Genomic DNA, 144,179 nt, shown 5'->3' on the forward strand with positions numbered 1-144,179 from the left:
TCAACCCCAAGCCACCCCAACGAGGCTGTTAAAGTGATGTCCCGGTGTTTGGAAGCCGTCGGGGTCTGGATGGGGGACAACAGACTCAAACTCAACCCCTCCAAGACTGAGTGGCTGTGGCTACCGGCGCCTCGGTTCAGCCAGCTGATCCCATCGCTGGCCATAGGGGGCGAGCAATTGCCCCCTGTGGAACGGGCGCGCAATTTGGGTGTCCTCCTAGATGCCCGGCTGTCAATGGATGACCATGTGGCAGCCGTGGCAAGGGGGGCGTTCCACCAGGTTCGCCTGGTGCGCCAATTGCGCCCCCTTCTGGATCGGGATGCTCTACGCACGGTTACTCATGCGCTGGTGACGTGTCGCCTAGACTACTGTAACGCTCTCTACATGGGGCTTCCCTTGGGACGCGCCCGGAGACTGCAGCTAGTCCAGAACGCGGCCGCGCGGGTTGTCATGGGGAGCTCCAGATACTCCCATGTAACACCACTCCTGCGTAAGCTGCTCTGGCTACCTGTGGTTTTTCGGGTGCGTTTCAAGGTCCTGATTACCATCTTTAAAGCGCTCCATGGCACAGGACCTAGTTACTTGCGGGATCGCATCCTCCCACATACATCCCTGCGGCCAATCCGCTCTCACAGGGAGGGGCTTCTCCAGGTGCCGTCCACTAGGCAATGCCAGCGGGCGGCGCCAAGGAGTAGGGCCTTCTCTGTGATGGGCCCAACCCTCTGGAATGACCTCCCCCCCGATATCAGAACCACCACAGACTTCCGCTCCTTCCGACAAAAATTGAAGACTCACCTGTTTCGATTAGCTGGCCTGGCATAATTATAATTGTTACAACTGTCACCTCCTGGAAACATATTCTTACCTGGTTATTTTAAGGGTATGGTTTTAAATTTAACTGATTTTAGGGTTTTTAGAACCATATTTATATTCTTCTGTACAGTTCTTTTAAATTTTTAACCTCCTCCTTATGTATATTTATATCTCTATTTATATTTGTATTTAGTACTTGTTATTTGTTGTGTGGACTGTACACCGCCCCGAGTCCTTTTTGGGAGAGGGGGTGGTCTAGAAATGCGAAGAATAAATAAATAAATAAAATAAATCTGGGAGGGAAAAAAATAACAAAAATCTTCAAAGTCAACAAACAAATGAAATATATATATATATATATATATATATATATATATATATATATATATATATATATATATATATATATATATATATATATATATATATATATATATATATATATATATATGTGTGTGTGTATTGTCTTCGATAAAATTTTTGCAGTGGCCCATCTGAGGTCAACTCTTGCACGTGAAGTGGAAAAAGTCTCCTTTTTCGTTCAGCCCTTGTGTTTTCCAACTTAAATTGCCCATTTAAGATATGAAAAGAGAATAGCAATATAAATCTTCCCACATACTGCATCATTTTTGAGGACTACTTTGCCTTAAGCTAATTAGTAATCCAGGTTTGAACACCAGACAATAGTTACATTAAACTAATCTATTTTAGCTTCTAGTTAAGCTTTGTGCAGAATAGCAATCTGATCATGGTCTGGTTTCACATAATTTAATTTAAGAGACTGTCTCCTCTTGTTATACCTGTCCTATCTGCTCCAGCAGGAAAGTCAGGCTCTGGGTCCTGTTGGCTGAGGAATGTTGACTGACAGGGCTCAGTGGATAAATATTTTTTGCTGTAGCACCTGCCCTATGAAACATTCTCCATCCAGAGATTAGGCTGGACCTGATCCTGCTGGCTTTTAAAGGTAAAGGTAAAGGTTTCACATGCACATATGTGCAAGTCATTCCCGACTCTAGGGGGCAGTGCTCATCTGCCTGGTGTGTTTCAGTGTTCCAAGAAACTATTTAATACAGTGGTTCTCAACCTTTCCAATGCAGCGACCCTTTAATACAGTTCCTCATATTGTGGTGATCCCCAACCATAAAATTGGTGTCTTGGTTCCGAAGACCATTGAAAATATGTGTTTGCCAATGGTCTTAGGCGACCCCTGTGAAAGGGTCGTTCGACCCCCAAAGGGGTCCCGACCCACAGGTTGAGAACCACTGATTTAATATATAGTTCAGATTATTGAGACTATATTACATGTTAAATTGATAACTTTGGGAACCTGTTCCAGCATGCACTCATTTAGAATTAATCTAAATTCATGCACTATACATTTATCTATAAAGCAAAGAAGCAATTATTCTTCTGATTTTATTTTAGAGAAAATACGATCTGATTTTCTTTAAAAATCAGATGATTTTATTTTTAAAGAAAAAATAAATAAATGGGAAGGTGTGTGTAAAATACTGACCCAACACTATTTTCAATAATGCTTCTGTTCCTAACTATACCCCAGGAGCATTGTTAGAAAAGAAAAAAAATAGGGGATTGCACCCCAGTGTGTACTTACTCTGATAAACAAACTTACAAGCTATAAAACATCTTGGAATGCTAATGTTGATAGTGGAGAACTATCTCACTGATTTCCCCAGTGAGAAATTGTTATTTTAGACAAGCACATTTTCAATCATCCTGCAGAAGCACTTTGTAACACTTCCACAATGAGCTCATTGGCTGAAAAAGTTGGAAGCCCCTTACGATTTATATGAAAACATTAACTGGAAGCTTTCTTCTGATATGAATTGGATAATCTATTTTCTTTTCATAATGATAACAACAGCTACATCACATACTATATATTTGTATCAGGGGAGAGTTGCTGCCGGTTTTTCTACTGGTTTGCAACCCGCGCATGTACACTGTTCAATGTAAATTGTTCTGTGCACATGCACAGAACAATTTACAGTGAACTGCGCATGCACAGCCACTAAAATCCAGAATGGCGGCAGCCCAGCGGCAGCGAGGGAACCAGTTTGGGGTCATGGCAGGCCTGGATTGCTGCAGGTTCTGTGACCCAGGCCGAACCGGGCCAAACTGGCAGCAACCCACCTCTGATTTGTATGTAATTATATATATCTAACCTAAATTAAGCTCATTATTGCCTTTAGAGAAGTATAATTTCTTAGTCTACTTGCAATGTATGTTACTGCACCATCCTATTCTTATTAAACATTCCCAGCTTTTAGTAAATAGTATTGGTCCTTGCAGGAAACACTTAATGTATTTTTCTTATGTATGTCTGCCATCTGCTGGACAGTTCAGTTTTACACACTGGTGTAAATTGATTGGAAAGATAGGCATTATAAATACTTTACAATACTACAAGCATCTTAGTTGGCAACAACCATTTGCTAACCCAGATTCTGTGTGTTTTGAATATTGACTTCAAATGCCATAATTTTGGTTTTGACCCCAAGACCAGCTGATTAAGCTTCTTTTGGTTGGACTTCATTGGCTACTCTTGCACAACTAGTTCAGCGGTGGGATTCAAAGTTTTTTACTACCGGTTCTGTAGGCGTGGCTTGGTGGGCGTGGTGTGGCTTGATGGGCATGACTTGGTGGCTGTGGCAGGGGAAGGATATTGTAAAATATCCATTCCCCCCACCACTTCAGGGGAAGGTTACTACAAAATCCCCATTCCCTCTGGATCAGCTGGGTCTCGGGAGGTAGAGAATAGATGGGGCGGGGCAAGTCAGAGGTGGCATTTACCGGTTCTCCAGAACTGGTCAGAACCTGCTGAATACCACCTCTGAACTAGTTGCTTTGGAATTCTTTGATTTTGGGACTTATTTCCTATTTGTGTGTGCATTATTGTCATGCCTTCCCTGTTATACTCTGTTGCTGAAATATTGCTCAGGGAAGAAATTGTCATGGCAACAAGATTGATGTTCACCTTAATGACATAAAGATAATAATATCTGGAACCTTTAAACTGACGTAAGACTCAACGAGGGCTCCGTGTTTTTTCTAACATTGTTCCTCCTGATTTCAGGAGATAACAACAGACAGTGGAATAAGATAAACATGCCATTGACTCCTAGAGATCTTCCAATACATAACATATTAGACTCCATCTCTCACTAGGCTTAAATCTAGGAAACTAATTTGGAATAACATATCACAGTTTTATGATTTACATGAAGAATGGCAATTAAGATTATTAATCACAACCAAACAGTTCATACAGATCCAACAAAACCTTTTCAAGGAATGCAGTTCTCCTAAAAAATATGGGGCCACCTGAGTAGAATTAGGACAGGCCGTTCCAGAACTAAGGCAAAGCTTTTTAAGTGGGGAATGGTCAAGAGCCCTCAATATAACTGTGGTGCACAGGAACAAAATATAGCATGTATATTTCAAGAATGTCTCCTCAGAAAGGCACCTGGGATGATTTCACTGCAACCACACCAGAAGCAGTTAGATGGTTACAGTGGTGGGTTTCAAATTTTTTTAGAACCTCTTCTGTAGATGTGGCCTTCTTTGTGGGAGTGGCTTACAGGCCATGTGACTGGGTGGGAATGGCTTGCCGGCCATGTGACTGGGTGGGTGTGACCAACTTGTAAAATGTGGTAAAACTCACTTAACAACGCTCTTGCTTAGCAACCAAAATGTTGGCTCAGAAACTCTGGCATTTGCAGCACGCAAGTCTTAAAGCTCTCAAGTTACAAGACCCTTGCACCCCTAACCTTTTAGGGAAAAAACCCCCAGGGGTGTTCAAACTTGACAGCTTTAAGACTTGTGGACTTCAACTCCCAGAATTCCTTCTCTCGCTCTTCATCTTGATGATGGGCGGACGGGCGGGGCGAGGGAGCTGGAACCAGTGGCGTAGCGTGGGTTGTCAGCACCCGGGGCAAGGCAAGTAATTTGCGCCCCCTAACCCGTGGATTTTAGCACTCGAGTCTCTTCCACTAGATTAGTTAAAAAACCCTTACCCCCTAAGCACATGTATTGTTTGTTATGAAAATACTGATGTAATTAAAGTAAAATGCATCTAAATACAAGTTTATTTTCAAACACTTTATTGAGTGCGAACATGCATTACACATTCTCCACATTTTCAGCAGGTCTATGAATACAAATCTACAAATGTAGTAACCTAGCATGGGCCATGCTATTATATGTTGCCTCACAACCATCGTAAACGACAAAAAATATCAAGAACAAAAACTAAACATCAAAATGGAACCATACCCTGGAGATGATCCAAGACTGGGCTAGTGGAGCCAACTTCCTCAATCCTGTACTTCTAATTGTAATTCTTTAATAGAAGTGCAAGATATCAATCTGTATATACAGATTAATTTAAATTCGCCTGCTTTTAATTAGCGCAAATTTTTCAACAACGGAATTGAAATCTACATTAAAGTCTCTCTCAATGGACAGTATTGCTAGATTACTCAGTCTTTCTTGGCTCATTGTAGATCTCTGATATGTTTTGATTAGTTTAAGTTTTGAGAAACTTCTTTCACAACTCGCTGTAGAAACAGTGATAGTAAGAAAGATTCTTAATGTGACAACAAAGTTAGTTAAACTTTCTTGCAGCTTCCACTTATACACCCAGCGAAGCAAATCTAAAGCTGACCGCTGCTAGAAGGATAACTGGCTTCTAAAAGCCAACATTGTGGAATGAACTAACATGTCTCTGTCCATATCTAAACTGTGGCATATTTAAATATAATCCTATATTTTAAATATAGTTATGAGTGAACAGGATTTTTAAGTGTTTAATTGGTAGCCAATATGTAAATTAGAATTTACTTTCAAATAATAATCAAAGAATATATAATACTGAGAAGGTGACATAGACAAAGAAAATTGCATGACCATAACAGGATGAAAAAAAAGGAATAGAATGGCCATCTTTGCATATTGAGACTAATCTTGGGGCCCAACGTAACTTTTTATCAAGCAGACATCTTTCTTAAATTGGTTTTTAATGCCTTGGGACCTATAGATGGATATAGGTTATGCACATCTGACAAATTATGCTTTATTTATTTTTATGTACCATTGTGGGATTCACTTTTTCAAGCATGGGTAATAAAATGCTTCAAATAAGTACAAAACCTGATATATTTATTACCATTGTATGTAGAAAGCAAGGAACTAACTAGATACCAAAGTGAAAATGCATATAAACAATCTGAAATGTAGTAATTGTTCTTTATAATCATCAATTGAAAATGCTGGTATTTTGGTGTGCAGGGAAGATCAAAAGAAGCAATTCCTATTCCACTGCCCTTTATTCCTCTCAGAATGGAATACCAAAGGAGGAGCAGCCTTCAGTCATATGGGCATGTGCAAATTTTCTACCTGTTGACACACCTCTCTTTGTAAGATGCTTGCTGGAAAGTCAGGCTCCAGAGGAAGTGTGTAGGAAATAAGAGGAAACAGCTTTGAAGAATAACTCTATTCTTCTGTTTGTTTCCCTGCTTTCTACACAATACTGAGGAAAGGACAAGGCTCATCTAGCCTAGCTCCTATTCATATGGAGAAAAGGAAATGGAACAACATTGAAAATCTGGTGCCTCCTTCCTACCATGCTACTCCATCACAGAAAGTACATGATCAACTATTTTGGCCCAACACATTTCTGCCGTCTTCTGTTCCTTAAGGTGGGGCAGTCAGAAGTGGAGAATGGTTCGAAATCGGCTGTTTTTATTTATTCCTGGCTGGTCCCATCTTAGCACAACCAGGGGCGGGATTCAATTGTACCCGTCAGGCACCCTTTCGCTGTCTTTTTTGGCTTAACCTTCCAACCTGCGCCTCAAGTTCTTCGCCTCGATTGGTTCAGCTCTCCGGTTCTCTGGAAGGCCTGCACACGTATATTGTACACACTCTCTCTCTCTCTCTCTCTCTCACACACACACACACACACACACACACGTTAAATACATACCTCACTGCCCTCCCTTCCCCGCTGGAGTGTTTGGGCACGGAAAGTGTGTCCGCAAGAGAAAGCTAGGGCGAGCCCCCTTCGTTTACAACCCGAGTCGCGGGAGCCCGAGTTTTTTTGCGCGTAAGTGTGTGCTGGAAGGAGAGATAGACAGAAAGAGAAGGAAAGAAAAAGGGAGAGCGCGGCCGGGAAAACCGGGGGGGGGGGGAGAGAGAGAGAGAGAGAGAGAGAGAGAGAGAGAGAGAGAGAGAGAGACTCTCAGCGAGCAACTCCTGACAGAGTCTAGCCCGACAGCGCGCCTGAGACTCTTCAACTGGGAGAGCGTGAAAATGCGAAAGCAGTAACAGCCCTTCTCGGCTGCACCAGCTGCTTCTCTTCGCCAGCTGCAAGTACCCGACTATCGCCGGGAGAGAAAAGGCGGGGAGGGGATTCTGGAGGGGCCACATTCCCTGAATCCAGTTTCACTCTTTCTCTCTCCCTTCCCCAACCCCAACCTCCTCTCTCTCCCCCTCCTCCCCTCCCCGCCTCGCTCTCCCCTCCTTTCTTTCTTCCTCTCGCTTCCCCTCTCTCCTTTCCTCCGCGCCCCCCCAGATGTTGCGCCCGGTGCGGCCGGCCCCCCCTGCACCCCCCACGCTACGCCACTGGCTGGAACCGGTTCTAAATGCCACTGTAGATTTGTGGAACCTCTTCTATAGAAGAGGTTAGAACTGGCAGGAACCCACCCCATGATGGCTAGCTTCAGTGGTGGATTGCGGATCCCGTTCCAACTGGTATTGTTAGAACGGGCCTGGCGTCACCCAGACGTGCATGCTTTGTAGCTGCAAACAACGCTTCCGCAAGCCTTGGCGACGCACCAGGTGCTCGGCAGAGCATTGCACAGGCGCTGTACACACCATGCACATGCATGGAAGCACCAAAAGCTTTAAAACACGGTAAGGAACTCGTGGGGTCGGTGGCCTCTCCGGAGCACTCTCCAGAACGGTACCCAGTGCTCCGGGCAGGCTCCGGTATGCCCATACCGGGGCATACCACTTGCAACCCACCACTGGTTAGCTTCCTTAGATATTGAATTATAACATCTAACCATTGTAATTCTATGGTTCCATATAATGGCAATTTTACTATGATTTTTACTTTAATTTAATATATTATGTCATTTATTCTCTCTCTCTCTCTCTCTCTCTCTCTCTCTCTCTCTCACACACACACACACATTGATGCTTTATTTGAACTAAATTTGTATATAAATGATTGCATAACCTCTGCAAATGGCTTACACTAAATAAAAATAAACAAAATGCCCTCCCTAAGGGAATGTGGGGCTCACGAGGTTAGAATGCTGGACTGACAATTGACAGGCTTGCATTTGAGACCTGTTGCTGCCATGGGGCGGGATCAGATCCCATCACATGCTCTAGCTCCCACCAATCTAGCAGTTGGATAACAGCTAACTGCGATTAATTAGATTAATGGATACCACTTTGGTGGGAAACTTCACAGGGACACGAAAGGCGTCCCCAACTGGGCATCTCCTGGCAATGGTTATGTCACTGGCAAATCCTTTCACCAAAAAAAATGCCCTCCTTACTACTTGGGCACTTGTATCACAATACCAACAGTAAAACGTGCAACTACCTCTTGCGCGTGTTTGTGAGTGTTGGGCAGTTTGCTTTCTGTTTTTCTGTTTCTTGGTATTTGTCAGTCTGTTTTTACATTTATCTTAAGAACTTACTGGATTCCATTCTGAATTTCTCAATTTTTTTTTTAATCAATGAGATTTCAAGGCAATTCCTTATATTCTCTTGAAAATGTGGGTGTATACTCAAGATCATATGGCGATTGGACAGGAAATAAAATGTATCAATCTCTTGTTCTTTTGCATCGCTAGTTGGGGTCATAAATCTGGATAATTATCATATTATAGAATTGTCCACAAAATGAGAGAAGGTAGCCCGAGTTCTGTAGAAATCATTTTAAAATGGAAAGAACCAGGTTATACAATTTTTATGTTCTATCACCCTTGGATGCATTATAGGTTTTCCACTGCCTCTTGTCAACATAGTGTTTCATATCGCTTTAATTTCTTGCAGATTTTATTAATTTGGTGGCTGGGAGTGTCGTTGTGCTTGCTCCATTTTAACTCTTCAGCTCTCCATGGAACACTGCTAGGTGTTACCGGTCACAGTGATGAAAATGGGTTTGATTGTCAGCATTTTGCTATACAACTAGTTAGGGATGCAGTTTGTTCCTTTTCAACCACTTCCTTCTCCTTCACCCCTCATGACTGCACTAATTTTGGATGTAGGCTTAATGCTTTTTTCGAAACCTCTCTTCAGAAATTCAAAAATCACGGATGCACGCTTCTCCCTGCAGTGCAACAGTTGTTTAAACAAGCCCTTCCCAAGCACCTTATCTAAGAATAGTAAGAAGAGACGGTAAGAAAAGAAACTAAACTACAGCTCCCAGAATCCTTTAAAGGAACCCTATCCATTTGTGGGAAACCGCCCGGCCTGCATTCTGGGAAACACAGTTTTTGGTCCGTTTATTTCGGCAACTCCCGCGCGATTTCATTCGAAGCATCTCGGCCAACCAGAAACGGGATACTGCAGCTCGGAAGGGGGCAGGGTATTAGTGATCCGATCACGTGACGCAGGATCAGCGGGCTGAAGAGAAGCTGGGACGCACTGCGCGGAAGATCATCATCGTTTCCCGGGAACACGTTACTAAGTAACGGTGTGTATCCGTCCGCCGACTTTCTTTTATCTAAAAGGGCCAAGATGGCGTCCGGGACAGCCGTTGGTGGTGGGGTGTGAGAGGATTCCTCAAGCGGGTCTCTCGGTAGATCACGGTACGAAGAAGCGCGAGCTTACTCACTTGGACTCAATGAGTGGGAGGGGCAAAAGGGGGACACGCGCTATATCGCCCAAGAAATATATGTGTGTGCGTGTTTGTGTGTTATATTCCCAAGGAATCCGGCGTAGGTGAACCTTGGAGTGGGGAGCAGTTGCGCGAGAGCGGGGTGTGTGTGATAAATCTCTGTGGCCTCGGGGTGCTCGCGCTCTTCGACTCCTTCCGTGGAAGGACGGGGAGGGGGCGTGCCCTTCCCCCCGCCTCCTCCCTTGCCTAGCGCGCGCTCTAGTCAGGCTCCTCCCCTCTACCTTGAGTGGGTGGAAGAAAGGTAGTGGTTCCTTGTTGCTAGGGAGACGGCGCGCTCGCTTCCCTAGTCAGCAATCTGGCGCCGAGCCATCTGCCCCGGTCCCTCTTCCTTCCCCTCGCGACTTCGACATTGCCGCCTATTTGAGAGAAAAAGCGGGCCCTGGGACTCCGCCCCGTAACCGTCTTTTTACCCTCTGCTCCTCTTCGTTCCCTTCAGCGGGAGTAGCGTAGCACCTTGGCTGCCAGGAAAGAGGAAGTCGCGGCTGGGGAGCTTTTAAAAGATACGTTGAAGCGCTTCGGGTACGGCTGGTTTCCAGGATCGGGACAGCTGCGTCCCAAATAGGTAGGCAAGATTACCTGCCTCCATCCCGTCCTGAGAATGGTTTGCCTTCGTAGGAAACGACTAGTAGTATAAGGATGGGTTAAATCCTGTCGGATTCATTACTATTTGTATTTGTAATGGATCTGGAAAGTTTGATTTTCTGATCTTTCTGTAATAAATTTGTCGTGGTCACCTGATTCCCCCCCCCCTTTCACTCGATAGCAATAAGACTGGTATACTGGTATATACACAAAATATGTTTTATGCAACAAGGCAGCCGTCTTAGCAGGAGATGAGTGCCAGCAATGTCTGGAAGGCTGTTGGGCTGTTGAAAGGTAGCTCATAAAATTCAGTCTCCCGGTACTAGATAGCTCTCTTAAAATGTAATTGAAGTTCAGAAGAATAACAGAAGGGCATATAGGCAAAATCAACTTTAACTTGATCACAAACCCAACGTGGGGGAGAAGGGGGGGATAATGATTAATTTGGCAGGCATTAAACGGGGCCATTGTGAAAGCCTATTTTTTATAATTCCTACAAAAGCAATATAAGAACTAGGTTTCTATCTCTTTGGATGCTTTGTGTCTTAAATTTACTGCTTTTTAACATTTGGGCATTTCCGTATCCACTAAAACTATGAATTCATGTGCAAAATCTGTTTGAGTTTTCACGGCCAGCTGACTTCTTATCCATCAAATTTTTGTTGTTGATCATATATAAAAAGGCAGAGTTATTCTTTTCATTTTTAGTTTACATAGTTTCCTAGTCCCTGGTAATTGAACCATGATTCGCTGAATTAATCCAATTTTCTGCGTATGCAGAAAACAGTGAACCATGAACCACATTGCAGGGGTTTATAGAAACTCTGGTTACGTATTTTGTGCCTTAGTATATTTTGCAAATTCAGCCTGAAATGTTATGTTGGGCCATACAATATAATATAATTGCATATATATAAGGGTTTCTTTTATTCTAACAGAGAACGCTAATACAGTGGCTATAGTTACCAGAAACTGGCAACTCAATCTCAGAAATTCCCAATTGTAGTGACCATTTGATTCCTAAAAATAAGAAATGGAATCATGGCATAGTATCTTGTGTGTGCAAGAGTTTTATGTATTTTTAATCAAGCACAGACCAAGTGCTTCTGAGTCAAATCTGAGGCTGTTTATATTTGCTATTGTCTTTTGTACTGAGCTATTTTCAGTATACATTTGGCAGCTCTTTGTATTAGTAACTCCATGTTGATCTTGTTGCTTGGATCTATAGAAACACTAAATACAGTAGAAATTTTCAAAAGGTTAATGAACACTAAGGTGTTCTGATTGAACAATAAAATTTTAAAAAACCATAAAATTAAAAAAAGGCTCTTGTTTTCGGGGCAAGAACTATAAATTGGATTGATAGGTAGTTATGTATAAAACATCTGAGCATGTCAAATTATCCCTGACAATTGAACATGTTTTTCTTTTCTCAGATTATATAGTTGGTGATGGGATCAGAGCCTAGTATTTGTTTCCATTATTATTATAGGATATAAATACATGGAAAATGATTTCTTATGTGAGGGGCATTTTGCGGTCTTAAATTTGCTTCCCAAATCTGAGTGAATATTGTTCTACCAAAGATGAACATACGCACATTGAGCATAGTACAGGCACTATTAAATATTCCAGCAACAACATTCAATGCAAAGCTCTTACTTTACTTACTTTACTTTACTTTATTTCAGGAAGAAGATCAATACCCAAAACATAATCATTTAAAAAAAAACCAAAATTGAACACTAAGTTACTTAGGACTTATGAATAAATCGCATTGTACATACTGTTTCAAAATCATGGTGCTGTCATGTAGCAAAGAAACAAACAGAAATTTGGAAGCTATTTGTTATATTATCTTTAAATTTGTAACAGTTGAATATTCTCTATGCATTCCAGTGGGAACAGGAGGTTTCTTGTTCTGTTTAATAAAAATGATGGGTCTCTGCACACATTAGTAGAGGTAGTCCTTGACTTACAACAGTTCATTTAGTGACCGTTCAAAGTTACAATGGCACTGAAAAAAGTGACATGACTATTATTGATGTTTGTGACCTTTGTAACATTCCTATGAACATGTGATCAAAATTAGGATGATTGGCAACTGACTCGTATTTATGACCATTGCTGTGTCCCAAGGTCATGTGATCACCTTTTGACAAGCAAAATCAATGGGGAAGCCAGATTCACTTAACAATTGTGTTACTAACTTATCTTAGCAATGATTCTTCTTAACTGTGACAAGAAATGTCGTAAAATGGGGCAAAACTCACTTAACAAATGTCTCAATTGTATTTGTAAGTTCAGGACTACCTATATTAACTTTGTTCCACCTTTTACTAGTTATGGTACTAGTATTGAAGAGAAGCAAATCTTTCATGACGAGTTGTTTGAAAATTGCAGTTAGAAAAATGAGTGAAAAGGGATTAGCTCTAAAACTAAATAAAGCTCATGTGGATAAATGCACGTATGGAATCTTGTTAGCAAGTCATAGAATGTATACAGCAACATTTAGTAAAATTGATTGTATACATTTTTACAGTATCATTGGTACAAGGAATGCTTTTGTTATTCCGGAATAAACCATAAACCATATTTATAATCAGTGTAGATTGCAATCCTACATAATTTACTTAGAATAAATGCATTTTAACTCAGTAGACTTTACTGCATTTACATGATTTAGTACTGTAGATATCTCTTAAGTGATTAAGCTTCGTCTTAAACATATTATCTTTGAATAAAATTTAAAATATTGGAAGGGTAGTGCTGTATAGGTATGTTTTACTGTATAATCTCATCTAAGTAAATTGAGCTTAGTCCTGGAAATTTCTTTGAGTTAAAATGTTATAGAAGAATTGTGTCAAAGATTTGATTTAGAAACAATATATGCTTTAAAAATAATTAAAATAAAAACTATAAGGGGCTTTTAAATATACTATTGTTAAATAAATTCATTAATTGATGCAGATCTTCAATGTTATAAGAACCTACCAATTCAAATATGATAGAAATCATTTCCCATTATAATTGTGACTGATCTTGTTCATTATATTCTCATTACATTTGAATTGATGCAATATCTTAATTATGTATAAATTAAAAGATGGCATGCTAAAATGTATTTCTATCTTGCAGCTATTTATTTTTTCAATAGCTGATCATCACAACAATGGCTACAGGAGGAAGTCCTTTTGAAGAAGGAATAGATGACCATGACTTACCAAGCTGGAGCCATGAAAGCCTTGATGATCGATTGAACAATACGGTATTGCTACAGTTTCTTATGAAACTGTTCATATGAAATGGGGGCTATGCATTAAGGTTCTTCTAAACTTCTTGAAATGAATTATGTAAACTTACAAAATTTAATAATTGAAGACATAAAGTACTGTTAGAAAAAAAGGAACAATATAAAAATGTTGAAAGTGTAAGCTTGAAATCAGTTTTACAGAATTGAGAAAACATGTAGATTGTAACATACCTTCAACAGGAAGTAAATTTTAATTTAAATGCTTCTGGTAAAAAAAAATTCTCTTTCCCATTTTAAACTTCAGTATATTTAATTTTAAACCTTTCCATTGTGATTTTGTGCTCTGTGTATTTTATTTTAGAGTTGGGGAAGTCAGCCAAAGAGGCCAAATAGATCTTCAGAAAAAAACCAAAAAAAAGTTTCTGCTGAAAGTGAAACAAGATTTACGAATGATATTTCTCCAGAATCTACCCCAGAAGTTGGACGAAGGAAATCAAAGACTCCGCATACTTTCCCTCGTACTAGATATATAACCCAAATGTCTGTTCCAGAACAGACGGAACTGGAAAAGCTTAAACAGAGAATAAATTTCAGTGATTTAGACCAGGTTTGTGTTCTATCTTTACTAAACAAAACTACATATACATAGTTGAATATTAAAGGAAAAAATGGAGTTAAATAATCTTATTCATTACACAGTATAGTTTAATGTTGAGGTGAGTTGAGAAAAATTGTAAATAGAATTCTGTACTGAGGGAAATATAATATACACAAGCAATATACATGAGATGATTCACTTCAAGACAAATGTATGCCACCTATTTTTATATTGCAAGTTTTGTTGATTAGGCATAATTGGAGTTGTGCTATTTGTAAGAAAGGACAAATTGACTGGATTTCTCTGTGATATCACATCACTATTTCAATGTGGAAATGTAAGAGAAGGAATTTTGTCAGGAGTCACATTAAATATTTTTCCTGATGTTGCTGGCTTTAATACAGCTGCTCATATTGTGGTAAAGAAAATATGAATTGCCTTCAAGTGATTTAATATATTCATCATTCTACTTGTTACAATGCAGAGTATCCCAATTATTTTTCTTGTTTTAAAGAATTTTATTGGTTTTTAAAATTCATGGGAAAAGGCTAGGTAGATATACCAAAAAATTTTTTGGCAGCTCCAACGTGCTAGAGGTAGGAATCTCTCCAATTCTCACAACTTTTACAGAAAGAAAAAAAAAGATAAAAGATAAGCAGAAACAGCATCTTATTATACATTGTATCAATTGTGTTCAATCATCTCTTTTGCTTTCTAATATATCAACAATTACAATGATATTCCAGATATATTTATTTTTGTGACCTGAGTCTTTCCATTATTGTTCCCTCCCCCCTGTCCCCAGGCGGAGCCGCAGCCTCTCCCTCCTTCATGTCTTGTGTATTGTCGCCTTTTTCACTACTTCTTATATTCCCGTCCTCTAGGAGGGCACTATGTTTTTTAATGAAGGCCTCTGCCTCCACAACTGTGTTAATTCTAATTCTGTTTCCTTCCCAGAAGATGAACATTCCTTCTGGCAATAACCATCTAAACCAAATTTCTTTATTATATAATTTCTTTGATAAGGAGGAATACTTCCTCCTCTTATCTCTTATTTTTTTTCAGAATTTGCTTAAGAATGGCAATTTCTTTATCTTTATATTTTAGTTGTCCCCCCCTTTGAGCCCCTAGAATCTCATCCCTCGTGGTCTTCCTAAAAAATTTAACATGTACTTCCCTTGGAACATTATGTGTTCTGGCATATGCTGAATTAATCCTATAAACCAGATCCATATCCCACCACAACTGTTCTTTATCTCTTTTAATATATTCTGCTAAAATTGTACTCATAATAGCCTTAAGATCTTTATCTTCTGTCTCCGGTAGGTTCTGGAATCTGAGAAAGAAGGACATTTTTTCAAGTTCTATCTTTGCCATAAAATTTTCCAATTCTATATTCCCCTTCTGGACTGCCTTAACCTCCTCCCCCAGCCCAACCATGCCCTCTTCCAGCACACCAATTCTCTGTTTATTTTCTGTTATTTGTTGCTGCACACTTTTAAGCTCTTCTCTAAAATCTGCTACCTCCTTTTTCAACTCACTTTGTCCCTGCATAAGAGCCTGGAACATTTGAGTAACAGATAAATCTTTTGAACTTTCTCCAGTCCTTTCTTGTGAAAATGATGAAATTTTTATCTGTTGAATTGTTGGACTGGATGTAGAAGAAGTCGGTGCCAAGGCTGCTTTGCCTGTAGGTGGTTTTCTGGGCCCCATTGTCTAAGTTCAGAAAGAGTACAAATCTTTTGCAAAAGAAATGGTGTCTGTGAAGCGCGCAGCTGAGCGAGTCCAAGAAGACAGGCAAATCCAAAAGTGAAAATTAACCCTCTGTCACAGTTCCAAGCCAAGAAGTCATTCAAAAAAAAAAAGAAAAGAAAAGAAAGAAATCAAATAATCCAAATCCAGAAAGACCACGTAACAGGAGAGGCTCCAAGAGTCCTTCAGGGGGGATAATATAAAGCCAGACTTTCTTCAAAGGTAGTTTCAAAAGGCAGACTTCATTTATAAGTGCGAAGAAGAAGATGGAAGTAGGCTATCTTAGCTCCCCCTTGAAATCAGGAGCAAAACATCAAAAACTTCCATAAAGCTTTCAAAACAACTCAGCAATCAGCTCTTGCAGTTATGATATAAATCTTTTCACATAGTTAGTTCAAGTGGCTAATTCAACTTTTTGCTCTCTCTCTCCATTTCGAGATTGAGAGATAGTCCAAATGCCGCTTTGCCTAAGAGGGGTAAAAGAAAAAAGCAACCCCTCTCCAATCTTTCAACTTCAAACAGATTGAATCCACAATTTACAAAAAAGCCGCTGCTCATCAATTAAAAGCAGTTAAGGAGATGGGGCGAACTTCTCACCTCCAGCACTTCAGCTGTTGCATGTAGTTAACTCTTTCCTTCCGGAATCCATTCAGCGAAGGTGCTGCTATGCACCCCCTACGCTCCCCGGCTCCTGAGGCGAAACTGGAAACCCCCCCCATGGCTGCCGCCATCTGGGGGGTTCCAGCAAGCTGCCCTACGGCAGGTGGTCCCTCCAAGACCGCCTGTGCTCCTAAAAGGAGCCCACCAGAGAAGCGAACAACGGACCAATGTCCGTCGCCTTCGGAAACCGGAAGCGATCTCCCCAATTATTTTTCTTATGAGAAGAATTTTTGTTGTTTCAAAATGTAAGGCTGTTAAATAAAATTGAAACTAAGTTAAAAATATGTCAGTAAACATGTCCATGAAGTTTTTTTTAGAACAATGTGGAAATGGCTTGACAGTTTTTGAGGGTTGTTGGGGTTTTTTGAATTGTCAGTTAAGTCTACAGATCTAGGACTTCCTGGTGGCGTCCCATTCAAATATTAAACAGATACAGTCCTGTTTGTTTGGGATCCAAAATCATGTGGATGATATCTAGCTGATATTGTTATAGTTATCCTTGAATCATACCACCTTTAACTTTTGAAGGTTTAATCTTGGGCATAATTATTATGTTTCATTAAGGTTTTTTGATGTCGAAGGATCAAAGAAAGAAATGTAAAAGTTAGCAACTGCCAGAATGTGCTTTGCTTTTTGGTGCTTTGTTTTCATCTGAGAATGCTAGCGTCTGTCCAAATACTTGCTGTGAATTCTTTTTGGGAAGAATAGTTAAAGAATCGGTTACCTAGTTTTGGTAGCTCTGAGTAACAATAATATACATTTTTCAGATTAAACTTATTGTCACTATAATCATAACTTTTTTACTTCTACAAATAAAAAATACTGTTAATGTTTCTGCTTGATACTTAACTATTTAAGTACTGTGTAATATCAATGTATTCTAAACTGACTTTTGTTTTGTATTCCTTCACAGACTAAATTCTTGTTAGGAGTTTTGTTTTCACAGTGCTTCATTACAAAACCAACAGTTAATGAACCTCTCAGTGTTGCCTTCTGTCACCCTTTCTTTTGATAGTTAAGTTAGTGAGAGAGAAATAAAAATTAGAGTGATGATAGAAACAAAGATGATGGGGAAAAAGGATGGATGGTTGCACACTACATTTTAAAGTGAATTTCTGTAATATATAGTATTAGTGTTACAGACTGTGTTGATTCCGAACACATGATATATAAAATAATACTTTCTTATTCAGAGCATGGGTAACATGATTATTGGAAATATGAATAATTTGTTTATGTTTCACTCTCACATAGAGAAGTATTGGAAGTGATTCTCAGGGCAGAGCAACAGCTGCTAACAACAAACGCCAACTTAATGAAAACAGAAAACCATTCAACTTCCTATCACTACAGATTAATACTAACAAGGGCAAAGATGCTGCAATGAGTTCTCAAGTACAAGAAACTGGTGCATCTTCAAAATATAAAGACTTATTTACTGCTGCTTTGAATACAGATTTGTTGCAGAATTGTCCAGTCTCAATTGAAGAAGATGGTAGAGGTGAACCTGCATTGGACAGTAGCCAGGTGCAGTTTGAACTTCATAGCAGAGTTAGCCTGTAATACTGCAATCTAATCCTTGTGACACTTGTCTTCCCCACCTGGGAGCTGGGACCAGCTTCATCTTAAAGAGTAATGCTTTTGTGCATTTTTGCTAGTGTTTTCTACACAATTTTAATTTTGAAAATGATTCAATTTTAAAGTGATAGTAAGAGCCACATGTGATTTTCTAACTGCTTTAAAAATGCATTAAAAAACCTTATATAACCTCATTTTGTAATAAGCCCTGATGGATAGTTCATTCGTTATTCCTGGAGTTCTCAAACTTTATCACTGCCCCCTAAAATGATAAAATGATTTGTGTAATTCTCCCCCCTCACACAGACAATAAAATTACTGGATTGTGGTTTTTTGTTTGTTTTGTTTTTTGAGATTAGGGTTTGGCAAGAAATAAACATTACTTAATGTTAATTTTTGGATCAAAACAAAGAGAACTTTTGACATGACTTGCTTCTAGGTATCGTTATAGTTTTCTTGACTTATGCTCTCAGTGGGTAGTAGTTTTGCACAAATAACATACCAAGACTTTTATTGGAATAACAAAAACTTGTGAAATTAAAATATTTTTATATTTTATTGCGCTTTCATAATTTAGTCTTAGTTTTATTATAATTACCGGTACTAGCAGATTGGTAGACTTTTTCTTACATCAAATCTTTCTAATTTTGAATGCTCAGAGGTTTAAACTAACAAAAGTTCTGGGGTTCACCATTGTAGTAACTTCAGCAGATATTCCAGAAATGAAACTTTTGCCCACTATAATGCCTAAAAGCTCAATCCATAAAATAGCTTACATTTTAAAGCAAATTAGAAAACTTTATAGACATTTTGGATGTAGTGATTAATTTTAAAAGATTTTGTAAAACTAGATACATGAAGAAAAACCTTAAATTCAAAATATTTTATAAGAACATAGAACAGACCTAAGAGGATGGTATAGATTTGAATTGTAAATAGTATTGCGCAGAAATCTAATCTAAACATCCATTCCTGCAAAAAATGTAAAACGAGATCCTCTTGTAAGTGGTTCATAATTCCTTTGAGGGTTTTAAACTCCTGTTTAAGAACTTCTGTAAATAGTTACATGTGCAGTCCATATGTGTAATTTATAAGTAATCATAAATCCATGCAAATAATTCCATGGCCTTGCTAATTAGCTTTGTATATTGTTATGATAGTTTGTCCCATATTAAGAGATGACAGATCTTGAAATGAATTTGTTTTATGATAGTGCTTTGGATCCAATACATCAAGTCAACCCAATTGATTATTACTTTTGTGACTTTTTCAGATTGTGAGCAGATTAGTTCAAATTCGTGACTTCATTGCAAAAGCTTGTTCCATGAAAGAAGACCTTGTTGAGAAAAATGAGAGATCTGCTAATATTGAACGCTTATCAGAGCTCATAGATCATCTTAAAGAACAAGAGAAATCTTACCTGAAATTTTTGCAGAAAATGCTAGTAAGTTTGAAAGACAATTGAAATTCACTGAGAAAATACATAAAATCAAATGGGGATGAGTTTGCTATATAGCACTATCTCCATAACATTCATTTTATTATTTCATTTATTAGTTTTTTATTTATACCACAAAAATATTTCAGGCTAGAGAAAATGAGGAGGATGGTCGGACTATAGATTCAGCTGTGGGATCTGGTTCTGTAGCTGAGAGCACATCACTAAACTTAGATGTGCAGTCTGAAGTTTCAGATACAACGGTAAGCTACTTTTTAGTAATTAAGGTGCTACAAGTGAAGACAATTTTTGAGATAATTAGAATTTATTTAAAATACCTATTTTTCATTATTTATAATGCTAAATATTATAAAACCTGTAATAAAACACATTATTACTGAATTTTATTACATTAGGAGGAACTGTCCTACCTCACTTTTTCAAAAAATAATACACTGGTAGGTTTATAATCAGCTTTGTGGGATCCTGAGAAATTACTTTCTATTTGATAGTTGATTGCAGCCAGCCCTCTATCAGAAAAATTCTGAGTTGAGCTAGGCTAACTAAAATATTCATTTAGGACATGCCTTTTTACTCAGAAGCAACAGTTCTTCCTTATAAATGATGAGAAAGATACTGGCTCATGTTAGCTTTGAAAAACTTGTCAAAAGGTTTGTTAAAAAAAATGGGAGTAGTACTGTAGGAACAAAGCTAAGTGTGTAATAATATTGAAAGTTTAAAAAGTGATCAGTATTAATGTTTTTAAAAAGGTAGACATTTGAGCTTGATGAATTTAACAAAGCACTAATGTATTATTCTGTTCCATAAAGGATAATCCTCTGCAGCACATATGAGAATTTTACTTATGCATGTGAGATTATAATGGTGTGTAACACATTTTAAACTCAAAGCAAAACAAAGCCTCACTGGAAATATTTTGGGGCCATTCTGAACTTACCAAAATGTTTGAAATGTTTTTCAACCTCAAAATACCTTTTGGTAATATCAAAAGATGTCTGATGAATTTGGAGCGACTCCTTTTAATGCATAATAGCTGCTGTGTGCTTGATATGGGTTGTCTCAAATTGAATTCTGAATTTGAGAACCTTTGACCATTAATAATGTATGTTATAGGCTTAATATTATATTGTGGATATCAAGGCTTGACCTATGTCCTGTTGAAATAATTACTGAATTTATACTGGTCATAATCCATAGAAATGTATGTATGACATCCATGAGGCAACAATGTTTTTCTGATTAGAATAATTGCCTCCATACTTCTGAACTGTTTTCTTTCTTACTTTTTGAAATTTAAATGGTAAATATTTAATGGAAAAACTACCTAAAGGAGAGTGAAATTCCTGTATGTCCTCTGGATCATAGTGATTGATGTGTTGAAACAAATAAAATTGCAATGAATTAAGTACAGACATATTGTATTGACAAATCAATAGGCCATAACTTGAAAAATTATGCTTCACCTAAATATATGCTCACAGTCTTACTTACTAAATTATTTGATAAAGGAGGTATCTTTTAGTCTGAAAACTCGGCCCTGCATTGAGGACAAACTAGGGAATTCAGCTACTCAAGGACAGGTTTCAGACATGGATGTTACAGCAGCTCCAAAAGGGAAAAGAGACACAACTGCCCTGAATGGCAGGAAAATCTGGTCTAGTAGGATAAATAGCCAAGAAGCTGGATTGCTCTCAAAGGTACTACTAAATATTGCCTTGGGAATCTTTTAGTAAAAGGTCTTAATCTGTTAAGCCTTCCCTTTTTCTTTAAAATCCAATCAGTATTTATTTTGTTTCAATGATTTCTTAATTCTTTTGAGTAATGTCTGTTAGAATTAATATTTGAATTATAAATTTTATATTGTTTCCTAATTATTATTTATTCCAGGAAAATACTATTTATTTATAGAAGGTATTATTCTTTAAAAGTCAAAAAAGTTGAGGGCTCCCATATGGAATCTTCTCTATAATGTAACTAATCTTCAAGTTCATTGATTTGCATTGGCATAATTAACTACAGTATCTCTTGGACTTTTCTTTCAAAATTCTAAGTTATTTAACAGATAATTACTTTAAAAGTTACCTACTGTTTCCTAAAATGGCATTTTTTTCATGGGATTTGGATTCTGACCAGTTTTTTCAAAAATGAATAAATTCTAGCAGAGATTTCCACTTTGTGAATTGGGTCCTTCTTTAGGCAGAAATGGGGAAACTTTTTATCAATATGGTGTCTTTGTCTTCTATATGTCTACATGGGTAGTCCTTGACTTATTATCACAATTGAGAGCAAAATTTCTCTTCCTAAGTAAGATAGTTTTAAGTGAGTTTTGCCCCATTTTACTACCTTGCCAATGAATCACTGCAGTTGTTAAGTTAGTAACACGTTAAGTAAATTGACTTACATTGTCAAAAGGTCACAAAAGGTGATGTACATGACCTCAAGACACTGCAACCATTACAAATAGCAATCAGTTGCTAAGTACCTAAATTTTGGTCAGATGATCAAAATTCTGATAGTATTTTGCTTGTAAGTGTTAAAAATGGTCATAAGTTGCTTTTTTCAATGCCATTGTAACTTCAAATGGTCTCTAAATGAACTGTTTGTAAATCGAGAACTACCTGTACAGCTATTAAAAGTTTGAAAAGTTATTTGCTGCATGAATTGGATCTGTTTCTATTTTGGTCAGATTAATCCCATACTTTTCTCTTTAAAAAAAAATTCTCTTTCCCTCTTCCATCTTAAAAACTTCCATCAAGCTTCAAGATTAGACATTAGATATTAAAACATAGAGTTGTACTTTGTTTTTGGCTTGGATAATTTCAAGAAGGTATTTGAACGGAGTAGAAATTGTGTTTTGTTCTTTATTTCTGTTAGGGTTTTTTCCCAGCCTTTACCATAGTATTACATCACAGTTTTGAAAGTTTATTCTGAATAGCTTTATTTTAGTGGAAGATGTAGATTTCATTCCCTTCCTTGAAATAATAAGGTTACAGATGTTCTGTTGATTTTCTGTTATTGACTGGCTCTTAAATATCGTCCCTTAAATTATTTTCAACCCAAACCTTTAGGAAAAAAATGATCAGTGTGATAGTTATACACATGTAATGGAGAGTTACTCAGCTAAGCATAATTTTTTGCTATTTATTTGAAATAAGTGCCAACATTCTTCATTGTTATTAAAAAAAACTGACTCGTCCTTTTAGTACAATATTATGCTTAATGTAACATACAAAATTTAAAATATTTTTTAGATTTAAGATTTAATTCCTTTCTCACAGAAGTATTTTGCAAATTGTAATTGCAAAATGTAATGTAATTATTTCTGGCCCAAATAAATGATTATTATTTTTCCAGGCTAGAGATCCTCAGCAAGAAGCTACAGAAGAACTTGCAAACTTAAAGAAGCAACATGACTTACTGAAAAGGATGCTACAACAGCAGGAACAATTAAAGGCTCTGAAGGGGAGGCAAGCTGCCTTGCTTGCTCTTCATCATAAAGCAGAACAAGCTATTGCTGTCATGGATGATTCTGGTATGTTAAACTTTTATATATATATATATATATATATATATATATATATATATATATATATATATATATATATATATATATATATATATATATACACACACACATACATACATACATACATACATACATACATACATATATATATATATATATATATATATATATATATATATATATATATATTTAAAAATCTTTCTAAACAGACAGAAATGTTATGGGCCACATTACTCAGGTATTTGAAAAATATGTTCATTGAGAATTGAAATTAGAATTTAGATGAATTTTTAGCAGCATTGATAAAAAATATACCTCCATTTTTTTAAAAAAATGAAAGATGCTGATACTGCATTCAGCTTGGCTTTCAGTTCAATGCTAGAAGTATATGCATATTAAAATAACACGTCTAGTTGGGTATGCATTATATGAAAAGTAAGAAATATATAGAAAGTAAAAGATAATGAATATATTATACTATATTATGTATTATAATTTAAGCTACTAATTATATCAGAAATATGTGTGTAATTAACAACTCAATATTTCCAATCAAAAATAATATAAATATTCTTGATAATGTGATTGAATTTCTGTTTCTTAATTTTTAATTAGCTTCTACTTTGATATCTAAGTAGGACTGTTCTCTTTTTCCTCCTCCTTTTAGTTGTAACAGAAACAACAGGTAGCGTTTCTGGACTGAGTCTGACATCTGAGCTGAATGAAGAATTAAATGATTTAATTCAGCGTTTTCATAACCAGCTTCATGATTCTCAGGTAAACTTTTGTGTGAGTGTACAAATGATCTTAAGACTAGTTCGCTGATGAAAATTGGCAGTATATAACTTTACATGTTTAGCATCACAATAAAATGTATTGTGAAAACTTTTGTTAAAGGTTTCATATGTCTTTTAATTTTCCTCCCTCATTCAGTTAGCATTCTGTGTCCATTGATAATGTTCAGGTTTCATTCTTGCATTTTTTCCCCTTCCTTGTAGGAGAGACATGCTATGTCTCAGTTCAGTTAAATACTTGTTTCCTCCATTGTTTTTATAGGCAGCTTTCATTTCCATCACTCTCCATATACAATACAAACAATGGCAGAAGGATATTTTCAAATTTTTCTGACAAAGGAAGTGTCAGCGTTCCAAATATCATCCAAAATTAAATCAGAGTCCAAGGCAAAGCATTTGCTCTAAGTTCCAATTTATTAAGAGAGACATGTTGGCACATCTGTGGAAAACCTGAATCTGAAAGCTTCATGGGTTTTCCACCCAGTTGAAAGTTCATGATCTTGCCCCCACACCCACAACTCCATCACATGGTCCAATCTTCCATTGCCACACTGGCATCTCCACCCATCCACTTCAGGTCAGGTGCATAAGTGCAGAGACAAAGGATGACCTTTGGCTTCTAGAAAGGAATGTTTTATTTTGACAACAATACATTCTGCTCCTTACTATTCCCCCTCCCAATTACCCCTCTAATGAAACAGCATAGTAAAATAATAGAGAGTGTGGCAGGCCAAAGATCCTAAAAGGAATATGACTGCAGGCCTGACAGGAAGACATAGCTGTATTTTTCATAACATTGAAACTCTAAATTTGGGAGCAAAATAAAAAGTTGGAGGATAGAAATATATAAAAGTTGAAAGATAAATATATATTTCAGTTTTACAAAACGAGATATACTTTTTCCTAGTTGTACCCCAACATGGAAGGGGATTTTTGCCTGATTTTAGCTGGAATTTTAAAAATCTAGCTGACTGCAATTGATAAAAAAAGAAGTATTTGCAGTGAGAGGGAAATAATTGCAATTGTGATGGAAACAGATAGTACCCAGCCTTTGCTTCTATCTTATAAACATGATTTGTCAATATATTTCAGGTTTTTTGGAACTCCTGACAATCCACACTTAAAGAGAACTATTTGTTCAAAAGTAAATTGCATCAAATTGAGGCTTATTCTCAGGGAAGTGTGAATATTAAGTGTACTTTAACATATTTCACTGCTAAACATTCCAGTGCTTAAAATAAAATATATGTGCTTGATTTTAGATTCAATCTGTGCCTGATAACAGAAGGCAAGCAGAGAGTCTCTCTCTTGCCAGAGAAGTTTCCCAGAGCAGGAATTCTTGTATGTCTGAGCAACCTTCTGATAAAAAACCACAACTATTTAGCAAGATGGTAACATTACAGGATAAAAAGCAAAAGATGGATAAAATGCTAGGAGCACTGCATACACTTCGTGACCAGAATCTTAACAACTCATCATCATGTAAGTAGATGGCACCCTGAAGTATACATTAGAGTTTTAGAGATTAACTTTTTGGGATACCGTGATTTAATTATTGAAAATGGGAATCATGTAAATTCTGTTGCATTTTGAGATAAGATTGCTAATATTTTAGGTACCATTCTCTAAATACTGCTTTCTCAGAAATTCTTAGTTATTTTTCCTCTCATTATAAGCAAGTTGTGAAGGGACACAGTACAATAGAAATGTTGGATGCGATTCCTATCCTCAAGCATTATGAAAATAAGTATGTGGGCTTATTTATTTTACATATTTCCAAGTTCCAGCCTCTCCACAATAAAGAGAATAAATCTTTAAAGAAAGCTATGAGAATATTTGCGAGAAATAGATAAGTAAATGCTGATTTTAAGATAAGTGATTTGTGATGCAGTGTAGTCCAGATTTCCAGGAGTAAGGGAGTGCTTTCCACTAATGATTGCAATGATTTATTGTTTTAGAAGACTATATATTTAACAGGAGTTAAAACACCTTTGTTAAATAATCTTTAGCACATGCCTTAATCTTTGATCAGAAATTCATTGCTTCAAATACTCAACAGATGCATTTTTTTAACGTAAAACAGGATTAAACTGAATTCTCTTTAACATTACAGTTCTGCCAATTGCAGCATCTCCTCAAAGGAGTATTGATCAAAGGAGCACAGCTTCAATTGCTTCTGCACCTGCAGTCCCTACAATAGCTGTCAATGAAGAACCAAACAGCTTAGCATCCTCAGCTGCATATCATCTGGATTCTGTGACCTCACAGAATGACAGTGAAGAAGACAACTTAAATCCAACAGAAAAGCTTCAGTAATCCATTATTACATTATGTTGACTTATTAAGTACTGTAGTTTATTGGTTTTAAAAAAGCAGTTGGTAATGAGACTTGCGTCATAAAAATCACTAGTCATAGCTACTCTTTGTAACATATAGCTTGATTATGAACATTAAATATGCATAAACTTCTGTTTGGGTATTTGAAGCAGGTATATACGTATTTTTATTGGAAGTAATTAACAGCATACATAAATAAAATTCATGATGTTATTTAGTAATTCAATATTATACCCATTTCAGAATCTTAATTCTACCATATGACTTGGACTCTTAATGAAATCAATAAAACCAATAGAATACAAATTTATAAAAATGTTATTACAGGTATGATGAAAAGGTTGAGTTATGACAATTAGTTCTTAGTTCCAAGATAATCTTTATAGATCAGGGGTGTCACACTCTATTTCATTGAGGACCGCATCAGGGTTGTGTTTGACTTTGGGGGTGGCCAGCTTGCCATCACTCATGTGAGAGGCATCTATAGTTGTCCGACCGCTCTGCCAGCGAAAACTGTCTCCCAAGCTCTCTTTCCAGCTGCGACGGCTTCCTGCAACCCTCTGCCACTGCACCGCTGGTTCTTTGCTGTTCCCAGGGTGGCCAGATCTAAGCGCCCCATGGATCTAGCCCATGGTCCTTGAATTTGACACCCCTGTTAATAGATGATCCTAGGAACATGAAGAATGAGAAAGAATAATATACTTATTAATTTAATTACATTTATTATATTTTTTATGTCTACCCACTCCAGAAGACTGGACAGTTTACAAATCCAGGAAACTAGAAAAAATAATTAAAGCAGTTTAAATCTACATAAACAATCTAGCTAAAACAACTAGAATAGAAAACAAATAGAAAGAAGCGAATAGAATAGAAACAATAAAAAAGCACAGCAGGGACCCCACAATACAAAACAACTGCATTAATCCCATACTCAGGTTCTAAAAGGTTTCTGGAACCCCAGGAGAGTGGACACAGTCTGTATCTCTGAGAGAGATGATATTCCAAAAGCGCTGCATTACAACAGAAATCACGTTTTCTAAGTTGCATGCTATGGCAACATTTAATTGAAGGGACATGGACCCACTCTGCCTGCATTTACAGGGCACACAACAAGAGAAATAAAGAAGTCTGTTGGATAACACGACCTAATTCCATTGTGAATACAGAAATAACTTAACTTTTCGGTTATTCACAATGCAGCATGAAATAGATTGGACACTAATTGAATCTTAAGTATTAAAGAATTGAAAGGAATTACACAAATGTTTGGCACAAAGGCTTTTCTAGTACTTTATCATAAAATTGATTAACAGAGAACAAGATATCATGAAGTTGTGGTCTTTGTCTAATAATCTGCTTTCTAAAATAATTTACAAAATTATTCACATAATATGCATACATTAGCCAAAATCATTTATATAAAGAAAGCAAAGTTATTAAAGAGTTCACCCCCACTGTTTCATATCTACAAGTAAACTGATTTTTTTCATTCTAGGAAGCTGAATGAAGTTCGCAAGAGATTAAATGAATTGCGTGAACTAGTCCACTATTATGAGCAAACTTCTGATATGATGACAGATGCTGTAAATGAAAATACTAAGGAGGAAGAAGAGACTGGAGAGTCAGACTGTGAATCTGAACATGAGAATCCACAACCTGTTACAAATATTAGGTTGGTTATTTGCATATAAGTCAATAAATAAGTAATGTGTAATCAAAATATAGTTGTGTTAACAGCATTTGTTCTTGTCCAGTCTTGAATGTGTAATATGCTTATAATAGTGAAATTAAAGTGAATATCTATTTTACCCTTTTTGTGTGTGCAATAATGCACAGACAGTGTGATGATCTGCTCCATTGGGGCAATTGTAAACTTTCCTGATTGTCTTGTCATTTTTTTTCAGGGTTTGAGAAAAACTATTGCCCACAATATTTTTTATTTTACTTGTTATGCTAATAGTGTACGTAGATACTAATTGTAATTTAGCATCATAATCTACTGCTTGACTAACTAAAACTGATTCACACCTTTCATTTGTATGTTTGTACACATTTCATGAATTTTGTTTACTTTTACTACCCTACTTGTAGATGGCTTTTTAGAATTTAGGACCTTCCTTAGATGTGCTAAGTTTTACTTTCATGTCCTTGGGCATTTATGAATCAAGATGCATCTGTTCCTTTTATAATTGTATCTCTTGCGTTATTATTTGATGTTATCATAAGGATTCCCTTCAAGGATTTATGTGAATTTTTTATTGAAGGGAAATATGTATTGGCCATATGGGCAGCTAACAAACAAAAAACAAGACAAAACTGGGTTACATTTAGATATTTGAATAAATATTTCCGTTTGAGATTTCAAGATTAGAATATTTATTTTCTTGTATTTTCTGGTTTAATCATTGAGGCTAGATCTTCAGGATTAAGCATAGTTAAAGCTGATCAAGTTAAATCCTATTTAAATTATTTACTAAATTTTAAATCTTTTGATTTGAACCTAAAGTCACCTCTGTCTGAATTCAAACTAATTTCTCTCCTAAGGGAACAATTATATGGTTGTATTTCAAGACTTATTTACTTAAGTTAAAAGCATGAAACAAACATGACAATTTGAAGGTTATTTTGTATAACATGTCAATATGAAAATAATATTCTTTAAACTTGACATTGGCCCACAACATAGAGTGCTTTGTATAAGATTGGTTGTTGTTCTGATAAGGTCCATTAAGGTAGTTTATAGGGGGGAAGGGATTTTTTTTGAGTAAGTAAATATTTTAGTATATATTTATATGAAATTGTTATTTTGTGGTAGTGTATAATTTGAAAAATTAAGGATACCGATCTACTTGTTTTTTTTTCCAAAGCAGGAATCCCCAAGGAATCAGTAACTGGGGTGAAATTAACTATAATAGCAATTTGCAGTGTGGAACTAATAACCGAAATGGAAGATATCTTAATACATCCCGTGAAATAAATAATCAATCTGCTAATGTAAGGATACCAAATATGCCTTCAACTTTAGGTATGCTTCCATATCTAATTGTGTGTGTGTATGTATGTATGTATATATATATATATATATATATATATATATATATATATATATATATATATATATATATATATATATATATATATATATATATATATATATATATATATATATATATATATATATATATATATATATTCTGTAATATATTGGCATGAACTTTTACTGCAACATAAATATCTGTAACATTTTAGTTTTTTAGCAGTCATTCAAGTGTTATATGGTAAGATTGTATACAATAGCGTTAAAAGTTGTAACTACTTGTTGAAACAAATGAGACCAGTGCTAGCAGTGAATGGTCTTGGACTAAAGGTGGGCAGCTCAATGCAGGTGTTGATGTAGTATGCATCTGCTGTAAAGGCCAATTTCTTATTAGTAATAATAAATGTTATGGAACATAGAGATGCTAATATAATAATGCCCTTATAAAAAAAATCAATGGTTGGACCGTATCTTGAATATTGTGTATAGTTATGGCTGCTGTACTTTGCAGAAGATATTACAAAGCTAGGGAAATTTCAGAGGACAGGATCTAAAATGATCAAGGGACTACAACAGCTTCCCTAGGATTATATACCTGCTCTAAGATGGCACTTATTATCTGTCATTTTGTAAACATTTGTATTATAACTGAATGTTAAAAATGCACTAGTTTTGGATTTAGCTAATTACTTTTAAATAGCTTATTAAATGCTGTAAGTCTTCATTCCTTTATTTAGTTTATTGTCCCTTTCAGATTGTCACTATAATAGGAAAGAAGATGATGTGATTGTCCCACATGATGATGATGAGGATATTGATGCTGAAGCTGATAGAGTCAGCAAAACGTCATTATCTAGTCGAAGAAGTAGCATAGCTGATGAGGGTGCTATAGATGCTGAGTTTGAGCAAAAGATTAACAGACTTATAGCAGCAAAGCAAAAACTGAAACAGCTCCAAAATCTTGTGGCTATGGTCCAGGTACATTTTCCTAATTTAATTTTTTTTTTTATGGTAGCATAATAAAATAGGATAATTTTTAAGAGTGCTTTGTGGTCTGGTTTTTTCAGTAATCACTTCAGTTTTAGAAGTTTTTAAGTGGTGAAATACTGGAAAGGAATGATGTTAAAGGTTTGTTAAAAATTAAATTAAATTATAGTTATATTTTCACTTTCATATAGCATTCTAATATAATATACTACTCATTAGTGACAGAAATACATGACATTTAAATGATAGTTTTACCAAATTGAAGAATTCAATTTGTTTGTATTTGTTGTATTTTCATTGAGTCTATTGGCATTTAAATTGACAACTCAATATCCAAATGTATTATTGAATATATGGAACAGCTTGCCTCCAGAAGTTGTGAATGCCCTAGCACTGGAAGTCTTTAAGAAGATGTTGGATAGCCATTTGTCTGAAATGGTATAGGGTTTCCTGCCTAGGCAGGGGTTGGACTAGAAGACCTCCAAGGTCCCTTCCAACTCTGCTATTGTATATGCAGATGTATAGGAGGTACGCATATTATCATTATATGCCTGGAATTCTTGCCCTCTGTTCATTATGGTTGTTTGTAATTTGGATATTTATTTACAACTACCTTCAATACTTTTTCCTAAATTCCTCATCCTTTTTAAAATAAATTTAATATGACACTAATTATGACTGGCATCATCAAAACTAAACTCAGTCGCTCTGAATTGCTAGAAATATGTATATCTATTTTCCTCCATGAAAGTGAAACACTTTATTATGTACTAAATTCCACATATGTTGGTAATTGGTGTGTTAAGAATTTTGTTTTCTGTTTGTACATTGGAAGAAGTATATTGCTAGAAGAGTTGCATTGTGTGATAGTTCTGCACATCTTAGCCAAGTCAAAAAGTCATCGTTTATTCTGTTATTGGAGGTAAAAGTTTTAACGGTCCTGAATTATAAGCATTCTTTTATGTAGTGGTTAATAAATTTCATTTCTAATTTTGTTGATGGTTATCATTTATATTCAGCATAACTTATTCAAGTATTTTTTTTATTCTAAAAGTCATTTTCCCTCTTTTCTTCAAACAATAGCTTCCCACCCACCCTCAGAATGTTACATAACCTTAGTGTGCGATATGATTCTAGAAAATAGTAATAGTTCACAATCAAAATTAACACTGGATTACATTAGGGGGTTGGGCTGTAATTAATCATTTTCTATGGATCTTAAGTAATTGAAATTCATGGTTTCCATTAAATAATTTTAGACTTTCTTCCATAAATATTTCTTACATATCCTTCCTGTGTTGGCATATTGTACACTAGTCAACAAAGGAAGACAAGACATACCATTTGAATTCAAATATTGCTGAAGACTGAGAACTCATTCAAATGACATAAAATATTGAAAATGGAAATAGTGGAACTTTAAGGAAACCAGTGCTGAAGATATTGCTATTGCTTTTAGGATGACGAAATGGAGCCAGAGGCAGCAGGACAGAGTAATGTGGAACAATTTTTTCTGGCTGAGGAAGAAAAAGGACAGCAACAACCAAACAACATTCGAAACAGTGCAAACAAATCACAGAAAAGTGTTGGACTGAATGAAAAAGCGAGGTATGGTCTTTTTCATTAAGGAATGTTATAAAATTAAGCTGCAGATTCATTAGTGCATTTGAGGAAGACGTACATTTGAAGAGCCAGAATTGAAACTCACATAAAGTATGAGTCTTTGATTTCATGCTGGAAACTATAAAGATCTTCATCTTTATCTTCATAATGGAAAGTGTACAAAGTTTAGGACGACTTGGCCAATCTCTTCATGATTTTCTAGGAAGGTACAGTCCAACATAGAGGTTCACTAATTCTCAATGTTAAAATGAATATATCAGGCTCACATTGGACATCCAATTATGTAGATGTGTTCCTATGAATTAATTTGAAATAAGAGAAAGATGAGAAATCGCTTATTAAGTTACTAGGATACTATTTTATTATTAATTTTTTCAGCCAGAAAATAATAACACAAAAATTATTATTTTTAGAGAGAAATTTTATGAAGCTAAACTTCAGCAACAAAAGAGAGAACTTAAACATCTTCAAGAAGAAAGAAAGAAACTTATAAATATTCAAGAAAAAATTCAGGTCCTACAGAAGGCTTGCCCAGATCTTCAAGTATGTACAATTCCTTTGGATTTCTAACATAAGGGGCGGAAGGACAGAGTCTCACAGTCAATATTATTTATGACTCACTAGCAAGTAGTTTGTTTTTAAAAAAAGGGGAGGAAGGTATTTTGGTCCTGATTGCAAAAAACTGTTTAGAAATGTTTGAATAAATTGAAGAAAGATATATTAGATGCTTAAAAGAGATATCCCTAAAGAGTTAGGTGCAATAGCCAGAAACTAGTCAAGTATTCTTCAGTCTACTAAAATCAATTGAGTTAATTAAAAAAAATCTTTTTTTTAAAAAAGGTATATCATTCTCTCTGTTTTAAGTTTTTTTAGAGTATTCAGATTGTAATTTTAATATTTATTTCTTTTTTAGCTGACATCTAGCCTGGATAATTGTGCAGGGAATACTTCCACAGCAGCTGCTAATGAAATCTGCACAGTGAGCAAGTCTCCGATTCAACCAGAAGAATTGGCGGTAGATAGTGAGGTACTGTATGTACTTCTTTAATAATGCTATTATACTTTTCTCTTGGAGAAACTGATATAGCAGCATTGTAACTGAAAAGGGAACTTGTTTTCTTTGTCTCCTCTTAGTGGACTTTCAAAAAACAAAACAGCAAAATGAAATACACAGACTGTCCTAAAGATTGATGTTTGATAATAAACATTATGAAAGCAAGTAACTAAAGGAGAAATGACAAACAACGTTTTGTATTTTCTAACTTGTTTCCACTTTGATTATATCATTGAGTGACTGAATATTTATTCCTATTTTCTGTCAATTCAGGCATACATTAGGGCTTGAAAAAAGAACGTTTCCCCCCCTTTCTTGTGTTCTTTTTTTTAATTGCTTAAAAAAAGATTTCTTTCTTTTTTGTGTTCTTTTTTTCCCTTAATGTCATTACTGTTAGAGTTGCCTGATTTTCTCTATACTACTTTAACTCAAGGCAATCTAACAACACTGCCCCAACACTGGAAGTCTTTAAGAAGATGTTGGATAGCCATCTGTCTGAAACAGTATAGGGTTTCCTGCCTAGGCAGGGGATTGGACTAGAAGACCTCCAAGGTCCCTTCCAACTCTACTATTGTATTGTATTGTAACATGCATAATTTTAGTGTGTCTAACAAAAATAATTATCCTTGTCTATAATTTTGTATTAAGATACTTTGACTTAAACCTCATGAGTGTTCTGTAAATATTAATTTTTAAACAGACCTGGTCTCAAGTGCATAAACATGAGATTTTAAGAGAAGAATTGCGACAAAGAAGAAAACAACTAGAAGCCTTAATGGCTGAGCATCAGAGAAGACAAAATTTAGCAGATGCTTCACCTGCTGAACCTGGATCTGTTAAAAGTAATGGATCAGAAACTCAGTGTACTCCCCAGCAAAGCAGAACAGAAAAGTAAGATTAAATTCTATTCATCTAGTGTAAAAATTTACTGTAAAGAGTATTTTCCTCCATAAGGGTTATGATCTGTTTAAATAGCTATAATTAGAGCATTAACTGAGAAGGAGATCCTTTCCTATACAATTTATCCTAATTGCTGACAAGCGTGGGATATTGTTGCTTTCTCTTTGTGCTCTGTTTCATGAGCCCTGTAGTTAAAATGGTTGCCTAGTAGGTAGTTACAATAGCAATTATATAAAAATGTTTATTTGTATTTACTTATTTTTATGCTGCCCATATTCCCTACAAGGTGACTCTGTCTTTGTCTTTTCGTGAAAGTTTCTAGGATTCAAATGTCTCCAAACTTTCATCTTCTCAATCATGTTTTAATTATTATTATGATTGGCCAGAATGCTGTTTAGGTAGTCAGGTTTACAGCTCAGTATAAACATATGAGCTGCAACAGTTATGTTATAATTCACTTTTTTAATGAAAAAAACCTTGTTCTTTTATAGGTACTATTTAGCCCTTTAAAGTAAGCCAGGTCATGAAACACATGCCACAAGAATATATAACAGAATTTTGAAAGTCAAAGAGCATTTTCCATCCCTTCATACTCTGCACAGTTAAGGCAGAGCTTAACTGAGTTTTGTACATTTCAACCCCAAACCACCCCAACGAGGCTGTCGAAGTGATGTCCCGGTGTTTGGAAGCCGTCGGGGTCTGGATGGGGGACAACAGACTCAAACTCAACCCCTCCAAGACTGAGTGGCTATGGTTACCGGCACCTCGGTTCAGCCAGTTGATTCCATCACTGGCCATAGGGGCGAACAATTGCCTCCTGTGGACCGGGCGCGCAATTTGGGCGTCCTCCTAGATGCCCGGCTGTCAATGGATGACCATGTGGCAGCCATGGCAAGGGGAGCGTTCCACCAGGTTCACCTGGTGTGCCAATTGCGCCCCCTACTGGACCGGGATGCCCTACGCACTGTCACTCACGCGCTGGTGACGTCTCGCCTGGACTACTGCAACGCTCTCTACATGGGGCTTCCCTTGGGACGCGCCCGAAGACTACAGCTAGTCCAGAACGCAGCCGCGCGGGCTGTCGGGAGTACTAGGTACTCCCACGTAACACCTCTCCTGTGCGAGCTGCACTGGCTGCCTGTGGTTTTTCGGGTGCGTTTCAAGGTTTTGATTACCATCTTCAAAGCGCTCCATGGCACAGGACCTAGCTACCTGCGGGATCGCATCCTGCCATACACATCCCTGCGACCAATCCGCTCTCACAGGGAGGGGCTTCTCCTGGTGCCGTCCACCAGGCAATGCCAACGGGCGACGCCTAGGAGTAGGGCCTTCTCTGTGATGGGCCCAACCCTCTGGAATGACCTCCCCCCCGACATTAGAACCACCACCGACTTCCGCTCCTTCCGACAAAAACTGAAGACTCACCTGTTCCGATTAGCTGGCCTGGCACATTCATAACTTTTACCTCCTGGCACTGGTATTTTAGGGGAACCATTTTTTAAATTTAACTTATGGGGTATTTTTTAGGGGTTTTTAATAATTATATTTTAGATACTTTACTTAGATGTACAGTCTTTCTTTTAACCTCCTCCATAACTATTTAATTATTTAATTATTTATGTTCTGTATTTCCTATGTATTGACTGTACACCGCCCCGAGTCCCTTCTGGGAGAGGGGGCGGTATATAAGTGCAAATAAAGTAAAGTAATTTTGTAGTTCTCTGTATTAACAGAAGATAAATCCACCAAAAGGACTATATCAATAAAAAGCATATTTATCCTTTAGATATCATTTGGGATTCGCAGAATACTTAAAAAATGAAGTTAAAACAGTGTACTCTGAATATGGGAAATATTATATATTGATTTTGATATGATGTCATGTTTTAGCTCTGTATGGCTTATTTTCACTTTTATTATACTTAGCCTAACTTTAAAATTCCTAATGCTAGGACAATGGCAACATGGGGAGGATCTACACAATGTGCACTTGATGAAGATGAAGGTGATGAAGAAGTATACCTTTCTGATGGGCTGGCTCAAGCAGAAGAGGAAGAGGAAGAACAAGACTGTAGTTCCAATGAAATTCCCATGTGTCCCAATAATGTAGATCAGATCTCATATTGTGCAAAAGAACATAAGGAGAGGTTAGTTGAATGTCTGTTCCTCAGTACAATCCACTTCACAGGTTGTTGTGCCCTGGGGGTCTACAACAACTTGCGGGGGTCAATTCACCATGGGACAACTTGCCATGGCCAATTTGATGTGGGACAATTCGCTGTGCGACAAGAGCTACACTAATACCGAAGAAATAATGGGATAGAATCATTAAACAAAGGATGCCAAAGGAGGGACAAAATGAAATGCGAATGAAAACAATTAAAATATTTTAAAAATCATTTTAAATAACTAAATTGAATTGATGAAATGTCCTGAAATGAGTTTTCCCTTGGTGAGTTGTACTGTAGCAAGTTGGCTATGGAGAGTTGGCTGTGGCAAGTTGTCCCATTCCAGCTGCCTGGAATTGACTAAAAATAAAGGTAAGATGTAGTAATAATAAAACTTGCATGTATTATTCAAGATCAGAGTTATGCCAGAGTTCAATCATGCTTAATGGGTCTCATCAAAGGAACCAGATGAAGAGTGTCTCTCCCATAAATAATATGATGACAGATAATTTACAAAAACCTATACCAGATTAATGTAATGTAATAGGAATATTCTTTATTGGCCAAATGTGATTGGACACAAGGAATAATGTAATGTACAGTGTATACTATGCGGTGTAGAGTAGAGTACAGTAAAGTATAGATAATAGTAACAAAGATTTTGGATGTATAATCAACAAAATCAAGAAAAAAACTTAGTTCATCAAAATGATCAGGTTGAAAAATAAGATTAGCATTCTATGGTTGGATACAATCAAGCTAGAACAGTTGAAAGAAAAGCAGAAGAACTAGAAGACCAAATTAAACCTTTTTCAATAAATATCACTACAGACAAGGAAGATCAGAAAAGCATTGGAAATAACCAAGCGGCAAATAACATATCCAAGAAAATCAGCAGATATGAACCTTGAATTACACACTATTGGTAGCATCTCCAATTTCAATAGAATCCTAGTAATCCATCAACAGAGTTCGCAATGAAATAGGCAATCCTTGAGAAAGAAGAAATCAACTTCTAGATGGCCAGAGATTGCCACCAAGATTAACATTAGACCGATAATCAAGAAGCAAACAATATCCCAATCAAGGACCTGCTAGCAGTAAATAGTTCAATCAGAGACCCACCAAAGTCACTTCCATGAACATTGACAGGACCAGCTACTAGAACAGGGTTGTCAAACTCAAGGCCCAGGGGCCGGATGCGACCAGCAGGTTGCATAGTTCTGGCCCATTGGCCTGCCCTGGAAATAGCAAAGGATGGGCCCGCAGTGCCTCTATCAGCAAAAATTGAGCTTGCAGGTGCAGTCGGCTGCCTCCTGAGCTCTGTTTTCACTGGCAGAGGGTTGCAGGAAGCTGTCTCAGCCGAAAATGGAGCTTTGGAGCCTGTTTTTCTTGGCAGTGCGCTCAGGCTACCATAGGTGCCCTGACATGAATGACATTGAACTGGCCATACCCACCCCGGCCCCCCAGGTCAAATACAACCATGATGCAACCCTCAGTGAAATCGAATTTGAAACCCCTGTCCTAGAATATAAACTGAAAGCAAACATCGCTTCCTACTAGCACTGGTGATGTTACCTAGTTTGGTAATGAAACATCTGCAGGAAAACAACCAAACTCAATGCACCAAGGACCTCTCAGTATTTCCTTTATCAGTTTATCATTCAGCAATTCAATTTTTCAGCTAATTAAAACTCAGTAACTTCTAAGAATAAATTAAATGTACTTTTGGATGTTTCAGTTCAGTTTGCACGGAAAATAAGATATTTACCAACATATATCGAGAGATAAGCAATTCCTTCCTTAGGAAAGAAAGGGAGGATTGGTTATACACATGTGATGAAGATTCCGTATTTCTAAAATGGTATGAAAGAGGAAATATGTTTTTCTCCAAATGGATTTTTAAATCTCTTGCATTTTTATTTGATGAAGTGATTGTATCAGGAGATGATTTTCTAGAATAATAATGCCTTTTTGTAACATTGCTCTTAGCTGGAAGAATCCTCGTCCTCTTTCAGCAGATGGAAACTACCGACCTCTAGATAAAGCAAGGCAGCAACAGAACATCAGCATGCGAAGGCAAGAAAATCATCGCTGGATGTCTGAACTTTCTTATGTGGAGGAGAAAGAACAATGGCAAGAGCAAATTAACCAATTAAAGAAGCATCTTGAATTCAGTGTCAGTGTTTGTCAGACTTTAATGCAGGACCAACAGGTATATTATTTTAAAAAAAATACTTTTAAGAGAGCTTTCTTCAGTATGGGTGATTTCTTTTTTTCAGATTGTGAATTTGGCTTATTTTATCCATTTAAAAAACTTTCTGAAAATTATGCAGAAAGATTTTTGAGATGGTTAGAGTTTTAATGTTTTATGAACTGTTTGGATTTTTTTAGCTCAGTTTTAACTAGAAGCTAATATCTATTAAGTTCTCCTGTGTGCTGCTTGGGGAATCCAAGCATGGGTTAACTTTGTCCATTAGCCTAGAGACTGAGTTATGTAATTGTTGACCACGCTTCCTCTGAATGGGGTAATTCAGTTTTTTAACTCAGTCCAGCCTAAAGAGACGGAAAAAAATTCTCTTCTAGGGCATTAGACAAATTACACCTTTCCTTACTTATTTCCTTATTATTCTTCATTTGATTAGTTGTTCTTTCTGGATTTATTTCATCTGGATTTATTTCATGCATTTGGACTGAATTGTGGTTCAAGCAAGCGTGAGCCGTGTTGTTTGCTCGTTTCGACGAGCAGTAATTACGCTGGGCTAGATTTGTTCCCATTGGTGTTTCGGCGATTCCCCTTAAGGCTCTTCCGGCCCGGGGGGACCAGCGCATTGGAAGAATTGCAGCAGCTAGCTGCTGCAGATGTGAGTCGGTTCACCGTTCTCTGCCCCACGAGTGCCGTGCTGAGAGTACGTTCGCCTCTCTCGCGTCGGTTTGAGTGGCCACGATCCGCTTAGAGGTCGCGATCGGCCCAACGTGACTCGTCGCCTCATGATTGTGGTGCTGCTGTTCCCTTCGTATTGACTTCGGTCGTGCTGGATGCGGTTCGTACAGCGCTTAGCAAGCGGTCGCCATTTTGTCAACATTTGAATTGCGTGCCATTTCTGCTGCGGTGGCCATTTTTGATGCCGCCTCTCTGAGCGCTGAGGGACAGCCGGAAAGGGCACGCTAACCGTTTCGCGCCCAAATGGCACCTACGTCACTAACGGCAGGTTCTGGGAGCTGAGGAGTTCGGTTCGCCATCTCATCGCTCCAGCGCACGTGGTTACTTTGCAAGTATTCAGAATCATTCCAATTTGGCTTTCCGGTAATCACCTCTGATTTTGGGTCGTGAGCTGAGCCTTTCAACTCCTTGTTAGTAATTATGGCGGAGGCAGCGCTGGGGCTTCTACCTCTTCCCCGCTGCACTCCGAGGCCGCTGGGGCCAGTACTAGGGTGGGGAGAGCTAGGGCCGCTAGTCACAGGGCTCGCGCTTCATCTGTGGCTCCGATTAAGGCCGCCAAGGACAAGGGTAAATCAAAAGACCCCGTGGCCACCAACAGGTCACCTCCAGCTTTAGTAGCTGAAGGCCCCTCAACCGGTTCTCCCATTCATTTGAGTGAAATACAGGGTTGGTCTCCGGACCTCTCTATCCCACTAGAACTGGCAACTGAGGAAGAGGAATTGGGGCCTCAATCTCCCCCTGATCCTTCTGAGGCCAGCTCAGCTTCAGCGCCCACACGTTTGGAGCCTACAGCCACGTTTACCCCCACAGCTGCTAGGCTGAGACTTGAGGAAGGTTCTGAGTTTAACCTTCCCCCTGCACTGCAAAACATGATATCAGCAGCCATCGCACAGGGCATGGATGCAGTTGCATCGCAGGGCCCAAAGACCTAGGGTTGCAACCTCAGCTAGGGACACCCTTAATTCCCAGGCTGACCCTCCATCATCGCTTCCCTCAGTCTACAGTGAAGGATCGGTGTTAGTGAGGAGGAAGGGGTGGCAGACCTGGAACTCTTTGATGACTAGGGCCTAGTGCAGGACAAGCAGGCATTTTCTGGCTTGTTCCGGCCTGCTTTATTTAAATCTCTTCTATGCAAGGCCAAAGCAATGACCAATATGGGCGGCACTTCCACCCAGGTCAGTACCGTGGTCTTGATCCCACAGAGCGCTTGTTTGCTGAGCAGGTACAGGAACAGGATGTCATTTCCTTTCCAAAGCTGTTGTTCAGACATTCAAAAACAATGGGCCCAACCAACTGCTGTTTCCCCTCTAGCAATGGGGATAGGAAGCTCTCTACCTCCACCCCTGAACTGGATGGGATTCTCCAATTCCCTACGGTGGACCCCCCAGTTGCGGCCTTGGCCTCTCCAGCCTTGATCCCATCCAAAATTTCAGAAGGCCTCAAAGCTGAGGACCGTAAGGCCGAGCTGGTCATTTGCAAAATGCACCAGGCTGCTGCCTGGGCATTGTGGGCTGCCACTGCAGCCTTGTTCTTCAACAGGACTTCGCTAGTGTGGCTCAGGCAATTACAGGCCAGGCTTGCTCCTGATGATATGAGTCTCCACCAAGACGTTAGCAAACTGGTGGCAGCGCTAGAATTTTCCTCTGATGCTACCCTTAATGTGGCCAAATTTACGTCTCGAGCGGTAGTGTTCAATGTTGCTTCCCGTCACCTTCTCTGGTTCCGCCATTGGCAGGCAGACCTACATTCCAAATGGTGCCTGGCCTCCACCCCATTCAAAGGTGGTTCGCTGTTTGATGCGGCGTTAGACCCTATCTTAATTGAGACGAGGGATAAACATAAAGTCCTCTCATCAACCAGTAGGCGTACAGACAGGAGACAACAGCCCTACAATAGAAGGCAGCCATTTCGGGCTGGGGACTTGGGGTACACTACCTTGTATTTGGACAGGTTGCGTGGACGTCTGCGACCCACCACATGTTTATTGGACCCGTGTCCCTCCTGGCTTGTACTGGCATCCTGGGAGGTTACGCGCGACTGGCTCCTGGGCCTAGTGAACGCTTCGTTGGGTGAGGGGTTTCTGCCGGACGCCTTGAAAGAGGCGGTTGTGAGGCCCCTGCTCAAGAAGCCTTCCCTGGACCCAACGGATCTAGTCAATTATCGTCCAGTCTCCAACCTTCCTTTTTTAGCGAAGGTTGTAGAGAGTGTGGTGGCACAACAGTTTCCACGTCACCTGGAGGAGAATGATTATCTAGACCCGCGCCAGTCCGGCTTCCGACCCGGGCACAGCACGGAGACGGCCTTGGTCGCGTTGGTTGATGATCTCTGGAGGGCCAGAGATAGGGGTTGTTCCTCTATCCTGGTCCTATTAGATCTCTCGGCGGCGTTCGATACCATCGACCATGGTATCCTGTTGCACCGGCTAGAGGGGTTGGGAGTCAGGGGCACCGTTTTACGTGGTTTGGCTCCTACCTCTCTGGCCGGACGCAACGTGTGTTGGCAGGGGAGCAGAGATCGACCCGGAGCCCCCTCACATGTGGGGTGCCACAGGGGTCGGTGCTCTCGCCTCTCCTGTTCAACACATACATGAAACCGCTGGGCGAGATCATCCGTGGTTTTGGGGTGGGATATCATCTGTATGCTGATGATACTCAGCTATACATTTCCACCCCAAACCACCCCAATGAGGCCGTTGAAATGATGTCCCGGTGTTTGGAGGCCGTACGGGTCTGGATGGATGGCAACCGACTAAAACTCAACCCTTCCAAGACGGAGTGGCTGTGGCTTCCGGCCTCCCGGTTCAACCAGTGGCTTCCATCTCTGGCCATTGGGGGCGTGCAACTGGCCCCCATGGAACAGGTGCGCAATTTGGGCATCCTCCTGGATGCCCGGCTGTCCATGGATGACCATGTAACAGCCATGGCAAGGGGGGCGTTCCATCAGGTTCGCCTGATGCGCCAATTGCGCCCCTTATTGGACCGGGATGCCCTACGCACAGTCACCCATGCGCTAGTGACGTCTCGCCTGGACTACTGCAATGCTCTCTACATGGGGCTTCCCTTGAGACTGCAGTTGGTCCAGAACGCGGCCGCGCGGGTGATTATGGGGAGGACTAGATACTCCCCTGTAACACCTCCTGCGCGAGCTGCACTGGCTTCCTGTGGTCTACCGAGTGCGTTTCAAGGTTTTGATTATGATCTTTAAAGCGCTTCATGGCACAGGACCTAGTTACATGCAGGATCGCATCCTGCCCCATACATCCCTACGACCAATCCGCTCACACAGAGAAGGACTTCTTCGGGTGCCGTCCGCTAAACAGTGTCGGGGGGCGACACCCAGGAGCAGAGCCTTCTCTGTGATGGGCCCAGCCCTGTGGAATGACCTCCCCCGTGACATCAGGATTATTTCCGATCTCCGCTCCTTCCGTGTACAGCTGAAGACCCACCTCTTTCAATTATCTGGCCTGGCTCAACCGTAAATTTTTTCCTTATTCCTCCTGACAGTTGTTTTAAATTTTTAAATTTTTAAATTGTGTTATTGTAAATGGGATATTTTAATGGTGATTTTTAATTGTCTAAATGTGATGTAATTTGTTACCTCCTCCGTGCATGTATGTCTTTGTATATGTGTATGTTTATGTGTCTGTACATATGTTTTATGTTTTTTATGCTCTACTGTACGCCGCCCTGAGTCCTGTCTGGAAAGGGAGCGGCTAATAAATTCAAATTTATTATTATTATTATTGTTACCGCCCCATATAACTCCCAGTACAACAGGCCCTATACACAACCTCAGGATAGGGCCCAGGACCGTTCCGGGATCAGAGATAGGAGCTGGCAACAGAACCAGGAACAGCCTCAGGCGCGGCGGCCATTTCGTGACCTGGGTGACACAGGCCTCGGTGGAAGACATCTGCAGGGCGGTGACCTGGTCATCACCGTCACCCTTTATCAGACATTATAAAGTTGGCATGTATGCCTCGGCAGAGGCTTCCTTTGGGCATCGAGTCTTGCAGAGGGTTCTTTCACCATCTAGGGCCCCTGACCAGCTTAGCTCCCTCCCTCGACTTCATTGCTTTGGCATGTCCCATGCTTGGATTCCCCAAGCAGCGTACAGGAGAATGACAGTTGACTTACCTGAACGGTCCTTCTATGTGTGCTGCGAGTGGAATCCAAACCCGCCCTCGGCTTTGGCTGGTCCGGGCATTTGACCTTTTGCATACATTTCCATTTGTATGGTTTACTTACCTCATTAACTATTGCATTTCATGACATTTGTTGCCATCTCTTGGATCGCCTGAGCCTTCATACAAAACTGAATTACTCCAGTCAGAGGAGACGTGGTCAACAATTACGTAACTCAGTCTCTAGGCTAGTGGACAAACTTAACGCATGCTTGGATTCCCCTGGCAGCGCACATAGAAGGACCATTCAGGTAAGTCAACGGTCGATTTAATGAACTGAAAATAAATTCAGACATTGGGAAACTCCGAGCAGTAGGATAAGCTGAGAGATTTCAGACTTCATGTTGTCTTGGAGAACTTTTGAATTAAGATGCAGCTTCTGGAAAAATAATTATGATAGTGGCCAATATATATCTGACCTACTGCATTCTTTTTACAAGTCTTTAAAAATACTTAACATTATTTTTCTTTGCAGATGCTCTCTTGTTTACTGCAAACCTTGCTTACTGGCCCATATAGTGTGATGCCTGGTAATGTTGCTTCACCACAAGTACACCTTATAATGCATCAATTAAATCAGTGCTATGCACAGCTGACCTGGCAACAAAATAATGTTCAAAGGTATCCACTTTAATCTTACACTCTTTTCAGAAATATCAGCTAACAAAACATAATTATGTGCATTTAGTTATTTTTGAGGAACCTAAAAGAATTCTTGTCACGTTACATTTCTGTATGTGAAAGCTACAGAAAAAGAAAGTACAATATTTTGGGAACAGTGCAAAAATATACTTTATTGAGATGCATTCTAGCAATAGTAAAAGTAGTAACTTATTTTGAAATGTGTTAGAATAGAAAACTCAATTGGGCCAAGCTGGATACTAAGGGAATGTCCACCTTTTTGAATTCAGAACAGCCTTGACTTTGAGAAACTGTTTCCTCCTGTATCCAAGGTCCAGATAAATCCTGATCCAATATGACGATCTTTATCTTGGACATTTTTAACAGATGAACTTCCTACTAGAAACTAATAGGAAACAAGTTCAAATTGGGTTGGTTCTATTTATGTTACCAGTAAGTTACTGAAGACAGCAATGCCCCAGCCCAGGGATGCCCTGCCATAAAAAACTAATAAAATGTTAAAAATTAGGCATGATTAAAAGAAGCTGATAACCTCTAAAAATAGTTTCTTGAACTACTAAAATATGTCAGATCTGGAGTTTTTAGCAAAAGGGAAAAATTCGGTTTTATTCTGGTATATTGTATCAGTTTATTGAAGGAACATAAAGTTCAATTCTATATTCCTGTACAGGTTCAGTTTTGGAGTTTTTATGTTTACTAATTCTAACCAAGGCTTTCCAGTTAAGCAAATTACTGATACTAAAGCCTTTGTAAACTTCCTCCCTGGCCTCAAATGTCAGTATCAAAAATCAAATTCATTGTTCAATCTCTGAAATCTAATAAGGTGCTTGGAGAAGATTTTCTACTTCCAGAAATTTTCAAGACACATATTAATTGGTGGGCCCATTTTTAGCAGGTCTATTCTTCCATCTCAGTCAGTGAGAATTATAGTTCCCATATATAAAAAGAGATACAAGGGTGACCTCACAATTATAAATTGATAAACCTTATTGAAATTGTGACTAAAATGCATGCAAAATAGAAGATTAGGTAATGGAAAAATATTTCTTAGTGGAGAAACAAGCTGGATTTAGATCAGAGTGCCCACAATAGACAATTGTTTCATTTTGCACCATCTCATAACAAAATAACTAATAGCAAGAAACTGTTCACTGCCTTTATAGATCTCTCTATGCCTTTATATAAAGAGAAACATTTTGTGGAAGAAGTTGGCCAACTTAAATATGGAATCCAGACTCTTATTCATGGTTAAGACCCTCTACTCAAACACCCATTTGAAAGTCTGTAGGGGGGGCAGGAGGGAATGGTTCTCTAAGCATATCTACCCATAATGATATTAGACAGGTTTATATTCTATCCCCGATGTTTTTTCACTCTATGTCTGATATTCTAGAATTCCTATAGTTTTCTTACACTTGTATGCTGAAGATCCATGATAAATTTATTAATATCCTTTTATATCATGACATTGTTTCTAATGACAAAGTATTAGGTCCTTGAAGACTGTTGTGAAAGCTAAATACCTTCTGTGTTCTTAATTTTTTAAACATCAATAAAACCAAATTTAAAGTAATGGTATTTAGCAAAAAACATGAAATATGACTGGCATACAAATGGAGAACCTTGTGAACAAGTGAATTTTTATTGTTTGGGAATAGTAAATAGGGAATTGCCGACATAGGTTTGTGGTTAAATCATTTTAAAAGAAGCTTGGTAATGGTATAAAAGATTATATAAATTATTTAATTTAATTATAATTGCCCAGGTACTTTGACCCCTATTTTGAAGTATTCAGGGCAAAAATAGTTCTAATGTGGGGCCTTATAAAAGCTACCTCACTTGAAGAAGTCAACTATATAGGTGTACATATTTAACACCCCTATTTGAAAGACAGCCTGCTGGGATCCGAGTTGTAGATTGTCCTATTTCCTTTTGAGCTCTAATGTATATATTATCAGAACTGTTAGGTTTATAGTTAAGGTGATTGAGATAAGAACCCCTTTCTATTAAACAGACAGGATATCCTGTAAAGAAGATTTATTTATCTAAATGATGATTTCTTATATTTATTACATATGTATTTTATTATTGTATTTTCTTTTATCTATAATTTTATCCTGTATTTTGTATTTTGTTTTTTGGTAAGGTTGTAATCAATTAATAAACTACTATTACAGTACTGAGGTACATTCTAAAAGTTTAAGCATTTATGTGATAATAGCAACAATGAAATAATTATAATGCCTTATTTACTTTTTAAAAGATATACATATAGATGTTAAGTCACATGTTAAGCAAGTAGACCATCTTGGTTTTTTCTGATAGCTGTTTATGGCAAACTGCTGTTTGTTATTTGCTTTTCTTTTGCTTACTAGTCTTTGCCAACAGGTATGCACAATTCTGGCTATGTTCAATAATTAACTGTAATTTAATTTAATTACAAATTAATTACATTATTTAATTACAAAACTAATATTTTTCACCAACCTTATATTACTCTCTGTTCATAAATAAACACCAGCACTTATAATTAATTGCAGATTGAAGCAAATGTTAAATAATCTCATGCGTCAACAAGAGAAGCAGCAGGCCAGACCAACTAAAGAAGAGAAAGACAACAGGGCACCACCACATCCATCACCAACTGTATTTTGTCCCTTTAGTTTCCCTTCCCAAGCAATGAACTTATTCAATATGCCTGGATTCACCAATTTATCTTCTTTTCCACCAGGTAGGCATTTTCAGAATTTAGGAGTAGCAATGATACTGATTTTCTTATTGCAAACAAACAGCCAGGAAGCACTGCCTACTTTCACATCATTCTTTCTTCAAAGCAAATTGTTCTTTGTTTTCTTAAGTATCTTCTAACTAATTAAATGTGTTAATGTTATATAGAACATGCATGAATTGCCTCTTTAATAGCAAAAGAAGATGACATTTGTGGTTTAATTTGTGGTATGTAGAGTGTGTGGTTTTAATTTATTGCTTCCATCTAAATATTTTCCTTCAGTACTATTAAGATGAAAAAATAATGAACTGTTATTCAAAAGCATTAATTGCAAAGATTAAGAACAAGAGAATACATGTTTGCATGCCTTACAGTAATCTAGAATGAAGAGAAATTGTTAAAAACTAAAAGGAATTTAATTGATGTATTTGTTTAATAATATTTATTTGAACTATTCAGTTTTCTAAACAAAACTGAAGCTGTTATTCTTTTGATTCAGGTGTTAGTACATTTTATATAAGAGAATAAAGGATTAAGTTTGAACTTTCCTACAGCACCCTAGAATCAACTAAAAGTGAAATATATTCCCTGCAGCATTTATTCATCTGTAAGAGAACATTCTCAATTGAACCAGTGGTGGGTTCCTGCCGGATCGCACCGGATCGTGTGCTCCCGTTCGGCGATGAACCCGGAAGTACGTTCTTGCCTCGCCCCTGGTGACGGGACGACGCTTGCCTATGCTCCACCAGCTCGGCTGGGACCGGAGACGTTTCTCTGCTCAGAAATGTCTTCAGTGGAGCGGTGGCAGCCTGGCAGGCTGAGCCTGCGTCCCTTTCAGGAGCTCCGCTCCGCTGAGGAAACGTCTCCGGTCCCAGCCGAGCTGGTGGAGCGCAGGCAAGCGTCGTCCCTTCACCAGGGGCGGGGCAAGAACGTACTTCCGGGTTCATTGCCGAACGGGAGCGCGCGATCCGGTGCGATCCGGCAGAAACCCACCACTGAATTGAACATAAAGTTTATTTACAGTCAGAGGAAGTAACAATGTGCAGATTGATTTTGCTATTTGCTCCTCAAATGCATTAGTTAGGAAATAGTTTAAATAAAAAGTGTAATATCTAGGTGTTGAGAATAAGAATTGAGAATTCTTATTCTAAATTTATTTAAAGTTTATTTTTTTCCCTTGTAAATATATAAATTATAGTACAAATCTCATCTATGGGGATTCAAATCAGTCTTATAGCCAGGAGATTGACATAGCTTGGTTATAAATGGAATAATTTCATCTGAAATATTTTGAGTATCCTGAAGAAAAATAGCAACAATTGGAAAACCCAATAATATTTTAATGTTTATTTACTTTTCTTGTATTGTGGTGATAAAAAAAATACTTGAATTATGTGTATAATCTATTTCTGATCTCATTTATTTTTATAGGCATCAATCTTGGCCAGATGTTTCCATCTGGGGATTTTTCACATAATTGTAATGCTCAAAACAGTGAATATCAGCCAACCTTAAACCATAACAGTACTGGAAAAGCTGACTATATGGCATTTCCAAAGCCATTTGAAAGTAATTCTACCTCTGGAGCAGAGAACCAAAGGTATCTGAAAACTAATATGATGCATCTGCTGCTAGTGCTTGGCGAGCGGCATTGCATTATAATTCAAACTTGGTATTCTGCTTGTGAAAAAAAGGTTTTGTTTGTATTTTGGTATACTTTTCTCTTAAATACAGTAAAATTCATAGTGAAAGACGTATTTGTTGAAATGAGGAATTTCCTTTACTCAAAGGTACTGAGTATTAGTCTGATTCCATTTGGGTTTAGCAGCAATTGATCTACTGCCATATTTTTTGGAGTATAAGATGCACCTTTTTACTCCCCAAAAGAGGGTGAAAATCTGGGTGCGTCTTATATACTGAATACAGCATTTTTGGCCTCCCGTAACCCCATCCCCTTCATAAAAATGGACATGCAGAGGGTTTGGGAGGCTTGCAAAGTGCTCCTGGGAGCTGGGGAAAAACAAGTGAAAAATGGGCAAGTTTTTGCTCATTTCTCCCCCCAGCCCCAAGGAGCCTATCCATGCCCCTATAAGCATCCCAAACCCTATCCATGCCCTGCTTTTTTGCAAAGAAATTACCCCGTTTTTGCGAAAGTGGGCCGTTTTTTGCTCTTTTTTGCCCCCCAGCCCCCAGGAGCACTTTGCAGACCTCTCAGATTCTCTGCATGCCTCATTTTTCACAAAAAACGAGGCATGCAGAGGTGCAGAGTGCAAAAACTTTTTTTTAAATTTAACTCTTTAAAATCTTGGTCTTATATTCCGGTGCATCTTATATACAGAAAAATACGATAATAGGATGATTCATATTTTACTTTTTTTTAAAAAAATAAGGAAGGACAGAATAATGCTTTGTATCCAAAAAACTCTTCTTGGTAGAAAACACTGAGCACAGAATAGCTTGGTTTTCATTATGATAGAGGTTGATAATAAAGTTGGCATTTTATGTATTTGTTTACCCACTTTTATTACTTTGTGGTGACCATATCCAACACAACTTCCTCCTATTTTCCCCACAACAAAAACCCTGGGATATAAGTTGGGTTGAGAGAGAGTGACTGGCTTAAAGTCACCCAGCTGGTTAACGCATAAATACAACAGTTAGAACATTGTTGGTTTTAATTCCAAACTGTCTTTGAAAAGATAAATTATAGAATAATTTTAGTTTGGTTTCTCTTGCTACAAGTACCATATTATTCTGAATATCAATTTAATTGCTAGGCAATAGAGAGTTTTTGAAAATATCAGTGATGTGAGGGCAGAAACCTATAATCTTTTACCATATCTTGGTATTATTTGAAGACACATTCAACCTCTTTTTTGGACCCAATATTTGTATTTGCAAGGTTATTTGCTGAAGGCTGTTAACACCGATTATATTGAATGATGAAGACTGCTGAACTGATGTGCTAGAGATTTGTGCAAAGTAGCAATGGAATTGTGCTAAATTATATTTTTTATTTTCTTATTAACTTTTATTGGAAAATGTTTAGCTTTACTACTATGACTGAAATATATTCTGAATGTTTCTGTCTTTGTTAAGATGTCAGAGACAGCCCGAAGAAGAGATGGAAAATAGATCAGCATGGTTAAATGAGTATCAGGAAGGAGGAAAAGAGAAACAGCCATTTCTCAGAACTGGATTTGCAGTCCCAGTGCAAAATGCAGCATGTAGCAATCACAAAAATCAACCTGACATGAGCAGACGAAGGGAATTTGATGAAGAATCTCTGGAAAGCTTTAGTAGCATGCCTGACCCAGTGGATCCAACTACTGTGACAAAAACATTTAAACCTAGGAAAGCATCTGCACAGGCCAGTCTGGCTTCAAAAGACAAAACACCAAAGTCCAAGAATAAGAGGAGGAGTAGTTTCCAGTTTAAAAAACGACCTAGAGCTAATGGTATGACGTGTGTGTGTGTGTGTGTGTGTGTGTGTGTGTGTGTATTTTCGGCAACGTTTCGTTGAGCTTTCAAGCTCAAGCCCGAAGATGGCAGGTGAGATCTTGCTGAAACGTTGCAAAGACAATCTCAATCTTACACGGGAAAAGACCCGAATACAGCAAAACCAGCATATATATATATATATATAGGGTAGCTCTCTATATTTTTCTTGAGGTGAGAAAACCTCAAGAAACTTGAGTCCACAAAACTCTTAATACAGGCTGTATCAGTGTAAAACTATAATTATTTCCCCTATGTGCAGGTCCTGTGGCAATTCCCAGTGTAACTGAACCAGTACTTTCATATTCTTCTCTTAGATGGAAGCTCCTTCTGTAATCTCTCTTGCCCCAATGGCACATGGAGCAAATCTGCTAGCCCTCTTAATTCTATTAAATAATCTAGAATATATATTTTACATCAATTTGCAAAATATTATGCTTGCCCAAAATAAAATTTTATTTCCTTTTGGAAATGTCTGAAGAGAGGTAATTGGCTATTTGCCAAAACTATTTCTGTGATGAGGTATTTGCTTCTTTGTGAAATTTGATGTCATTAAGTTTAAGTATATGTTTCACATGGCCAAGGTTTATAGAGATTTTCATGATGACTTGACCCTCAAGTCATTACTTTTAGCTTTATGACGTTCCATCTTAAGAAGTAGACATTAATTCTGAATGGAAGTAATCACAAAAAAAAGAAGCAGACATTAGGCCAATAGTTTAATATAATTTTCCTACAATAATATTGAGATTTTTATAGCCAGCTAATTTGAGGCATGACCATCAAGAGTTCTTGGGATTTATGGAATTAGTGAACAGATTAAATGCAGAGTGGTCTATGATGATAAAAACTAGGATTATACTTTTCAACGTTGAAAACTAATCTTTTTTGCTGCCTAATGCTAATAAATAACATTTTTGCTATATTATTCTAATAATATTCATATATAAATGATATTTATTAATACACTTTGTGACATTAAATCATAATATGAAGATTATGGGACAAGCCCATATGAATGAATGCCTTTTCACCCATTGTACATTTCCATTGTAAACAATTTGTAGCCATTGCTTATAGATTTCTTTTTTAGTGCCTAACTTTCAGAAATAATATTGTCTTGTAACATGTAACATTTAATTAGTCTGTATGGTTTCTGGTATTTGACTCAAATCAATATTTATTAATTTAATCCAAACCAAACCATTTTTGTTTAAATTGGTTGATTCAATTTATGTAGACTCTATTTTTTGCTTAATTGATTGACATTTTAAAATGTTACAGCTTTGGAGAATTAGAATAAGTTGTAAAATGAAAATTTACTTATTTAAAGGTTTTGAAAGTGCCAGTGTTTCTAGTACATGTGAGCCTTACAAGAGTGGTCGACCTTCAACTCGGAAAGAAGAACTTGTTCAAGCAAAAGTGTTCAGTAAAAAGAATCGTGAACAATTGGAGAAAATAATTAAATATAGTAGGTCATCAGAAATGTCTTCAGGTACTTATTTCAAAATATTTAAATGATATACTTCTGAAATAAATAGATCCATATGTTCTTCATATCTGCATAAAAGGAATTGGGTTTTAAACCTTTTGTTACATAACTCACATAAACTGCTGTTTAGCAGAATATTCGCAGAACATAGTACAGAGTACATAAGATAAAAAGTACTGTTGTGAAAATATAGATGGAATTCTTTATTGGAGTCCTAAATTCATTTCCATTCTATTAATATCCTTTTAAATATAATGACACATGTATTCAAGTAAGCTTATTTAAAATTAAAACTTTCAGTTAAAATAATGGGATATATTGTTATAATGTTAATAATTGCTTAATTGCTATATTTACCAATTTGTTTTAATAAATGATGTTTAAAGCAAGTAAATTGTTAGCAACAAGTTTCCAAAATCAAATTATTCTTGATTAATAATTGTACAACAGTGCACTGTTTCACTATACATGCATACACAGACACTCATAGTGAAAAAGTACCCTGTTCAAATATGTATGTATGTATGTATGTATGTATGTATGTATGTATGTATGTATGTATGTATGTATACATATACAGACACATATTTGAAAAAGTGCATTGTATATATCCAAAATGCATGCATGTGTGTGTGTGTTTCTGTGTTACATCTGCAGTTAAAAATGTGTAATGGGACTGACAGACCTAATTTCTCCTCTTGTAAAAATGCTTCATTAAGAATTGGGGGATTTTGATGAATAGAGTAGCCGTCTCCTGAAGGGGACATCTCAAAATTGGGCAGAAAGACTTGGATAATGATTTTGCTCATATTTCAGAGATCTCTCCTTTCAGTGAACATTTAGCAGTCTTCTAATCTCTTATGAAGTATTTTCAAGGATTAGATGGACACTGTCAAAATAAGGTTCTTTAGTATTTTTTTCTTAACTGGGACTCAAACCCAATAAAAGAAGGCCACATTTTTTCTCTATATACAGTAGCTTCATTTTGAAGAGTAAAACTATTTATTTGTTGTAGTTCTAAACATATTTAGTATACATGCATAAGGTGTGAATGGACATATTCAGACTTAACAATAAACTGGAAGTGTTCCAAATAGTGCCTGCACTTTTGGAGTCACACACTCTCAAAAGATATCTGAGTCTCAGACAAAATTTAGATGTGTTTGATTTGGCTTTAGTTCACATTTCATTCAGGTTAGATTAATTAAATTTAGTTAATATGCTTTCTACTGTTTATTTAAAAAAATAGGATTTATTGGCAGCTTTGGAGGGACTCTAAGGGATTTGAGGAACTGCATGCACCTCCGGGGTCTGAAGTTGTATAACCCTATAACAAAACCATAGTTTAACATTATAATAGCAAGCCCAGAGTTCTTTCTTTGGTCACATACGTATCTCAGAGCACATTGCTTTTGTTTTTGATTTACTTCAGTTGCTGCAATTTTTGCATCCAAAGAAAATGTGGCTGATTTGGTCATGGACCTTGAGCAGGTCCTGAAAATTGGCTTACTGCCTAATTTGATGCTTTAGGAAAATATATTCTTCAATTAGGGGAAAACATACTAAAATCTGTTTGTAATAGAACGGAATGAAATTTACATATACATTACAGAATTATGATAGAATCAAGATTTCCACTGCATTATCTCTTTCTCAGTTTCAGAGAAATAACTCAAACCTACCCAAGAAAATGATTGTCTATAACATTTGCTTGAAAATCCCAGTGATGGAGCACTCAGAACTCCAGAGGGCAGTGTTCCACTGCTTAATAATTCCCACCATCAGGAAAGTCTTCCTTGCTTCAAGCTTGGATCTTTCTTTATAAAGTTTCCACCCAGTCGTTCTTGTCTTATCTCGGGAATAATGAATCTGTATCCTGTTTCCTCAGATAGCTGTTCAAGTGGTGTCAGCTCTCTTCTTCAAGCAATATACTGATACCTTGGTACTCATTGTTAATTGGTTCCAAGAGGTGCGATGAGTACCAAACAAAAATTTCCCATAAGGAATAATAGGGACTCGACACCAATAAGTTCTGGCTTATGTGTTGAATAGCAAACAAACAATGTACCAGGACAAAATGTTCACGTCAAAATGCATTGAGTACCAAATTCAATGTGTTTCAAAGCAGTTGAGTAGCAATGGTACCATTGTATACATTTTTGAATGTATTGTCCCATTAATTGCAAAGTAGACCAGTCACTAGACTACTCCGTCCTTATTGCCTTTGTTCATCTAATTCAGTGTTTCTCAATTATTTTCTGTCATGCCCCCCCTAGGAAGAAGAAAACATTTCGCGCGCCCCGCGCGACTGTAAATAGTATCATTTGTCTATAAAATTGTTATAAGTACACCTCTGCATAACACTGTATCCTTATTAACGTATAAGAGAATAAAAAAAGAAAGAAATGTGGATCAATTTACAACAAAGAATAGCTTTATTAACTGTAGCAGAAAAGATTTAAAGGAGCACAGGATTTAAAGGAACACAATATTAAAAAAAACCTGCAAAACAAAAATATATAAAATAATTTGAGCTGAGCCCCCCTTTACGGAGCCTCGCGCCCCCCCTGGGGGGCCCGCCCCACTATTTGAGAAGCACTGATCTAATTAATGAAGTAATAGAAACAGTAGAATCTCTTGCAGCTCTGGAAAACGTTAGATCGTTTTGTAGTGTTACAGTTGACTTTTTAATCAAATGCTTTTTTTTTTAATTCAGCCACATGTTTAGATTAGATTAACTTCCTATGTTATTCAGGATTTGTCTGAAACAGAGACACGCCTTAGTTCTAGTGACAGTAAAGTATCATTTATGAAGGCTCTTTTCCCTATCAAAGGATTTTTATCTGTACTATAGGTTATAGCTTGCATAATTCATTAAAAACTTACAAATCCAAAGCAAAAGCATGTAATTTTATAGCTACCATGGAAGAGGAGAGAAAACAAGTGTGTGACCCAGGAGGCTAGAGACTGGCTCATGATTATAATACAAACTATGGTTTTGGACCAGTTTTTTCTTTTTATCAAATAGGAAGAAATGTTTATCTGTTTCTTCTTCTTTTTTGGGTCTTTGAAATGATGGGAGATCATTTTAATGTTGAAATTACATTTAAATACAATATTTATTTTTATTTTATTTGACAACAAATTGATTTCACCTAGACTTGTGTATGGGCACCATTGCAAAGTCATGTATTTAAAAAAATACTTTTTGAATCTGATACTTTTTTCCCTTTCCTGGAATGAAAAAAAATACCAAGTGAAGTTTTTAAAAAATCATGTTATTATTAAGTAGACATTCTCCCATTATTTCACTAGACCTTGCCTTTATTTCTGATACACATTTTGTGTTTATCACTGTCTGTCCTTCCCACCCGCACCTTTCCTGCAGCACATGCTAGGAGAATACTGCAGCAGTCTAACAGAAATGCATGCATACAAGCACCAGGTAATGCAGCAGCTGCTTAGCTTCTAAACTTACTTGCCTTCATTTTTTAAACTTTTCTATTTATTTGCTTATTTAATTGTTGAATGTGCCTTTCATTACTTCAGATGACTTCTACATACTACTGAAAGTTTTTTTTTAATCTACTCACTTGAATAGGTATTATTACTAAAAGATCATGTGGCAGATACTGCAGATATGAAAGGTTTTTATGGCGGGGTATAAGTAGTATCATTTATATTAGAAATGCCAGTAAATCGGGCATATGTAGCTGTTTCTTTAGCCAGTACATAACTATTTTTTTGTTTTTCTTGAACTGTGATTGAATCATCAACCATGAGTACCTATTAACTTCCAACAATATATAAGCTATAGTAAATAATGATAGTTTATTATACACTATTCGTACCTTAAAGCCATCTAATTGTGGGACCTTTTGAAAATCCAAACATTATGCAACATAGCTATGGATCTTAATATGTTGTTAATATGCTGGCAAATGCCTGGAATTCTCATTACTGGGAGAGGCTGCATGTTTCTTCTGGGTGAGGGAGGCTCAGTCCCCATACCCGGTTCTCCTCTGCGCGCGCGCACACACACACACTCGCTTGAATGCAGCCTTGCCTGCAATTCTCTTTACTGAGAGAGGCTGTGTGTTGTTTCTACTGGTAATCTGGAAGATGAGCAGCGCATTGGCATTGCCTCTGCCTAGTTCTGCTATCCACTTTTTGCCCAGAGCTTCATCTCCTTCTGGTCGAAAACTGTTTAGGTGCCCCATAGGCACCAGCCTGCATTGTCAAGTGTTTGGACTGTTCAGCTCTGGGCTGCATGCCTACTCGGTGCTGCCGGTGCCGTGCCCTGGCCCTGGCGGGCGCTGCAGCTCTCATACCTGCTGTGCGAGCTAGGCGTATGGCTGCCATAGTCGCCTGGGGAGACTCTGCAGCTGCCTTGCCTTCCACCAGCAGGCAGGGTGGGTGGAAGTTGGGGCATGCCGAGAGCTTGGCCCGTTGTGGCTGCTGGCAAGCAGACATTGGGACAAAGGGTGGGGCCAGCGGTAGCAGCCCTCCCACTCGGCCGCCACGCTCACAGCTTCCTGCACATCCCCCCCCCAAAAAGACCTCCCTGAAAATAACCCTGAGTGCTTATTTCCCCCCGCAAAAAAATAAGACCAGGTCTTATTTCCAGGGAAACATGGTAAGTCTTAGGTGCAAGAAAATAAGTTTGTGCGTCAAGTGGAATAGAGTTAAGACTTATCATTTAAAAAATGAAGGACCTGGATGAATTAATGTTTAAAAGAAAATTCATCATTGGATGTCTGTAAAATTGAACTTAGCAGAATTCAACAGCAGATAAAATCAACAATTTGAGATCTTGACAATTTGAGATCTTGAATAAAAAAGTATAGCATAAAATATAGATAGCTGCCTACTTCTTCAGAGTCATGACACAGACATGAAGTAAAGAAACTGATTAGGTCCATAAATGTCAGGAATGATTTGGCTCTCTGTTGTAGGTTATAGGTGATAAGTGATATATATAATAATGTATGACTATGCTATCATTTTAGAAATTCACACCTTTATAAATAATAAATAAAAATGACTTGATAGTGGGATATAGGGAAAATATTTGAGACATTTGGAAATAAATTTAAAGTATTAATATTTGGAGTTCGGAACATTGACCCTGAGCTCGTATATTATTCCTTCTTACAAATCCATTCTGTGGTAATATGGTATATTAAATATAAATATCTGCATGAAGTTGGGATTTCAGTATTAAATTGGGAAATTCTTACTGAACTTAATTCTGTGTTTAAAATAAGATTCATAATTGAATGGGAGAATGTATCTAATTGTGGTTAATCATTAGTATCTATATGTCGGGGTCTGTGGTGTGATTTTTTTCTGGAATTTTAGTTCTGCAAAGAGATGTGAGGAAATTAATTTGTTTTAGAAATGTAAATTAAGTACAAAATAACTTGGATTATATTTGGCATACTCCGTATTTCCTTCAAATGTAAGGACTTTTCATATTTTTAGCAACTGCCTCACCAAGATCAGGGAACTATAGGGTAGTATCCTGCAGAGAATAAACCACTGAACAGAAATATCTCATTTCCTTTCAAACATGAACTGAAGAATTTGCCTTCTTCCTAGAAGGTGTGACCATACCACAACTGTGCTATATATTCTCCTCAAAACTTTCGTTCTAATAAAAAAAATAATATTAAGATGTAAACATAATGAGGGTATTTATGTCTTTATCTTTCTGCAGAAACAGGCAGTGACCTTTCTATGTTTGAAGCTTTACGAGACACCATTTATTCTGAAGTAGCTACTTTGATATCTCAAAATGAATCTCGCCCTCATTTTCTAATTGAACTTTTCCATGAACTCCAGATGCTAAATACAGATTATTTGAGGCAAAGAGCACTGTATGCTTTACAGGTACTTGGAAAATTGTGATTTGAGGTTGCCTTTTTTTTAATTTCTGAAAAATAAATTTCTACCAAAAACTATTGCTTTATACAGGACATAGTGACCAGACATGCATCTGAAGATAATACAAGAGGAGAATGTCCAAAGCAACTGAACTCAAATGCCTGGATAGGATCAAATTCAGAGCTTACTCCCAGTGAAAGCCTTGCAACTACTGATGATGTAAGTTATCTAAACCTTAGGATATTTTAAGATCAATTTTGATTTTTTACTTAACAAAGTTGTATTTTTTATTTTAGTTTTTAGCATAAAATTCATTGAACAATTAAATTTAAATTGTCCACTTTACTGAGTTACATATTGTATAAGTGCGAAGGGTGAATTACACTCTTAAACTTTTGTGTAAAATATAGATAAAATATTCTATAAAACTTGAACTGTGAAGACCAGCTTGTTCTGACAGTGAGAACAATCAACCAATGGAACAGCTTGTCTTCGGATTTTGTGGGGGCTTCATCACTTGAGACTTTCAAGAAGAAATTGGTCTGTCATTTGTCAGAAATGGTGTAGGGTCTCCTGCTTGAGCAGGGGGTTGCACTAGATGACCAATAAGGTCCCTTCCAACTGTTAATCTGTTAAATCATATTATGTTAAACTTGAATTACTATGCCATCTAATCTTTTCTTAACTCTCATAACATCTTTTGTCCTTACTGTAACATTTGATCTTCATTCTAAGAGAGCTATCTTTTTAAAAATCAGAGGATGATGTCGACTACCATAGCTTCTTTCTTATTACATACTGATAGCTTTCTAAATGAATTTAGTATTTTGCTTTGACATTATTACTTACTTGAATTTACTTGTCCAATACTTAAGAATTATTTTTAAAGTGAGAATTGTTACTTCACATAGAAACAAAATTGTGTTTGATACAGAGATAGCAAGATGTTTGTCAGGTGTTTTAGGAATATGCAGAAGTCGTTGATCTGGGAAATGGAAGGTCTGGACAATTTGGGAATGTTCTGTCCTGCCTCAGGGGAGTTTGGTGATTTCCTGATGCAAATCTTTTAACCAGAAGCAGTTCAACATATTGCAGATGTGGCATGGCATTTCAAATAAGCAGATTGGTGTGGGAACAAAGAAGTTTCCAGTTCTGATGTTGAATCATCCCTGGAAGAATATAGGCTGGAGCAGTTAAAGTCTCATTCTTTACTAGCAATTTTTTTGGTAGGAAAGGATATACTGCTCTTTCTAGCCATCCTGCCCCCCTCACACAAACATACACATATATATGTTCAGTTAAGTGGTTGAGGGCTTGATCTTATTGAACACATTTACTATCTTCCTCAATCACACTATATGTGTGTCCCTTCAATTTCTATCATTCCTAGCTAACAGGTCGGTATATACCTGCACGAAATCAAATTTGAGTAGTTGGTTTTAAAATAACCTTACTTAAAATTCTGAAATGGTAATGTATAAAATTTCAAAAAGACGATTGATTATGGAAAAGCATTGCCAAATGTTTGTGTTATGTCTTTTTAAGGAGACATTTGCAAAGAATTTTGACCAAGGTGCTTGCAGAGAATCTGAACAACATGATAGAGACAATGGCAGTACTAGATCTACATCTTCAAATTTTGAACCATTTGCTACTGATGATCTTGGTAAGCACCAACCTGAGAATTGTAATTTGCAAGTCATTGAGATTGGAATACAGACAGTCCTCAATTAATTGTAACTGGGATCAGAATTTCCATCGCTGTGTGAAGCAGCACAAAGTGCAGTATCACATAATGGTGGTTTCAGCAATTTCTCTTGCTTGGTACTGTTGATAGGTAAGGACTGTGCGATTACACGATGACTTCATGATTTCGACTTTTGACTTCCTGCCATTTTCCCATTGACTTTACTTATAGAAATCTGGCAGGGAAAGTCACAAATTGTACTAATGTGACAGTGTAATGCTGCAATAATTAGAAAACTGGGCCAGTTGCCAAGCACCCAATTGTGATCACTTGACCACAAGGGCACAGCACCAGCCAGAACTTGAGTGATGTTGCAAGTTTGAACAGTTGCACAAGAAGTGATTGTTAAAGGAGGACCACCTTGTCTTGTTAGTTTCATTACCAGAACAATCGACTAGATAATGATCAGTTTACATTAATGTCCATTTTGGTACAGGTTATCCCTTTTTCAAACTTGCATTTCTCTTTGCATTAAAAAAGAAAAGAAATGTGATTGCCATCACATTCTATTTCTCAAATAATTAAGCAAGAATTATCCAGAGCAGTTTGGCTTTGGATATGGAGCAGTGCCACAACTTTATGAAAAGAAACATTTTATGCCTAATGGAATGACTTGGAGTTTGTACTCATTGTTACAGGTTAAAGAACGTAATTCTGTTAATATAGAGAGCAAAATATTTTCTCTTCTGTTAGGCATTAGCTTCAAAGTATTATATATCTCCAAAGTAGTTAGCTCCTTCATGCATTCAGTCATTAAGTCCCAATTACCTTAATTGTGATTTATCAACAACAGGTATACTTAAGAATAATCTTGGTCCCTCTTTTTCCAGTTTTATGTTTAATTTGCACCTGGTAATATTTGATTTTGATGTTTTACATGATTTTCCTGCCCACATATAGGCAACACTGTGATTCATTTAGACCAAGCATTGGCTAGAATGAGAGAATATGAACGGATGAAAATAGCTGCAGAGGGTAACCTTGAGTCCGAGGATGGTTGCTGTAGTAATCTCCAGACTGCTCCTTCTTCTAAATTGGAAGGTATTAATTTGTTGCATATTTCAGGGTATTATCTGCTATATTATCATTGCTTATTGAATGTAAATGTTTTGGTATTTACTGTGCATAATTTGTGTAAAAAGGCAGTGACTATACACTTGTTATATTGAACTTTTTATTCTTCAGTATGCTTACTTATAATTTATGTAATCAAAGATCAGAAATGTTTATTTATATTGAAATTATATTTTTGTGAGGGGAAAAACATTAATATTAACATACTTTTTTAAAGGTTCAGATGCAGTTGAAAGCCGTTCTGCACCACAGACTACTGAAGTATCTTCTATTCCTTGCCCCCGAATAGATACTCAGCAGCTGGATCGACAAATTAAAGCAATTATGAAAGAAGTTATCCCCTTTCTGAAGGTATTATAATGCTGATTTTAGTAAGTGCCAGTTAGAAAATAAGAATTTGCTCTTACAGAAACTTGTAGCTAGATTTTTCTTAAGAAGCAGCTGATTCCCCCTGTAGAGAAGGTGATGCTTCACTTATCCAAAATAAAAGTGTTTCTTACCAAAATTAGGATATTTCCTCCTATTCTGTATTTTCTAAAGAAGCACTTGATTGACTGAGCTCTGATCTTTTTCTTATCTCTATTTTATATGAAAACTTATAATCAAGTTATGTAAACTAAATGACTTTTTTCATACATACATCCTTAGCTTAAATAAAATTTAATCTCAACACTTTCTAGGAACACATGGATGAAATATGTACTTCCCAACTCTTGACTGTTGTAAAACGTATGGTCTTAACCCTAACTCAACAAAATGATGAAAGCAAAGAATTTGTCAAGATATTTCATAAGCAACTTGGTAGCATTTTGCAGGCAAGTATACAATTTGTGAGCTCTGTAAAAATAGAGACTATTTTCAAAATCACTATTGTGCTGGTAAAGCTTTGGAAAGATTATTTTACCTTGATTCTGAAGTGAATGTTTCTGCCAATGATGGCAGTTGTTTTTACCACTTCAGTAAATCTGTTTATATAGCAACTAAGCTACTGAATCAAAGCTAAGCGCTTTATAATTTCTTGAAAAATTAATATGAAAGAGATCTTAAATAATCTGGCAACTCAACTATAAGTTTGGAAAGTGCAATCCATAGCATTTGTCTGATTTGTAAATGCTGACACTTAAAATGTACTCATCTTTATAGCATAAAATGAATATTTTAATACAACTTTTGATGAATCATTTGTTACTTCAGTGGTTAAAAATGAGAATTATCCAAGTCCTTTTTAATATTTTTAAATGCTCGTTAAAAGAGAAATGTCTCTCAGAAGGATTGTGACATAACTCTCATTTCTTTTGACAGAGCTTCTTCGTGAACACTTGTCAAAATGCCTTCTATTTTTGCTTTAGAAATTGGTGCATTGATTAATTAATTAATCAAACGAGGAATATACAATCAGAAAATATCTGAAAAAAGTAGTATCTATCACAGTAGAAATATGGGGAATTCTATATTCCTTAGAACCTTGCTTACCCATAAACTCATTGAATGATCTTAGCTAAGCTTTCGAGCTAATATGTTAATTTATGAGGTAACGTTGAATAATGCTGTGTCAGCCACCTTGAATATAATCAGGAGGTGGGAAAGAATGAAAGTTAAACATAATCGATATATTAAAACTTTTTTTCTTTTTTTTTCTTTTTTGGACAGGATTCACTGGCAAAATTTGCTGGTAAAAAGTTAAAGGATTGTGGGGAAGACCTTCTTGTTGAGATTTCTGAAGTCTTATTCAATGAATTAGCCTTTTTTAAACTCATGCAAGACTTGGATAATAACAGTCTGACAGCAAAGCAAAAATGTAAACCAAAAATAGAAGTAGGTGGAATGGCACAATCTTGCATTTAAAGAGGCCAATATAAAATTTAGTTTCATGTAATGTAAATATATTAATTTTGTTAATATATTTCAAATTTGATATTTTACTATGCATTCTCTTACTGTCAATATTCTTTCCGAGGTCAAATGATATTCAGTTATGAACTATTCAATTTTTCCCAATTGTTGGTCTTAGATATTTTCATTTGTAGCTCCCATTGTTTCCAAACAGCAGACATAATGACTGGGGCTGATCTGATAATAAATAAGAATTTATTAAGGGCCTCTATTTGAGAATTTCTGTTCAGCTTAGGAAGTAAGTCAGCTTCAAAATTAAACCATGTTTTACATTCTTAATAAATGACATTTTGCATTCTTTCTGCAATAATGAAAACAAACAGGCATATTTTGGAAATTAGTGTTCATGAATGTGAGGAAGGTTGTATATGTTGCTTTATTTTATTTGTTACTAGTAAGACTGCAGATGTCAAAGGATGCTGAATTTTTTCTGTTCTAATATCAAACAGCATCAGAGTCTTACCATGAAGGTTTACTTTAGCTTGCTATAATAGGACCACATCCTGTTATTTATGTCTGAGTTCTTTGTACTTTAAATTCTTCAGCTTAGTTTATTATTTGTAGAATAGCAGAATAGAATGGTTCTTTGTGCCTTGGTTTTTAAATTTATTATTGTTAATTAAGGTTTCACTCTGCCTTTGTCTTGGACATGACAAAAATAAGATAAGGAGTTTTAAAATACTACCATTACAATAGGATTTGAATCATCTGACCTTTATATTTTTAAGTTATAAGGAAACTTAACCACTCAACTATATCTCTGTTTTAGCAATCCAGAGCCTGCAGAACCAATCTAATAGTCACTTCTAATAGGACAAGCTACAGAAAACTAAAATATCTAGTTAAACAATACTGAAATACTTTAATTGTTACCAACTGAAAAGAAAATCACAGCAAAATGAATATATGGCTCAGAATTCATATCTCGATCTTATCTGGTTGTTGGTATTTAGTTTGAACAGAAGCCAGTATTCTTTCAAATTTCTATTTATTAGGTAAAAAAATCACTTGAAGAAGGAGTATGTTCATCTACTGAAGATATTGATGAAGACAAAGTAAGGATTTTTAAGCAATGGGGAATATGACCTATTTCTTTATTTTTGCAGATTTTGTAATTGACAGTGTTTTATCATTTCTGATGAATACTATTAATTTTAAAAGATAAATGACCTTTTTAATTATTTATCTCAAATGATCAGATAAGTTATTTAACCTTTACACACAAACACACATACTCATATACTCGTGTAGAAATGTGTTTAAGAGGTTGTTCTAACTGGGGTGATCCTGGGGCTTTTTTGATTAATTTTTTAATACTGAGCATGGCCAGCAAAATTAACCTAAATTCTTTTTGAGCAGCAGTCAAACTAGATATTTCTTGGATGTTCATAAGCAAGGATAATAGTTGTTGAACAGGTTCTTCCACATTAAGGAGTTTTCATATTCTTTACTCCAAGATTACACACACACACAGACACACAGACACGCGCACACACACACACACACGGAACTGTTTTTAAGAAGTATCGGAAGAGATGATAAAATTTGAATTGTAAAATCTTTTATAGAATAGACATTATAGGATTCATCCCTTTTTTCACTAAATATAAATCTTAAACAATTAAAACTCTTTTATTCTGTATAACAATAATTTTGTTTATTTCTAGGACAAAGATGAAACTGAAACTATTAAGCAAGTTAATGAAGCTGCAATATTCAGCAGAGAAATTCCAATCAGTACAAGATCAGATCCTTCTGATCAGGAAGAAGAGAGTGAAAATTGTCCAGTCTCCATAAGTAAGCTTCTTTAATGACTTTGATTATAATTTCATGTAATCAAGCATCTATATTAGTGGAAGGAAAGATCACTAATTCTGTTTCTAGCTTGTTATAGATAAATTGCTATTTGCTAAATAAATAAATATAGATAAATGTATTCACATGTTTGTCAATCCAATTGTTAAATGTATCAGGTAGATTATTACACCTATTGAGCCTGAACTATGTTTAAGATGATATGCAATAGATGCTAGTCTAAACTAAAGTCATGATGACTAGCTTGGCCCTTGAGCCTGGTTTAACAGTTATACTTACATTCTAAAGTTGATTACGTGCATGAAAAGAACTGTTCCCACAGTATTGTTTCATTCCTGTGTCTCCAGTAGAAAATGAAATACACTTATATTCTTTTTTAATATTGTACTGCACATACCATTATTGCTGAACATTTATAGCTTCTTTGTATAATAGGCTTAGACTTCCATCCAGTCTGTATTTACTTGGGAGGATGCTACATTGCACATTCTAGATAATTAAAATAAACATAAAATTATGCGATTAGATATCCATGTATGATGCACAGTTTTAGCCTTACTCATTATTCAGTGTTTAAAATATTTTGTATAATCGCATTTGTAGAATCAAGGCTAGAATCTAAAGACTCAAATAGCTAGCTTTATATTTCAAAGGAGTCTTTGATTTATATTTCTTGAGCCCAAATAATTTCCTTCTCCCCTGTTTAATGTCTCTTGATAGTTTATTTTGAAACAGAAGATTTAGGATTTTCAAAATTTAAACTGGAAACAGGCTATGTCCCTTTAGACTAGGGGTGTCAAACTGGCAGCCCGTGGGCCAGGTGCGTCGTGCAGGCCACACCCACCCCAGCTCCACAAATGGGAAAAACATCACAAAACGTCACTTGACAGCAACGTGGCGACAAGTTTTACACCCATGCTTTAGACTTTGTTAAACTCACACTGGGGTAAAGAACAAACTAAGGCTTTTAACATTTGTGTTTCTATGTATGTATTTAGCCACTGTGGTCTATTTTATGATTGGAGTATATTTCACACATTCTAGGCTTATCTAAAGCAGAAACTCAGGCTCTCACTAATTATGGAAGTGGAGAAGATGAAAATGAAGATGAAGAAATAGATGAATTTGAAGAAGGACCTGTAGATGTTCAAACCTCCCTCCAGGCAAATAATGAAACTACAGCTGAAAACGAAGAAGAACAGGTATTGAGAGAATGAGTGTGTGTTGATGCTAGACAGGTTTTCGTACTTTGGAAAAATTTATTAACATAATTATTTAGAAAATCTAGAACTATGCACTTGTGGTAAAACTGTAAAATTTAAATTTGCTAAGTAAGAATACAGTCTTTTCAAACAGACTGGAAGATTGATGGGGATTTTTAATCGGTAATAATATAATGTTTTAGAAACAATGGATTTAAATGAATGAATATTCTCCTGCTTGCTAAACTAGTTGAAGCTAAACATTACTATTAACACTAAATTTAAGATTCTTTGCATGTTTCATGATAAGATTGTAGCTTTAATTAATGCTAAGTAATGTTTAAATGAGTCAAAATAGTAAATAAATTTATTTTGTCCCAGATTTCACAGTCCATATCAGAAAATCCAAATGTGTGTCAGACTTTATCTTCTGAACAAGATTCCATAAATACTAAAGGTAAAATGAACGTAGAAAAACTTATTTACAAGGCATTTTTTTGTTCTTAGGAAAAAAATCATCTGAAACTTTTGTGCACTTGGATGATGCTTGATTTGGGCCGGGGTAGAAATACAGAAATGCACTCATAAAAATAATTGCTTTTTTATGTTAATTATATGGAAGTTAAATAAAAGCTAGGTATTACTCATCAGTGTTTATTTTATGAATACTTTACATTTATTAAATAGAACATAAAGGATTCTATGGCATGGCAGATCTCTTACTTCAGAGCTTATTAAGTGTATCCTGCTTTTTCAGAGCTTAAGATTTCATGCTTTTAGACTTGAAAATATAAGTAACATTAACAGGATCTACATTTGGCTTTGTTAAAACTAGTAAAATAAATAAAAGAAAATTAATTAAATAGCAGAAGGAGAACAAGATAAAGATGGACAGAACAAGTTGATCTTATATTATGTTTTTGCTTAGAACACTTCCTATTAATTATTTCTGGGACACAAGTAGACATCTGCTGTTTCTATATAAATTGTTTCAAGTATTATTATTTTGCTTATTATTCAAAGTATTATGTTGTAATATATTTGTAGCGTGAACTCTTGGTGAAGTCTGGATTCAGAGTACAAACTAATTGACAAAATGTCACAATGTGTTATACTTTCAACCTCTAAAACTGCAATCTTGGACCATCTTAACAATTAATACGTCTAACTGAAGTCAGCAGATTGAAGTTTTGACTTAGTTATAGCAGATCAGTTTTAAATTATTCAACATGATCGTTTCTATAAAATATATGTATCTTTTAATGTAGCCTTTTGAAATATTTTCCATATTCATGAACTCTTGTTTATTTGTGTAAACTGTTATAAAATCCCAGTCCTTGCAAGCAACATAATCAAATATTGTTTGTTTTTCAGATGATCAAAATATACCCGCTATTGTACCTCAGTATCTTAATCTTACAGAAGAAAAGCAATCCTTAGTTGTTAGGGTTGCTGAAGATTTTAATGCCAGCATTATATTAGCTACAGAAAAAACAAACTCTCCATTAACCGAAAATGAAAACCAAACTGTAGACGCAATATGTGGAGACTCAAAATCATCATCGGGAACACCTGAAAGCTCTGTAGTTGGCAGTCCTGATACAGAATCTCCTGTATTGGTTAATGAATATGTATGTGGTGCTTTTGTCTTTTAAATGTAGTATAAATATATGATATGAGCCTCAAGAATGCATGGTTGGAAAATTGTCTACCTAGAATGCTTCTTTTGGATTAGAGTTTTATTGTTTAGTTTTAGTTTAGTTTGGTGACATTTGTTCTACTGAAAGATTATATCTGTTCATAACAGGAAGTGGTCAATAAGTAATTATTTTCATGAAAAATGTTTGGGGGAACTCCTTGAGCTCTTGAAAGTCAAGTTATACATTTTACAGATAAATAATTACATTTAAAATATTCTCTCTATAGGAAACTGGTTCTGGAAATGTGAGTCAGAAATCTGATGAAGATGACTTTGTAAAACTTGAAGACATACCGCTTAAACTTGCAGTCTACTCAGAGGTAAATGTTATGCTAAGAAATGTACAAAACAAAAAGGTTATTTTTAAGAGTATGGTGTAGAACAAGTGGACAAAACTAGTAAATGGTGAGAATTACTCTTTTGATCCATTTTCAGGAAGAACTAATGAAAAAAATGATGTCAGAGTCTCAGTCAAATAGTATCACTGAAGAAATTCTAGCTGAAGCAGAAAGGCAGGGTGAGGAATTAGTAGGAGATCCTCAGATGTTGAAGGAACCTGGTGAGAATCTTTGATTACTTTAGTTATGATTATCCTACTCATGCTGATACAATTAGTTTACTTGATGCAGATTGTAGACTTTAGAACTATGGTAGGAGATAAACATTTTTAGTTTTGTTCTGCATTCAGACTTAAAGCATTTTTGTTATTAACTGAAATAATATGCTTATTTCTATAATAGATTGATGACTTTAGTTATCCTAAAAATGTAAGAGGGAGTTGTTATACTTGAGTGGCAAATCATCAAGAATCCCCAGAACTGAAGGCAAGACTGGGAAGTGAAAGAAACTTCCCAGAATATGCCAATAAGAAACCATTCCCAAATCATTGCCCAACAGAACTATACGGTGAAATTACAAGGAATCAAGCTCAAGTCAGAGAACACTTACATTTCATAATTTGTCTTGCTGTGGTTGTGAACCAGTTAACAAAGTGAAATTTAGTTTAACAGGTTCTATCCTTTCTTGGAAATGTACAAAATCCACTGGCCTCAAGAACTCTGGAATGTTCCATTTCCATTCTGGGCCTTCGTATTTTTCTGTTTTTCAATTATTTGTATCCTGCCTTTATTATTATTTTTACAAATAATTCAAAGTTATGAACATACCCAATGTACTTTCTTCCTCTTATTTTCCCCATAACAACAACTTGGTGAGATGAGTTGGGTTGAGAGAGCGTGACTGGCCCAAAGTCACCTAGCTGGCTTGTATGGCTAAGGTGGGAATAGAACTCATGGTCTCCTGCTTTCTAACTTGGTAACCACTAAATTAAACTATTTCCAGAGATATTTAATAATTTCCAAATTAGAATCAATTCAACCTTCAAAATGCTGCGTGTTTAAAGAAGTTACTTCTGGAAATTTTTGAACTATCCCCTAACAGCCTGGTTAGGAGGTGGGTCAAGGATGTTCCGGGGAAAGACTGGAACTTTCCAGAATTTCCAGAACATTGTGTTCTAGATGGACAAATTTTGCACAGTGATAATCTATTTTGTTTTCTATTATTATTGAATTATTAAACTGATTCTGACGTACCCAAAATTATTACCTATTTACATTGATGGAAATACACTTTGATATGTATTAATTGTAGGGAACAATAAACTCTCATCTTCACAATGAGAATAATGAACATGTGGTCTGAGCATATATATATATATTTATTGACTATAGTTTACAAAACACCTTTGTTAAAGCTGGTTTCAGTACAAAGATGTATTTTGTATTGTTGATGAATAGTTACTTTCTTTTCTTTTTTCAGAGATTGTTGGAGCTCAAAGTGCATGAAAAGGACCTCTGGAATGTTTCTGTGGCCTAATTCATTGATAAATACAAATAGAAAATCACTACTACGTTTCATGTGTTCTAATCTGTATAAAATGTAAAGTAGTTTTTCACACACTGCCTTTTAGAATAGGCTTGCTAATTTTTTCTCATAAAAGTTCAAACAGCTAAACTTTCAACCTGGCTGCAGTTCTTATGTTTTTATTATTGTGATTTTAGCAATTTTACCATGTAGTTTTAAATAAAATTTGACTTGTATGTAGGTGTGTTTTGAACAATGCTATATGAAGCTAAGGATGAGCCATGAGTAATAATAGAGTCAAGGAAAAAGTGTTGATTTTTAAAAAGTTTATTGCTAGTTTGTTTATAAAAGTGTTACTGAGTTCTCATCACACTATAATAGGCTTGATCCAAAGGTGCTCTTCAATGTTTTGCTCTTCTTGCAATACCAGTAGCATATTGGGGTACCTTAAAAACTGACAAATTTACTACAGTAAATCCTGAGCTATAATTATTTTATCAGAAAGATTTACAGTGCAAAGAGAGAATGAGGAGTAATAAAACTATATTAAAAAGATCAGATTGAAATGAAATGAAAATATTTTTCTAAATAGTGGTCATAATAATAATCTCTTAGCACATATAACACAATAATAAATCTTTGACTTTATAATAGATAATGTTAGATCTCTAATGATTGCTCTCTCAACCATTTCATTGGTCATCATAATAGCTCAAAAATGGCTACATGGCTTGAGGTGATTGCCTGTGGACATAGTTTGGGGAGAGTATCCCAAACCAATGTCAGCTTTGTGTGTGTAAGAACTGACCAACTTACTTACTCCCTTACACCATCTCCACCAAACAGTTGTATATACAGTACCTTCTTTTTGATTAAATGGACTAGCTCCGAAAATGTAAGGAAAGTTAAATATATTAAATATATTGTTATTTCAACCACTTCAGAATTCTTCACCGATTGTTTTTTATACCCTTTAGAAACTGTTTCTTCTGAACACAACTGTTCACCTTGTGATAAAATATTATGTGGAAATATATCTAAATCCAGAGTCCTCTGTTCTCAAAATTGGAATGATAAGAATGTTATTTTTGTTACAACAGTATGGCATTTTTTCTTGCCATGCATGTGCAGGACAGCACTAATACCTAATTTTGTTCTATGAAAATACCAACGATGCCTTGCCAACCTGGATAGAATGTATTTGAAATAATGTATTCCTTTTGATGTGTCTCATAAGTAAACGTTCCCCTTGTAAACACACTTTCATTCCACTATGTAAAATCAGATGCTGCCTTAAAAGTCTATTGCTACTCAAGTGAATGATGCACAGAGTGGATCAAAATATTTTAAGGCAAAAAGGGCAGTGCCTTCAAACATCCCTGGGGTTGGGAAGTGAATACTTTTAAAGATTAACATATGAAGTATTTAATTGTATCTTGTTTAGTCTTAGCTCAGTTCAGAAGTGCAAATGCACAAATTCTTCTGCTTTCAGAAGACTGTGTGGCTTTGTTTATGCTTAAACTTGAGTAGCAAGTGGAACAACATTCCACTCAATAGAAACCAAATCAGGTACTTGGTAAAAATGCCGTGGTCTTCCATTAATAAGATGCAGAATATTGCAAAATGCAGTCATCTAGAAATCTCACTAAGAAATGAATACTTATGTATATATCAAGGGAAATGAATTGAAAACAAATTCCCAGAGAATTAGCAATGAGATCCAGCCATTAGCATTGCATTCAGTAGAGATGGAAACAGAATCAACACATACATTCTCTTGGAAAGCTTCTTTGATCCTCTTTATGGCTTAGCATAACTGCATGGCTAGCCATCAGGTCAGCATTCCTCAGTGGAGTACCTCCTATCATTTTGCTACAAATCAACATGACATTACACTATAGTGTGCACTGACTTACCAATATGAACTTGGTTGCAGTAGCAAAAGTGGTAGTATCATAGTAATAAACATTTGGTGGGCTCCAGACTGGGAATTGGCTGTAATGGTAAAAGTTTAGATAACTAGTTCTTAAAGGAATTTTACCTTGTTCAAGTTCTTAAAAGAGTCTAATTAAGATGCTTGACTTAATATAGGGGTGTCCAAACTTGGCAGCTTTAAGACTTGTGGACTTCCAACTCCCAGAATTCCCCAGCCATCCAAGCTGGTCGAGTTTGCTTCTTGAGCTTGCATTGCTCAGTTGTCTGATCAATATTGTAATTACTTCTTCCTTAAGAGAGCTCAATAATGAGATTTCCATCTTCCTTTCTCATTCCCTGGGCCTGTGGGTCAGAAAAGCTCTTTATATTTCCTCTTTTTTTTAATGCCTAGGACAGTGATGGCGAACCTATGGCACGCGTGCCACAGGTGGTATGCGGAGCCATTTGTCAGGGCACCCGAGGCGCTGCCCTGTCAGCTGGCCAGCGTGCATGTGCGCGCTGGCCAGCTGAGTTCACCATTTTTAAAAGCCATTTTTCGCCCTCCCCAGGCTCCGGGAGGCTTTATAGGAACCTGGGGAGGGCGAAAAGAGACTCCCCCGCCCACCCGGAGGCTTCAGGGACCATCCGGAGGCTTCCCTGAAGCCTTCGGAACGCTTAAAACGACCCTCCGAGCAAACCGGGAGTCACTTCCGGTTTGCTCGGAGGGTCATTTTAAGCGCTCCGAAGGTGTCAGGGAAGCCTCCGGACAGTCCCTGAAACCTTCAGAATGCTTAAAATGACCCTCCGAACAAACCGGAAGTGACTCCCGGTTTGCTCGGAGGGTCGTTTTAAGCGTTCCGAAGGCTTCAGGGAAGCCTCCAGATGATCCCTGAAGCCTCTGGGGGGGGAGGCTCTTTTCACCCTCCCCAGGCTCCTATAAAGCCTCTGGAGCCTGGGGAGGGCGAAAAAACCACGTAAAAATGGGGGGGAGTGGCTGTAGTGCACGAATGCGCACTGGCGAGGTTGCGCATTGCATTATGGGTGTGGCACGCCTGCACACGATCCCCCTGTGCTCCCCCCACTTCTGGCACGCGAGCCGGTTGCTTCAAAAACAGGTAAGGAACGCGGGTGGGCCAAATGAGCCACTGTTCCGGTACGGTGGCTGCTGCTCCTGGCTACTACCGGCATGGCTGTACCGGGTTGTACCACATGGAACCCACCACTGGTTGTACCTAAAAATTGTCTGGCTACTTCCTTCACTATTTCAGACTGGTGCTTTGTGTAACTGGACACCCTTTTCAGTGTAACATGAGGGCCAGAGGTTTGTGGTTGACCTATACTCTGCTGTGCTCCATTAGCAGTGAACGCTTCCTAGAGCCTTGAACTACAATGGCCATCTTATGCCACATAGGCTATAGCTCCAATGCATCCACTGTGTACCTGAAGGACCAACAGTGTAATCTATTAAACAGACCATAATTTGGAAAGGGTCACATTGTTTTATGAAGTCAAGTGGAAACTGATTTAGTTGGGGCTAGTGTGGAAGATAAGGGAGTGGTGATGATGATATCTCTACCTTCTAATAGCATCTGTCCATTAATAAGGTAATCTTCACTTGTGTATCCGGCCTAGAACAGAGTCTTTTTAATTTTGTGGGATAATTCTGTTTTCCATTCTTTAAAATGGAGCAGGACCTGGGTGAACTAGCAAGAAATAAGCCAACTGTATAAATTGTCCTGGCATGTTGTAAGAATATCCTTGGACATATTAAAATTATCTAGGCATATGGGCCCTTGCCAGATCGCTAGACCGAAAGAAAGCGGAGATCATTGATTGCATTAAGGTATGGGTGGTTAATTGTAAACCATGGATTAAGGATAGCGGAATGCAAGCCAAGACAGAAAGTTGTGGATAAGCTAATTAGGCATTGTGTTGAATACTATAAACCCTTTATCCAGTTTAAGTTTGCAGAGTAAAGATGCCCTGGGAATTAAGCTGAAACAGAACTGGTCCTCACAGAGTAAGAAATATTGAAATCAGAAGATTTAGGCATGCTTAATTCAAAGACAGATGAAATTTAACAACTTTTTGGGAATTCACTGGGTACAGAATGTACAGAATGAGACATGTTATTTAGGAAACAACTTTTAGGAACATAATTCTGATTTTTTTTATCGGGGGTGGGGAGTGGGGGCTAATGGGAGTAGCCAGTCTGCTTCCTTCTGAATGAACATTGTTTTTTTTTCCTCTGACGTATACACAATGTACAAACAGCATGGCTGTGGAGCATATCAGAGTCCACTCTCAAGGTCTTAGGAGTGCAAAGATGCAGATATAAAATGTATGTACAATTTAACACTCTGAGAAGAAATGCTTTGCAGAGATGCTAAGTTCTCAATAGAGGTGGAGATAGCATCCATGCATGGGTTGACATTGTCCGCCTTCTGATTGGACTGAGTCTGATTAAAGATAGTTAAGACATGCCCCTTGTTGCTAGCCTTACCCAGCTTTTCGACTCAGTCCACTTCAAAGGATGGTTGTCATTGTTAGTTCCTGAAAAATTATTAAGACTGTAGATTGAAAAACTTGCACTGAGCTTATCTCCCATTAATTGCCTGAATTGAGAATTGGATTGCTTGTTTTTGGCTGTCAATTAGGCTGGAGTGAAAGGGCATGTGCCCATTGCTCACCTGGTGAGGTATTTGACTGTCCAAGGACACTTGACAGAGCGGGAGAGAGTGTAGCGTTCTTTGTGCCACAAAATGAGGCACAGATCCCGCTCCATGACCAGCTGGGTGAGAGATTGCAATTCTTGATAATTAAACCACAACTGCCTTTCCTTCATCGGAGCCTTTGACAGGCAGAAATGCCTCGGCTCAGGTGTCTGGCATTGGCGAGCTGTTGGCAGCCTCAAAAGCTTTGAAACTTCAGCTTTCGTGCTTTGCAGCGCTGAGAGAGAGGAGGTGAGCGCGACGATTGTCTGAGGCTGCTTTCGCTGTGGGAGCTCTGAGGTAACCAGATCGTTGTGCAGCTCTTGACAGCCCTTTGATCCCTCGTGGTTGAGCTTGCTGGTGACGATTGCAGAACAGCTTCCAGAGGGCGCATAAGTGGAGAAAGCCGCAGGGGAGCGCAGCAAGCAAGATTCAGCATCTCCCTGCCTTTTGCCTTGACCATCAGCCTCAGGAGATCGAGTTGCGAACCTCCATTGTAACAGCCACTCAGGAGGCTGTTAAAAAGGGCACGAGATGCCATTTTAGTTGCTGTCACTGATCTGTCAAAATGGTGGAGTCTGCTTCTGCGTTAAACACCAGGGCCCCAGTCAATGCTAAGGGGCTCACAAGCCCTAGTGCAGTACCTTCTGACCAGGGACTGATTGCAGTGGAACCCTCTCCCACCCAAGATCCTAAGGGGCGCAAGAGGGCAGAAAAGTCAACTGGCCATTCCTCCAAAGACAAAAAATCCTCAAAGTCAACATCCAGGTCTGACAAGGGGAAATTCAAGGCAGCTGATAAGCAGAGCTCCAAAGCTACGAGTCACAGGCCTCCCTCTGCCTTTTCACGAGGGGATCAGGTGTCCCAGGCCAGTAGTAGATCTTTCCAGCTTTCCCCTATTAGATTGGAAAAGGATCCTGGCCCTTTCAGCCCGCTGTTTCCAATCAAAACTTCAGGCCTGTGGGGGTCAGGCACTGAACTCCAAGGGCACATCCTGCATGATTTCCAGATGGGGACTATGGGCAACAGGCCGGCTGATACCATGTTCACCCCTACAGTGGCTGGGCTCCACCCAGACATGCAACTGCCTTCCCAGGCTTTGCCCAATATTCAGGACATAATAACAGCTGCCATTAGCCAGGGCATAGCTGAGCGCCTACAGCAGGGGTCTGGAGCAACCCCACCAGTGGCTCCTGTGGTTATCCCATGTGCAATTCTAGCTTCAGCTGTACAGAGGGGCTTGTTACTGGCTAGATCTCATGCATGGATGCTATCTCCACCTCTATTGAAAAAGTGCATTGGTACTTACCTGATATGCCTCTTCTAATAGGATGGAGATAGCATCCATCCCCTCCCTATTATTCGACTGATCTTTTTATGAACTGTTCTGAACTACCCTTGGTATCATGGGGTTATGGATTTCATGGTGGGTTATATCTCGAGTTGTTTATTGTTGAGTACTGTTTGCTAATATTTGATTGATGATGAATTACTGTTTACTAAAGTTATTGTTTGATGACACGTTGAGTCTGTCTAAGTTCTTCGCTGAAAAGCTGGGTAAGGCTAGTAACAAGGGGCGTGTCTTAACTATCTTTAATCAGACTCAGTCCAATCAGAAGGCGGACAATGTTAATCCATGCATGGATGCTATCTCCACCCTATTAGAAGAGGCGTATCAGATAAGTACCAACACCCTTTCAAGCTGCTTGAATTATATCAGTCACTGACCAGAGCTAAGCACAGCTCTTAAATATAAAAGCTTAAGTGGAGTATCTTACCGACTCAGCTAGGAATGCAACATTATTTGCCTGATAAAATAAATTTAGAAGATTTACCTGATTGATAACAATTTACCACAACTGGAAAGACTTGATTTAACAACTTTAAAGAGATGCAATGAATCTTCAAAAAGATCAAAAAGCAAGTATTCATTTCACATCCTACACTCATAGTATGTATAGGACTTAAGGCAACTGAGTGGGTTGTGTTAAATCAACAAGTGGAGCAAGTTAAACATGCTATGGAAATACATCTCTGACATTTAGAAAAGTTTTGTTGGGCGAAAGCAAATTCTTACTCATTAAGGCAGTAAATAAAAATTGCAGATGAGATAGTGTCAGGTTAGTTCACATCTTTTGCATTATTTGGCATTAAGTCCTCAAACATTAAGCTCTCTTCTGTACCAACATTTACTTACCTCACTCAGGTAATCTCCCATGCCTGAGAGTAAAGCACCAGTGTGTCAAATACATTAAATTTTCTTTCAGAAGAACAAGAAGTCTCCAAACTTTCCACATTTACAGATGCCTTGAAGGCTACTCTGCCTTACCCATCCCTTCAACTTCATACAAACCATAATAGAAGTATTTACTGATACCAAACAAAATTAATGAAATATGGGTTATGGGTAGCTTTAAAAGGGCCATTTTTTAAATTATCAAAAGATATCAAGCTTAATTTATTAAGCAGTCAAGTAATAAAACTGATTCATGTATTAGCTGAATCCTAGGCTTAATTTATGAGAAATGTTACACAAGTAAACACTGAAAAAAAAGTTATTTAGAAGTTGCAATGACACACTTTATCACTGCAATATCACTTCCTTTCAATAAGACAACACAATGTAATTTATTTTTTTAATTACAAAATTTTCAAGTACATATTAATGTTACATTTTTTATTTCAATTAACAGAACTGAAACATTCAGTTTGTTGTGATCCTGGGGTAGTGATTCTATATTTTAACAAGTAGTATCACTAAAAATATACCAAGTCTGAGACAGTGCACTGGAACCCACCATGCTGTACTTACTGATATGCCTCAACCTGACACTCTTTCTACTCTACTTATCCAACTGGAAGTCACACTGCAGTGAGAGAGAGCAAGGGGCGTGGTTGGCCTCACCAGACTGCCCAAAAATTCCTATTCATCTGCCCTCTTAGCCAATTAATATTTTATGGAAACAGCAACATGGCTTCACTCATAATAACTACTTAAAGATATGCAACTAGTTTGTGCATATGCAAAAATTTATGGCTGCAGATGAAAAACAATTATAGGTGCAGACTAATTGGGAACCTCTGAAGAATGTCAGAGGCAACACCTTGGAAAGCTCCAGGCATGTTTGCTAACTAGAGGAGTGCCACGCTGTTCCTCTGAGGCAGGGCTGGGTTTTCTCATGGCTCTCTCCTCCTGGAAGTAGGTGGAAGTCTGTAGGTGCACAGGTGGTAAGAACTCCAGAATATTATTTCAGGGTGGGAATACACATTGATGTATCAAAGTAGGTGGCAGCCAAAGAAGAAGGGAAGCACTGAGTTCTTTCAAAGAATTGAACAATACCAGCTCAAACTGTCATCATTTCCTAAAATTGTATCCCACACACACCTGTCTAAAACACACCTTGCATACCAAATACAATGGGACTTAACTCCTGAATGAAGATACATAGGGCAAACTGCAATAAGGTACTTGCCCTAAGAAATTCTCTAGTAACACTGTGCCTAACCAAGGATCAACTGAGGTTTAAGGAGGAAGAAGCAGAAGCCCCAAACCCTGTTTAAGGTTCATACAATGAAAAGTATACATTTGGAAAGCAGACTGGGTTAATTTTGCTGGCTGAATTGCAAGCACTTAAATCCAGGTTTCTCTGGAGACACACTGAAGACGAAGAGGTTCTTGGCAATGGAAAACCTCTGCCATTGTTCACTCAGCAAGGGATCCTCTTCCACGAGTTGTATTCTGGAGGCTGAGTGGCCCTCACCAGGGACTGCAGGGGTCTGGACAATCCCTCAGATAAGTCTCTATGTGGCCTTCAGAAACTTCTAGAAGTGTGGTTGAGACTGTCAACTAAATAAGGGGGAAAGTTTCATATAAAAATGTCAGTTTGCCAATATGATAAAAGCAAATGATTTTCAAAATAATAACCCTTTCCTTTCAATGATTTTGCTACATTAGGGCTGTTGTGCTTTATCATATGTCTGTTAGTAAGATAAGTAAAACTTTAAATGGATCTTTGCCGCAATAGAACAAAGCCCCAATTTTCAGGCCACAGTTATTTACAGTCAAAAGTCCAGTTTAATGCTTAGTTTTTACTTTATAAAAAGAAACTGTATCCCTGGCCTAGAACCATTTTGAGTTAAAATCTTCAGAAAAACTATGAAGATTTGCTTGCCATTACATAAGCTTACACTAATTCAAAAAACAGATAATGTGCTAAGACCAGGGGTGTCAAACTTGTAGGTGACTTTGGCCAATCACTCTCCCTCAGCCCAACTCACCTCAGAGTTGTTGCTGGGGGGGTGGGGGAAGGAGGAGGAGGACTATTAGATATGTTCGTCACCTAGACTTGTTTATAAAAAAATAAAGGTGAGGTATAAATAAAAGTAAAATAAAGAAAAGTTACCTTGTTGAGTATAGGCTTTGTGGAGAGAACATTATATAAACCTGATAATTCAATTTTCTGTTAGGGAAAGAAGAGTAAAGATTGAAACCAATAATTAAAAATTCTATTTTAATCATTAGAGCAGCTGTAGTACAGAATACCATTAACCAATATCCGATCTCAGCAACAAGTGTCCACCCTAAATGATTTGCCGAGTCAAGAATTTACTCTGAGATGTTGCTACCCTGCCAGCTGTAGAATTAAACAAATAACTCTAGGCTTGTGACTCTTTTATTATGTCAGTCAAACTCAAAGTATTTTAACTAAATTTTAGAATGAAAATTATTTCCATTTTAGAATGAAAATTACCGTATTTTTCAGAGTATAAGATGCACCTTTTTTCCTCAAAAAAGAGGCTGAAAATCTGGGTGCGTCGTATACATTGAATACAGCATTTTTTGCCTCCCGAAGCCCCCCCCTCACCAAAATGGCCGTGCATACCCTTATGGAGGCTTTCAGAGAGCTCCTGGGGGCTGTGGACGGCAGAAATGAGCAAAACATTGATCATTTTTTGCCCCCCACCCCTAGTCCCCAGCAGCACTCTATAAGCCTCCATAAGGCTATGCATGCAATTTTTTTTGACAAAAAAACAGTTTTTCGCGAAAATGGGCCGTTTTTTAAATCGTTTTTGCCCCCCCCGGAGCACTCTGCAAGCCCCCCCCCAAGGCTATTCATGCCTTTTATTTGAAACAAAGGGGGTCCATTTTTGCAAAAAACGGGTCATTTTTCAGAGGTTTGCAGAGTGCAAAAACTTTTTTTTCCTTTTGGAAAGCTCTTTAACTGATGAGAATTACATTGATCAAGTCCTGTGCCAGCAGAAACAAAGTCTTAAGGTTTGTCAGTGATTTCCTCCTCCAGCACATGGATAAATACATCTGGAAACATCTACCTACCTACCTACCTACTCTCTCTCTCCCTATCTACCTACTGTATTTCTCTCTCTATCCCTCTATCTATCTACCTACTCTCTCTCTCCCTATCTACTGTATTTCTCTCTCTCTATCCTTCTACCTACCTACCTACCTACCTACACTCTCTCCCTACCTACCTACTGTATTTCTCTCTCTCTCTCTCTCTCTCTCTCTCTCTCTCTCTCTCTCTATCTATCTATTTATCTACCCACCTCCCTCTCTACCTACCTACCTACTGTATTTTCTTTCTTTCTTTCCTTCCTTCCTTCCTTCCTTCCTTCCTTCCTTCCTTCCTTCCTTCCTTCCTTCCTTCCTTCCTTCCTCCTTCTTTCTTTCTTTCTTTCTTTCTCTCTATCCCTCTATCTACCTACCTACTTTTTTTTAAAAAAATTGCCTCTTCAAAACCTTGGTGCGTCTTATACTCCAAAAAATACAATATTTCCATTAAACATATTGTTTGCATTCATAGAAGAGACTAATTATTTGTTAAACAAGACAAGAACTATCCCTGGCTAACACAAGACTCAGTCTTGTAATAGATATGGCTAGTTAAATTAGTGGTTTTAAAAAACTTCCTTTCCTTTCTAACCCTTTTGTCCCTTGCATGTTTCAGAAGTTCAGCCATTCCGCAAAAGCGCGCACTGGCCAGCTGAATTCACCGTTTTTAAAAGCCATTTTTTCGCCCTCCCCAGGCTCCAAAGACTTTATAGGAGCCTGGGGAGGGTGAAAAGATCCTCCCCCGCGCCCCAGAGGCCCTCCGGAGGCTTCAGGGACCATCCAGAGGCTTCCCTGAATCCTTCGGAACGCTTAAAATGACCCTCCGAGCAAACCAGAAGTGACTGTCACTTCCGGTTTGCTCGGAGGGTCATTTTGAGTGCTCCAAAGGCATCAGGGAAGCCTCCAGACGGTCCCTGAAGCCTCCGGATGGTCCCTGAAGCCTCCGGAGGGCCTCCGGGGGGGTGGGGGAGGCTCTTTTCGCCCTCCCCAGGCTCCTATAAAGCCTCTGGAGCCTGAGGAGGGTGAAAAAAGCATGTAAAAATGGGGGGGGGTGGCACCTGTTGTGCGAGCATTCGCACTGGGAGTCGCGCATTGCATTATGGGTGCGGCACGCCTGCACATGACCCCCCTGCGCTCCCCCCACTTGTGGCACGCGAGCCAAAAAAGGTTCGCCATCGCTGCTATAAACTATGATCTATAAGTAAAATAAAAGCCATCCTTTGATTTAGTGCAAATATGAATTCTCAAATATGGTTATGTTGGGCTACATTTGTTAACTATATGGAATAACTGTTATAACTTTCAGCTGTTCTTTTAACGGTACTTCTAAGTTCCATCTTGATACCCGCTTGCATAGAGAATCAAATTAATGTCTGTAGTTCTCTGCATAGTTTATCCTTCATATTACACAGCATTACCTCTTGACCCGTTTTATTCAAGCAATTCATTGCAGGGTGTCTCCGGTCATCTATAATAAGCGGTGCCTTCCAGGGGTCATAATTGGTTTCTACAACAAACCAGTTGCCGTTCTTTGCGTCCAAACTTGAAATAAAAGATAAATATTAGCATTTTCTACCAAAGTTATGACCCAATATTTCTAAAACATTAGGCTAAATTCAAGCTATTTCTTAAAAGTGCATTCCAAACAGATCTCTCATAAAGTTAGAAACACCTCTTCGTAAAAAGAAAACTGTTAAAGCTATTAAAGCACATCTGTTTGAGATTGAAAAAAAAATGACTGGTGGCTAAAACACATGAAGAATGGTTGCAGGAACTGGGTATGTCTAGTTTAATAGAAAGAAGGACTAGGGGAGACATGATAGCAGTGTTCCAATATCTCAGGGGTTGCCACAAAAAAGAGGGAGTCAAACTATTCTCCAAGGCACCCAAGGGCAGGACAAGAAGCAATGGGTGGAAGCTAATCAAGGAGAAAAGCAACTTAGAACTAAGGAGAAATTTCCTGACAGTTAGAACAATTAATCAGTGGAACAACTTGCCTCCAGAAGTTGTCAATGTTCCAACACTGGAAGTTTTTAAGAAGACATTAGATAACCATGTGTCTGAAGTGGTTTAGGGTTTCCTGTCTAGGGAGGGGGTTGGACTAGGTCCCTTCCAACTCTGTTACTGTACTCATTCTAAATGCAAAAACTGGCTAAAACCACCTGTATTATATTATAAGTATCAACATGGCTGTTTTAACACAAGCTATTATAGGCAACAGTGATATTTTCCTTAGTGACCTGTTGTGGCCCAGCAGGATCCAGTTGAGCTACTGATGGACTCAGATAGCGAGGAACCATATGAGTCTGCCCTGGACGATGTGGAGGACCCTGTGCAGGGTTCAGACTCAGAGCAGGGACCAGAGAGGCTGGTTGGCCACCAGGGGCATGGAGCAGTGCGGAGGATCAAAGGCAGTTTGTCCCTGATGCTAGATTGAGAAGGGCTGAGAAACGGAAGCAGCAACTCCGTAGGTAGATGATAAAGCACAGGTGATTGTGGATTGGCCCCTCCCAAGAGAGATCATAGGTGAAGCGTTGGGAGGGGACATTTGCAGGAAACAACCGTTCGAATTAGTAGTTAAGAAATCTATCTGTGTATTCTAGCTGTGTCTATTCGTTTGGACTACCTGCGTTGCTTCATTTGAATTATCTGGGTTGCTGCAGAGCTACTCTATTGAACGTGAGTTGTCTGGGCCCTCAGCCAAAGGATTCATTATCTCAGTAATTAAACAGTGGCAAACAGCCAAGCCTGTGTTCTGGTTTATTCACAGGCGTCAGGTGTGTGTGTGTGTTCAGAACAATGATCATACTTACTTCTTAATGTTTAAAGCAGCAGTTCGAGAACGTGTAATAATGCAACCCTCATCCAATGTTTTTCCTCCTAGTATGAAGTAAGCTGGAGCCAGCAGCTTTGTGTTGGCCAATTTATCCTTTGCATCTTCATAACTATATGCAACAAGAGAAACAATGCAGTGATTACAGGGAGTAGGTGTGACATGCACATTTTAAACAAAAGGTAGTCTTTCAAAATGCTTTGTATACAGCAAGAATAGGAAATATGTTTGTGGAGGCTGTGTGTGCTACCCTATTATTTTCAGCCGTCATGAGACTATGGAAGGGGGTATTTAATGGGCCTTCTCTTGGTTTTCTCAGCAAAAATTAATGGGAAAGTTATCTCAGTCATTAGTATTTGTAAGTTTCAGTAGCATGATTTGGGGCAGTGGAGAGAGAAGAGATGCCTATACCCAAGGATCTAATAACCTCTGACCAGTTTGGGAATATACCATAAAGAGCAGTGTATAAGAATAAAAAAAATGATGGATGGAGACATATTGGTCTACTGCAAAAGACAAAGAAAGGGGAAAGACAAGTTTCATTGCATTGTTCCTAAGAAAACAGGCAAGAAGCAAAGAGATACTGAAAAACTTCCAAGTAGCTTTACCAAACTTAGTATCTCCCAGAAATATTAGCCATTCTCAGTGTCAGGTCTAAGAATGGCAGTTCTATGTATCTGGAGGCTGTAGTTACAGTATGGCTAATTTAAGAAGGATTAGAACCATGGCAACTGATGCTAAGAAAGCCACAAGGGATACAAATAATAGATACTCTTTGTAACACTTCCTTTAGTCCATCTACTACTAGAGCTCCTGTGACCTAATGTGCCTCTAACGTGACTCTTTGGCTGCCAATTAAATAATGGGAAGTATGATTTCTCCTATTAGTATAGTCTTCATTGTCATTGTACAAAAGAAATACAACGAAATCGGTTTTAGCCTCACTGGTGGAAAATTATAGTGGAAACAAAAAAAGAAAGACAAAGAAAACACTAGTCATACATTTCTCCGTGTGCATGGAGTGATTTTGCTTCTATTCTTTCTTTCCTGTATGATGAACAATTATATTGCTATTCAGCGGCAGCAATGAAGATCAATCAGAATAAAAAGGAAAAATAGAATTTGATCACAAGATCAGCTTGTGATTGTGTATAAGTCAGAAAATAGGACTCAAGCCAACCAGGATGTGTCAGCTGTATTCACTATTGTCCTAAAAATAAATCAATGCAGAAGATAGCTACATTCATCATGTTAACAAAATAATGCTTAGGATCACCCAATTATAGTCCTTCATTGAAAAAGAGGTGCCGGATGTCCAAACAGGCTTTAGAACAGTGTTTCTCAAACTTGGCGACTTTAAGTCCTGTGGACTTCAACTCCCAGAATTCCCCAGCCAGCTATGCTGGCTGGGGGATTCTGGGAGTTGAAGTCCACAGGACTTAAAGTCGCCAAGTTTGAGAAACACTGCTTTAGAAAAAGCTGAAGAACACAAGATATCATTGATGATTGAAGTGAGAACCAAGAGCAAAAGCCAAAGAATATGAAAAAGAAGATGCTATGTGCTTCATTGATTATAAATGGACCTTTTACTGTGTTATTCACATTACATTGTGGAATGTGTTCAGAAAAATGGGAATCCCAGAACATCTGATTGTTCTCACAAGAAACTTACACTATATACAGGTCAGGAAACCACAGTTCAGACAGAGCACAATGAAACAAACTGGCTCCAAGTTGGCAAAGGAGTTTATTTATTTATTTATTTGATTTGATTTCTAGACCGCCCCCTCTCCCCGAAGGGACTCGGGGAGGTGTACAGGTACCAAATTAAAAATCATACAAATAATCATAAATATAGTTAAAATCGGATTAAACTTTAAACCCCTGTACAAATTTATAAAAATTAAAAACTTAGCCTAAGACCAACCCGTGAAATTTAAAAATACAGACTGAGGTGGGAGAGCTGGAATTAAGCCAAGCCGGCTAGATTAAACAGGTGGGTTTTGAGCTTCTTATGGAAGGAGCGGAGGTCCGCGGTTGTTCTAATATCACTTAGATTAAAGTTTAACTTTCCCCTTATTTATCCAACCTATATATAGTGGCACCTTGGTACTCAACTGCTTTGAAACTTATTGAATTTGGTATGCAACACATTTTGCCCAAAAATTTTTGTCCTGATACTCATTATTGTTTGGTACTCAACTCAAAAGCCAGAACTTGTTAGTGTCAACTGCCTTGTGACTCACTTCATTATTTCTTATGGGAAAAATCATTTATCATTTTTGGTACACATTGCGCCTCCTGGAACCAATTAACGATGAGTACCGAGGTATCACTGTACTGAATTATCTATTAAGGGGAGCTGGATTGGAAGAAGAAGAATGTGACTTTAAAATTGGAAGAGCAAACTTTAATAACCTGTGCTATGTTGATTACACAACCTTGATAGCCAAAAAGATCTGTAAGCTCTAGCAATAAAAGTCAAGCAAATGAGACTAAAATTATATGTAAAGGTAGAATTTTATATGACAACAGGTAGAACAACCAGTCTTAGAATTGAAAATAAAATTATCAAAGTGACTGAACTATCAAATTATCCTACTTTGGACACATTATGGGAAGACATAGCTCTTTGGAGACAATGCTAATGCTTGAAAAGATGGGAAGAAAGAGAAATCTAGGAAGACTAGCAGCAAGCTTGACGGATTTCGTTATAGTGCTGATGAATGCAACCTGAAATATTAAGTTAGGGATAGACTGTCATGGAGAACATCTATTTATATGGTTGCTGGGAATTGCTGGGAATTGAAAAAATTGTTAATAATCAATCATTATCTACATAAATAAAATGATTCACAACATATCTTGTGTGCCTGTCCCATTTTTTTTTGATGAAAGTTGATTGTGAAAACTCACATGATTAACAAGAACTTTATAGAAATATATACGCTCCTTCCGTAAGAAACTCAAGACCCACCTGTTCCAATTAGTAGGCCTGGCCCAATCACAATTATGATCTAATCCCTTGACTCTCCTGGCCGGTTATTTTAAATTTTGGGGTATTTTAATTTGGTTTTAATCACTAATTAATTTTTGCACTATTGTACAGACTTGTGTTTAATTTGTTTTTATGGGGTTTTGTAATTGTTGTATATAATGTTTTTTATTCTGTCTGTACACCGCCCCGAGTCCCCTTGGGGAGAGGGAGCGGTTGACAAATCCAATAAATGAAATGAAATGAAATGGAAAAAACCTGCATTAGTTTGCAACCCCAATATAAAGTCACACCTGCTGCTTAACTGCTTAAGCAACTTTAGAATAACTTTTATAAAAGATTTTCACATAAATAAAAAATAAGCATGAAATTATACAGAATGAAATTTAAAAAGAAAGACAAAAGAAGTGGAAAAGAGTGCAGGCAGGAAAATAAAATAAAAGTTTTTGTCTACAGCAGTTACAAAACAATGAATTATCTTGAACTGCTGAAGCATCTGACATGTTACCTTGTGCTGTTTTCTAACACAGCTCTGGTGAGAAAACTCATCCACCAACCATCCCTCTTGCCAATAAGCCACTCAAAGACTCCTGGAAAAGATTCAGAGCATTGATTCTATTCAATTATACCTCATCGTTTGAATCTTAATGCTATTTCTCTGCAATCCTGACATCAGACATAATTGATAATCTGAGGGATTTAGGATTCAGTTTTTAATAAAATTACTCTCTCTTGATATTTTCTCTTTAGACAAGAAGAGTTCATTAGGGATACTCACCAATGTAACCTCCATCAAGACTGAATCTCTCATTCATGGTTAATGTAAATATCCCCTAAAACAGAAGCCAATTAATGCAACTATTATTTGAATAAAGTAAATTCATTTGTAATATTATGATATCTAATAAAGATTCTTCCATAAAGGAGTCCAATATGACTAGCAGACTTCCTTTTACAGTGGGCTCCATTATTTACATACACTTTGATTCTTTTAATAAATCACTTTAAATCAGGGGTGTCCGACATCAATAATGTTAAGACTCAGCCAATTCTGGGAATTAAAGTCCACAGATCTTAAAATTGTCAAGATTGGGCACCCCTGCTTTAAATGATTGCGTGATTCTTTGATTTGGAATAAAATGTTGAATCCCTCCTTGTGACCATAAGCAATGAGTTCTGACTTGCAATGATGTGCAAACCCAATCAATTATAAATTATGCAATAAGGCACAATTAAACAAACCACAGATCACCATGCTTATGTATATAGCTTTTCACACAATGGATTAAATAGTGTAGATGCTTGTTTACAATGACACCAGCCTTCATGAATTGTAAATCAATTTGACTTAGCAAATTGCATAAACTCAGACAATGAGGGTTGCTTAAATAAGCAAATTATGCCTTAAGATATTTATTATATGTTTATGTGCAACAGCATCACTGGATTCACATGATTCACGTATGTTAAATTAATCGTATCTTGTTTAATATTGGATCACTAGTAAGCTAAAATTGGCTCATCTGCACAAAATCCAAAGTTATTGTTTACAAGTTCAAAGAACTGCCAATCCCAAGACATCAATAAACTTGAAGCAATAAACTGTGTGAACCCAGTTAGAAATTCTGATGACAGAGGACAGTCAGATGCTTGAGGCTCATAGTGCCTTCACAGGGGCTGCAAAATGATGGTGGTTCCATTAACTCACTGTCAACTATACTGAGATTTGTTACACTAGCTGAGCAAGACAAGATTACCAGAGCAGAGAAAAGAGATAAATTGAAATTTTCATGTTTCTTTCAAAATTGCTCATGTAAATAATCCTTCAGAACAGAGAAGGGTGTTTCTGATTCAATAAGAAAAATGAATTTGGAGGAAGCTTGACATTTAGAGGAATAGTCAACAATTGAACCATTTTTCCATCTCACTGCCCAAACTGTAGAACATCAACCTGAAGCAAACAAATTTGTAGAACATTTAAGTTAAGTGGGCCTATTTTCTTTTCTCCTCAGACTTTGTGCATGAAGCACTTCCAGTGGCAGCCAGGATTGTAGAAACTTGCAGGATACAAATTTCATTTCCTAGTCAATCTGTCAACTAAATACACCTCATGAATGTAACAAAAAATACAATGCAAGAACGTTTTAGGCCAAAATTAATCTCATCTCTCCAGTCATGTAGTATTTGGTCTGATTTGCTCTGTCACATTTGCAGAACTCGAGCACGAAAGGTAAAATGATTGATTTTTATATATGTTGCAATAAATCAATGGGAAAAATAAGAGCAGACTTTTTTTTCAGATTGTGAAAGTTTACACACTTTATGCTTTGCTTCAACTGTTAGTCACAAAAAAGAGAAACTACCTGCCCACCTGAGTTTAAATATGTTCAGGTTGAGAGTAATAAATTATGAACTTTCTGTACTATTAAAATCAGAATGCCATTTACACTATATAGATCGATAGACAGATACATGGACACTTACTTGTTTAACTCCAGATACCATTCCTACATAGCCAGCAAAATTTGCAGATTTAAATACTGTTTTATTGTTTTTCTGAAAATCCAATGATACCATTAATGGCTTCAGCTTCTGCGTTGTATCCCAGGAACTATTCTGTACATCCCATCTACATGGGAGAAAGAAAATTAAATATAAGAAATAAATATATATACAAAACTAAATGGACTCCTTTTGGGCAGCTTCATTCAATAGAAAAAACTAATTATTCAGTAATCTATGTGCTGCTCACTTAGAAAGAACTACATGAGCTTCACCTTTTGGTGAAAGCTATGAAAATTGGAGTTTTCTTCTCTCAAAGGCTAAATCTCAAGATCTAAATCAGTCAATATTTGCTGGCTTCACTCCATGTTTCTTTATGAGAACAAGGGATATAATATCACCCCTTGTCAATCTTCACAACAGGCTGATCTATAAATCTTAATTTGGAAATATCACAGAAGAATATTTCTTCTAAATAATGCATTCAAAGTTACTTATAGAGGATCCAATTTTCTCCTATCCGAAATTTAACTGGGAGATTGTGATTGGTCTACATAACCAATTATCTTCTTGCCTGAATTAAGATTTGAACCTACATCTCCGTAGTCTTAATATGTCACTCTAACCATCATCTTTAAGCTAGCCATCTAACCATCATATTTTGAATGGGTTTATATCAATATAATATATTCAACAACTTGTCCAGTTTGTCAAAAATTACTATGTAGGACAGCCTGTGTGCGTCGCTTTCTTTTCTCTACTAGTCAAGTGTAATATCTGTCTTAATAGTTAATGGAAAAATTTGCATACATTGTCAGCTTCCTCATCCCATTCAGACTTGTTTTTCATTAACACCCACTGAATTTTATACCAAGCATTAAATCTTAAAAATATTCTATGCTATGTAGAACATAAAGCTTTGGCTAACCCTGTTAAGAAAGATCAGGACTCCCTAGTACCTTATCAATTATTAGGATCAAAACAAAACAGGATGACAATGCATTACAGATTAAAAGATAAAACTTACATACGCAGGCAGGAAATACTGTAAAAACTATAGTGACCTTTTAGTTTTATACCTAGCATTAAATAGATGTATAAATTGATTACCCTTGCTTCTAGCATCCTTGAAATTGCAAATACCTGCACTGATATTTTTGCTAATAGATATCAAATTCTAGGTAATATGTAGGACCTAATATACAAACTAACCCTCAATTTCAGTTCATATGTAAATGGAAGATTTAATATGCATTGTCAAGTAATTTCAATAAGACACGGCCTTAAAGAAAAATGGAAAACATCACTATGCTGAAGACTCAAATAATACTAACATTCAAAAAGAAGTATAATAATCTTGCAGCTATTACATACCCAAGAAACAGTCCAAAATCAAGATTTCTAGCATGGTATAACTTTCCTGATTGAAAAGGAAAACAAAGAAAACAAATTTGAAGAGAAGAGATGTTTAATTGTTATGTATTTACTCAATTGTGATGGGCAACTATCTCAACAAATAATTCTGGGGGCAGCATACATTAAAATAAGTTAAAAACAAATTCTCCTCATAAGTACAGAAATTAAAATACATAGCTGCTGAGGGAGGTATCACTATTGATGGTTGTTAACACAACCAGGAGATGAGACCCTTCACACCCCTTGGGCCCTAGGCCAAGGCACAGTACCAGGCCTTATTGCCTTAGTACAGGTAATCCTCAAATTACAACCATCCATTTCGTGAATGTTTGAAGTTACAATGGCACTGAAAAAAGTATGGTGGCTTTTACAAATAACTGGTTGTGATTTTGTCAATGCCGATGGTGTTTCAAGTGGTGCTCCATACGTTCTGGGATTGCATTCTCAAATGAATCACAATAGCTATGCATTGCCTACCTGTTTTGTCTTCAGCTATTATGGATGTGCACACCGTGAAGATCTCATAGAAGATGTTGAACACAACAACATCACCTACATAGCGGGAGAGAACGAGCAGAGATTATTGAATTGTCAATAAAACATTTAGACGATGTGTACAAACCAAAGAAAGAAATATAATCTGGCAACACTAATCCCAGTGTGCTAATCCTTTCTCTTAGTTTGAGACTCATTAGAAGCTACATAAGATCTATCTCACACAGTATTTAGCTGCCTATGAAATGAATTTATAAGCTTTCTTATCTAACCTTATTTGCATTTGCATACATTTTCTAGCATGCCTTTCTGAATTATAAAATAAACAATTTTGCAATTTCTGAAAAACAAGGAAAAGGTTACAGGGCAAAGGAGATCAGATAGACCAATACATGAAGTTAAATCTTGCTTTAAACATTATGCTCCTTGCATGAAAATTAGAGAAAATACAATGCACACTTGAGATTCCACCTAGTGTTTGTTGACTGATTTTTAATGGAAGTAATTAATGGATTTAGCATTTCTTCATTTGAATTAATTATCTGGTTTTATGCCTATTCTCTAGTACAGTGATGGCGAACCTACAGCACGCGTGCCACAGGTGGCACGCGGAGCCATTTGTCAGGACATGTGTGCGCTGGCCACCTGAGTTCACCCTTTTTAAAGCCATTTTTCGCCCTCCCCAGGCTCCAAAGCCTTTATAGGAGCCTGGGGAGGGCGAAAAGAGCCTCCCCCCCGGAGGCTTCATGAGCTTCCCTGAAGCCTCCGGAGTGCAAAAAAGTTCGGGAACGGACTTCCAGTTTGCTCGGAGGGTCGTTTTGATTGCTCCGGAGGCTTCAGGGAAGCATCCTGAAGGTCCCTCAAGCCTTCGGAGCGCTCAAAACGACCCTCCAAGCAAACTGGAAGTCACTTCCAGTTTGCTCGGTGGTTCATTTTGACTACTCCGGAGGTTTCAGGGAAGCGTCCTGAAGGTCCCTCAAGCCTCCGGAGGGCTTCCGGGGGGGTGGGGAAGGCTGTTTTCACCCTCCCCAGGCTCCTACAAAGCCTCTGGAGCCTGGGGAGGGCAAAAAAAGCATGCACAAAATGGAGGGGAGCGCCTATAGTGCACGCATGCGCACTGGGGGGTGTCGCACATTGCATTATGGGCGCGGCATGCCCACACACTACCCCCCTGCGCTCCCACTTATGGCACGTGAGCCAAAAAAGGTTCGCCATCGCTGCTCACTAGAGATTGTACACCTGCAGATTGTACACCTGGGCACTGAAGTTCCATACCCTTACTGGAACCTCAGCACCGAACCTTAGCTACTGGAGTAGCTAAAATGAGGCAACAAAGGAACCTATATTTTTGAAAGTCAAATATTACAGGAATATGGAAATTACCTAAAGGAGCATCAATAGCAGACGCAATGCCTTTTATTTCTTCATTGAAAGGATAGGGAAGGGTAGAGCATAACCAACCCTAAAAGGAAACCATAAATTAGTTAGTCAGATTTGGCAAATTATAACGACGTATGCTAAAAAAAATCAACTTTATTTTTTAAGCACTAATTATTTCACTCAGGGTAATATGCAGTAGTCATCCTCTGGCTCCTGAATATCTTTTTCTGCAGCTGCTATTCTAGTGATAAAACTACACATGTATTTTCTCACAGGTTCAGGCAAGAAATCTAAACATTGTACTCTAAGCTAAAATACACGTAACACAAACCAATGAGTCCCTCCTCAATCCACTCACCAAACATTATAAAAAATACTATCCCTTGCCATATCTGTAATCTTTTTCCACGCTAATGTACTTCTGCCTGCCTACTGCAGCCCTTGGATCATTCTGAAAGTTAAGCACAACTGCCACCCATGAAAAGATAGCCTATTCCAGCGTAAGAAAGTCTAAGGCAGGGGTGTCCAAACTTGGGAACTTTAAGACTTGTGGACTTCAACTCCCAGAATTCCCCAGCCAGCAGAGCTGGCTGGGGAATTCTGGGAATTGAAGTCCACAAGTCTTAAAAGTTCCCAAGTTTGGACACCCCTGGTCTAAGGAACCACTCATATAATTTCAGTTCATTTCATTCGTAGAAGTACTGCAATTATTCTCTCTCTCTCTCTCTCTCCCATCCCTCCCTCCCCTTCTCTCTCTTCTTTGAAAGAAAAAGACTAACACTGTTGTACTTCAGAATAGCTGAAATTGCTGAAAAAGTATAAACTCCAATACAATCCTTCTTTTATTGTTATTTCATTGACTGCAATGTCTGAATCACTGAAAAATGTTCACATAAGGATAACGAACAGGAAAAATAAAACTACAATTGAAGACAATGATTTGACTATGAACTTTCAAGAACAAGTCAACCAAAGAAATATGAGAATATTTTATTTCTAAGGAAACCAAAACTGCTGAAAGTTCTAAATTCTACACAATTCTGTCTTTTTCTCTGAATCCAGCAAGTTGGTTGAAGGCCATCTCAAACCAATAAAGTAGTATCTTAAAGTATTATTTTATAAAGTAACATATTGCACTGCTTTAGTAAGAACCCTCTGTTTGAAAAGAAAATGTCACAGTAGGAAAATGGAAGAGAATGATTTATGATGGCTAAGTATGTAGAGCAAAATGACTTTAAGCATGCAGTTTAAAACTGATATTGGGCTTGTCAAGTTTCTGTTTCCCTTTTCTGTTCTCCTTCATTATCTTGGCACAGTGGTTAGAATGCAGTACTGCAAGCCAACTCTGCTCACATTGCCAGGGGTTCGATTCCTTCGATCCTGACTGGCTCAAGGTTGACTCAGCCTTCCATCTTTCCAAGATCAGCAAAATGTGGACTCATATGGTTGGGAGCCATATGCTGATTTTCTGTAAACCACTTAGAGAGTATTGTAAAGTACAGTGAAGCGGTATATAAGTCTAAGTGTTATTGCTATTTTAATTACCCGTTATTATATTAACTCCCATAACACTGAACATGCTGGGAGTACAGTAGTGATAATGCATGAGATCATCAAATAATTAAATCTCATGTTTTAAAATGAAACAAATAGACAATTCCTTCTAATGCCAGAGTAAGTTGTACTGAAACCAATAGAAGCAGGAGAATCCAATAAGAGAATCCATATTAAAATACTGAATGACATTAACATTTTCAGGTATATAATGTTTATGCAATATGAAAAAAAATGTTTTAGTTTTTTCCTACATTTTCCTACATCTATTTTCCTGTTCCCTCTGCAAAAAACCCTCTTTTTGGATTGCATCATAATGTACAGTTCATCAATGAAATTGTCCACAAATAAGTTTCGGTTTTGTGCCACAGTTAGAAAAAGATCCACTTTGTTGTATAGAACATGCCCAGACTACTCTGTATGGCTACTCTAGGTTGGCTCAATGAACAATGAAATCTGGTACCACTATTGTTAGTTGGTATAATGCGCCAATAGATAATCAGACCGGATTATTCCTTTATGTTCCAAACAAGAGTTAGCAAATTTGGGTTACTAATGAGACTTGTACTCTGATACAGTATGGAAAATCTACTGTGCTAATTAAAAATCATTAGATTGCTTGGAAAAGTAGTCTTATTTTGGGAGGAAGAGGCACTATACTTACTGGTTGAGATTATATTCTAAAATAGCAGGTGACATATATAATTATTAATAAGTCTCCATCTGCTGGTCTCATTCGTTCATAAGCAGTAGGTAGAATGCTACACTTGGTTTAATTTCTTCCCCAAATTGAACATAGAAAATATACTCACTATTTTTGACTCCATTGATGCTACAAATTTCTCATTAGGGATGAATGTCAATACAATATCTTTAATAGTCTTGATTACGATCTTTAACTAGAAGAATGTAAGAAAAGACAAGAGATTAACCCATGTCAGTGGAATGGAACGCAAGATGGAAATATATCAAACATTATAAATAAGTGCAATAAATAATGTATAACAATTTGCAAAACTGCTGAGTTATTCTTACATAGGCACTTTAAACCTTCATTTTGGGTGAGTAAAAAAAGCTTTGAAGTGGAAATCTATTCACTCCTTCTCTGCCTCATTTCAACCTGGAAAGTGACAATGAAGGGTGCAAGGGTTGATGTAGGAAGGCACCTATATTGCTTCTACCTGGTCATACTTATTCATGCCTATCTTGCCACATTGTGATGAGGCCAACTTTAGCAACTTATTCCACTTGCAGACTCTCATTCTACAGAATCAACTACTCAGGAAATTCATTTGGATTTCAATTACATATGTTACAATGTTACTCTGGATAACTGAGGAAGACAAACTCCCTTATAATTGTTTCCACAGGACGACCTGCAGATATAGTGAATATCCAGAATCACTAGCTTACAGGCTCTTGACTGGACCAAAAATGGAGAAGGACATTGTAGATTACTTATCCTAACTGCCAATTTATCAAATGGCTTGACTTCAATGGGCAAAAACATTGTACAGCTTTTCACCTAATTTGGGGGGGGGGGGGCATTTTTAATAGTATGGATAGTAGTGATGATAATTCAAATTAATTAAATCATCACTCTCTCAGAAAGACAAAGATACTTTATTCTTTCTGCTATGTTCCTTACCTCATTTTTTTTGTCACGTACCACCTGGACCCATCTCTCACTTGGTGGCAGGTCAAGATTTATGACATATTCAGGAATTGTTCCTTTATACCTGAAAAACAATGAATTTCCATAAATTTCTGAATGAAACTGTTACATATAAACTGCTAACTTCCAATCTATTATTTCTTACACTATTGTCCTTATTATTTTAGCTGTCTAGTTTTAATTCACCAATATTTAAGACAGGTGTATCTTATATGAAACTTGGACTTATTTCCCTAATATTTATTGAAACAGGCAAATATTGTTTTCTGTCTTGAGAAACTTTTTATTATTTCTAAAGAGAATTAACAAGAACTACTCTCTAACCCAGTGGTGGAATTCATTTTTTTTTAACTACTTCTTTTGGGGGCATGGCTTGGTGGGCATGGCAGGGGAAGGATACTGCAAAATCTCCATCTCCACCCCACTCTGGGGCCAGCCAGAGGTGTCATTTGCTGGTTCTCCAAACTACTCAAAATTTCTGCTACTGGTTCTCCAGAACCTGTCAGAACCTACTGGATTTCACCCCTGTTCTAACCCCACCATCACATGTATTCCAGATATATAGTTGTTAAGTTGTGCTGTTAAGTGGGTCATCATGTGATCATGCCCGATCTTTTTACCTTTTTAGAGTGTCTAAGTCAGGGGTGTCCAAACTTGGGAACTTTAAGACTTGTGGACTTCAACTCCCAGAATTCCCCAGCCAGCATGGCTGGCTGGGGAATTCTGGGAGTTGAAGTCCACAAGTCTTAAAGTTCCCAAGTTTGGACACCCCTGGTCTAAGTGAATCACCATAGTCATTAAGTGAATCCATTGTCCACAATGGATATTTTTTTGCCAGAAACTGAAAATAAACACCAATTTCTGGCCAAAAACATTGTAAGTTGTGGACACATTACCATAGGACTCTGCAAACAACCACAAACATGTGCCAGTTCCCAAGAATCCAAAACATGATCACATGATCCGCAGATGGGGAAGGGCTGTTGGAACATCAAACAGTTGCTAAGCAACTGGTTGTAAGTCAAGGACTACCTTTATCAGGTATGTTTATTAGACAATACAAGATGATCCTAATTTTCTTTGTAATATAATTTGTAGTTTTTTTTTTTTTTGTAGTATAATTTTGATAGAGTACAAACAATTCGAAATTCTTATCTAATTAAACCAGGTTCTCTTTACATCTGCAAATTTCAGAAGAGTTGTTAGTAAGTTACATACGTTGGTCCATTTGGAGGATATTCATGTATTCTGCATTCTTCAGCAAACTGGAAATAAAATAAAAGCCTTTTTTAAGAAGCTGCTTTTTTATATAGATGAAATACAAAACATTTACAGAGTCCTTGCACTTTCTCCTGTTGTAATAGGAAAAAAGGAAGTGAAGGTTCAATCCTACACACAGTGCAAGAATTAAGTCATGTAGCCATCAGCGTATTTTACTTTGTGTTGCAAAACTGCTCCTGGTTGGTGCATACGCCTTTAATTACAGAAAAGCATGATGTATATTGGAAGTTATAAAGTTGGAAAGCTTTTTACTGTAGGATGTGGTGCGCTAATTCAGAAACACCATTGAAACAACTACTAATGCAGACACTGGAGACATCTGAAGTTCTGAAAGTTTTCCTTTCTGACCTTTAGTAGTTGAAGAGAGGATTACAAACAAGCTATTTTGGTTATAAATTAAGAAGAGCTCTCAGTTTATCTGGGTTGGAGACTAAGAAGTAGTTTAAACAGGGACAAACAATTATAGCTTCCCAACTACCACAATCATTTGCTAGCTAGTAAAATAAATATAGAAGTACAAATCTTCTGGAGCCAACGGGCTCTTCTTGTTTAACCAATAGGTTTTGGTATTTTTTTCTAAAACTAGGATCATTAGCTTGTCCTAGAATTTTCTGAAAAATTAACAAGTGTTCCCTAACATTAGGCATAACTAAAATTAATATAAATTACAAAATGTAAAATCAAAAGATAACCTTTCTTTTTGGACTATGTTAGAATTGTTTTATGTCAACATTATGGTTTGTTAGAATAATTATTGCAACAGTGCTACTCACTTTAAAGATGATCCTTATAAATTAGCTTGTGCCCACTAAATCAGTGTTTATGTTTTTGAATATTTGTGTTAAAAACATACATCCATGAAATTTTCAATAATGTGAAATCTGGAATTTCTATGATCCAACCTCAATAAAAAGTGAGAGTATCAGACTCGTCAGAGTAATTTCCAAAAGTCCCTCTCTGAGGAAGATGAGCAGTTAAAAAAATATGAAGTATAAATTAAATATGTCTTTAATCTTTCCATTTATGAAGAAGCAGACTTATCTAACAAGAGTTGACTTGATGGATTAGCTCCATACATTCATGCAATTTTGGTGAACCTTTTCGGCACCGAGTGCCATGTGCATGTGGGAGCACCAGAAACCGGAAGAGAAGCTTCTAGTTCCCAACATGTACATGTGTTTCTGGCACACGCATGCGTGCCAGTTTCCTGGTCTTCCGGTTTCTGGCAGGCTTGCGTGCGCGAAGACCAGCTCATGTGCATGCTGGAAACTGGATGCTCAGCTTCCCAGCGTACACATGTGCTCCTGGGAGCTGCTCTCCTGCTTTCTGGGCTCCCATGCATGCAAAGGCCAGCTGGCCGGTGCGCATGTACGTGCCGGAACCCAGAAGAGCAATGGGGGATGGCTGGCGTGCCTGGAAAGATGACTCTACGTGCCACTTCCAGCATGCATGCTATAGGTTTGCCATCACAGTATTAATGTATATGTGAGAACACAAAGTTGCATTGATGAGAGTACAAGTTCAGTTTATAGGTGAGAAAATGAGTTCACCTTAATATCATAGTAGATTGTAGTGAAGCTTTTTTTGAGTGGACTGCAGTTATTGAAAAAGATATTTAGATCTTGTAATTATTTAGAAATTTCTATAAACATATCTAGCCTAGATCTCTAGATTATCCACTAATCTAGTCCTTTCCAGGCTTCAAGTTATTAAAGATTTCCTTCATTTCTATGATATAAAATCTCTAGCAATAAGGTAGTTAAGGCATCGTGTTAATTAGGATACTATGTTAAATAGAATAAGGCTAATTTATACATGATTTAGTGAGATATCTACATTATTGCCAGTTAAACAAAAACAGGTTCTACTTTGAGGGATTACAGCACTGCATAAAAACTTGGAAGAATAAATCGTTGGCCCCAGTGACAGACTCAGATTGGATCCTGCAACATTATCCTGGGGCGCATATATTTATCCTTTTATTCTGGGATTCTACTTTGTATAATTTCCTAGAATGTTTTCTTGGCTTGCCAAGTGTTAATACAACCTGATGTCAAATATCTGGCAGGAGAAGATAACAACTTTCCATGAATGAAGCTGTGCAAAGACCCATATTAAATAAATTCCTCTTTGACTGCATTTAGTCAGAATATTTGTCCTCCTCAAATGTACATTAAATTCATTCAATGTTTTCATCAACTTCATTTACAAAAATATAGAAATGTGGCAGTGGAAATTAGAATGAACCCAGTATAAAATGCAATATTACGTAGATCACATTCACAAAAATATTATGTTGCTGATAACATGTGTACCTCTAAATCCACGGAGAAGCCAAAATCATAGGTCTTGAGAAATATCAATCAACTAGATTATGCAACTAAAATAGACACAATGGTGACAACAGTTCAGGCTTGGATTTTTTTCAGACAACCCAGTAAACATTTAAAAATCAAATCAAATAAAGGAATCTTCATTTGATATGAAAGAAGTTTTAACTTCTGTGGGTAAAGAAAATTAGCCCCGGGCATCTTGTCTCTATAGGCTTAAGAAACCTGAAAAGGCAGTGAAGTACAACTTTCTATGCAACTCAGTATTAAATAGTAGTGTAGTAATCTTCCCATTCCATAACCTACTTCAATGATATTCATTAGCAGAAATGCAAAAATTTAGTTTCCGGTGCTGCACCTAAGAATATATTAAGGATGGGAATTTAACAACGTTGAGAAACTCTGCATGAACAGGGCATCTCATATGGCAAGGGTAACATACATGTTTATTAAAAAGACTACAAAGCAGTTGTTGCTTCAAAATTGCAGGAGTAACAACATAAAAAGGGGAATAAAACCAGAACTGGAGATAGTGGTACAGTAAATTCTTCCTTAAAACATTGTGCATCTGTAAAGTAGCATTTATTTTGGGGCAAGAAATGTCCCAGTTGTTTTCTTCCCCTCTCATTTCCAGCAGGTATGCCTTACAAGGGATCCAGTCAGAAAATCATCATGCACAGTTCTTATCATTTGTGGGGACCATATATCTTCCACCATCATGGTGGTGATGATGGCCAAGATAGAGCTATGTTTGCAGGCATACCAGCTTTAGCTTTTGCAAACATGATTTTGCAGCAAATAATAGGAAAGAAAGGCGGCCTTGGAAAGAAAGGAGAGGCACTTTACACGAGACTATAATCGGCTGCCAGAAACTAGATTACATCTGTGGAATGGAGTTTGGCGTCTACTTTCTAAAAGACAAGCAATTTGTAGCAGGGACATCTCTAATTGTATATCATTTTATATTTAGCTCATGTATCTTTTATATATCATTCCTTACAGGTAAGCAAAACTCTATATTGTATTTATTCAAGGAATTAAATATTAATGAATATAAAACAGAAAGAAAGGTCAGGTAAGCAAGCAATAGGCAGATAAAGTAATATTCTAAGTATGTTGGAATGTATTTGTATTTATAAGAGAAAGGCATCTCAAATCAGAACATGCAAGGAAATGAATTATTAATCAAGGTAGTTTCATATTTCTAAAATATGCAGAGAGAGAAATGCAGCAAGATCAAAGATGCATCCAGAAAAGTACAGTGGAGCCTCTGGTCATGACTGCAATCTGTTCCAGGACTTCAGTTGGCACCTGATTTGGTCATGACTAGAAGCAAGACTGTGTGTGCGTGCACAAAAAAAAGGGAAATAGCTGCGGCTGTGATTGATCACCACAGGAGGATGTGTTTGTGAACAGAGTGAAACATTTAGCGGACTTTTTGGTCGGTACCCGATTTGGTCATCGTCAGAAGCGTTCATGACCCAAGGTTCCACTGTACAAACTCATTAAATCTGAAGTTCCAGTTCCTAATTATATACTCTGGTTTTGTGAAATATTAAGGCTACATAGCTTTGGTATGTGTAGGGAAGACTATATGTTTGCTTCCTGAATTGAGATATGATCCTTTGTTCCTCTGTTCTTAAGTACAAGCAAGCAAGCCACAAAACCCTTCATTAAACTACTCTTTATTAAAACTTCACTACACTCCCGTCCCAATTCCCCTGATCTGCCAGGAAATAAAATAAGAAAAATTGCAGTTGCATATCCCTGAAAATGGGCACATGGAGTACTATCATATATCCCCACATGGGCCATTAATATGTTGGTATTTCAAGCCAAAATGTTACTGCCAGAACCATTCTGACAATATTATCAGAAAGATAAAAGAAACAGGAATTTTATGAATCATAAAATCACTGCAAGTTTAATTGTTATTCTCTCTGAACATGTTAGAACTTTCACACACCGTAATTAGAAATAATTTGTAAGAATGTAAAAAATAAAATAGAAGAAAAAATATTCAAATAACGAATATCTTTGTATGGGCTACAAGTAAAATAGCTCATGAAAACTTTAGAAACAAAATTGGGCTAAAAATAAATGCTTAAACGCAATTAGGGATCCGAACAAGCACTGGACATCTGAATAATTTAAGATGAGAGAGCAAAATCAGGAAAAAGGTACAAAAAGCTAAAAGAAGAATTTTGCCAGCATGGATTGGAAAAAGCCATAAACATTTTTAAAAGATGAAAGCTAATCTAACTTGGTTGATGGCATATAATCCCAATAAATACTGTATTTATGAACAAGATACATGCAAAGGGAGTTCTCTCTTGCAACCATACAATCAGGCAGAGAAGTAATGTTTCAGTTTCTCTGCAGGACTGAGTAAAACAGAAAGTTTAAAGTGAAATCTACTGTTAGAATATGAGGATAGTCACTGAACTAAATGGGCAAATAGTTCAGGTTGGTGGGTAGAACGTTACTACTAAATACTGTTTAATTTGGTGTTTGAGAAGACTGTCTTGCATGAGAGTCTTTTACATTTATATAAATTCATATTTTAATATTTCTAAAGACTGAGAAGCAACCTGCAGTCTACCTAAGCTTGAGGTTACTATAAATTTGTTTCTCCTTCAGCCCAATCCTTTTTTGCCAGTCAACTGAAAATTAGGAAGAAATCAATCTGACTAACAAGGTCCATCTTTTGACTAAAACTTTAAAGACTTCTTAGTACAGCCTTTCTCAACATCTCTTGACATTCTTCAGATCTGTTGACCTACAACTCCTTCGCCAGGAAAAACAAGAAATGGCCATCTTCACTGGAAGCAAAGGTTACCCTGCCTTATTTAAGGACCATCAAGCCGCTATATCCTGCCTCTAATGTATGGAATAAGCTTGTTTTCTCCAACTCTCTTATAAAATGGGATCTTATTTTTCCAACCCTTTACTTGAACTATAACCTGCTTTCCTATCTAGAAAAAGCATCAGCTGAGTTTTCAGTTCCTCACAATTTTTGGCTAGGGAAGCTCAATGTTATTTTTCTGATTACAACATTGTAATAGTTTCTCCAGTGTCTTTTTTCAGAACTCCCCCCCCCAAACAATTTTTCAATCTAATCCAAAGGTGTGGGATCTCCTGGTGTTAAATGTACTCACACTAAATCAGGGGTGTCCAAACTTGAGAACTTTAAGACTTGTGGACTTCAACTCCCAGAATTCCCCAGCCAGCATGGCTGGCTGGGGAATTCTGGGAGTTGAAGTCCACAAGTCTTAAAGTTCCCAAGTTTGGACACCCCTGCACTAAATACTTTTTTTTTTAAAACCAGGCCAGAGTTGGCTCTGACAAGTTGGCTGGGTCATAGCGGACCCCCCCTCCCACCTGACAGTAATGACTGCAATCAACTGCATCTCCCCCCCCCCCCAATTTCACGGGGTCTTTCTTAAGTTTGCATAATTCTGGAACAAATCTACCATCTCTGGACTTTTTAAATGTATTGATGTTTTCTTTCTTAGAACTCTAGTTCTTCTAGGGTTTGCTTCAACTCCTAAAGTGACATAATTTCTGTTGCGCGATACACAGCAACCAGTAGCAACAACAGAAAAGTCCTTACAGCGCAGAACTTTCGCCTACTTTCCACCCTGGAGCCGGACGGCCGAGCCGAGCCAGTACCAGCCCCTTTCCCCCTTTCTCTCTTGCCCCAATCGAATTCACACGGCGGGGCTTTCGAGAGTTTCCCCTTCGCTTCTCGTTTCCCACTCCAGCCCCGCAACAGACTAAGCTCCCTTCTCGCTATTTAGGAAGGAAGAGCCGTCCAGGGCTTGAGAAGCAGAGAGGGAAGAGGGGAGCTCTCCTCGGAACTCACCGGATCCAAGGCTCCCACGGCCAGCACAGTCGCGGCCACCACCGCTACGAAGACCCAGCCGCGCATCGTCCTTCCAGCTGATCAAATCCAATTGCTCCCGCCGCAGTTCAGGAGGTTAAAAAAAGGCTGCTCCGTCACGTGATTTCCACCCGGGGCAGCCGCTCCTTCATATGACTCGCTGCTCGGAATTTACCAAACAGTTCGGGAGGGAAGCGACTTTGACTCGGAACGTACCATTCAGCCGAAAAGTGGGGGGATGGAACCGTTCCCTTCTTCCTGCTAGGTGAGATTACCTAGCTGTATTTTAAAACCAGCGTTCAATCCAAAGAAGCCATGAATAGTTTACAACACTTATGGAAGACCATTTTCCCATTGCAAAAAAAAAAAGCACCTTCAATTTTCATTTTAACCCATCCAAGGGATTCAAATATTCCAAATTCACCAGGAATACAAATTACAAGAGGATGTGCTTTCAAGCAAGAGTCTTGCTTGGGGAGGAACCCTGTAGAAACCAGACGGATATATACAATAATAAAAATCATGATGCAAGCATAAAAGTGATAGTTGATTTGCGATGAGAAAAGAGGAGATGTTGGAAAGAGTATTTTAGAGAAGAGAGGAAGATCAAGAGTGATTGCCCAAGGGGGATTAGTTTGTTAAGCAGAGAGTAGATGCATTAGAGTGGGAGGGGGCTGAGCACCCAAATTATTTTCAGCAAAATATGATAGAACATGGAGTATGGCTTTCAAACTTAATGCTTTAAAAATCAAGATCGTGTAGTGAATACTTGATTGATTATGTGCTATCAAATTGTTTTTAACTCCCAACCACCATATATTTTATTCATTAAATTAATAAAAATTAAGGCAAATAAATAATTTATAAAAGTTAGGTGTTTAGCAAAGATGGAAAATGGATGGGTGGCCACCTTAATAGAAAAGTGGTAAGTAATATGTTGTATCTGTTGTAAGGAATAACAGTTTGCAAAATTGCTCTATAAGAGTATAGACCACTTGGTCTTAGCGAAGGGAGAGCTATGTCAGAAGCACCAAACTGAAAGTTATGCAAATGGAATACTTCAGAAGCAAAAGTAGTAAACCAAGAAAAAAAATAGAATGAAGAATGAATGGGAATGAATTAATGTGGATTGAATACAAATTGAGCTATCAGAAGTAAGTACAGTATGTTGAGGTGGCTTGGTGTTATAGAGAGAATCTAAGGCAAATAAAGTACAAAAGTAGAGTGAATGGGTACAGAGGAAGGGGAAGATGATTAAGGAAGTCATAGCTATATTGATTTCTTGAGATCTTAAAAAGACAAGTTTAAAAATAAAAGAGCAATGTATGAATCAGTATATACATATGTGTACTATAATACAAAGTGTGTTCTCTAACAAAATGTATCCAGCATCCATTTGGTTCAATAGAGCCTACTACACTGGAATGAAAAAGCACTGAATTTGCTTTATTTTAAAATAGGAGATTTATTTTTCTAATCTACCCAGAATCGATGTAGTATTCATCCCTTGTTTCTAACATCTAAAATCTTATGAGAGAAACTGAAAGATGCAGGGCAGGGGAAGTGGAATGGAAAAAGAAACAGAAACTTGACCTGTAAACTGCATAGCTGAAGAGCAGATCATTTGATTCGAAGTGACCTCCATCTATTTAGCAGTCCAAAAGAATCGTATCCCATTTACCTCTTGTAGCACTTTTTAAGAAATGAGTAATAGCTCATTTAATGCTCTAGCGCAGTGATGGCTAACCTTTTTCTAAAGGTGTGCCAAAACTGTGTGCATGTGCGCTATCGCGTGCACCCCCATCACATGCACCCCCACCTGCCTACGTATGCGCAATTGACCACCACCTGCACATATGAGAGTGACCCCTCACCTGCACATGCATGAGCAAACCCCCCCGCACATGCGCGAGCGGCTCCTGCATGTGGGGGGATTTTTGCCCTCCCCAGGCTCTGGAGGCTTTCCTGAAGCCTGGGGAGGGCAAAAACAGCCTCTCCCGGTCCTCTGGGAGGCCGAAAATCAGCTGGCTGGTGTGCGCATGCTGGCTGGCATGTGCACTGGAGCTGAGGGCTGCCAAGCCGGCAAATATGGCTATAGGTGGCACGCGTGCCATAGATTCACCTTCACAGCACTAGGGAAATGTAATTGAATTTGGAAATTTGTTCACATTCTATAAATTTAGAATGGTCTTTATAGAAGTGGACAAATTTCCACTGAACTAGGAATATAATTTTTTTTAAATTGGTGGATAGCTAAGTCTGTGTTCTCATGTGATCCCATGAAAGGGTTGCCATTTTTAAATATTGCCTACCTCATTGTGCGAAAGCTCACAATAATGCCCAATCCCCTAGTGATACTACAAAATGAAGTTGTTTCTGGAAGTGAGGAGAAATATAAAAATAAGCTAGCATATATACAGTACTTAAGAATTGTGAGCTAAAACAGGAAAAAATAGGGTCAAGAATTGTCAAAAGCAAATGTAAAAAGAAGTGGTTTGGCCATATAGATATCCAGACTCAGAACCATATAGATCTTTATAGGAATGACCAGCACATTCAATAAACCAACTAGTATATTCAGCTTGCACAGTAACATGGCAATTATATGGGTAACTACAGCAGGAAGAATTGAGTCGAGTCCCTTGACTCATCCCTTGGTGGATGAGAGGTCCTTGAGGTTGGGTGTAAACTTAAGTGACATTGGTTTTGTATCCTTAATCTGCTCAATTTCGGCTCCTTGTGAAAATTGCAGCCAGTAGCACTTTGTTTATGAATGGAGTTGTCCAGATCCTGAATACCCATTCACAAGGAGTGCTCTGCTTTTGTGAATGGGTCCAAAAGTATCTCATTCACAGGCACTCGGCTTGTGAAAAGCTTCTTTGGGCAATTTCCCTGTTTGCAAGCGAATGCGAGCTGGCTTTTATTTCAGGGGAGCCTTTTTCCTATTTTGGGGAGACTGCTCCCCAGCTGATTTTCCTTTGGGAAGTGAGTGGGCTCCCTACACCACTAAGCATGCATGTCACTGCGTTCTCAACCAGCTAAAAATTCCAGATGATTTTCAAGGGCAGCTATATATACAACAAATTGCAGTAATTTAAGCAAAAGATGACAAATGCATGAGGGATCGACTTCAGCGCTATTGTTTCCAGGGAGCATAATCTCATCAAGAGTCATAAATAGTACATTTTTGAAATCAGCGAACCACTGAATCTAGTTACTCCATCTTACCTGATTGAGCCTGTTTTTCCCCATGCAAACTCTGATAGCTTCCCGACACCAGTTGTGATTTCCAGCGTGTCTCCCAAGGAGCCAAGTGGAGATGTATCATTGAGTAGCACCAGCATATTGATGATCATCTACTGGCAGATGGCCTACTTCAGAAGATGCAGGTAGATGTTGAACAGGAAAGAACAGGCTGAACCCTGGAGCAACCGGAAGTGCCTGTGGTCTGACCTCTGTTCCCCTACCCAACAAACACACTTTAATAGTGATATTGAGTGGGAGGGCAAAGAAAAAAAAGAAAATACATTGATCACTGTCCTGAAACTGCCCCACATAAATCTATAAAGATAGCACTAATAGTCCAGATACCACAATGGTGCTCTATAAATTATGTGATCATTATCTTTTGCCAAGAACTGAAGAATGGAAGAAAATCACTTTAGTACGGTCATTAAAAGGCTACAAGTATGATTTTGTGTGTTCTATATTGCTGAATCAGTTTTAATGCAACACCCTACAGTATATTATGAGACGGAAGTGGGAATTTAATAGAATAACTAAACAATGTCATCCTCTGGATTACACACTTCATTATTTATATTTACTGCAGGATCTGTATATGACTAGAGAAGTCAAATTGATTTTTTCCCAATGTACTGTAGCACAATTTTGTTTGAGGCCCAAAAAAATCCCTAGATTCTTTTTTGTTCATAGTGATCAAAACACTTGCAATTAGTAAACCAATTAGGACCATTGCTTAAATTGCTACAGCTAATGTTTTTCCATAGGGTGAGCGAATACCAGAAGAGAATAACAGAGTTGGTGTCACATTCTAGCATTCATGTTGAATACAGAGTGTCAGTTTGTTGGGTGAAAAACTTTGTCTCTATCTAATATTGTGTGATAACCAGCACTAAATGACAATGATACAAAGCTAAGCAAATCCAAGTCAGTTCTAACTAAGTTAACACCATCACTTATATATATACCATTACCCCACCCAGCTCCACCCACGCCACCCAGATGACACCCAATCACCAATCACCGTGACCCACACCCTCAGCCACCCCCCCCACTCGGTGTCATCATAGACTCCTTCCTGGTTAGCCGCATCCGAGCAGAAGAGTTACGGCAGAGTAGGAAGTTGCACCCAAGTAGAAGAGTTACTTCTGAGGAGGCAGTTGCACCCAAGTAGAAGAGTTACTCTGCAGAATAGTGAGGGAAGCCTTGCAGAGCCACCTGCAGCTACAGGCTTCGCCAATATCAGAGAATCAACATCAACATGGCAGTGTTGGTGGCGTCTAAGCATGGCTGAGCAGGTGTGGTGATGGACTTGCTCCCCCCTGAATGGCAGCCCGAGGGCTGACAGTTGGAAGAGGTCTTCTAGTTCAACCTCCTGCTCAGGCAGAAAACCCTATACCATATCAGACAAATGGTTGTTTAATAACTTCATAACTTCTGGAGGCAAGTCATTCCACTGATTAATTGTTCGGTCAGAAAATTTCTGTGAGTCTATGGCATGTGTGGGAAGCCTCCGGAGGGCAACGCCCCCCCACGCGCAAACTGGAAGTTCAGGAACGGACTTCCGGTTTGCGTGTTGGGCTGTTTTTCGCCCTCCAGTGGCTTTAGGGAAGCCTCCTGAAGCCTCTGGAGGGAGAAAAAAGGCCCAATAGGTAACCTGGAAATCTGTTCCAGAACTTTCGGTTTGCGCTTTGGACTGTTTTTTGCCCTCCCCAGGCTGCTAGAAAGCCTCTGGAGCCTGGGGAGGTCAAAAAACGGACCTACTAGATGGGAAGTCGGGAAACAGGTCGTTTCTGACCTCTGGAGAGCCTCCAGGGGCGGGAGCAGGGGGAGGCCGTTTTCGCCCTCCCCAAGCTCTAAGAAAGGCGTGTGTGCATGTGCGGGGCAGCGGGTGTGTGTGTGTCATGTGCATGACATGACATGGGGGGGCATGAAATTATGGGTGTGGGCATGCGAGCACACCCGATAGCACGCATGAGCGTGCTTTTGGCACCTGAGGCGAAAAAGGTTTGCCATCACTGCTCTAGTAATTGCTGTGAGAATTTGGCAAGGATCAAATGTATAGGTTGCAGGCTAGACCAAATAATGATGCACACCTGATCATTGTCATTTCGCCTTTATTAATCTCAATGCAAAATTACTGAAGACATTCTTGGATTCACCAGTGTCGAAGGATGTATGCTGAGGAAGGCTGATATTGATGAAATTGTTATGGTAAAGTATACCAAAATGAAACAGGTTCCAAATATTGCTACATGGGCATTCCTGAAATAGGCATCACTCTGCAGGTGTAGACTGAATCTGTTCAATTCAAAGTTTTCTTTTAGTTGTAAAAATTAAAGTGCTTCTTTAACTATTTGAATTAATCACTTTTGCTCCTGTTTCATGCCAAAGAATGCACTGCATTTTTTTCTGCAGTTGGTGGGGAGGGGGTAAACATTTTATTGTCCTGACCTCAAATCCCATCGGAGTGAAGAAGAGACAAAAATCTCCATTGTTAGATTCTTAACAAATGTTAAACAACCTATCCATTTTAAAGATAAACTATTGGAGAGAGGGGATAACTTTTTTTTTTAAAAAAAAGATAAATACAGCTCAACTTGAAGATAGCCATTCGCTCAGTGGTGAAATTCAATTTCCCCCCCTACCAGGTCTGTGGGCGTGACTTGGTGGGCGTGACTTGGTTGGATCATGTGACTGAGTGGGCGTGGCCAACTTACATCACTCGTGGCAACCCATCAAGCCATGACCACCAAGCCACGCCCATAGAACCAACAGAAAAGTTCAGTCAGCCAAGTCTTCTAGTGTTCAACCTGGCTGCTTCTCGCCTCCTTCTCATTTTCAATTTTCATATCTTGATATGTTGTGATCTCCAATTCTTTTTATTACATTCTTTGGCTCCTGGTATTGCTATCAGGAGCAAATATCCACACTTTTTTTTCTTTTTAATTATCCACACTTTTCTTTTTGTCAACTGTAACTAAATTTGGTGTGTTATGAGTCAAGACTTGTATTTTGAAATCCGATGATATTTTAACTTGCTCATCAATACAATACAATACAATAGTAGAGTTGGAAGGGACCTTGGAGGTCTTCTAGTCCAACCCCCTGCCTAGGCAGGAAATCCTATACCGTTTCAGACAAATAGCTATCCAACATCTTCTTAAAGACTTCCAGTGTTGGGACATTCACAACTTTTGGAGGCAAGCTGTTCCACTGATTAATTAAAACATATGTTTTAGCCTTCAGTCCCCTAATCATCTTTGTTGCTCTTCTCTGCACTCTTTCTGAAGTAGGCCATCTGCCAGTAGATGATCATCAATTTGCTGGTGCTACTCAATGATACATCTCCACTTGGGTCCTTGGGAGACACGCTGGAAATCACAACAGGTGTTGGGAAGCTATCAGAGTTTGCATGGGGAAAAACAGGCTCAATCAGATAAGATGGAGTAACTAGATTCAGTGGTTCGCTGATTTCAAAACTACTATTTATGAATCTTGATGAGATTATGCTCCCTGGAAACAATAGCACTGAAGTCGATCCCTCATGCATTTGTCATCTTTTGCTTAAATTACTGCAATTTGTTGTATATGTAGCTGCCCTTGAAGATCACCTGGAATTTTTAGCTGGTTGAGAACGCAGTGACATGCATGCTTAGTGGTGAAGGCAGCCCACACACTTCCCAAAGGAAAATCAGCTGGGGAGCGGTCTCCCCAAAATAGGAAGAAGGCTCCCCTCAAATAAAAGCCAGCTCGCATTCTCTTGCAAACAGGGAAATTGCCCAAAGAACCTTTCACAAGCCGAGTGCCTGTGAATGAGATACTTTTGGACCCATTCACAAAAGCAGAGCGCTCCTTGTGAATGGATATTCAGTATCTGGGCAACTCCATTCATAAACAAAGTGCTACTGGCTGCAATTTTCACAAGGAGCCGAAATTGAGCAGATTAAGGATACAAAACCAATGTCACTTAAGTTTACACCCAACCTCAAGGACCTCTCATCCACCAAGGGATGAGTCAAGGGACTCGACTCAATTCTTCCTGCCGTAGTTACCCATATAATTGCCATGTTACTGTGCAAGCTGAATACACTAGTTGGTTTATTGAATGTGCTGGTCATTCCTATAAAGATCTATATGGTTCTGAGTCTGGATATCTATATGGCCAAACCACTTCTTTTTACATTTGCTTTTGACAATTCTTGACCCTATTTTTTCCTGTTTTAGCTCACAATTCTTAAGTACTGTATATATGCTAGCTTATTTTTATATTTCTCCTCACTTCCAGAAACAACTTCGTTTTGTAGTATTGCTAGGGGATTGGGCATTATTGTGAGCTTTCACACAATGAGGTAGGCAATATTTAAAAATGGCAACCCTTTCATGGGATCACATGAGAACACAGACTTAGCTATCCACCAATTTAAAAAAAATTATATTCCTAGTTCAGTGGAAATTTGTCCCCTTCTAGAAAGGCCATAGGTCAACTAAAGACCATTCCAAATTTATAGCATGTGAACAAATTTCCAAATTCAATTAGATTTCCCTAGTGCTGTGATGGTGAACCTATGGCACGCGTGCCACCTATAGCCATATTTGCCGGCTTGGCAGCCCTCAGCTCCAGTGCACATGCCAGCCAGCATACGCACACTGGCCAGCTGATTTTCGGCCTTCTGGAGGACCGGGGGGGGGGGGAGGCTGTTTTTGCTCTCCCCAGGCTTCAGGAAAGCCTCCAGAGCCTGGGGAGGGCAAAAATCCCCCCACATGCAGGGGCCACTCACGCATGCGCAGTGGGAGGTGGGTTGCTCATGCATGTGCAGGTGAGGGGTCGCTCGCATATGTGCAGGTGGGTGGTCACTTGTGCATGCGCAGGTGGGTGGGTGTGCATGCGATGGGTGCGCGCAATAGCGCACATGCACACAGTTTTGGCACACCTTTAGAAAAAGGTGAGCCATCACTGCCCTAGAGCATTAAATGAGCTATTACTCATTTCTTAAAAAGTGCTACAAGAGGTAAATGGGATACGATTCTTTTGGACTGCTAAATAGATGGAGGTCACTTAGAATCAAATGATCTGCTCTTCAGCTATGCAGTTTACAGGTCAAGTTTCTGTTTCTTTTCCATTCCACTTCCCCTGCCCTACATACAATACAATACAATACAATGCAATGCAATACAATACAATACAATACAATACAATACAATACAATACAATACAATACAATAATACAATACAATACAATACAATACAATACAATACTAGAGTTGGAAGGAACCTTGGAGGTCTTCTAGTCCAACCCCCTGCCTAGGCAGGAAACCCTATACCAGGGGTGGCGAACAAGTTCGACAAAAAGAGCCAAAATTTTAAACTGTGAGAATCAGAGAGCCACACCACGCAGGGAACTGCCAAAACAGACCCGGAAGCAATGTTCCCTCTAATTTTTTTTCGATGTGAGCAGAAAAGTATAGTGTTTGAGCGGCACATTTTCATGCCTGAGCACCCGAATTTTTTTCACAGATGTCACCTAAGACAACAATGAAATCAGTATTATTTGAAACTCAAAGTTATGTTTCTTCAAGGTACCCGCTTAATTCAAAGTGTTATATAATATCAGTATCACTTAACAACGCTCCTGCTTAGCAACCAAAATGTTGGCTCAGAAACTCTGGCATTTGAAGCACGCAACTCTTAAAGCTGTCAAGTTACAAGACCCTTGCACCCCTAACCCTTTAGGGAAAAAAAGCCCCAGGGGTCTTCAAACCTGACAGCTTTAACACTTGTGGACTTCAACTCCCAGAATTCCTCCTCCAGTCATGTTGCAGCGACGTCATCTGCGTGGATCTGCTCCATCTTTGCTTTCTTCATTGTGGGCAGGGCTTCTGCTGAAGATGCCGACGAGTACGAGTTGCCACCAGAATAACTGCTGCTACCTCCTCCTCCTCCAACAGAATCACCAGATTTGCTCCTGAGCTCAGCGCTGGGTTACCTCTGCCCCCTCCCCCTCCTCCGTGCTTTTGACGAGCCATGAGGCTTTTTTTCCCCTGCTCCCCCCCCACCTTCCTACTGGCTCCTCAAAAGCACGGCGGAGGAGGAGGAGGGGGCAGGGGTAACCCAGCGCTGACTGAGCTCAGCTGCTCCGAGCGGAGGGGAGGTGCCGCTGCCACGCGCGGAGATGCCGGCTGGAGCTTTGGCGGCTTCATCTCAGCCGCAGCGCCGGGCGGCAAATCCGGCAGTGCTGCCTGTTAGAGGAGGATGAGGATGAGGTGGCAGCAGTTCTTCCGGTGGCGGTGGGGGCTTTGGGGCTTCACAACTAGCCTCAGTCGCCCCGTGCTCCTCAAAGCAAGTCTGGGGAAGTCCTTTGCAGGCGGCCCGTTCTAGCTGCCTGCAAAGGACCTCCCCAGCTTCCGAAAGGGAGCACGCGATCCGAGCCACAGTATACTAAATAATGACAAGAGGCAAAGAGCCTCATTTATTTTGGCCGGGAGCCGCATGCGGCTCGCGAGCCGCGTGTTCGCCACCCCTGCCCTATACCGTTTCAGACAAATAGCTATCCAACATCTTCTTAAAGACTTCCAGTGTTGGGGCATTCACAACTTCTGGAGGCAAGCTGTTCCACTGATTAATTGTTCTAACTGTCAGGAAATTTCTCCTCAGTTCTAAGTTGCTTCTCTCCTTGATTAGTTTCCACCCATTGCTTCTTGTTCTACCCTCAGGTGCCTTGGAGAATAGTTTGACTCCCTCTTCTTTGTGGCAACCCCTGAGATATTGGAACACTGTTATCATGTCTCCCCTAGTCCTTCTTTTCATTAAACTAGACATACCCAGTTCCTGCAACCGTTCTTCATATGTTTTAGTCTCCAGTCCCCTAATCATCTTTGTTGCTCTTCTCTGCACTCTTTCTAGAGTCTCCACATCTTTTTTACATTGTGGCGACCAGAACTGAATGCAGTATTCCAAGTGTGGCCTTACCAAGGCATTATAAAGTGGTATTAACACTTCACGTGATCTTGATTCTATCCCTCTGTTTATGCAGCCTAGAACTATGTTGGCTTTTTTGGCAGCTGCTGCACACTGCTGGTTCATATTTAAATGGTTGTCCACTAGGACTCCAAGATCCCTCTCACAGTTACTACTATTGAGCAAGGTACCACCTATACTGTACCTGTGCATTTTGTTTTTCTTGTCTAAATATAGAACCTTACTTTTTTCACCATCAAATTTCATTTTGTTAGATAGTGCCCAATGTTCAAATTTGTCCAGATCCTTATGTATCTTAAGCCTATCTTCTGGAGTGTTGGCTATTCTTGCCATCTTGGTGTCATCTGCAAATTTGATGAGTTCCCCATTTATTCCCTCATCCAAATCATTGATGAAGATGTTGAAGAGTACTGGCCTAAAACAGAGCCTTGGGGTACTCCACTGCATACTTCCCTCCATGTAGATACAATTCCATTGAGGACTACATGTTGAGTGTGGTTTGTCAGCCAGTTATGAATCCATCTGGTGGTGATGCTGTCTAACCCACATTTTTCTACTTTATCTAGTAGTAGGTTATGGTCTACTTTATCAATGCCTTGCTGAAGTCCAAGTAAATTATATCGACAAAATTCCTCTGTTCCACTAATTTTGTCACTTTGTCGAAGAATGCAATAAGATTAGTCTAGCATGATCTGTTTTTGACAAACCCATGTTGGCTTTTGGCTATTACTTTGTTTACTTCTAGGTGTTCGCTAATTCGTTGCTTGATTATCTTTTCCAGAATCTTCCCTGGTATTGAGGTCAGGTTAGTAGGTCTATAGTTTCCTGTATCGATTTTTTCCCCCTTTTTTGAAGATGGGAACCACATCAGTTCTTTTCCAGTCCTCTGGCAGTTCCCCGGTGCTTCAGAATCTCTGAAAGATATAGTTCAGTGGTTCTGAGATCTCGTCTGCCAGTTCCTTCAGAACCCTGGGGTGTAATCCATCTGGTCCTGGTGATTTGAACTTGTCCTGGTGATTTGAACTCTTGAGCTCTGGCTGGATGGTGGGGAGCTGAAGAAGCTTCTTGGATGAGAAGAGAAACATCTTCAAAGAAAAACTAGACAGTCCAGTTGCCTCTTGAAAAAACAACTTTGGAACAACCGTGACCTGGATGACTGAGAATCTCCATAGACTTTTAACTTGCTCATTTTCAATATTTTCAACCAAGTTTTTGCTACTGGCACATGTTAATTTTTGCAGATGCTTCAGTGATTCATTTTGACAACTATGTTATGTCACTATTTATGATTAGTTTATGTGATCTTGCATGAGCTGAGTATAAGTAGTCTTTGATTTACAATCCTTTCTTCAGGAACTGTTTGAAATTATTTCTATGCTGAACAAAAGCACTTGTGGTCTGTAAACCAAAGGCGTGGCTGCTGAAGCATCCCTGGTCACATGCTCACAAATTGGGTGTTTGGCAATCCACACACCCTTATGACTTATTGCAGCAACACTGCAACTGTTCCCACCCACATATCTTCTCTCATCCTGCCTTACTGAGTCCCTTGGGCCTACTTTCCCACCCAGCTGAGATCAAAGGCCTTGGGTCTGCTGCTCAAACTGCTGAGTCCCACATCTTGGGCCTTCTTGCCCTGTTGTGTCTCGTTCCACTTCCCTCTTCTGAAAATAGCTTTTTGGAAAGAGAAACAGCCAATGCACCATGCACCATATATAAGCTGCTTCATGTTATCTCAGGGTGGATACCATTTTAGAACTGACCACAATTCTCTTCATCCAAGAATTGCAGTTAGTACCCACATGGCTGGTTTCCGGATGGCATGAAGTAACCTCTTGTAAAAAGCTGCCTGGGTGCATCAAAAAATTTCTAAAGATTGTCTTTTGGAAGGAGAATCAATTACCTTTTACAGAGACCACCTCCCACCATTTGGGAAGCAGCTGCCATTCTCACAATCTCTCTGCTGAGGGATGGCTCAAATGTCACCCATGTCCAGGAGGTGGCCTCTGCTGGAAGACAATGTGTGACACATCAGCTGGGTTCTCTTTTGGGAAGTTAATCTTTGGAAGAGGGGAGTTGAGTGAGGTGTGATGAGGGAAGAGGCCAAGGGCATGGGACCCAGAGGGACAGGAAACAATGCAAGAGATGCCTCAGTGGTGGAAGGCCTGTTTAAGGTCAGATATGAGCTGGAGAAATGCTAGTATGATCCTACACCAGGCACCCAAGGTCTCCTACACTCCCTGACGTATCCTCCTCCATTTAAGGACTACAATGGGGAAGGCTGGTATCATGGCCATTAAGGAAGGTGATTAAGTGGGAAACTTCTAAACCATTGCAATAACCATAATCTCAGGCTCATATGTGGTAATAAATTGAAGGCTACCTGTATATGATGTACTGTTTTCTCTGTTTCTTTCCAGAGTTTGCACTTTGAATCATTCAATGGCTTTTCCTAATTGAAAATGAATATTAATATGGATTATTAATATGAATAATCATTGGGGATTGTTATTTTTCATTGTCTGCCAGCTTGTCCAATTTCTTAAGTGGGCCATGTAAAAATACTAAGGTACAATCTTGGCCTGATCCCTAGAATTTTTTTTTCATGATTGCCTTTCCTGTTTGAAATTTTTACTGCTTGAAAAAAATGTTCCCAGTACAAGTTTTGCTTGGCAACTGCTAAAAACCAAGCTAGTTTTTCGGGAATTGCCAATAATTTATCAGCTGCAGTTTTGGATTTGTTTCATTTTATTCTATGCATTATGGTATTATCTTTAAAATAATCCTTTAATATATATCTTAATTTTGTTATGGCCCTTGGTCAAAGCACCAAAAATTACTTATATTTCTTTGAACTGAAACATTTTGCATAATGAGAATATATATCTGAAAACATCAGAAGAGAGAACGTATTACTTTTCCATATTTAATTATAAACATAATTTATTTTTAAAAAGCTGTCCAAAACATTCAAGACTATTTTTTGTCCAACAGACAAACTAGGTCACCAAAACTATATATTAAAAAATAAAAACCACCTTGCTACACCCATCTGTTCTTCCATAAGTATTATGTAGTGAACATTCAGTGACAAGAAATTGGATTTTCTGCAAAGGCACTCCTTCAGATTGTGAAAGGACAATAATGCCTTTTCTACATTAGCCAACTCCTATATGTAGGTGGTATTCATTGACTAAAAAGAGATACAATCAAACAGGATGTTATGATAATTCTTTGCTCAATCAGCCAGATGTTTAAACTGGATTTGGCATTTTTGTGCCTCTATTGAGTCCTTCTCAAGAACCTAAGCAGAGGTGGATGTTTGATGGTGTTTAAGGTATTATTGTAGGGTGTAAGCTATTCTGAGCAAAGCCTTTTATAATTGACCAATCATGATTTTGTCAATGCTGATAATGTTCATGTGATATGCTATCTGTTTTAGGATTGCACCCAAGGCACTTACCATTGGTACTCTCTTTGCTTATTTTTTTTTTGACACAGTCGTTCTATTTCTATTTATAGGTCTTCATATTTTATTATCTTCTCCAGTTCTTTATTATTATCAGATTTATTTGTGCCCATGTTACAGTTCAAGGGCGACCATGTTTATGAAGAAAAGATCAAGGCAAAAGATTTAATTCCTCAAGTGTTCCCTAAAGGAAATGCCTAGTTCATAATTAGAAAAATGAGCGTATCAGTAACGAATTGGGCAAAGACTTGTTCAAAATGACTAAAGGTGAAACGGTGGAACAGTTATGAATGAAAATGATATGCATTCATTTAAATTCAAAGATTGAAACTTAAGATACCGATTTCATATTTCCAAAAGTGATATATTTCCCCCCTCCAAAGGAGACACTGAGTAGATCAGCTCTCAATCTGAACTGAGATTCTCCCAGGATAAATATCACTTGGAATGACAAACTATGTGTTAACTGTTTTGTAATCACCAACATTGCACAATTTTCTTTTCATAACTACCCTATTTTTCGGAGTATAAGACACACCAAGGTTTTGAAGAGGCAAATAAAAAAACCCCGAGTTTTTGCACTTGGTAAACCTCCCAAAAATGGCCCATTTTTTGCAAAAACAGCCCTGTTTTTTCTCCAAACAAAGAGGCATGAATAGCCTTTAGGGGGCTTGCAACGTTCTTCTGGGGGTACCCCCCCAAATAAGCAAAAACCAGCCCATTTTTCACTCATTTCTGCCTTCCCCAGCCCCCAGCAGGTCTTTAAAAGCCTTCTAAAAGCTATGCATGGCAATTTTGGTGAAGTGGGCTGGGTTTCTGGAGGCAAAAAATGTTGTATTCAGTGTATAAGACACTCCCAGATTTTCAGCCTCTTTTTTGAGGGAAAAGGGTGCGACTTATACTCTGAAAAATACGGTACTTTAGATTAGAACTGTAGCGAATTTTTACATCTTAGAAATGCAAATTATCTTGAAGCTCATTCTGTTCTATTCCTTTCCCTTGTGCAATTCACTCTAGCATGTTTGGAAAGATAATTTCCTTGTATGCTATTTTACTGATCAACAGTATGGTCTATGTATCTTTACTCAGCCATAATCATCTCTGTTTAGTGGAATTTATTACTGAGGAAGGTGTACCAAAGTGTACAAGCTTCACCTTTCTGTACATATTTTGTATAACTTCCTAATGTTCTTTTGAAACATTAGAATTCTAAAGGGGAGGAATCTAAAAATGTGGGAAAATATAAGACAGTAAAGCTTGAAAGCAGAAATACAGAGCTTTCAAAAATGTCAGACTTTGTTTGAACAGAATGTTTCTGGTAAAATAATGGTAAAATTTGATAGGCATTTTATGCAATACAGATCACATATACAAACGGTACTAGTGTCAGGCCTGTAGTTATGTTCTTTTTAGGATCTTTGGCCTGCCACACTTTCTTATAATTTTCTATGCTGTTTCAATAGTGTAGTAGTTGGGAGGGGGGAATAGAAAGGAGTAGGATTGTAGAATGGATTGTTGACATTCTTTTGTAGAAGCCAAGGTCATCTTTTGTCTCAGCACCTCGACACCTGGCCGGAAGAAGATGGGTGTACATGCCAGCGTGGAAGATGATGATTGGAACATGTGATGGATTTGTGGGTGTGGGGAGAGATCATGAACTTTCAACTAGGTGAACTTACAGGATGTAATTCAGAGTTGAAATTTCCACAGCCGTGCTAACATGCCTGCGGAATAAATTGGACCTTAAAGGATGTTTTGCCTTGGACAATGATTTATTTCTGCATGGTATTTAGAACCATAACATTATTTCAACTCTCTACTTTAAAATAATTCACTAGCTCCCTCCCCCTATCAAGGGGGAAGGGCTGGTGATGGAAGATCTGGTGATGGGGTCTCGGCATTCCCAATGCTGACCGGGACAGCGTAAATATCAGCGAAGAATAAATGAGAAGCTTTTGGTGATAAGAAGGTGAGTGCGGAACTTCAAAGGCAATGGAATGCTGCTTCCAGTTTAATTGCATCAGGAGGAATGCAGGAGGAGACACGACAAGACGAAGGAAGGTCGCAGAAATATTTCTTCAGCAAATTGTGAGTGCATGCTCCCCCTCCTTCCCCCCAGCTTGGAAACAAGGCTTGGGAAAAAAACAACAACCCTAGAACAGAGGTTTGGGCTCCTTCCAGACGGCAATAAATGAAATGGCTTGTCACCCTGCAATTAGCTGGGAGAAGGATTCCCTTTCAAAATGGGAATTTCAAAGGAGGCAGGAAGAAGGAATTTTTCCAGCATCTGTCACTTGCAAGCCACCACAAATGGGGCTGCAACCAGTAAATGAAGCAAATTGGGCAGTAAATTGGGCTTTCCTCCCAGGACTTGGATGGAAGAGATGCTACTTACCAACTCCTTTGCCATCAGCATGGGGAAATGCTCCAAGCCAGCAGAGGGCACCTACTTGGGCCATAACTCATCCAAGCCAGCAAAGGGCACCTACTTGGCCCATAACTCCTCCAAGCCAGCAGGAGGGTCCTTGGCACGTAAAACCCCTTAGCCACCCATCATTGGTTTAGCTGCAACCTGTGAAGCAGGCAACCCCGGGATGGGTCTTAACCCCAGGTCATGGATGGGAGGGATGCCAGTGGGCACCTGCCCTCCCTCAGCAGATGGTACCATGGCAGAAAGCTGGGCAGTGGCCAACCGAGGGATTGACCTCCCCACCGGTTCCAGTCTCCCCTGCAAGGCCCAAAAAGGTTCTTACCAGACCTTCCTACAGAGAAGAAATCTCCATGGAAGAAGGGATTACCAAACAGAGGCCTGCATTGTGGATGGCGGGAAAATGTGCGCCTGCAAGGCCCCAAGTGGTTCTTACCCCACCTTCCTACAGAGTAGCAATCACCAACATGGAAGAAGGGATTACCAAAGCCAGGCCTGCAAGATGGGAAGCGGAACAAGGTGCATCTGCAATGCCCCAAAAGGTTCTTACTCCTCCTTCCTACAGAGAAGCAATCTCCACCATGGAAGAAGGGGTTACCAAGGGGGCAGCTGCAAGTTGGAGAGCAAGGCAGTGTGATGAAACGGTTCCTGAGTTTAGAGATGTAACTAGGTTCCATTCCTCATGGGGCCCAATTAAATGCCACCATTGTTGTCAACTTGGCCACAGAGCGTCAGAGTGCTTGGCTCCAGCCCCAATGCCACAAACGTGCGCACCAACCACCACGGCGGTAAAGAGAGGGTCCCAGATGCCACCACAGAAGAGTCATCTGGGCCAACAACCTCTGGAAGAGGATCCCCAACTTCAGGTGAGGAAGTGTCCTACCAAGGGGGAGGCCTCGGAAGAGGAAAAAGGCAGACATTCTCCGGAGGAGGATCCCCAACTTAAGGTGACAAAGAGTCCAACTAAGGGGGAGGCCTCGGAGGGGGAAAAGCCTAAACGACCTCTGGAAGAGGATCCCCAACTTATGGTGACGAAGAGTCCTACCAAGGGGGAGGCCTCGGAGGAGGGAATTGCCGAAGAACAAATGTGTGTACCAGTCGCCATGGTGGTAAAGAGAGGGCCCCAGATGCCCGCACAGAAAAGTCATCTGGGCCAACAGCCTCTGGAAGAGGATCTCCAACTTAAAGTGACAAAGTGTCCTACCAAGGGGGAGGCCTCGGAAGAGGAAAAGGGCAAACAATCTCCGGAGGAGGATCCCCAACTGAAGGTGACAAAGAGTCCAACTAAGGGGGAGGCCTCGGAGGGGGAAATGCCCAACCGACCTCTGGAAGAGGACCCCCAACTTCAGGTGACGAAGAGTCCTACCAAGGGGGAGGCCTCGGAGGAGGAACAAGGCCAGCCGTGGATGATAGGATCCAAGAGCCCAGAACCTACAGCACCTGCAGCAGAGAGCCCGAAACGGCCATGGGAAGAGGTCGCAATGGACTTCATCATGGAACTCCCAGACAGCAGTGGACATAAAGTAATTTGGACTGTTATTGATTTGTTTTCTAAGCAGGCACACTTCATTGCTTGCTCAGGATTGCCATCCGCGAACGAATTAGCGAAAATGTTTGTGAAACACATTTATCGCCTGCACGGAGTACCCAAGAGGATCATTTCAGACCGCGGAGTCCAGTTCACAACCAAGTTCTGGAGAGAGGTCCTGAGATCCATTGGGTCCACACAAGAACTGAGCTCAGAGGTTCATCCCAGCATGAACGTCGCAGCAGAGGGAGCCAATGCGGTGGTGGAACAATACATCAGGTGTTTTGTGGACTATCAGCACGACAACTGGTCGGACTTGCTACCCTTTGCCGAAGTGGCGTACAATGATGCGGTCCACAGCAGCAGAGGATTAGCGGGTTTCCAGATTACCAGTGGCATGGAAGTTGTTGCCATGCCTGAGTTGTCTAGAGAACCTCCTTCTTTCATGTCTTTGAGTGAATGGATGGACATGCTAAAGAAAGGATGGGAGAATACGAAGAAGGCTCTAGCAGTTGCGGCAGAAGCCTACCAGAAGCAAGATGATCAACGTCGCTCACTCCTAAACCCCTACCGTGTGGGGGACAATGTTTTTGTATCTACCAAATACATAAGATTAGAAATGCTTAGCAAGGAATTGGGTCCAAAATTTCTAGGTCCATTCCCAATAGTGAAGATAGTTAACTCAGTTACAGTTCAACTCAGTCTACCCAGAAGTCTAGGGGAAATTGACCCAGAATTTCATTGTAGCTTGTTGAAACCAGTAATTGGGTCTAACAGAAGAGCATCCACCCAAGCTCAATCTCCTCCTTTAGTGATGGAAGGGGAAACACAATCTGAGGTGGAAAAAATTGTAGATTTCAGGCTGAATAGGGGTTGCTTACAGTACTTAGTGCATTGGAAGGGTTACCCTTGGTCTGAAGCTAATTGGGTGAACAGTGGGAACCTGAAAGTGGAGAAGTTAGTAAAGCAATTCAATGGGAAGTTTCCCGAAAAGTCAAGGGGTTCCCCTGGGTGGAGAAGAGGTGGTTAATTTTGTTATATTAACTTTTATGTTATTCTCTTTGCAGGAAACGTTTTTCTTTTGAGGAGAGGCCGCCTGTCAGGCCTGTAGTTATGTTCTTTTTAGGATCTTTGGCCTGCCACACTTTCTTATAATTTTCTATGCTGTTTCAATAGTGTAGTAGTTGGGAGGAGGGAATAGAAAGGAGTAGGATTGTAGAATGGATTGTTGACATTCTTTTGTAGAAGCCAAGGTCATCTTTTGTCTCAGCACCTCAACACCTGGCCGGAAGAAGATGGGTGTACATGCCAGCGTGGAAGATGATGATTGGAACATGTGATGGATTTGTGGGTGTGGGGAGAGATCATGAACTTTCAACTAGGTGAACTTACAGGATGTAATTCAGAGTTGAAATTTCCATAGCCGTGCTAACATGCCTGCGGAATAAATTGGACCTTAAAGGATGTTTTGCCTTGGACAATGATTTATTTCTGCATGGTATTTAGAACCCTAACAACTAGTGGTACTAGTGGTAAAACTCTCCTAATGTATTTCCACATAAATAAGCTTTGGACATAATAGAAATATATTAAAAAGATGGCAAATGGTGGGCTAAAATATGTGCTTGTTTGTGTGTTGCACTATTTCTTATATATTTGAGCTCTAAGATTTACATAGCTGTGATAAGATCAATCATGCATGGGCAGGTGAAGCTATACAGATTATTTTCTGTATGATTTAGCTTTTAATGCAATTTAAGTTGCAATATCATATAAAATTATGAGAACCAGTTTAGTAGTTAAATGCACCAGGGTATAAACCAGGAGCCCTCAAGCCGACTTGGTGAACTTGAGTTAATCAGTCTCTTTCAGCCATAGGAAGCAGGCAGTAGCAAACAACTACCGACATTTTTCCAGGAAAACTGCAGGGACTTACTAATCACAACAAATCAAAGGCACAAACATAAAAAGCTGTATGTAGTTATCAGAGTAGCAACTCTGGAGAACAGAGATGTTTTTCTTCCCAGGACAGAATTGCATTTCCTGAGATTATCATGATGTACACAATATCATCATAGCTTTGACAAAAAGCCCATATTTAACCAAATTAGATTGCGTTTCCTAGAAAAAAAAACTTGTGTGAAGCAAGGGGAACAAGCTTGCAGATGTTGCTTCTTTTTGGAAGCAACTATGGAAAAACCTCCTGCTAGAAATCAACTTCACCCACAAGTTTTTACTTTCCTGTAAATTTTTGGAGAGCCTAGGTAAAGGCCAAGCTAGGGGTGGTGCCAGTCTGTTACTTACTTGGGGAAACAGCATTGTCCGAAGACATTCCCATGATCATGTGGCCAGCATGAGTATACGCTGAGGTGCATGGAACAGTTACCTTCCTAATTGGTACCTATTTATCTACTTGTACTTGCATGCTTTACAACATCTAGGTGGTGTTAGGGTTCTAAATACCATGCAGAAATAAATCATTGTCCAAGGCAAAACATCCTTAATGGTGCAATTTATTCCACAGGCATGTTAGTACAGCTATGGAAATTTCAACTCTGGAAGTACATTCTCTAAGTTCAACCAGTTGAAAGTTCATGATCTCTCCCCACACCCACAAATCCATCACATGTTCCAATCATCATCTTCCACGCTGGCATGTACACCCATCTTCTTCCGGCCAGGTGTCGATGTGCGGAGACAAAAGATGACCTTGGCTTCTACAAAAGAATGTCAACAATCCATTCTACAATCCTACTCCTTTCTATTCCCCCCTCCCAACTACTACACTATTGAAACAGCATAGAAAATTATAAGAAAGTGTGGCAGGCCAAAGATCCTAAAAAGAACATAACTACAGGCCTGACAGGTGGGGTCTAGGGCAACTTGCTGTCGCCAACTTGTCACTGGCCAACTCACCATGGCCAACGCGTCACAGGACTGCTTGTCATGGGGCAAGAGCTACATTAATATAGAAGAAATGGTAGTACATAATCATTAAAGAAAGGATGGAAAATGAAATGTGAATGACAATTAAAATATTTTTAAATTATTTTAAACAACTAAACTGAATCATTGAATTGCCCCATGGTGAGTTGATTTATGGTTTGTCCGCAACAAGTTGGCTACGAGTTGCCCCATTCTGGCTAGGTGGGCAGGAGCTGGGACAAGTTAAGGGAGTTCATCTCATAGCACAGCACGCTCGGGTCTTGAACCCAGGCTGTCAGCTTCCCAGTTGATAAGCTCAGTCTTCAACTGCTGAGCCAATGAGGCCCCTTGGAGAGCCTATGGAGAATGAAATAGCACACTGATTTATTACTATTGGTCTTACTATTGTTTTATGTTATGTTTATTTATTAATACCTGCCACTATTTTCAGATTCAATGGTTAACAATACTACAACAATACTGCAATCAAACATTTACAATATAAAATCAAATCCTTTTAATGGACCAGCCCTTAAAGAATTCAATTACCAGCCGTTCTGGTAATGGTCAAAGTACAATCCAGTTTTTGGAATGCCGTATAATCATCTTAGTGAAATGCCATTTGTCTTTTAAGGCCAATCAAAAATCTTTAGTTCAATATATGACAGCTTACATAGCTTAAGCCTAAATTAGCTGTAGTCCTTGACCTATGACCACAATTGACTGCAACGTTTCTGTTGCTGAGACAGTGAAGTGAATTTTGCTCCTTTTTTCTTGTCCCAGTTGTTAAGTGTATCACTGCGGTTGTTAATAAGATGGTTGTAAAATGGGACCACGTGACCCCAGACACTGCAATGATCACAAATATGAACCAATTGCCAAGCATCCAAATTTTGATCATGTAACCACAGGGATGCTACAACAGTTGAAAAGTGCCCATAAGTCAATTTAGTGATCTTTTAACTTTGAATGGTCACTAAATGAACTGTCGTAAGTCATGGAGTACCTGTCCAACCTTATTGGATCAACTTTCATGGGTCCTATCCTGCGTATGTTCAACATCAACAGCCTATTCTCCTTTTGTAGTAGAACCCTGTTTTTGGATCTAATATTAAAATGGGAATATTACCTTCCTATAATATTTGGAAGAGGCTTTAGAACAGGGGTGTCCAAACTTGGGAACTTTAAGACTTGTGGACTTCAACTCCCAGAATTCCCCAGCCAGCATGGCTGGGGAATTCTGAGAGTTGAAGTCCACAAGTCTTAAAGTTCCCAAGTTTGGACACCCCTGCTTTAGAACAATTTGATTTGACTGATAAAAGGTATCAATGACATTAATGGCACGGGGCTTAATTTTATCTGTACTTTGGCTCTTTTTAAAGCCATTCAGAGCCCAATGTTGTACTATTTACCAGATTTTCACATATTGTGCATTTTATGCTTATTTGTTTTGATAATGTTGCAGCAGTTATAATGCAATGCTAATTACAAATATGAAAATATTAAATATCTTAGAATTGAAATTTACTTTGACAAATCTGTTTTATTTTAAAAAAATATCCACACATACAAATACACAAAGCTGCTAAGAAGGTTAGGAACAAAGTGCATCGCAGTTCTGATCATTTGCAATATCTATCAGCTTTCAGTTTTGCTCTCCTAAAAAAGAAAGGAAGAAAAGGATGGATTATGGTTGACATAATGCAATTGTGATTTAAGATGAATCAGTGGGAACCATTTCTACTAAATCCACATAATTTATCACTGATATAAGTAGAACTGTGCAAAATGTACCATTCTGAGATATATCAAGTGTGAAATCTAGCAACATAGGTAAACAGGACTGTTGTGGGATTTTTGACAGTAGTTTGAGCTTGACATGCTTCCAAAAATACTTGAAACGGCCTGCTTTAATATTCAAAATTATGTATTTTGTGAAACATTGTGATCAAAACATTTGAAATTGTAATGTTTAGAAAATTGGCAAACATTTTAGATTATGCGGATGAAAATGTAAACATGATAGTATATATATATAGTTTTTAGAGGAATACCCGTTAGTCAATGCTTTTGTTTGAAAATTACTGAAGAAAGGAGGAAAGCTGCCCATCAACTGCCACAATGAATCTTCAAATTGGTTTACTAGAGGTAGTTCTCAACTTACAAGAGTTCATTCAGGACCATTTGAAGTTACGACGCCAGTGAAAAAAGTGACTTATGATCATTTTTCACATTTAGGACTGTTGCAGCATATCCATGGTCACATGATCAAAACTGAGATGTTTGGCAACTGACTCTTATTTATGATGGTTGCAGTTTCCCGAGATCATGTGAGATCAGTCAATGGGGAAGATTCACTTAACAACCATGTTATTAATTTAACTGCAGTGACTCACTTAATAACTGTGGCAAGAAAGGTCGTAAAATGCAGCAAACTTAATATAATTGATGTAAAGGTTTGATGTAAGGATATCATTGATATGAAATTTTGTAGAGGTTATACAAAGGTTACGGAGGGGCCGTCAGCAGCGAACTGCCATGCACCTTGGTAACCGATTACCTCAACTGTCTATCAGCTCACCTAATCAGTGGAACCAGGCACTGCCAGGGAGTTACGTGAGATTCTATCCTAGCTGGAATGGTTTTAAGAGATTGACAAGGAGAATAAGCCAATAAGATCCTGTTGCTACCTGTGCTCTTGCTTTGCTTGTTGAAACTGTATAAAAAGCCAAATAAAATTTGCGAAGGCAGACAGATATTTTGGACACCTGCTGTGATGAATTTCTGAGACCTACATCTGGCGCCCGAAGAGGGACAGGGATACCTCCCATCTGGAACAGACGCCAAGGTGCACCAATCGTCCTACAGGACCCCTCAGAGGTAAGTATGGGTTGCAGGCTGTCTCACCACCAGCAAGAACACATAAAAGAACTTAGATTCTTGTTACAGAAGTCAGGTGTTACAGCACCTGAGGCAGGCATAAGGAAGCTGGTGGGAGAGATAGGGAAACAAAGTCCCTGGACAAGGATAGGGAAAACTTTACATCTTGAACCCAGGGCTCAAGCAAAGATATTACATCTATGATCTCAGTGCCATCAAGCAGTGGAAAAATTTGGCTCTAAAGTTTTGGCAGGACAACAGTTGACCACAAAACCTCTGCCTGATTATGATCAAGTAAAAGTTATTCCCCTGAAATCATCTTTAATTGGACTTTCAGCTCCTCCTCATGGAGAGGTTAATTCTTCTGCTTCTCCACGGTCATTGTATACTCCCATGAGGCCAATTTTTAGAAAACAATTAGCATACGAGGAGGGGGGGATATCGAAGATATGTTTTCTGTCTGTTCACCTAATTTGATTTCACAAGATCATGAAGTAATTGGCTTAAAGGATTGTTTTTCCTCTGTTCCCCTCTGTCCCCCTGATCAGGAAAAGTTTGTTTTCACTGTGTCTGCCGTTTTCTCTATCCCCCTCGGCCCCCCTGATCAGGAAGTCTTTGTTTTTACTGTGCCTGTTTCTGGCAAGCCTCAGCAAGCCTTCTCTAATATCAGGCAGGCGGCTACTGAGCCGTATCCTGATTTTATTAACAGATTGCAGGATGCTTTAAGTTGACAGATAGAGAATCCTGAGGCTCAGATGAAGTTGTTGCTGAAATTAGCAAAGGAAAACGCTACTTCCGAATGCCGAAGGGCAATTATTGGTCTTGGGAACAATCCTGATTTGGCAAATATGATTAAAGCGTGTCAAGATATAGGAACAGCCTCTTGTCAAACTAATTTATTGGCGGCTGCTTTATCGCAAGGAAGCAAGCCTCAAGGAAAGTATTACAACTATGATACACCTGGTCATTTTAAAAGGGATTGTCGAAATCCGAGGGGATGGGGAGGGTGGAGAAGGATGTCTGCAGCCTCCACAGCCCTTTCCATCAAGGGTCGAAACCAAAAGCGAAATGTCCAAAGTTATTTCGTTGGTTGATTTATACATTTACTTAGTCCTTCTTTGTGTCAGGTTTATGTTGCAGAATTGAATCCTTTTCATAAGCATTATCCATCGGCTTTGGTAAATCATTATATGAGTGATATTTTAATTGGAGCCCCAAAGATACAACCTAATTGGCTTTCAGAAATAAAAAATTGATTTAAGTGTCTATGGATTGCAAATTGATCCAGGAAAAAGTACAACTGCAAGAAATGTTGCAATCTTTTCTTGCTCTGGTTTTTCTTTGTTTAAACGTACACAAAGGTATTTTGCTAATTAATTTACGTCAGTTGCTGGGGACTCTTACTTGGAGTCGTCTGTATTCTTCTTTGCTGGCATATATACTTAGTCCCTTATTTGATTTATTGACCAAAGGAAAACACCCCAAAGATCTGATTCCTTCTGCGCTGGCTACAGTTGAGAAGATTAATGATATTTTGAGTATTCAGTTTGTGGATTGTAGTTCGAGACTGTCAGCTAACTCTTTTGATGTTTTCTATTAATAAGCTGCCTACGGGAGTGTTAACTGTATTAGAAGACAAACAGATCCCATCCCAAAATGTTTTGCCATTTATCCAGGCAGTTGCTGAATTAATAACTTTGGGACACACCCGAGCTTGTTGCAGACATTGGACCGATTTGATTAATATTGTTCTTCCTATTCTGAAATCTGATTTTCAATTTTATTTTCAGAACTTATCCCTTCAGTGTGCTTTAACTGATTATGTGGACTGTATTATATATTATTTGCCTCAAGATTCTCGGCTTGCGTGTTTAATGACTTCTTCTTTTCCTGTTCATCTACTGCTTTCGTTTTCTGTTTTCGCAAGCTTCTACTGTTTTTTCAGATGGAGGGTGAATGAGAGGGGCGATTGCTTACAAGGATTCCCAATACCTGGAAAGTTTCCTACCCTGCAATACAGTCGCCTCCACAACTTTTGGAATTGTTTATTGCTCTTCTAGCTTTTCACACTTTTTCTCAACAGCTGTTTAATCTAATTTCTGACTTTCACTGTGTGTGTCAATTTATTTTTAATCTTTCAGGTGCTTACATCACACCTAGGATTGATTCTAATCTCGTGGCTCTGTTCTTAACTTTGCAGCAACTATTACAACACCGGAAGCTTTTATATTTTGTTTCTCACATACGTAGTTATTTGTTTCTTCCAGGACTTATTTCTTAAGGCAACAGTTATGCAGATGCAGCTTTTTTATGTTTTACCTACTCTTTTTTCGGATCCTTTCTTCAGTCACTCTTTTTTCCACCAGAATGCTAGGGGGCTGGCATAAGCTTGCCATATTCCACTCGACCAGGCCAAGTAGAGTTAATCCCCGTGGTTTGGCCTCTAATCAATTATGGCAAATGGATGTCACCCATGTTCCCTCTCTGGCTCCCTGGAACTATATTCATTTATCTATTGATACCTATTCAGGAGCGCTTTGGGCCACAACTCAACGAGGAGAAATAGCTAATCATGTTATTTCTCATCTTTTTTCAGCTATTACTGCTTTGGGTAAAGCTTTCTCTTTAAAAACTGATAATGCCCTACTCTTCATTGGCCTTTTTGCAATTTTGTAACTCATTGGCTACCCTATAATTCCACAGGTCAAGCCATTGTGGAACGTGCCAATTGGTCCTTTAAGGACTGTCTTCACAAACAATAAAAAAGGAGGGCTCTCGGGTACCCAATCTATCAATTCGTTGAATTTGGCGTTCTTCAATTTGGCGTGGGTAACACAACAGGTTAAAAAAGGTTTGCCTCTCCCTCTAGGGGGATGAGGATATGCTGTGCTTGCTTCTACAGGATCTTTGTTGGTTCTAGCACATTGTGTTCATCCAGCTAAGGATGTCGTGGTACCAGTCCCTGAATCTGGTTCCAGAAATGGCCAAGATGACTCTACAGACAGCACAGCGGCCAATACGATCTCGTTGGACCAGTTGTCCAGTGATGTAGGGAGATGTGAAAACCCTGACCACCAAAGCACAGGCTTTGTTGCAACAACAACACGTGGAACAAATACCCGAGAACTTGTGCGCTGCCATCTTTGCGGTTTTAACTGCCAATTCCTTAGTCATCATTTGTTTATGTTTGATTGTTAATTTCTGCCCTTTAGCGACAACAGCTGGCGTCTCACCCAAAGACTCGCTGGAACAGAGAATGAAGCAAAACATATGGGTGCAGCTAGCTAATATCACACACACTGATGTCTTTTGTTTATCTGAATCATATGACATGGAAAATTTGCTTTCTACATGTTTTGGTTCCTGTTTGTATCCCGCCTGCAGTAAAAAACTTCACTGGTTTGAGTAGATTGCTATTGAATGAAAACTTTAACTATAAGACTATATCTAGTTGGGGGTTGATGCCTATGATCCATCCACTGATGCAATTGTTTTGTACACACCGATAGTAGCAGTTTTTGAGAATATAACATGTATAAGTTAATTGTACATCTTAAAGTAAAAACCCTCACTGTCTTCATATTAGTCACCTTCTTTAAACGATACAGTTTTTGAGGAAACTTCCTTTTATGCTTGGCTCCCGCAAGGATGGTTTTTTTACATGTGGTCAAGAAACTTTTAATTATATTCCTGCTAATATTGGTGAAGCACAGTGTTGTCTCAGCCGGTTAATTCCTGTTTTGCTTTCCAAACAGCAACTTCATTCAAGCCGTTCTCGACACGGAGTCACGCTGGACAGCACTTGTGACTCTGAGACAGCTTTACTTAATAAAGTAAAATATGTAGTATTGGCTATATCTATAGTGGGTGTGCCAGCGCTTGCTGCTTGCGCTTATCTTAATATTAATGCTGTTGCATGTAATTTGGCAAAAACAATTAATGCTACTTCTTTAGCTATTTTAGTAATTAATGTGTTGTTTCAGTCTTTCAGATGAATCGCGAACCATCCAGCACCAGCTCAACATTTTACACAATTTGGCCTCTGATTTGAAAATTGATACTTTAGGATTCTGGTGGGAAAGCTTTTGGGCTTGGTTGCCCACAGGTTTATTGGGAAATGTCCTACATTATTTAGTGATTATTTGTGCTATTCTGATTGGTGGGTGCTGTTTTGTTCAGTGTCTTCCCTCCCTTTGCAATATGTGTATCACAGCTTTTTGCCCTAAAACCCTCTTCCATACTGCCTCAGGGTCAAGTACCTGTATAAGTAATTATGTTCCTCTTTTGATAACGATTTCTTTTATTAACCCCTACGATACCTTGTCTAACAAAATAAAAAAGAGTGAGATGTAGAGGTTATACAAAGGCTATGGAGGGCCCGTGAGCAGCAAGCTGCCATGCGCCTTGGTAACCGATTACCTCAATTGTCTATGAGCTCACCTAATTAGTGGAACCAGGCACTAAGGGAGTTACGTGAGATTCTACCCTGGCTGGGATGGTCTTAGAGATTGACAAGGAGATAAGCCAATAAGATGCTGTCCTATGCTCTTGCTTTGCTTGTTGAAACTGTATTAAAAGCCAAATAAACTCTACGAAGGCAGACAGACATTTTTGGACACCTGCTATGATGGATTTCTGAGACCTACAAGATTGTATGTAAATTGATAAAAAGACAATGAAGTCCTTTAAATCATTTCTGTTTGGGTTTGTGGGTGACTGTAGATAAATGATGCCCATTATTTATTTATTCAATTGATCCTGCTGCATATATGACTCTGGGTTTCTAAATCACAGTTTTAGAACACTACGAATAAAGAAAATACAAATAAAAGCCAACATTGCGAGCGTTGGAAGGAGATGTTGGAAAACAGAGACCAAGCAGCTATATAAATGACTATAACAAAATGTGGGTGCCTATCCTAACCTTATACTCCCACATAAAATATGAATCCCTCATGCACAGAAAAAAACTGAGTGCATGTAAAATTAAGTCTGAATAATAATGACAATATTTAATATATATTTAATATTATTATTTAATATTATTAAACAAATCAGTTTCAGATCCTTAGGAAGGACTTGGCAGGCAGACAAAAATGCCAAATCCAATCTAAATATCTGGCTGACCAATGATAACAGTAAGTTTAATCACCATAAAATCTGGGCTTGTAATTTGAAAAGAGCCTTGAACATGCTTGCCATGATTAATACACCAGGTTAGAAACCAGGAGACTATGAGTTCTAGTCCCACTTTAGGCATGAAAGGTGACTGGGTGACTTTGGACCAGTCATTTCAGCTGAACTCACCACACAGGTGGGAAAAATATGTGGTGAAAGGAATATTAGTATGTTTGGCACCTTGAGTTGTATATGGAAATAAAAGAGATAAAACAAAATAATAATATATAAATAAGAGTACCTGTCCAGCAGTGCTTCATGGAAAGCGCCTTCTTTCCTAGCTTTTTTCAGAATTTTACTATCTTCTTGGCTTATTTTGATTTTGTGATCTTGAAAACTCTGAAACTTCTTCCTAGAAAATAAAACACAGGTGATTAATGCCTTTGATTTGAATGAGCTAGATATATATATTTTCTCTACTAATGATCCTTAATGGTTGACTCCGGGAAGGAAAAAATATAGACCACTGAAAAGCATGAAAGAAATATCATTGTATCATCTCATTGTACAGAAATATTTTAATACATAAAAAGAGTCTTTGAAGATTAACTTTTCCAAGATCTCTAGACTATAAAGTATCCCTTGGCACAGAAAAAAATGGGAAACTGGAGTCAACTCTGGGGTCAAATAAAGAGTCAATTGACTTGTTTGTCCTCCTGACTGCATGGATTATACAGTACAGGTAGTCCTCGACTTACAACAGTTCCTTTAGTGATTGTTCAAAGTTACAACGGCACTGAAAAAAGTGACTTGACCATTTTTCACACTTACGACCGTGACAGCCTCCCCATGGTCACATGATCAGAATTCAGCTGCTTGGCAACTGGCTCATATTTATGACCATTGCAGTGTCCTGGAGTCATGTGATCAGCTTTTGTGACAGCCTGACAAGCCGCCAATGGGGCTTAACTTATTCACTTAATAAATGTGTTAACAATTGCAATGCTTCACTTAACAAGTGTGACAAAAAGTCATAAAATGGATCAAAACTCACTTAAGAAATCTTTCACTTAGGAACATAAATTTGTAGCTCAATTGTGATCATATGTCGTGGACTACCTGTACAAATGCAAACCAGAACAGTGAAGAAATATGTATTACACTGTGTATTTGATCCATTGTATGACTTAGGACCATTAGCAGCATATGCCATAGAACAGGGGTGTCCAAACTTGGGAACTTTAAGACTTGTGGACTTCATGCTGGCTGGGGAATTCTGGGAGTTGAAGTCCACAAGTCTTAAAGTTCCCAAGTTTGGACACCCCTGCCATAGGACATAAGTTTCATGATTTAATCAAGGGAATGTGGTTTTGGGGAAGAGTGTTACACATATGTGCATCCATGTGTATTTGCAGAACAAACATATTAAGACATCTTAGCAGTAAAATAGCTTAAAACAATCCACCCATTTATGGATTGAACCCAGTGAAGAACCTTAAGTTGGTAAAAATAACTATTTTGCATTTAGCTGCAAACGTTTTTATCTTGTTCTATGAAAACAAGTTGTTCTTCAACACCAAAATCTACCCTATGTTCAGTTTTGAGCCCTATCAGCAGCTGAAGAATAAAATTCATTCAGAAATCTCAGGCCAGAGCTCTTGAAAAGGTTTCACCAAAAGAAAAATAACTGTCATTACTAGTGAAGCTACAACTTGATTTTATTTTTTACTGAGAGTGAAGAAATTAGTGTTACATACACATAGTTGATCTCACATTGCTTTACATTTCCTTTATCTTCTTCAGAAATGTCATCTTTTTGTTTGGCTTCTTTTTCTGCACACGTTCTGATCTAAATGAGGAGAGAAAATTACAGATTTTGAAAAGTCCGACTTCAAATTTATCTTCCTTTCTGGTATTTTTCCTCCACGTTTTCCTATTCAGGTTCACTAATCGTAAGTATGCATCAGCCTGTGAAGAATCTGTTTTGATAACATATCATAATAAAGCCCTTAGAAACAGAGCAGCTTTCTCTCCACTTGATACATCCCAAGGGTGTTGGACTCCTATTGCTCTCAGCACACTGAGAAAAAAAGACTTATATAATCCAACACATCAAGGTATGCTAGGTTGTATAAGACTGATTCAAGGAATATATATAGCCAGGATTTAGTTTAAGTGCATGATTGTACAACTGTTCTTCCAGCATTAAGTCTTATACATTGTTGGTGGGACAGACGGTGCCTTTTGCTACATAAAAGTCTGAATATTTTCTGATTTTAAATGTGTCGGGATTCCATAAAGGCATTGGATTCTATTAATTCTGCTATATAAACCTGTATCTTAAATAAAGGAAAAATCATTTACCATATTTTTCGGAGTATAAGTTGCACCAAGGTTTTGAAGAGACAAATTAAAAAAATGTTTTTGCACTCTGCAAACTTCCCAAAAATGGCCAGTTTTTCACGAAATCGGGCCTGTCCCCCCCCCCCCCAAAGGCATGAATAGCCTTTAGGGGGCTTGCAGAATGTTCGGGGAGGAGGGGGGCGCAAAAACAAGCCAAAAATGTCCTGTTTTTTGTCAAAAAAATTGCATGCATAGCCTTTAGGAGGCTTATAGAGTACTCCCGGGGGTTGGGGAGGTCAATATTGAGCAAAAACTGGCCCGTTTTTCAGTCATTTCTGCTCTCCCCAGCCCCCAGGAGTTCTCTGAAAGCCTTCTACGGGTTCTGCATGGTCATTTTAGTGAAGAGGGCAGGGCTTCGGGAGGCAAAAAAAGTGCTGTATTCAGTGTATAAGATGCACCCAGATTTTCAGCCTCTTTTTTGAGGGAAAAAGGTGCATCTTAAACTCCGAAAAATACGGTAGCTAAAGCTATTACATCTAAAATTGCTGAGGATCTCTCTCACGAAAGTTCAAGCCAGTTAAAAACAGACAACCTAAATCAGATGACAAGGGAAGCTTTCCTTGTCTGGGTTTCTGAACAGTAAATGATGATCAGAAATGGCATATATTATGGGCAAAACACAAGAAAGGATGCATGTGTACCAACCAGTTCTTGTAACCATCACCATATGTGAAGAAAATCCTGATCTTTGTGAATTAAGTGATAAGCTACAGGTTTCTGCATTTGTTTATGTTATTCAAACACTGCTTATAGAAGTACCTATATTTACAAATTACAAGGATTACCTTTATCATTTCATCATTGTCTGCTGTTTTACTTTTGGCTATTATATCACCTTCTTCATTACAACTGATAAAACAGCTGTTGGATGCTAACAGAGCCATTTTTCCCTGCAAGGGAAAAAAACAATAACTAGAACAAAAAGTCAAATTAGATTATTTGCTTAAGGTTCACATGCAAGATTTAAAGATTATTTTTTCAGGAATTTATTTCCATACCCATTAATTCCAAACCCATTAATATTATTTTTGATCCTAAATACGTATGCATGTTCATAGATTTTGGATAACCATTTGCCCCCACTTTATTAATGTTACAACACAGCATTTTAGAACATTATTACAAATTTAAATCAAAATCTACATTTAACAAATTGACAATTATTTTCAATGATATGCTTTTTCCAGGTGTCAGACTGAAACAGCCACTTCAAAAATATGTTACAGTAAATGTTCCAATAGTGTCATTTTGGTCTCAGTAACATCAGAAGTTGTCTTATTACAGGATATATTATTTCATCCATTTAATCCAAGGTGAATCCACACTTCTCCAATAGGAACAATCAAATCCCTAAATCGTCAGAGATAGGTAGAAAACTTCCATTATTCACTTACAGTAAAAGGCATTTGTATGTAAGTATTTCTTTGCCAATTTGTGCAAATATCTCTTTTCTGGAGTTGGGGAAAAAGAAAATACCCTGTAATTGGGCTACTGAAGGACAGAATCTTGACACCCAGTTTGATTCATGAGACAGAAGTCAAGCCCATTATAATCTTCCCTGCCTGAACAGGACTCTTTGGCAATCTTCTAATCAAGTGCTATCTGATATGATGTAACTAAAGAGGCCATGGATTGAGCACACAATTTATTGTTCACATGTTTTTGTATGGCCACCTAAATCAAAATGCAGATCTGTGTAGCTAAAGTAGGATTAAAATCAAGAAAAGATAACCAGCCAGAAGTGTGAAATCACAAAAGAGAAAATACAACTGAGCTCACAATCATATTCATCTTCCCAATTACCATATTACAAAATCAGTTCATCTAACATCTTCGCCTAATCCTGAAGAAAGAACCAGGACTTTAAGGTCTTACAGACCCCCCCCCCCCCAATTGGAGCCATTCGAATCTCAGGAGTTATGCAAACTGCATAACTGCATTTTCTTGCAACAGAAAATGCAAGAGAGTATTACCAAGACATTGTTTCTTAGAAAGTACATAGAGTACACTCGCCTAGGTATATTTCACTGGATGGGGTTAAACAGGTTCCAGCAAATAGCCTGTCCTTATGTCTTGAAGTGCTTTATAGGTGGTAATCAGCCAATATATCAGGGCTGGGAATCTATGGTAACTTTAAGACCTAGGGACTTCAACTCCCAGAACTCCTAACGCAAACAACCCATTTCTTCAAAAACTTCCTAAAGCTGCAAACCAACTACATTCTCTACAACTTTCCATAAAAAAGGAAAATTGGAGACAAAATTTGTCCTGCAGACGTGGATTTTCTGCGAGTTTATTGAGGGGATGATAGACCATTGTTTCTTTAAAAATCAGACGTTCTCCACTCACAATGGGGTGTGGAGGACACATTCATTCCTGCCTGGATCCAGGACCTTATGAACAGGAAGTCTATGAATTTAATAACAATGTGGCTGTGCCTCTAGTTCTGAGGATTTATTCACTTCCTCTGTACTCGTAAGGTCAAACCCTTCACAGGTAACTCCGCTAGACCATGCCTCATCAACTCCAGGACCTGCACAGTTAGAGTCTGGCTTATAGCAAATCATTGTGACTTTATCTGATGTATGTGATACTTTGAATTCTCTTCACAATTACAAAGTACATCCTCTGCTGCTAAGATACATTAAGAAGGACAACTGAACACTTTAGAACACTCGCCTCTTGAAACACAGGCTCCCACTGCTCCCTTGCACCTATTGCATCGGAACGTCCAATTACAAGCCCATCTGAATTAATGCCAAGGTATTTTCCATACCCTGATTTCAATGCAATTCTGAAAGAAAGAAGGAAAGATAAAAGAAACAAAAAAGAAACAAAAAAGGAGAAACATTATTTGAGGGATTGATCAGATTAATACTGAAGTTAATATTTTTTCAAGTTATGTTCTAGAACACTCCCTGATCCAATGAGAAGACAATAAACACATTTCTTTAAAAGAAATTATGAATAGCTGTATGGATGTGTGTTAAGAGTACACTTGCAGTTCAGAAAGAAACCCTGAGAATATCCAAATAGATATTCACATGAACTCACTATGCAACCAAGAGCATGAACCCACTATCCAACTATCCCCAATGAACTTTCCTATGTTGTATTATATAATAAATAGAACTATATAATTATTGTTGTTACTGTTAACAATACGGTCTATATATCCTGATTTTCTTTGGGAGTTTAAGTGAATGGCATTTGTAGGCTTTTCTTTTCACTGTGTCACCATGAAAAATACTTAGTGAAGTAGTTTCCACTAGGAAGGAATGACAACAAAAAGGTACTATGATTAAGTAGGGATTTCAATCTGGGTTTTCTCAAATCCCAATTGGGTTTAAGAACTTAGAAAGGTCAATCTAAGACCCTGATTTGCTTTTAGATTGTTTAAGATAGTTCTTAAACCCATTTTTTCCTATTTCTAGCAGAAACAGAATATACAAGGTAAGACAATAATGCAAGAATACTTATTTTATGCAAGGTGCATGAGGAAAGGTGTCATTGTTTTCTCCAGACAGAACATGAGCATATGGGAATGTGGCTAGCCGCTAGAAGAAGAGGTTATGTAGTCTAACCTTCCCCTAAAGACATGTCAAACCATCCATTGCAAGTTATGGATGAATCTGAAGGGGCTCTAGTTCATATAGTATTTTCCACCCTTTCATGTGGGAGACCTCTATATCTGCAGAAACTGCACAATCGAAATGTGTCAGCAGCGAACCTAACCTATAGGATCTCCTTCATGTGTTTTTTTCAATGCATACATGCAGTGACTCTGTAACTCTTGTGGACATACATAAAATTGATACATATCAATTTCTTAAAAGGGAAATATTATTTCTAAACTATGATTACAAAAGCCATCTAGGGACAGATAATACAATCTAAATTTGATATCTTATATTAATTCAAAGTCCAAGAGAAAAATTACCTTGTATCTGACAGCTTGACCGCAGTGAATTGTTCAGGAGGAATAGGTCCTTCATCTGTTTTTTTTTAAAATAGATATGTTTATTAGAGTTGTAGAATTCAATCAAAATGTATTTACTAAGACCAAAAACAAGAAAAAGACTAGCAATACAGTTAACTATAAAAAGGAATTTAAAAAACAAAATTTCTAACACACTCAATGGTTACTAGTTTGCAAACTGGGAAACCCAGCCTAGTCTAGTTAAAGCACCAAGCTAGAAACTAGGAGAGTTTGTGGTTGTGGGAAAAACAGGATGAAAAAAAAGTATTAGGCATGTTTGTCACGATGGGTTATTTATAGAGAGCCAGTGGTATTGTGGTTAAAGCACAAGGACAGAAACCAGAAAACTGTGAGTTCCAGTCCCATCTTAGGCATGAAAGCCACCTAGGTGATTTTGGACCAGAAACTCTCTTTTAAACCAATCCACCTCACAAGTTGTGGCTGTGGGGAGAATGGGAGCAGTAATATTAGGTATGTTCACCATCTTAAGATTTACAAAGATAAAGGTGGCATAAAAATTCTATATAAATAAAATTAGGGAGGAAAAAATGGTTTGTAAATTACTGATAAAAATCTGTCAAACATCTTTGAGGTTTCTGAAGAGTAACCACCCAGGAAAAGGGGAATGGCCTCCTGAATGCAATGGCAATTAGAAATGTTAACAATTGGAAATATAAAATATGATCACAATTCAGTGTTCAACAGGCATATGATATATGATATTTTATACAGTATGATAGTCCATATCAAACAAATTCTACTTTCAAGTCTGAAAAGAAACAAGTCTGGCTTTCAAATGGGAGACTTATATATCTACCAATTGTTGCCATAATAGGTAACACCTCAATCTGAGCCAAAATAAATAGTTTCCTATGTAGACCACATAACAGCTTAAAGAAATATAAAGGGACAGTCCAAGGAGAAAAAGGAATTGTGCAATAAAGGGGGTGAGATTGGCTCTGTCATTTTCGATCTCTAGATTCTCAAATCTTCTCTTTGGTCCAGCCAGAGCTTTATTAAGTCCCAAAGCAGGTAGTGCTGTCAAAATGAGACTGTGGTATGCCAAATCATCAATAATTTATTCTCTTGAGTGGAAGTGAACCTAATAAGATGAGATGGACCAGGGAAGTTCCCCAATAGACTTGCTTCAGCCAGAACAAGTCTCCAAGGGAAATGCAGACTAATTCCAGTAGTGTTAGAGAATTGGAAGTTGAATAAGGAACTTGTGGTAGGATTTTCAACAACTGTGACTGAATTGCTTTTAAATTCCTTATAAATATATAACTGAGCACCATGTAGCTTCAATCTAGAACTTTGGTTTTAAATGCCATAGTTTAATAGTTGTTGGGAGTTGGAGAATTATTTTAACAATTATTGTACACAAAAGACTCAGAGAATGCACTAAGGATATTAGGAAATTCAAAGTTTATTTTTTTCTGAGATATTCACTACCTATACCTGTGATGGTGAACCTATGGCACGCGTACCAGAAGTGGCACACAGAACCCTCTCTGTGGGCATGCGTGCCATCGCCAGCTGCTTTTCGGGTTCCATCGTGCGTATGCATGCCAGCCAGCTGGTTTTCAGGTGAAGACCAGCTGGCATGCGTGCACCATGGAAGAGAGCAGCTCTCTGACACGTAAACATGTGATGAAACCTGGCAGTGCATCTGACTGCTGTGCCCAGCTACTCTCTTCCGTGTTCCGGCACGCTTGAGTTTTGGCACTCAGTGCCGAAAAGGTTAACCGTTAGTGACCTATACCCATCTATAATTTATAACAGGACTGGTTTTGCATCACAAGAAATATAAAATTAAATGCACATTTGGCATCTACCTAAAAAGGCAGCATATGGGGTGGCCAAAAGGGAAGAGATGGGGGTGGGTGGGTTAGGGGTTAGGCAGTTGCAGGGAGTTGACAGGAAGGCATTTCCTTACCTTAGAAAAACAACAGCTCGGGGCTAGGAGAAACCAAGGCAGGAATGGCTTAGTTCAGGATGGGTTTTAACTAATGACTAATGGAATTTAGTTAAAGATGGCAACAGGGACCTCCAGGATTGCCGTTGCTAAGCAATGTGGCACATAACATTGGACTTTATGATCTCATTGCTTAGTAATGGAAATTCCAGCCCTAATTGTGGTAATGTCAAGATCTATCTGTACTTGGTTCCGTATTGTTTGGGTGCAACTGGCATGCCCATAATTAAATGCAGTTAGAAATCTAGACACTGCTTTGGCGGGGTTTGTAAGATTAATTTACCATACATTTGCTATCGTTGGGAAAAACAGAATGGTTTCATGGTAACATAAATAGATGTGATACCAGCCTTTATGTGGAGCTCCAAGAGTGAAGAGGCCATTATCAAGAGCACTGATATAGGTACCAAGACCCATCTCTATTGCTACAGTTCCTGTGATTTCACCAAAATTAGTTACCGTCCACCAACCTTCTAAAATAGAGAAAACAACAGAATAAAAAAGCTGCTCCCTACATAAAATGTAAGGGATTTTAATTGCTTAAGGAAAGATTTTGGAAATATCAAGCAACTGCTTTCCTTTGTAACAATTTATTTTAAGGAGAGATCAAATTTAATGCTCAATTGTAGCTGTTAATCAAAAGCCTTTTAAATTGTCATTATCATTAAACACATTAACTTCTTTATGGGATACCAGATTTAGACTGCAAATATATGGGAGGCCTCTAGATATAAAACACATTTCTCTATCTATCCTTGTTTGTCATTTTTCAATCTAATAATAAATTGTTTAGTTTTAGATGTAGAAATTCTCTTGCCACAACAGCTGATAAGAATAAACATGAAGGATCATAATATTGCTAGCTTTTGACTATGTATTTGAGTTCATAAGTTAGACAGCTTGAAGTATTAAGAATCACAATAAAATGCTGTGAATGTTATATTCAGTAAGTTATCATAAAATATGCAAAGTATAGACACAATTCTGTGACTATTCCATTATGCTCAGACTCCGACCATCAATATTGCTGTATAATAGACTTATCTTCTATTATTAGAGTCAACCACAAAACACAATATATTAACTGTTTAAGACAGGGAAGTATGTCCCAATCAGCTATATTTTTATTTTCTATGAAAAAAGTCACTTACCAACTATATCAAGCTTATCTTCTTCATCATCTTCTCTTTTACGTTTTTTATCTGTATTTTTTTTCTTACTGAAAGAAAAGGGGGCTTTTGCATGCAATTAATAATTCTAACCAATTTACTATTGCACATTTCCTTTTTAAATGACAGCAACACTCAACAGAAGAGCAAGGACATGTCCAAAGAAAATGCTGAAATTTAGAACTAATTAACTAAATTTCTTACCTGGAGGCATAGTTTCCCAAATCCTTTCTGAACTGCTCTTAAACATCAGTGTTCCTCAGAATCTCACATGTTAAGAGAAAGGCCATCTATTATAAATCTACCCTGATTTCTATTGGTGTTTTGTTTAAACTACAACTCCCTCTCCTCTGAAATAAAACTTCTTTTGAATCTATCCATAAAATAGCAACACAATCCATTATACAGAGATCTTTATATCCTAGCCTTAGTCAAGTCTGTTAAGGTCCTAAAAACATACCACCGGACATCTGCTTAGGTTTATCAATAATGCAAATTCCATTTTTATAAATACTGCCAAAATATACCATATTTTTCAGAGTATAAGACACACCTTTTTTCCTCAAAAAAGAGGCTGAAAATCTGGATGCATTTTATACATCAAATACAGCATTTTTTGCCTCCCGAAGGCCCGCCCCCTTCACCAAAATGGCTGTGCATACCCTTATGGAGGCTTTCAGAGAGCTCCTGGGGGCTGGGGACGCAGAAATGAACAAAAAATGGGCCGTTTCCCCCCCACCCCGTGCTCAGCAGCACTCTATAAGCCTCCAAAAGGCTATACATGTTTTGACGAAAAACGGACTGTTTTGGGGAGGTTTGCAGAGTGCAAAAACTTTTTTTTTCCTTTTGGAAAGCTCTTTAACTAATTGATGAGAATTACATTGATCAAGTGCTGTGCCAGCAGAAACACCTACCTATCTACTGGAATTTTCTCTATCTTTATCTATCTCTATCCCTCTCCCTCCCTCCCTCCCTACACACACGCATACACTCTCTCTCCCTACCTACCTACTGTATTTCTCCCCCCCCCCCCAAATCGTTCTTTCCTTGGGATCTCAGTGCAGACGCACATTCCCCAAAATGCTCTATCCAAAGCCTTCTCTGGGTCTGTGAAGAATTCCCAAGGAAAGGATGATTTGTGGGTGTGTGAGAGAGAGATCCCTCCCCCCCCCCTCAAGGCAGCCACATCCCTCCACTAACCTGCTTTCCTGCTCCATTCTTCTCTGCCATGTGCAGGGCAAGAAAAGTACTTTGTGGGACTACTCCCAACTTCGCGAGATTTTTTATGTTATTTTTTTGCAAGAACTTGGAAGGTATTTTCTGGTTTTTTTTTTTTACCATAGGCACAGAGTCTACTTTTCTTGTCCTGCATGTGGAATGGAGAATGGAGCTGGAAAGCAAGTTAGTGAAGAGATGTGGCTGCCTTGGAGGGGAAGGGGTGTGTTTTTGTTTGTTCTGCCAGGAAGAGCCCCCCCCCCCCCCGGAGGCCAGAGTAGCATAGTCAGCTGTTCTGCGGTCAGCAAGCAGGGCAGGCGAAGGCCAGGATGCAAGGAGAACTTGGGTCATTGTGGTTGCAGGCAAGCAGGTGGTGGGACGGAGAGGATGGGGCTGGTGGGCTTGCTGCTTCCTGCACCTGAAAAATAATAAGTCCTCCCCAAAAATAAGGCCAACCCCTTATTTGGAGGGTCAAAAGAAAATAAGTACCTACATACCTAACTACTCTCTCTCTCTCCCTACCTACCTACTGTATTTCCCCCTCTCTATTTCTCTCTCTCTGTCCCTCTACATACCTACCTACCTACACACTCTCTCTCTCCCTTTATCTACCTACCTACCTACCTACCTACCTAACTACTCTCTCTCCATACCTATCTACTGTATTTCTCTTTCTCTCTCTCTATCCCTCTACCGACCTACCTACTCTCTCTCTCTCTCTCTCTCTCTCCCTTTATCAACCTACCCACCTAACTACTCTCTCTTTCCCTACCTACCTACTGTATTTCTCTCTCTTTCTCTCCTTGTCTATCCCTCTATCTACCTACTTTTTTTTAAAGAAAAGCCTCTTCAAAACCTTGGTGCACCTTATACTCCGGTGCATCTTATACTCTGAAAAATACGGTAACCAAAAAACAAATTAGGAGCAAACTATAGTTTACTTAATAAGAGGTTATATAAAGTGGAATTTAAGCAGTAATGTGCTTTTGAGCTAAAGTCTGATTTAGGAGAAATAGCCTGGTGTAGTGGTTAAGGCACCAGGCTAGAAACTGGAAGACTGCAAATTCTAGTACTGCCTTAGGCTAGAACCCAACTGGGTGACAGTCACTTTCTCTCAGACCTAAGAAGGAGTAATCACTTCTGAAAAAACGTGCCCATGAAAACTGCAAAGATTATTTCCAGGTAGTCCTAGGAATCAAAAAATTGACTCAAAGACACACACAAATAATCTAATTTAATTCTTTGGGTTTAGAATATGTATATGAACATACATATGAGAACATTCCATGCTGTAATCATCTCCATTTCATAACGACATAAGATGTTTATGTATTTACAAGAACAGCAAGTTACAAGAACCAAGCAGGGCAAAGATGCAACATACTAGTAATGTTATCTAGAGATTTGCATATTATTTCACTTATGCATTTTGTAAGGCGTTTTCCCAGGGTCATGGGTGGGAAAAGAATTGTATCTTAATTTATTATTATCATCATCCCTGGCCTGGGGTTATTTGTAGCGCTGGTGGTTATTGTGCGTGTCTTGTGTGAGATAAGCAGCTATACAAATCTAATAGAAAAATACTCTGAATTGAAATGTACAATTAAATCCCTTTTTAAAAGCGGCGTTAATTGCATTTTTTAGTTTAAAAATATAGTTAACATACACTTTTTAAAAATTAGTTTTAAAATTTCTTAACTTCCTCCTTTAATCCCAGCTGCATAAGGATTTTTTTTCCCCCTCAAAAGCGAGGGAAGGACATCTGTGTATGCTCAGAGGCATTGAGTCATTATTTCAGGGCGAGACCTACAAACCGCCTCCCAGGCGAAGATCTCGGCCACACTTTATGGAGAAAAAAGAGGAAAACCCACCCTCTTTTCCACCATCCTGAGGAATAACACGCTCACCTTTTCGATTTCGCCCCCTTCAGAACCAGTTTTGTTTTCTTAACGCAAGAGTATTCCGCCATGTCTGCTGGGGTAGTACGGGAGCCGCAGAAGGACAAACTCCGCCTTTCGTTTTTCTTGCGCCGCTACGGAAGCTGGGAAGGCAGATCTTTTCGGGTCTTTCGGACTGAGCATGCGCATTGCAGGCATCGAGGCTTCATGCCTGACGAAGGGCGCCTGGTGTGATGCGCTTCTGCGGTCTTCCCAGCAGCTTAGAGGGCAAGCTTTTCTAATGCTTGCGATCTTATCAGCTTCCCACATCTCCTCCAACGGTCCCACTAGGGGAGCGAGGCAGACCCCATAATGTTTCCTGCAAAAATCCGGTTGACCGTTAAATGATAACAAAGAGATCTTTGGTGCCATTTAAAAATGCTCTGGGTTTTTACAGCCCGCATCTGGCAGCCGCTGGGTAGGGGCAACTGAACCAAAACCCGGGCGTCTTAGTCTTCTTCCTAGGATGCTTCCATACCATCCACAGATGCCCATCAGTCTATCCTAGCGCCTGGAGCCAGATCTTGATGCCTTTCCCCTTCCTGGAGACTAAAAATGTGGTGTCCAAAGGTGCTTTTTCCGGAGGCAACTGCACTTCGTTTTCTTTTCTTTTCTTTGAAGATGTTTTGCTTCTCATCACGAAAGAAAAGAGGGTCCAGTTGCCTCCGGAAAAAGCACCTTTGGGACAACCATGACCTGGATGACTGAGAATCTCTACAGACTTTTAAACATGTGGTAGTCTACCTGATGTAGTGTATTCCACAAGGATGCCAGGAGTTTTCTGCCTGGGTATAGTAAAATAGGGAGGCCGTAGCTCAGTGGCTAGGACGCTGAGCTTGTCGATCAGAAGGTCAGCAGTTCGGAGGTTCGAATCCCTAGCGCTGTGTGACGGAGCGAGCTCCCGTTACTTGTCCCATCTTCTGCCAACCTAGCAGTTTGAAAGCACGTAGAAATGCAAGTAGAAAAATAGGGACCACCTTTGGTGGGAAGGTAACAGCGTTCCGTGTGCCTTTGGCATTTAGTCATGCCAGCCACATGACTATGGAGACGTGTTTGGCTTTGGCTGGCTCGTTGGCTTTGAAATGGAAATGACCACTGTCCCTTAGAGTTGGAAACAACTAGCACATATGTGCAAGGGGAACCTTTACCTTTTTACCTGTAGTAGTAAACTTCCACAACAATGGCTATTTCACAGAGACTGAAGCAAAGGAAGGGGAGTGACAGCACATTTGTTTTGTCTTTTTGTTGCTTGCATGCTTGCTAATGATGCTCCAGTAAAATGGTCCAGCATGTTAGTGTTACATTTTGAAAATGAAAAGGAGCATCTCTGGATGATGTTCTTCAGGCCCCTCTTTCAAAGCTGGCTGATGCCTTTACAAGTTACAGGAAACCCAACTGCAATATTCCTGCTGAGTGTTTGCCTTAGTATAATTCTGCTCAAGAAGAAATGGAGTTTTATTCCAGATTCTTTGGGGCCTTGGCAATGTGCCTTTGGAGGAGGCCACTTCTTCCTTAGTGGTGGGTTTCAAATTTTTTTAGAACTTCTTCTGTAGGTGTGGCCAGCTTTGTGGGAGTGGCTTGCCAGCCATGTGACTGGGTGGGAGTGGCTTGCCAGCCATGTGACTGGGTGGGAGTGGCTTACCAGCCATGTGACTGGGTGGGAGTGGCCAACTTGTAAAATGTGGTAAAACTCACTTAACAACGCTCTTGCTTAGCAACCAAAATGTTGGCTCAGAAACTCTGGCATTTGAAGCACACAAGTCTTAAAGCTGTCAAGTTACAAGACCCTTGCACCCCTGACCCTTTAGGAAAAAACCCCAGGGGTGTTCAAACTTGACAGCTTTAAGACTTGTGGACTTCAACTCCCAGAATTCCTCCTCTCGC

At 38.5% G+C, this 144,179-nt stretch overlaps 3 protein-coding genes across 15 annotated transcripts; 1 reads left to right on the forward strand and 2 right to left on the reverse strand.

Annotated features, from left to right (window-relative positions):
* Positions 1-9,393: 9,393 nt before the first annotated feature.
* PCM1 (pericentriolar material 1) lies at positions 9,394-69,666 on the forward strand. 12 transcript variants are annotated; one of them, XM_081960254.1, is made up of 42 exons: positions 9,435-9,547; positions 10,188-10,313; positions 13,472-13,601; positions 13,948-14,193; positions 17,851-18,123; positions 19,448-19,618; positions 19,762-19,875; positions 21,142-21,330; positions 22,988-23,165; positions 23,827-23,936; positions 25,216-25,435; positions 26,067-26,265; positions 27,789-27,965; positions 29,164-29,318; positions 30,085-30,308; positions 31,777-31,925; positions 32,354-32,483; positions 32,854-32,967; positions 33,695-33,885; positions 35,847-36,041; positions 38,055-38,277; positions 43,665-43,810; positions 46,372-46,562; positions 47,991-48,159; positions 49,659-50,017; positions 51,391-51,552; positions 54,938-54,994; positions 57,269-57,441; positions 57,526-57,654; positions 58,981-59,101; positions 60,083-60,223; positions 60,474-60,607; positions 60,937-61,071; positions 61,907-62,071; positions 63,145-63,204; positions 63,817-63,946; positions 65,009-65,166; positions 65,548-65,623; positions 66,541-66,797; positions 67,093-67,185; positions 67,301-67,424; positions 68,684-69,666. In XM_081960254.1, exons 3-42 carry the CDS (start codon positions 13,506-13,508, stop codon positions 68,707-68,709), a joined length of 6,360 nt encoding a protein of 2,119 aa, XP_081816380.1. In that variant the 5' UTR covers positions 9,435-9,547; positions 10,188-10,313; positions 13,472-13,505; the 3' UTR covers positions 68,710-69,666. The 12 variants fall into 12 exon arrangements, with proteins under 12 accessions (XP_081816378.1, XP_081816380.1, XP_081816374.1 ...); XM_081960253.1 differs by having other exon boundaries at positions 9,542-9,662; XM_081960252.1 differs by lacking the exon at positions 10,188-10,313 and having other exon boundaries at positions 9,394-9,547.
* A 6,309-nt stretch (positions 69,667-75,975) lies between these two features.
* ASAH1 (N-acylsphingosine amidohydrolase 1) lies at positions 75,976-101,197 on the reverse strand. Its single transcript, XM_081959575.1, has 14 exons — positions 101,030-101,197; positions 94,772-94,818; positions 93,527-93,617; positions 92,691-92,777; positions 90,328-90,406; positions 88,927-89,001; positions 88,408-88,453; positions 87,016-87,160; positions 85,310-85,364; positions 85,040-85,121; positions 81,517-81,648; positions 80,122-80,245; positions 77,757-77,813; positions 75,976-77,200 (listed from the first exon to the last, which is right to left on the reverse strand). Exons 1-14 carry the CDS (start codon positions 101,093-101,095, stop codon positions 77,111-77,113), a joined length of 1,176 nt encoding a protein of 391 aa, XP_081815701.1. The 5' UTR covers positions 101,096-101,197; the 3' UTR covers positions 75,976-77,110.
* Positions 101,198-121,650: 20,453 nt separating this feature from the next.
* FRG1 (FSHD region gene 1) lies at positions 121,651-142,409 on the reverse strand. Of its 2 annotated transcripts, none has more exons than XM_081959577.1 (9): positions 142,266-142,409; positions 139,126-139,193; positions 138,325-138,447; positions 135,961-136,015; positions 134,700-134,814; positions 132,806-132,910; positions 131,375-131,466; positions 129,919-130,029; positions 121,651-121,976 (listed from the first exon to the last, which is right to left on the reverse strand). In XM_081959577.1, exons 1-9 carry the CDS (start codon positions 142,325-142,327, stop codon positions 121,943-121,945), a joined length of 765 nt encoding a protein of 254 aa, XP_081815703.1. In that variant the 5' UTR covers positions 142,328-142,409; the 3' UTR covers positions 121,651-121,942. The 2 variants fall into 2 exon arrangements, with proteins under 2 accessions (XP_081815703.1, XP_081815702.1); XM_081959576.1 differs by lacking the exon at positions 121,651-121,976 and adding an exon at positions 123,143-123,278.
* Positions 142,410-144,179: the final 1,770 nt, after the last annotated feature.

Source organism: Natrix helvetica (assembly GCF_964273705.1).
Source record: "Natrix helvetica genome assembly, chromosome: 7".
NCBI lineage: Eukaryota > Metazoa > Chordata > Lepidosauria > Squamata > Natricidae > Natrix > Natrix helvetica.

What these genes read in the sequence shown, in the direction of transcription:
- PCM1 (XM_081960252.1), top strand. Translation starts at nt 13,506, where the DNA reads ATGGCTACAGGAGGAAGTCCTTTTGAAGAAGGAATAGATGACCATGAC. An exon ending in TCTTAACAACTCATCATCAT is followed by an intron (nt 25,436 to 26,066) that starts GTAAGTAGATGG and finishes TTAACATTACAG; the next exon opens with TTCTGCCAATTGCAGCATCT. An exon ending in AAATTGTCCAGTCTCCATAA is followed by an intron (nt 63,947 to 65,008) that starts GTAAGCTTCTTT and finishes CACACATTCTAG; the next exon opens with GCTTATCTAAAGCAGAAACT.
- ASAH1 (XM_081959575.1), bottom strand. Translation starts at nt 101,095, where the DNA reads ATGCGCGGCTGGGTCTTCGTAGCGGTGGTGGCCGCGACTGTGCTGGCC. An exon ending in TGCTATTGATGCTCCTTTAG is followed by an intron (nt 89,002 to 90,327) that starts GTAATTTCCATA and finishes CCCGCTATGTAG; the next exon opens with GTGATGTTGTTGTGTTCAAC. An exon ending in AATAGCTGAAGACAAAACAG is followed by an intron (nt 88,454 to 88,926) that starts GTAGGCAATGCA and finishes CTTTTCAATCAG; the next exon opens with GAAAGTTATACCATGCTAGA.
- FRG1 (XM_081959576.1), bottom strand. Translation starts at nt 142,327, where the DNA reads ATGGCGGAATACTCTTGCGTTAAGAAAACAAAACTGGTTCTGAAGGGG. An exon ending in AAGGGGGCGAAATCGAAAAG is followed by an intron (nt 139,194 to 142,265) that starts GTGAGCGTGTTA and finishes CTTTTCTTTCAG; the next exon opens with TAAGAAAAAAAATACAGATA. An exon ending in TCTTGGAGCTCCACATAAAG is followed by an intron (nt 136,016 to 138,324) that starts GCTGGTATCACA and finishes AAAAAAAAACAG; the next exon opens with ATGAAGGACCTATTCCTCCT.